Consider the following 144,179-nt stretch of genomic DNA (forward strand, 5'->3'; position numbering starts at 1 on the left):
GATTGTTGATAAATTTGTGTGTATATATATATATAAAACAAAAGCTGCTCCGAGGAACCCTGCAATCTGTCTCTGATAAACTTGTAGTTTTTTGGACGTTCCTGCTCTTGGAAGCTAAGCGATTCCTTTGCATATTTAATATTCTGTATTTTCGCTGTTAAGCCTAGATCACAAAAGAGAAACTTTTGTCATGAAATGATGAGCAGATATTAAAAAGCAGCTCCACCGACGTTTAGGTCTTTGCCGTTACTTGCAGTTTTTCCAAGCAACGATGGTGAATTGGAGGATTTCACATTTATCGTCCAGAAAAGGTGGGGGGGGGGGTCGTTAAACTATAAACATATACACGTGAAGAACAAATGTCTGCCGGGGTCGTCCGGGCTTTAATGAGTTTTAAAGACAAGCCTCTGGATACCATCGGTGCTGATTTGGGTTGTAAATCTTTTCCTTATATCGCTCTTAATACAACCCCGACTCTTTCCAACCCCGACCATTACTTGTTCCTGTGATGGGAACGGGCTGCGTTCCCTCTGCTGCTGTTTTATTGTCAGATTTTTATGCAATATTATATGTATAGCTTTTATCTTGGTTTTGATGATGTAGTAGTTTTCTACCTGTTTAAAAAAAAAAAAAAGCGCCAATTACGCTGCAATTCGTCCCATTTTGTGGCACTTGCTACTATGAAGATGGTGTTTGTGGGGTAGGATTTTTCTTTAATACAAGATGAATAAGTTGTTTAAAAACCTGTTTCTTTTGGAACTGGATCTTGTACTTTTCTGTAAGAAATACCTTGACATTTCAAGGGCAAAACCTACAATTAGACATAAACAAAGGAGATCCATTTGACTGGTAACCTGCTGCTCCCCCCCCCCCCCAAAAAAAATCTGTTTTCTGGAGGGTACTGGTTGAAATCTCTAGAATACATGAATCCCACCTAACGGCGAATAGACTTATTAAATGATTTCTATTTTAGGGTGATCGGGTAAGTGCTCTGGTTTATATGTAATCTGGGGGTCATATAGCCATTGCTTTAAAATCTTCACTATATGACTACAAAGGTGACTTTTTTCTTGACGTAAACTACGTATTTTAAGGGATTTTTTTTGTGTTTTTTTGTATCAACTGTTTACACTGTCTCTCCACGTTGTTCTGTGGTATGTTGTGGCGTGGTTAGCACCTGTATATGAGAAATGTATTACCTCTTTAAAAACAAAAATCCTGTGTCATTATCTTGATATTTATCGTGCGATAATTCTGTTCTCGTGTTTACCTGCTCAGGCAAAAATGAAACTAGTTAAAATTCCCATCGCAGATTTATACCTCCGTTGTTTGAAGTTGTCGGTTATTAGCAGGCAATAAACAGAATGGAGAAGAGCCGTCACTAAGAGGACACAAGCTCAGGATGCTCGGCAGCCAAAAACCTTTTTTTTTTTTTTTTTTTTTTTTGGGAATGGTTGTATCTTTATAGTGTAGTGATACAGATGTGTGGACGGCTGAGTCACAAGTTCTATCATGAAACCTGTTAGTGGCCCTCAGAGGATGGCATTATTTTCCTTTCTTTCTGACTAGCACTAACTTCATTCTAGAAAACTAATTTAATTTGACTATTTCTTTTGTTCTGTCGGTGTTAAAGATTTTTTTTTTCCCTCTGGCACATTCCATTAAACCAGTTTAGTAATTTTAGCCCCCGTGGCAGCATCCACCTCTAATCTTTCTTTATATACAGATGAGTCGAGAAATAGCTTCCGTAACTGGATTTGGGGACCTAAATAGTGATAACTTAAAGAAGCCTATTGTTTTTCTGTATATTTTACAGGCGTATATAAATATTTGAAATTGGTATGCTTTGATTATTGCATTTTATGTAGAATGCAAATAGGTCTTTCTGTGCAGATTCCATCCATGTAGTCCGTGAGATATATATATATTCTCCATTTCATATTGATTGAAATTAAGAAGCCCCCCTCAGTATTTGCTACAAATAATCTGAAAATGTTAAATCGTCATTTTGGGTTAAATGCATATTGGAGGATAATTTCATTAGCTCATAAAACACTCCTTATACTGGATATCCAGTAAGTATTTTTATGTAAATGTGGCAGAAAGTATATTCTGTCATCAGCCAGAAATCAAAGTTAATCAAACAAAAGAAATGCTTGAATTCTCATTTTTGCTGATCGGATTTCCCACACTGTATGTACTTTAACCTGGACGATGTATATATAAATGATCTTGCGTTTGTAAATGAGAAACATACGCTGAGGCTTTCTCTGTAATTTAATACAAGTATTTGAGGTGTATTGCAATATCTTATTGAATGAAATTCCACTTCTAACGCTCTTTAAATGGTGTACATTTTTTAATTTGTAAAATTTTTACTGTATATTTGATTCTCATGCATAGTGTGATTCAAATTGCTTGTAATTTAAAACTATTTAATATTAAGAATAAAAGTTATATATTTATAACTTGTCTGTCTTACATTCTTGATTTTGCTTCATTGCTATTTATTATATAGCCAGCAAAATTGAATTATCTCTTGGCGATGTTTGGTTATTACATATAATAATGTTGTTTCAAACCTCCCGTAAAGGCCGCTTTTTCCTCCCCTGATGTCCCCTTCTCCTGGTGTTGGGAATAATTGCCGGGTATAAGTGTATTGATCTTCTGCAGTACCTCAAAGGTCACAGTAATGTATATGGAACAGCGGAATATGTTTATAGATGAAGAGTAACATGCATATTTATGTCTAACGCATTTGGAAAATAACGTCCATGGGTCAGTCTTTAACCCACCCCCTGTAATTAGCCAAAGGTTGTTTTTAATCAAAATATTGGATTATATGGGTGGGACAGGACCTTTTTAATGTAAAAAAATAAATACAATAATGCAAATTGTTTGTAATACTAATTCTCATTAATTCAAGTAGACCATTTTGTTATTTTTCTTCAGAACAGCTGGCAGGACATTTCATTCCCTTTAGACAACAAATATTGGAAAAGTTAAAGTATGCCAGATTTGATAAGGGGTAACACGGGTGACTTGGGTTTTGCCCTTCATACGTCTTCCGCGGGGCGTCTAATCGGTAAATACATTTTCAAGGACTGCTGGTCGGCGACGGCTTTGTATTCAGGAAATGTAGAAAAATATATATTTTTAAAAGGTTGTCCAATCCGGTCAAATTCAAAAGTAATAGCTAAGATTTAATGGCCCAATAGTGTGAAACGCGTCAAGCTATTTTTGTTCTGCCATGGTGTGTTTTGCTCCATGTGGATATAATGAAACGCAGTCATTGGATTGACGTTCTCGGACTCTCTTGTTTTGTTTCCTTCTTACATCATCCCCATCACACGAAGATATTTTATCTGTGAGCGCTGAGGATTGTTCAAAAGCTTAACAATTTTCCTGGTAACGTTGTATATTTATATAGAGACAGATTCCAAACTACTTATACGAGGAACATTGGAAATGGCGATATACAATTAACATTTGAATTATTATTGTTTAGTATGACCATAAGATGAACACACTTGGAAACATAGTGCTACAGAAGCAGGGAATCTCGCGGTTTGTGGCCTGCGGTCTATTAGTAGATGAGGAGGAAGATACGAGACGGAGTGTGTCTAAACTCCATCTTGCTGTTAGTGTGCATGGATCGCAGTCGTATCACTTTGAAGGGAAAAAGTAGCAACGCAGGGACCAAAAGCACATATAAACCGGAGTGCAAAACTAAACGTCATTAATCCGGTCACACCGACTCGGGACGGAGACAAGTAGCGCCACCTTATGAGGTTTACACCGGAAGGGGTTCGTAGTCTGGCATGTAGACCAACCTTGATTCCAATGTTTCTTGTGAAGATCTGATTACTACACAGCCAGTTTTATTCAAAGGCTATTGTTATAATAGATAACTGTTTTTAGCCATGTACATTTTATCCATGCCATGGACTAGTGCTATTGTTTTTTTAGGTCCTATGTAACTTGGCATGATCCTCTTCCTATTTCTTCCCCATTGTTCACCAGCTTTGTTGAAGGGGCAACTCCAGTGAGAGGGGCTGAGATTGTATACATTTGGGGCCAACTGAACGTCTCTTTCGGGAGAGGTTTTCTGTGTCCTGGTTTTCACAGGATAGTCTAGATTTTCACATGCTGTCCAGCATGGCTGCTTCGCTCTCCTGCTTCTGTCCGTGATGGGGATCGTGGGCCGGTTGGGGGGAATCTTCTAATCTCCCCTGACTGTTCCAGGGCTGTTGCAGCGCCGCTCCCACGTGACACTTTGTGATATTCCGCCGCCGGGTGGCTCATCGGGTATGGTGGAATAACGGTCCTGCTCCTGACCATGTCCCTCCTGCATGCAAACTACACCTGCCCTAGCCACTCACGCCAACGCAGGTGTTCTGCCTCCAACACCTAAAATGTTTGAGGGTATGTATTTTGGCGATTGCCAAATTACTGCTTACAAAAGTGTACAGGAGCCTTAAATAATAAGCATTAATTACAAAATATGGCCTTGGGCCAGTCTCATGGCTCAGTTTACACCAAACAAGCCCTGTACTCCTGGTACATCTCACCTCCGGCCGGTCATACATGTCCTCCTTGTCTCGGAAATCGGTGGCGTTGTACCTGGATGTGGCATTTAGCTAATGCCATGATTATATAGAGATGTTTATCACTTTGCTTGTGTACTGGAGAAGGTCATCACCGCAGATGTGCATGATTAAATTTCACGCTTTAATACTAATATATAATGCTACTTATTCTCCCAGCGTGCTGGGTTATCATACTGAATTGCACAAGACATTAAAACTTGGCACGGCAATAAAGGGGTAAGTGTTTTTCTCTACGCTTCCATCACAAAGGAAGATGTGTGTACTTAGATTTTAAACAAGACCTTTCTCGTTTTTTAGAACATGGATGCATATAATGAAGAAAGGACTGCTACGTTTCTGGGCGCACTTGGGGCTCATTCACTAAACCAAGAGTTGATGGAATAAATCATTTTTAACCTTGTATTATTGAAGGGCTAGCTCAGCCCTGCTTGTGATGCGATGTAACAAAGCATTACTTCAACAGGGTGGTAGATAGGTGGAACGGTCTCCCAGCGGGAGTGGTAATGATTACAAGGGAACAAGGGAGTTTAAGCATGCTTGGGATAGGCATATATATATATATATATATATATTATATATATATATCCATAATAAAAGGTAAAAACAAAGACTCTATAAGGTCTGTCATTGAATTCTGTGTTGCTACTTGCACAATAAACTCACATAATACATATTAAATGTATAACCTCTCTATATTTGGCACCAAAGGGGTTAAATGATTTTGACATTTTCTGATCCCAATTGTATTGTGAGGTAAAGGGATAATTATTACCTGCGGATTGGGAGGGCTTTACAAAGACACGATATACGTGCGTTTTTATTACAGGGGAAACGTCGACGATCTCAGTTGTTCAGGATTGTTTTCGGTGCGTTCCTCCATCTTTGCCGTGTCCAGGTGATCAGAAACTTTTATTGTTTTATTACTTTCTATCGTTCTGTGGCATACTGATGTTTGCTTTTACGTTAAGGTTAGCTCGAGTGGGGTTATTTGGGTGAAGTATGAGCCATTGATGGACACACATAGTCATATAAAGCGGCTGTGGCCACCGCCAACACCACGCGTGGCCGACCTCTCCGCTCTACTCATACCTTTCCTAGTTCCAACCAAGTCTATTCATGCTCAACCCTCGTTCCTCCTACGTCTGATCACAATGATTTTCTGTCTGTCCATGTGTGGTGGGATGATGTGTGGCCCAGAATGAGATAGGTGATACATTTTCCTCTATGTGTTTATGGTAAATATATGTGGGCCTTGAGTTTCCAATTTATTTATATTTACTTGTTATAATATTACAGAGAATCTTACAATGCGCATTGTCAACATAAACCACTCGAGCATAAAGGTGTCCACTCTAGACTGAGACTCAGGAGAGATGCCGATTGCATGCATTACACTTGATTGTTGTGGTTGACCCTCCAGAATCCATAGGGAGGTCACTGAGTCCCCTGCAGACTTTGTTTATACAACACACCTGTAGAGTCTCTGCCACAGTAAATAGATAAAGACACCCCTTACAGAACACACGTTACACACAGGCCAGCCTGTCCCAAATAGTCAATATTCTAAGACCAACAGTCTCGATTTTATAGATACCTCCCAGCATTCTGAGTTTTTGGAATTGGCATTTATTATCACTTAAACATAAATATTTGTGCACTTATTGGAGAATGCATGGCTGCCTTCTTTATTTTCACAACTGGAACTGCACACACATTCTGTACGCGACACACAGCGGCACACAGCGGCACACACTGCCTCCTATCATCCTGCTGGATGTCTACTTTGTTTATTTTTTATAAATGGCTTTCTGCAGTTAATGGAAGCGTTTCCCCAATGAAAATTCTCATGTATCTGGATTTTTGTACATTGTATGTATTAAGCACTGAGAAGTCACTCTACGCTGGGTGCATGTAGCAGAAGTGACAGCCCCGGGTCTGTCGCAGCTGAAAGCCTCCTGGTGCTTGTTTAATTTTTGCATGTGAGATGCTGCCAGACCCCTCCCCTTCCCTAACTGTGTGAACTAAAGCTACGTGGACTTATCGGCAGCCTCCCGGCAGCGGCACAGCAGCCTCCAGCCTCCCTGCATCACAGCTGCACCTGTCCCAGACTTTGGTTCTGAACCACATCCACCTGTCCACCACCGATCCGAACTCCGCATCCACCTGTCCACCACCGATCCGAACTCCGCATCCACCTGTCCACCACCCATCCGAACTCCGCATCCACCTGTCCACCACCCATCCGAACTCCGCATCCACCTGTCCACCACCCATCCGAACTCCGCATCCACCTGTCCACCACCCATCTGAACTCCGCAATCACCTGTCCACCACCCATCCGAACTCCGCATCCACCTGTCCACCACCGATCCGAACTCCGCATCCACCTGTCCACCACCGATCCGAACTCCGCATCCACCTGTCCACCACCGATCCGAACTCCGCATCCACCTGTCCACCACCCATCCGAACTCCGCATCCACCTGTCCACCACCCATCCGAACTCCGCATCCACCTGTCCACCACCCATCCGAACTCCGCATCCACCTGTCCACCACCCATCTGAACTCCGCAATCACCTGTCCACCACCCATCCGAACTCCGCATCCACCTGTCCACCACCGATCCGAACTCCGCATCCACCTGTCCACCACCGATCCGAACTCCGCATCCACCTGTCCACCACCCATCCGAACTCCGCATCCACCTGTCCACCTCCGATCCGAACTCCGCATCCACCTGTCCACCACCGATCCGAACTCCGCATCCACCTTGTCGGTTGCACGTTCAAGGGTCAACCCATCCTCCCCATCACAGGTACCAAGGATCCACGTGTTTTCCTTTATAATGCAATCAGGTGGGTAGAACATAAATTAAAACAGAATCAGTGTTTAGAGTGAGTGTGCCGTGCATACATGCTACCCCTCCACGTCTAACGTTCAAAGGGTTAATTTTGTCCTTTATGTTTCACAGATGGCACACAGATTGTGACACATATAAACTGACAAGTTCACTTGTCTTTTGATATTGTTGGGAATTTTACGTAACTGGTGCTAATACTTATATTATTTGGTGGCTGATGGAGGGATGTAGAGCATTTGCGATGGTCTTAAAATTGTTGGATTAGTGATTACGGCAGGAAAAAGAAATCTCACTTTATTGTTCCTGGGGTTAGGTTGTATAGCTGTCACCGACAATGTCTGTTACTTTTCTGTGAATTCAGATCTTGCGCCCTGACACTTGTGTGAGTTTGGTTTGAAGGGAATCACTCTGACCTGAGCAAACAAAGAGGAAACGGTGAAAAGAAAAAAAATTGGTTACTGTTATGAGGTCATAATTTCAAGGGTAAAGTACAGTAGTATTTTTTTTTTTTTTTTGCTCTGACCCATGGCAGGGTACCCCATTTTTCCAGGGACTGAAAGGCTTAGGCCGCCTTATGACTAATACCCCGTTTGGTAGTTTTCATGAGGCTTGGTTTGTTGTGTTAGGAAACATTGGACAATAATCCCCAGTAACTGAGGTGGTTGAGGAGGCCCCATCGTTGTTCTAATTAATCTGCCTTTCAGTTGAGGAGGAGATGCGTTTAGATCTTCGGGCACCATGTCTAGAAGACTATAAACTCGTCAGGGTAGAGTCACCTTCTCTGTCTGTACCAGTGTGTCTTAACATGCGTTAATAATAATACAGTAAAGGGAATTTAAACACGCATGGGATAGACACACGGCGGGACCGAGGACTGATAACGGTCTGAGTGTTTACAGCAGGAAAAACACAGACTCGACGGGCCAAAGGGTTCTTCTCCATGTTTCTATGTTTCATACTGGTTTCTATTGTCCATTTTGTACGATATTAAACTTAACGTTGCAGTTAGATTTTTAGTTCATTTTGTGACAATGCTACAGAATCTGCTTGCATTCTATAAATAAAATGTAGCAGGATTATTAATACCATGGGACAATGCTACAGAATTCTATAAATACAATGTAATTATAATCAGAAAATACCATGTATCTGTGGAGATTAATGATGGAGAACACCCTAAACTGTACTCCCTGACATCACTTCTTTTTGATAGAACCCGATGAAGACCCCATTTGCGGCATCGAAACATACAGGTTCCAGCCTGTTTTTTTCCCAAAAAAAAATTTTGTCCCTTTTTCTATGTGAGAACTTCTAACATCTATAAACCTTTTAAGCCCACAAAACTGAACTGCAAAATGTAATATTTGGGGAAAATGGACGACTGGCTTTATGTACAGGCCTGTCTTATCTAGGAGATACTGTTCCTTTAAACAACAATATACACCTGATGAAAGACACCGGTTACAGTCGCATGGAAAGGTGATATCCAGTGTTATGAGTTTAAGAGCTGCGTTCAATGCTTATATATATATATATATATATATATATATATATATAAATTAGCTGTTTGTTTTTCTATATTAAAGGTGTAATATTTTAGACCTTTGTATTAGTCTATTATATTTCCTTATCCTTAAACCCTAATCCTACATTTTCCATTTCTATTCACTAAATAACAGTGTAGTAACATTTGCAATTTAATATTGGCAACAAGTAGATCTAAAAACCAATCCTATTTCTATACCAAGAGAGCTTCGTTTTCTCAGGATGTGCATGGTTATTCCCCCCCCTCCATTAAGTAATCTCTGCCCTATTCAGCCGCAGACTGGCCATCTGGCACGAGGGCTGTGAAAGTAAATAATCCCAAAACTGACAAATAAACACAAGGTATAGGTTTTAATAAATGAATTTCATTATTCAAAAAGCTGTGGCAGTTCTTCTTTAAGCATCGCTGTCGGTTAGAATTAGACCTAGTTGTATCCGCATCTTGTCTCTAAAAGACCAAACGCTCCCGGCTGGCGATGGCCGTCGCTGAATCGCATCAAGTGGTTTCAAAGAGTGTCGAGTGCATTTAAGATCTATAACTTCAACGTATGCATGTGTACATTTAATACACTCCTAAGAGAGTGTAAGCTCATAAGAACAGGGTCCCTTGTCTTCATGAGCTAGTCAGTCAATTCTGTACCCGTATAACACCCTATGGCATCTGCCAGCGCTATGTGAATGAATTAAATAATTAAATTGAATAAATTTAAATGTGAATAAATTCATTGTGTTACTGGATATACTTTTAGCAGTTAGTATATCATATATTAGTAATAATTTAAATATAGTCGAGGAATAATCTATTTCTACACATACATGAATAATCTATAGATTTTTGTTTGTAATGTCCCATATCTGCTCATTTGGTTACTTATTATCTAGGAATGTTTCCGAAGTCCAGGTTTCAAATTCTCTTTCTTGGCCCTCATAATAGAACAAGGAGAGGAGAGCAGGTTGATCTGATATTTTTTGTCATAGAAATACTGTGACAGCCTTTAGAAAAAGCTGTCCGATGTGATTTATCTTCGCACCTTTATGTGCTTGGCAGGACGCCTGGGCAGCAAAAACGTTTTGTTGAGCTTTTTCAGATCTGAAGTCATCATTTCCTCTGTAAGTCGTCTCTCTAAGACCCCGGTACTTAATACAAGTCACTGAACCTTAAAGACATGCAAATACTGCTACTTTAACCCTTGTTTAACCCCTTCAGGACTAGTTATGTTGAAATTAGAACTGCAGGTGTCCATATATACAGATTGAGTAATCAGTATGCAAATCAGACTAAAAATATAGATTTTTCCTTTAATATTTTGTAATTTCTAAGTTTATTTGGTACTTAAAGTAAAAATGAAAAAATGACTTCTTATGTGGTTAGCAGTGCAAGATAAATAGGCCTATGGTTCCACAATTTTGTTTTCCATGCACCCCATACTTTTAGCATTTAGTATATATTCATACTTGAGAACTTCCCAGGGTTGGCTGCCTGGAGCCCCCCCTCTCGTTGGTGTGATTGCAATAAGGAAGGTTAGCTTGTGGGGTCTTCTTTGGGACCAGAGCTGATTTAGCCAATAGACATTTGAGCTTTGGCCCAGGATCCCCACTGCGAGCCAGTTTCCAACCGGGAGATTAATATTTTTACGTTAAACTCTTTACCGAGAGCCTCACCGGATCTGCGGGGTTATAGGGCGTAGGGAACGCAGTAGCATATTGTGGTCTGGTTATAAATGTGTGGTTTTTGGGGGGGGGAGGGAGTTGCTATATAATGTCAACCAGCTGAAATGATTGAGCAGTAATATTTTAGTAATATTATCCCACGCAGTTTACAGTCCTCCTTAAATTTTGGTTTGGAAACTTGTGCTTGTCTTTTATATTAGATTCTAGCAAACAGTTCGGTAAATAGAGACAACATCATTATAATCATGCAGAATACCCTGCACAGCGCTGTCACATTACCTTCCATTTCACATAGCACATTCATCAACACAATATTACACTTTTTTTTTTAAATGATGACGTTTAGTAAATCTCGCTACCAAACTAGCTATGGAACTCGTCATGGTTTCTCCAGCTGTGGAACGGGTTATGGTATCTCCAGCTATGGAACGCGTTATGGTATCTCCAGCTATGGAACGCGTTATGGTATCTCCAGCTATGGAACGCGTTATGGTTCTCCAGCTATGGAACGGGTTATGGTATCGCCAGCTATGGAACGGGTTATGGTATCTCCAGCTATGGAACACGTTATGCTATCTCCAGCTATGGAACGGGTTGTGGTATCTCCAGCTATGGAACGGGTTATGGTATCTCCAGCTATGGAACAGGTTGTGGTATCTCCAGCTATGGAACGCGTTATGGTATCTCCAGCTATGGAACGGGTTATGGTATCTCCAGCTATGGAACGGGTTATGGTATCTCCAGCTATGGAACGGGTTATGGTATCTCCAGCTATGGAACGGGTTGTGGTATCTCCAGCTATGGAACGGGTTGTGGTATCTCCAGCTATGGAACGGGTTATGGTATCTCCAGCTAAGGGGGGACCAACTACATATCAGTGTCTATGTATTTAGAATATGATGGCACAACAATGCAGGCTAGAACCCAGAACTTCCTCATCTTCAGGTTCCGGGTTCTTCCAGAGACTCGCAAGGACCTGTGTCTCAGGAGAAGTAGTTGGCTTGGCTGTGGCATGGTGCATCCCGCTTACCCCCCTCTGAAATGAACATTAATTACAGTGTTTTTAGGTTAGCATTTGTGACAAACACATATCAGAAATCTTTGGAGATCATCAGTGTGTGCTGGATTACCCACTGCCTACTGCTCAATCGTCTCATTTTTCTTTTGTAAACCAAAGCCGTATATTACCAACATTATCCTAGAAAGGCTCTGCCCAAAGGTTGCCGAATCTGTTTCCTCCCAGACAGATTCTTCCTTTTATAATTTGTTGCCCCGTATCCCTGGCGAGTAATTGAGACACCGGCCACTCTCTGATTTTAAAAGCATTTAACAGAGATGTGAATGTGGGTGATATTAGATTTACTGCTTATAGTCATCTAATGATGGGATGGTTACCCCAACGGAAATGTTTTGCTCAAATACTTGACAAATAAATAAAAAAATAATAATAAAAAAATGAATAAATCTATTAATAAATGTGAATTGCTTTCAGTTTCTATGGCATATCTGTGCCTCCTTTTTGTCACATGACAAGTGTTCCCAGTAAAGAAAATATGATTTCCCAGGATGAAGTAGTCAATTCTGGCCCTGGTTGGACAGGACCTTAAAGTATAAGTCCCATGGAAACAAATAATGTTGTCCTTGAGCATAAAATACATTGATATATAAACCCTTGTTTTGCATTATTTTGGTCAAATAAGTTCCCTTTATCTGCAGACCTGATGGCTCCCTTTATCGTCAGTTGTAAAATGTTAGGTTACTTTCCCTGCTCCTCTGTAAACTTTTATTAGTTGGAAACATTTTGAAAACATCAAAATATTTGGGAAAACATCATTTGAATCTGACATTGGTAATGAAATCATTTGGTGGCAGAACTTTGTTAATATCAGTGGCAGACCCCGATGTAATAAAATAAAATAAATGCTCTGTATGATTTTCCACATATAGAAAAACCCAGATAAAAGTGTGTTCTTTGCGCAAGAAAGTTAATATTTTTAATTCCTACTCACATTATGCGGAGCTCTGAAGCTCTATTGGTGAAGGTATTGGGGTGAGATCTTAGAGCCCCAATATGTATAAGTTTAGGAGCAACAAATAGCGAATCTCTTACTATTATGTGCTACAGGTTTTTGTATCAGAAATGGAGAGGTTAATACATAAACTCTACTTTATTAATGGCATAAAGCCAATGAGGAAACATGCTGGCACCCAACGTCGGTTCCAAAGCACATCCTCTTCCATAAATTATAGCCGGCTTAAAAATCAGTGTATGTCACATAACATGTACACGCCAAAGTCTGAAATTGCTGCATTAAATAGGACCATAAGCTATGTGGACAGGATGCATTTAGTATTTACATATACGTTATAGACCACAAGTTTAGAGAAGGTCGCACTGAACTTGGCCAAAGCTTAATTCCTGGTTTACCTCTTACCTGTGTTGTGTTTAAAGATTTTATAGAATGGGCCGTTATGAACCATTGCTGTGAGTTTGTCAGCATGGGGACTGAAGGTCTCATCATTTGGTGACTACAGGTTACGGCTAACACTCAGCATGGCACTATTGCTTCTTCATTGTCTTGGTAAGGTCCTCCGCTTTGTTAGGAAGAAGATGACCCAAGGATAATGGTTAAAGGTTCTGTCTACTCCATTGCGCAGAGTGACATTATCTTGGAAATCAAAGATTTGGCATAAAGGTACACATTCAGTAGAGCCTGGTTGGGGCCATGTGGTTCCTTTATAAATGTCTTATAAACCTTTTCTTTACAGGCTACATAAATAAAATATTTTAAGATGTCTTAAAATCTCTCGGGACACGTAGTAGCCACATGGCAGAGAAATCTCTACTCTTATAGATATTCACTTGTATGCTAGCGATTATACAGAGCCATAGCGTTCTAAATCTGTATTCTTGCCAGGTTTCTAGCTATCTGTAGCTCCCATATCTAACCAGAGAAGGAACCGGTCCCATATATCACATGCTACTAAATAAAAACAGCCATTCTATCAAAAAACTTTTTCGGTGTCTAAACATAAAATGAACGTAGGCATGCTCTGGTGATGTAGGCCATGGGAGATGTATGCAGTGTAACATGCATGGTATGGAACAGGTGTTGGGAAACCATTAGGTTTAGGTAGCCAATATTATCATGAACAACTTAATGAACCTAGTTGAATGCCTATGCCCCATATATATATATACGGTAATATGATGTTATGTAATATATATATATATACTATCGTGTCTTGTCGCAAAATGTCAGATATAATATATCACACAGGGTTTATTAAGCAAATGGAACTCTGGCAAGTAACATACAAAGTGAATGTGTTTATTCTGTAGAGTTCTTCACACCCACCGATCTAAGACATTCGTGTCCTCCATGCTTTATGTAGGTTGGAGAAACGTAGAAGAAGCTGTTATTACCACTGGGTTTTGCAGGGACAGGTAGCATATTGCATTGCACTCTTGGGTCATAATTTAAATGCCGTTGAAGTGAATGTATACATTTTGTTAAATCATTTGTTGTTTATTCGGTAATTTTTACGGAATGTCACCAGGGAAGTCCTTGGTTCTCCTACAACAGTCCCTCTTAGAGAAACAAGCATTTATCTATATTAATTTGTTTTTATTTGTTATTGCTCACTACTTTCCTGAAAGAAAACAAAACTGGTTTATAAAATAGCTAACGTTAATGTTGAGTTCTGACCAGTTTATAGTCAAACTTACTCGATATCAAATGTCTCAGGTAAGTCAAGTAACCTCCGTGACGCTGGTCCTCCTTACATGTTAATAGAGGCTTTTAGATTTATTTATGGTCTGGTACTGACCCGTCAAGCCTTGTCCATGTGTAAAATGATGACTGAGTACTTATACTATCATATTTTATATGATTTTTAATGTTTTTTTTTCATGTGTCGATAATTACTGGAAATTGCCCGACAGTTGCGGTTGCAGTTGAAACTAAACTTTATAAAACATCTGCTGATGGGTTTCATGAGCCCAGTTTCACATGTTGGCTTCTGACACTCTATTATTTTCTTTCACAGTGTTTTAATGCATACACCAGGAACCTTTTGAATAAGAGACATCCGTTTGGAAACGGTCTTATTCTTTTCTGTGGAAATATGAAGACAAAGACAAGAGCAGCCAGGAGAAGATTGGAAGTCGAACAAGATGAAGAAAGCCACAGCCAACAAACCTCAAGTGAGGAAGACTCTGTCAAGAGCCCAGCTTATCGGGAAAATAGGAAAAACCAAGAACATATTAAAAGCAAAAAGAAAAGATACTCGTCTAACGGGAAGGAACATACCATTCGAAGGCTGGAGAGTAACGAACGAGAGAGACAGAGGATGCACAAACTAAACAATGCCTTCCAAGCCCTTCGAGAAGTCATCCCGCATGTCAGAGCGGAGAAGAAATTGTCCAAAATCGAGACACTCACACTAGCAAAAAATTATATAAATACTTTAACTGCCACCATCCTAAACATGAGCAGTGGATGCCTGCCCCCTGTGCAGGAACCTGCCTCGGATATCGGGGGAAAGCTCTACCAACATTACCAGCAGCAGCACGGAGACGAGGACAATGAAGAACATTTGGAGAAGTACTCCACGCAAATTCACAGCTTCAGACAAGGGAGCTGATGTGAAATGTGTCGGAAACATTATAAACTATTCATCTGGCCCGATTGCCAGAAAACAGACACCTCTATTTTGCTATATTCATTTGTACGTAAAATAAAAAAATACCCCTGTTAGACAGCGTTGGTGGCACCTTAATTTACTCTTAGATACCAGGCAGGTTTTGTGAAATCCAAAAATTGAGTGATTACATTTCTGATAAACTGCATTATGACAGATCACAAATCTGGGTGAAATTATGCTAAAGTATCATATTAGCTAGCATTATTCAATTTTCTAACAATTTTATTTGCATGCATTTTGGTAACAGTCTGGATTCATTTTTGCCATTAAAAAAAAGTAGCCAAGCGAACTGTATTTAATAACAGATATAAACGTTGATGAATATATATATATATATATGTAAAGATATTCAAGTGTATGATTATATGGACTTTCAAGCATGTTTGGGGTGAACCAGCTTACCGCAGAATATAGTATCTTGGTTGACTTAAAATATATTAGCGTTAGAATAGTGTCAACTGTCAAGCCCCCCCCAAAAAACAATTAAAAAAAATATATAGTTTGCAGAATTGCCTCAATGTCAACATCCAAATATATATTAGAGAGAGTAAGTAGAACATGCATTTGAAATATGCCCATGTCTTTATGATAAGACCATTTACAGAGATAACCATTTCCCCTCAATAAAAAAATGGGGTCATTCTACAAGCTCCCGGCCGTTCTGCGAGATACATGTATCTTTGGCGTGAGCACCAGGGAGGTTGTAGAAGCACTGATCAGATCTTTTGTGTATTTCTTCCTGAAATTGGGGCCTGATGCTTCTTGGTGGATTTCATTCTTTTACATCGTCCTGGAACGAGGTGAGTACTTGGCCTGTAGCTGTAGACGCTAATACCCTGTCCATCCCAGATGGTCATGTTGGGAACACAATGACCTTCCCTTTAGCTTATCCTCATTGGGCACTTACTTATCCGGGGGGTCTGGGTAAGGGGTGTTGTGCCCCTTTAAATGACTGTAGCACATTTTACGAACCACGGAGATTTATTGAGGAACGGGTGGTATTGAAATCAAATGGAAAATGTATTGCAATATAACCAAAGAAAACAGGGCTCTAACATGTGTTTTATATTTAAAGGTCCCTGTTTTCATCGATGACCTATAATGTAATATTATACCTGAATTCTCGGCTAATACTGTGACCTTGTATTATTTTGAAACGGTAGATGATACATTCTATTTTGTGTGGCCATTTACCATCTTATGTAAGAGTGTTTGCTCCCTTGATTAAACTTTTAGGTTCTCAACAATGTATACTTAACGAAAAACCCTTCCGGCTTCTGTCAAATAACTTTCCCAGTGGCTTGGATGCTGCCAATTTTAATGTTACTTCTCTTCCTGAGTTCTGAGAATGAGCCGACGGGGACTCGGTAGAACCTGGAAGGGTCTTTGTACAACTTGTCAGGAGCTGTTGTTATCTTGAGTTTAAGACTTTGTGATATGTTGAAAAACATTGTTAAAAATCCATCATTTCCACTTTTACCGTATTTCTAGTACTGCAAACCTGTCAACTTGATATATTTCAGTTAGAAATTGCATTGATTATTGGTTGTTAACCCTTTAACAATCAGGCAGAGGAGATGGAAGTTCCAGGTGCTCATGGGAACCTTATCACCAAACGTTATATTATCATATGGATAAGTATAGCCTTATGTAATGCAGTCAAACATTTTGTTGCATACAGGTGTCAATTTGCATACTGTTCTATGTTCATGTTGTATTTTTAGAATAAAGTTTTCCATGTGGTTTAGTTTGCAATTCTTATCTCCCCAGCTTGTATACATTTACTTACTTTACTTTGATGGAAAATCTTATAGGCACGATAACCAGAAAATAACCATGTAACAAAAGGTGTAAAGCCAAGAAACACCGACTGCTCATGTGTGTGTGAATGAATGTGTGCGTGCATGTGCGTGTGTGTGAATGTACTTGTGTGTGTCTTTAAAGAGAAAGCATTGTCTGTTATTAAGGCACAAGGAGTGAAGCTCTAGAAGAAGTGTCTCTTCAATAAAAGTACTGTAAACATGACACAGCTGGAGTCACATACATATAAAATGGTTCAAATAATCTTCTTGTGACAACCGGATCTGCCATCATTCTCACGTACAGACTTAATACAGGGGGCCCAAATCTTCCACGGCCCATCACTATTTCTTTTTTAAAAAACGATCACACTTTTCCCTCATGTTTGCCGTGTTTAATAAAGAGCCCCTTGTTTAAACCCCTGCCCCCCAGGGTCTATACATTTTTTTTTAAAAGCCCACCCCATCCCCCTCAGGATCCACATGTTAAGAATTACAGCAACTCATCTTAAATCAATGCAAATACATTGGTAGGAATGCAGAAGGAGTACGCAGTAGGGGGCTGTGGGAGCCCCAGGGGCCCCTCCAGAGACTGACACACACACAGCTGTACTTGTAACAAGTGTGCAACAAATTAATGCTTTCTAATTGTTTTTTATTCTAATAGTTCAGGATATGTATAACAAAACTACTAAAATGGTACTTTTGATCCCTAGCACTTCCCACCATCCATTCTGTGAGGGCAGAAAAACATCACTGTGAGTAGAGGAAGAGAGGAAGGCACGGCATCTGTGACAAGGCTTGTGGAAGTCAGCATCCTCTCTCGCACGGGCTCAGTGGGGATCAGGGGCTAGTTGGGGAGATCCCAGGGATTTGTAGAATTAATAGAGGTCTTTGCTGGTGCAGATCCCATGTGGCTCCATAGTGGCTCTTCAGTCATAGTAGGCAGGTGATCCTTCCCATGCCCCCTTCTGGGTCTAAACATACCCTGAACCTCTAGGAAAATTATCACCTTGCGGACAAGCTCGGCCAACGTTTAAAACTGTTTAAAACTGGCCCTAGGGGCATCTATCAGACAGCAATCTACATTACTTAGCACCTTCATCACTGTGTCCATGTTGGTCAACAACAAATGATACAATGTCACACTACATGCACTTATGGCTATACATTTCAAACATGGAACTATTACAGTGTTTATGCCCCTGGTGTGCGATGACATCTTAATTCGGACACAACATTACCAGAGAGGCTGGTTTAGTATCTCCTCCTTCTATAATAAACCCATGTAGTGCAGGCCAAGTTAGAAACTCTAAAAAGACAGAACACTTGTTTTCTCTTTAAAGAGTTAATAACTCAAACCCCATGACACCAAGGTTAACTGGTTAAGCTGATGTTCAGGAAAATGTCAGGAGGATGAGCACTTTATGTTCCTCTTTGCCAAGTCCCGGTACAAGGCACCGTCTCTCCTGCCAAGTAGCGATCTATAAACTAGAGGATATATATATAAAGTTAGTTTGTGTGCGTGCTTAGTTCTGCAGTTAAACAAAATCACTGTTTGCCTTCTGGCTTAGTTCGTAGGAGAAATACTGTTTGATCAATCTTTATTTCCTTCTCAGAAAAAAAAACACATAGTTGGCAGATGTATAACGATGTAACGATGCCACACGGGAAAAAGACAAACAGTAGCTAAAATCTTAAAATTATTCCCTGGCAACTTAATATCTTGGCTTCTAGGAGAGCTTCTTTTTCAGACCCAAATGGCCATACCCAGGGACGTAACTAGAAACCTCAGGGCCCCGGTGCGAGAATCTGTTAAGGGCCCCCCCCAACCCATCTATCCCTTTCTCACTATCTCCCCTCTCCTTCCCTACCCCCCCTTCTCACTATCTCCCCTCTCCCTCCCTACCCCCCTTCTCACGATCTACCCTCTCCCTCCCTACCCCCCCTTCTCACGATCTACCCTCTCCCTCCCTACCCCCCTTCTCACGATCTACCCTCTCCCTCCCTACCCCCCTTCTCACGATCTACCCTCTCCCTCCCTACCCCCCCTTCTCATGATCTACCCTCTCCCTCCCTACCCCCCCTTCTCACGATCTACCCTCTCCCTCCCTACCCCCCCTTCTCACGATTTACCCACTCCCTCCCTACCCCCCTTTGTAGGTCACTTACCGTCAACTCCTGTGTTGGGAACGTGAAGCGCTGGCACCCGAGACAAACGCCTCACGCTCCCAACACTGCACTCTGGGCAGCGCTGAGGCAGGCGGTGGCAGCAGCGGCGGGGAGCAGAGGAGTCCTGGATTTCTGTCAGTCAGGGGGGCCCAAGAGGTGCCGAGCGGTCGTTTTCAGCAACCGCTCGGCATCCCTTGGGCCCCCCTGACTGGCAGAACTCCAGGGCCCGGTCGCAGTCGCGACCCCGGTAGTTCCGCCAGTGGCCATACCTGGGAGTCTCAAGTTTTCCCCCCCAATCTCAGGGTCAGGGGGCAGATTCTCGGGGTCACCCAGTTTGAAGATTCCCCTTCCTATTCTGCACAGCAATGATCATAGATAAAGACTGTCAGCTGGTGCTTTTGCTATCAGGATGTTATGGGTGATATCTCTGCTTGAATGCAGGTGACTCAATTAAGTTTATCTTTAAATAGTGACAAGTCAAGGTTTCCATGAAGGTGGGTATTAGAGCCATTTGGGTAACATATCAGACAAGTCTCTATATAGGATCTTCACGATGGGCTACTAAAGGGTTAATACTCCAAGCATCTCAGGGGCAGCTGATTTTGAACATTCCCAGGTATGCCAATATGTTCAGGTTGATATACCTGCTTGAATGAAGTTGATTCAATTAAGTATATCCTTAAATAATGACAAGTCAGATTTACTATGAGGACCAGTATTAGAGCCATTTAGTTAACACATTTGGCAAGTCACTTAATAGATGAATCACAATGGGCTATTGAAGGGTTAATATTTCAAACACCCAGGTACAGCTCATTTAGAAACTTTGCAGATAGGCCTGGACTGGCACACCGGGCAAACGACTTGTGGGTCGATGGGCAACAGCAAGTAATGCGAGGACTTTCATCTCCAGCCGGCAGCCATAATTATCTAATTTGACATCCACTGGCCTTAAAGTGCTAGATCCTTCCAGTCAGTCCCAGTCCATCCCAGTTCCCGGGTATGCAAATATATCTTTTTTATGCATAAACTGAGGAAGCGTCTCTCTATTGAGTTAACCCAAAGAGAAAAGCTTCAATTATTTTAGTATTTGAACTCAAAACAAGCTCTGTAAACAAAACCCCAAAAAATAAAAATATTGCAGAGGTCCTTCTCACTTTGGTGCATCAGGGATTTAGCAAAGTCAAATGTACTAACCCTTTGCACCCTGCACCTGAAAGTTAGGGTGACTTAAAACACCCTTCTGCCATCTGTGAGGGTATGATGGCAATGGCAAGGCAGATATCAAGCAGGTAGACATGATTTGATAATGAAAGGGTCATTACTATTCCCCCCAAATAAGTGCAAACGTCTGCTGCGTACTCATAAACGTATACAATATATTAGCATGAACCCAACAATGTATGGTGAAAGGCTCACACAGCGGACCCTCCAACAGGTTAAAAATGCCAATTACTTCCTATTGTTACTTTTCCCCACTGGAGTTATTGTAACCCCTTGAAGAAGAACTTCATTGTGTTAAAAAAAAAGTTTTCACAAATAGTGTTGTTTGCATGGTTGAGAAGATATGGTTAAGATAATTCAATTTTATCGACATATTTTGCATTTGCACATCTCGGCTTACATTATATGTAATCTACTAGACAAACTCGCTGACTCCCAAACATGCTGCTTGTGCTAAAATAGAATGTCTGAGTTGTAATCACCCGTCTGGACACTCTGACTAATAAAAGTCTATGGAGCAATGGACTTCACATTGCCATAAATAATTAAATCATTACGGTTTATAGCGCTGGATATAACGTGCAAAGAAACCTATTTGCTTAACATACCAGAGAACGCAATAAATGTTTGTCTAAGTGGAACAGCAGCTTCATATGTCATTAGTACATTGTGATGTAAAAAAATCAGTTTTTTTTGTAAATCAGCGATTTCGTTAAGCACTTTTTTATTTTAACAAAGTACAGATACAAAGAAGTTACGAACAGTCAATAAACGCACCTGGTGCTCCTTTTATTTTGCTAATATAGAAATTGCTTTTAATTACATGTTACTGTGCAAACAACTCTGTTAATAAGTGTAAACATGGAAATACCAATGGAAAAGGAACGCCTTCCATCATGCTGCTTACAGAAATCGCCTTAAGGGGTGCCGGAGTGTGTCGTAGGTGGGTGGCATGTCCCTTCCTCCAGCTTACATACAATCATTCTTTAAAATAACTTTGCATTTTATCTACAAAAAATAATAGTTATACAAAACTAAAAAATAATCAATTTGAAGGTTAAGTAACCATCCGTGTGCGCTCCATGTTTGCTCTCGCCCAAGGCTAGGCTATAGAACACTTGGAAGGCTTCTGATGGCTCCTCCTCAGGTGGCGGGGGAAACAAATAAACCCAAGCTGGAAACCCAACCTTCGACGTGTTATGAAGGACAAACACAATAAGGGTCTCCTGCAACCAAGTATAGGATGGACGTATTTCTCGCAGGACAAGAAGTGTTAGAACAAGAGGTCATGATCTCAAACTACAGGGTCAGGGGCTTAGATGTAGTGTAAGGAAGATTTACTTTACTCACAGGATGGTAGGAAAGTAGAAGAGCCTCAGATCGGAAGACTAATGGAGTGAGGGGATTTAGGCGCATGGCTATCCTGAAGATAAGAGAAACCCAAAGACTAATTATGATCCGAGTCTCTACATCAGGAAAAAATGGCTCTTATCTACCATCATTCCTGCAGCTTTTCAGGAGTTTTTTAGTAATCTTAGAGACTGAACAAGACAACGCTCACTGGGTATGGCCCTTCATAGGACATGTGTGCATTACGCGCTTTAGTAAATAAACCCCAACCATTTTCAGCTCCAATTTATGACCTCCGGTAAGGGCTGTCTAAGGTAAAGGACCGGCCGATTAATTCCCAAAAAGGTACGCAGACCATTTAAACCCCTGCAATGGTCGGACAGGCGACAGACACAAGCACGGGGGCATCGTGATCGCGTTAGTACCCTATCGATATTTGGCCAGTAGCCGAAACACACGGATTCAGCATTAGCAGAATTTATAAGAAGTGATAAAAGTGATATATATATAATAAACCAATTATGACTTAGATTTAATATTTACACAATGGCAAATACTGAAGACATATACAACGAAGCTATAATATTGCTGTACATTGCATTGTTATAAATTAAACGTCATCACTTCATGGAGTTGTTTAAACATAACATGTTCAAAATGTCTCACCAAATAAGGGGAAAAACAGTACTAGTATAATCTTTACTGAGAGGTATTTAGGCAACATTTGAGTTTATTCCACATTTTGAGTTGACACAAGAATTCTGGCAAATTTCAAACGAATGGCTGAGCTGGCCCCATAAATGGCATAATCCATTGGATGAGTATACTTTGTAGAAATCTCACTGATTAAAGTATACATTATGCAGGGCCAGCCAAGCTCTTCCTACAGCACACGCTCCCAGGGGTAGACCCTTCAACTCTCCATTTAGTGAATAGACACCTGAACAAAATCCAGTGTTAATCTGGTTGACAAGCACCATGACATCCTCCATGTTTTTGCTGCTTAAAATAGAAAATATTACTTTTTTCCTTTGTACACTCTTAGGTCACTGTGTTATCTTGATTGTGTTATCTTGAAGTAAAATGTGGGTATTAAAAGAGAACTAGAAATCTACAGTAGATAATGGAAGATACAGCATAGTTTCTTGCAATAATCATTAGAAACGTGCCCTTCAGGGGAGGGCTGGCAGCCTAAGGCCTGGGGGGCAAGTGAAGTGAAGTGGCTCCGCCCCCTCGCACTCACCTTTCACCCCTCACGCTGCTCCCATCACTATGCGGCCATCAGACTGCTGGAAAACTGATCTAAACGGCCGCTGGGTGCTGATGCCACTGGCCGGAGCTACTTTAATCCTTTTTTTTATTTATTTATTATGCCGGATCGGCTTGCCATACTAAAAATAAATAAATAAAGTATTAAAGTAGCGCCGGCCGGCAGCATCAGCACCCAGCGGCCGTTTAGATTCGATTTCCAACAATGTGATGGCCGCATAGTGATGGGAGCAGCGTGAGGGGTGAAAGGTGAGTGCGAGGGGGCGGAGCTTTCACCCCCCACGCTGCTCCCATCACTTGGCGGCCATCGCATACGGCCGCTGGGTGCTGATGCCGCCGGCCGGCGCTGCTTTAATACTATTTTTTTTTTCATTTAATAGCCGATCCGGCTTGCCATATTACATTTTAAAAAAAAGTATTAAAGTAGCGCCGGCAGGCGGCATCAGCACCCAGCGGCTGTTTAGATTAGAATTCGGGCGGCCTGGGGGGCAATTGCCCCCCTGCCCAGCCCGCCCCTGGTGCCCTTCTTGGTTCAGAAAAATAATAAAATAATATATATTAAATATATTAAAATAAACAAGATCCAGATGCCCAGAATTCTACATAGATTTGTCCAGCGTTTTTCTCGGCATCTGCTTGAACACAGGTAACAAATTAAAGTAAGTAACTGATCCGGGGGTAGAAACTTCAACACATATAATAAAAATATTCTGGACACCAGTTACAGAACTCTAACTAACCCTTTCACAATGTGAACGTACGGGAGAGAATATTATAGGACTCAGCCATGGGACTAGAGATGATATTACTAAATTAAACAAGTACCGTTAATGTAACGGTATTGAGGGTAAAGCCCACCGCAGCTAGCACAGGCAGCAATAGGCTTTCTAAGCAAGTATGCTTCCAGCGCTTCTTTCCAACCATACTATTTAACCACCATTAAACCATACTCTTTATATGGGAGGGCCAGGCAGAGTTTTACATGATTAAAATGTTTATTAACGGCCATTTCTTGGCAAGGAGTGTGGGCAAGACATCTTGAAACAGTCATAAATGCGGAGGAACGCGTTCATTTTAAAGCACAGCTAGGCATAGTACGCGGTGTGGAACTCCAGAAGACCAAATGTCAAGTTCCCTCCTTGGTTTTAGAAGAAAACAAGGGATACAATGCTGTTTTTTCTCTATTTTTGACTATATTCTGATATATTGAAGCTCTCCTACCCTTTATCCTATGTTAAATCGCAGCATTTTAATGAGACACACTAAACGCCTCCTCTTCCCATGCAGACACCTCAGCCTGTGTGGAATCCACGGATGGAGTGCTGCTGGGTTCACTGCATAACTTAGCAGACATGGCAAAAGGTGCTGGGAACTTGTGAGTAGCCACATAACTACGAGCCATGGAAAAAAAACGCATTTATAGTGTTATAGTGAAAGAAGAAAGGGACGGTGGACAAAATCTTCCCCTTTAACAGATGGCCCTGTGGATATTCACCAAATTCAAGATAAAGTAAAGTCCTTTCTGTTATCGTGCAGCTAACAAGCAACCATGCTCAGGACTCAGGATGCCATGAGCTATAGCTTGGCTATAGCCGGAGCTTTTCATGCTACATAATCCAAAATCAGTTCACCGGGGCAGAAAGGGCTTCTACAGACCAAGATTTCACAGTATACTGATTTGACGGCTACATTTTTTGACACAGTCTGATTTTATATGAAACGTCCTATAAATAAACAGGTTTTGCCAATAACTAAAATTTTTGACCATGGCTATTAAACCGCCATATATTTTAGCATTTAAACTGAGACTGGGCGCGCAGGCATCTAGCAGCTGGCTGTTAATGAGGAATGATTTTCTCCCGGTTGTTCATCAGGTGGATCCGCAGACTGATCGATGTCTTTCTCTGGCTGAATGCTGCTATGCGCCATGTTCCCTCTTACGGTGACATGTTCCCAGCCGCCCTAAAACACACATATGATGACATATTCAGAGAAGGGCTTTTTACATACTATGCTGCAGTTTTTATATGTTCCCAGTACAGATAGCGGTGCAAAAGACCAGAAACGACTACCCCAGGAGGCAGGTAGATACTGGCAACGACACACAAAATATAGAAGAAAAAAAATAAGCCGAATATAATGGATATTAATATTAAAAGTGCTATTATTATAAATTATGGAGGACATTAATAATCTTTCCTTTAAAATAATGAAAAAATAATTGTGTTGCCAAAATTCTCACTTACTTGCTTAGAAACCCACATCTATAATCTTTTATTAATACTTCATAACTGTAATACTTTTATATTTAAGTAAATTGAAATACAGGACTTAATAAAACATAAAAGTATAGAGGGACTTTTTAAAGTTAGTTTCTCCTTAAGGGTTAATGTTCTGACCTAAGGTGAGAAATTATTTTAAATGCAAACATTTACAAAAAAGGATGCCAAAAAAGATTAAGGAATAAAATGCAAGCGTATTATATAAAGGATTGTAAAATCTTTGTGGTTTAGCTATTTTGTTTTATGAAGCCTGATATCCTTAAAAAGATTACCATGACTTGTGTAAATGCCAGGGTACAATGTTCCTCACTTACACAGCTATTCTAAAAAAACAACAAAAGTACTAACAAATGATTTCCAACATGTGAGACAATAAGGAGGATACATTGGTAATCTCAGATGTACTTTTGTGGGATTCAAAATGATTGAGATTCTAAGGTAACAATGATTGTTAACAGTTATATATATATACACACACACATAGATACACACATATATATATATACACACACACACAGACACAATACAAAAAAGGCAAAAGAGGTTTGCACAAACAGGCATGTTATTGAGACATACAAAAGGTGGTGGTCAATGTATCCAATGTAGCCTTAATCAATACAAGATTTACATATATGAGCAGCATGAGTGAAAAAAGGTGTTGGACCAGAGATATGATCCCACGACCTGTTTGCTTCCCAAATTAGAGCTTTATAAAAATAAAAAATGGCCCTGGCCTAATCTGACTCACAGAGAGACCCTGCCGGGTTCCGCAGAGGACATGAGGTTAAGATGCCACAAGGTGCCACTCACCCCGATTCCATAGTCCCATGTGTGTCCCTTAAGTTCCATTGGATGCACCCCTAGCCGCCGACAAACCGTTCCACAGCTCAGACTGCGAGAGCCCTGCACTTTGTCTGCAATCACCCAAACCTACGATTTACATGAAGTAAAAGAAAAAAACCCACAAAAGGATTATTTTGGGAGAGACAACAACTGAAAATTACACAAGAAAATACAATTTAATTGGGAACTGGTGAGATGTATTAATATTAAGAAACAAAAACTACAGAACACATGTAGTCATACATTCCCATGGCTAATTCTTTAAAGAATAAAATTCCCTTGGGGTTAGTCATCTATTCATATAGTACGTACCTGATCAATGGGTCCCACCGACACCTTACGAATATTGTTGGACACGTGTTCCCATGCAGAGCCTTGAGGGTAGCTTGGGGTAATCCCCTGTCTAAACCACAAATTACCTTAAAATAAAAAAAAGTGTAGTATTACCTACATAGTTTATGTATATTAATCACATTGGCTCGACAATCAGAGAGAAGCCTATACTTTGCATTGACTTTTAAACATTACCCAGCGCAACATAAAGTGATTATCGGGATGTTGGTTTGAGCTGAAATGAGATTCTAAAACACTTGGGTCAAATTTAAATACCAAGCGCCCATAGGCGCATGCACTAAAGGGAAGCTTATTAAGCCTTTGTGGGAGTAAATAACACATTCAATTTTGGTGCAGGTGACGTTACCAACTAAAGAAAGAAAAATTCAAATACTAAAAAGTACTGCACAATTTTTAAATGTTAAACAACAACATTTCAGCCATTTTTGGAGCTTACCATTTTCATCCACAGCAAACACTGACGTCTGTCCTACGGAGACCTGCTGCAGCTTCTGCTTTTTGGGCGAGGGTATGTGGTACCAGCTGTCCCCTTGACAAGACGAAAGAAAAAAGTTAGACTGACAAATTATGTTCTAACCAAAACAAAAGGTACGTTTTTAACATATTTTGCCACAAGGAGGTTGGATCATGGAGTTTAGTTTTTTCAATTAAAAACAAAAACAAAAATTCTAGAGAAGCGGGGGGTTTAAATATTTAAATCCCACAATCAACTATTATTCAGGGACCAGCTATGTCAAGGTTTGCACGCTTATTGTACATTTTATTACAACTGCACATCACTTACCGAATGTCTCTCATGCCATAAAAAAAGTATAAAGTGGTAAAAAATATATCACTGATTTAGTGAGTAGGAAGTATGATTCCAGTGTTCACGAAACACAGCGTGTAAAGATACAACGCACTGCGCACAATCGATTAGCTGGCAGAAAACGTATTGTGGGACTTACAGTGGCTGTTGGGCTGATTTTGGACAGCCTTGCAAAGATCTGAAAGTGTGACAGGAATTGCAATCCAGCAGCTAAAGTGCTGCCTCTTGCCAAACTTTCCCTGAGTAAACAATATTGTGCAAGACACGGGCCGGAATCGGTTAGATTGTCCTAGGTTTTTTTTACATCAAGATTATCAGTTTCAAAGTGGTGGTAGAATATCCCGCGTTGATTGTTTACCATTGTCATATATACATATTTGCCTTCTTATTAATGCTGGGAGAAGGTCACCTCTGATATAATACTGCTATTTGCCTATTGCTTCTTAGTATTCCGTACATATGGTGTCATGTAACGTGGAGAGGAGCCCGCGGGTATCCACAAGGCAAAGAGTACGGTTAGCATTCCTGTGTACATGACATTTAGGCTCACTGGTAAAGTGCTTGATGTTAGAACTCATAAATTATGGCTATAATGACAGGTTTGCTTTGGTGGTTACAGCTGTGTGCAGATATATTCTCTATGCCAGGTTTGTTTTCCCCACTCATGTCTCACCGTGAATAAAGAGTGCTTGCGTAGACACCTTCCATGCAACTTCTCTTTCATCTCTCTCTTTTATTTTATTTTTTTTGCTCTTTCTTGATATCGTTCCAACCAATCCACTTCAACCACGCCTGTTCCTGATTCTATAGACACGAGTCCACTGCCAATTGTATTGTAACTATCTCCTTCAAATCACGTTGTCATTCATTCACTTTCTCCTAAGTGTTAAGTTCTCCCCTTAGTTCCCAATGTCTGTCTAATTTTATGGAGACCTTTCCCTCCAAATCTTTCTTCATTTTCAGGTTCTCCGTATCCCACACCAAGACCTCTTTTCTCTACTAAACACAAAACGCTGTTACCTTTTAACGGGGCGTTATTTTTAAGACGCTACTACCATGGTCTCAAACGATTAAGGGACTCTAATTCTAAGCTCTCTATCTTTGCTGCATTTATGGTTATTTGTACTCCATAATTCACTTCTCTCTTGGGCTTCAAACCCAAATCTTTCAAATTGGCCTTTTTTTACCACCGGTTCTTTGACTAACTAGCCTAATATTAAACCTAGAAGAAATTTCACAGCACAACACTCTGTGTTACGGCATGTTCTGTTATCTAAATTAAACCACCATGTAGCATGTACTATGGCCCATTGCTTAAACAGTAAAGAACTTCGTTATGCATTCATATAGTTGTTCCAGTCTCAAAATGTAGTTTCTTTACCAGCAGGTTGTTTGGCGGACACTGAACCCCTGTAGAATGCGGATCCGTCCCTGGCGATTGCCCAGACTTGGAGACATCCTCCTACCGATATTGAGATGAAAGGCTGGTCTGTGCCCACATGGAGCCATGAGGAACCCTGCAAGGTAAAAAGTCAGTGTCATTCGGTGTCGAAAGTAAACATCCCTAAATGATAAGTAGCCAAGGCTCTTATATTCTAAGAAAAAATAATGTAGTGAAAGTTCTATGTGGTATGTTGGCTCCTGCGGTTTAGTATTTAAATAATTGGAGTCACCTACTGAAGAACAGTTCCGACTACATATTTTTAAATCATTCCTTTAATGGTTGGACAACAATGGTGTTAATAATACCTCCGGGCATTGCTTTGTAACCCCAAGCCTGCACAAAACATCTCCTTTGTTGCTGATTGCCCACAGAGCTATGGATTCCGTTTCCGTTTCCCTGCTCGATGATATGGAAATGTCCCGCAAGGGGATGGGAGGAACCTCCAGCCAAGGCCCGCTCGTAACAATTTTACATTTCCTGGTGAGACAGGACAGAGTCAGTCAGCAGATATCGGAAAACTAGTTTTGCCATCACTTCATTAACAACGCATCTAGTGGCGGCTACTTTCCACAACCACGGGACAGATACATGCTTATCTTCATAAAAAAGATAAAAAGGTAAACTAAATACAATTCTGTATCCTTCTTAAATCGATCGCCATGTAATCAGAGACCCTTTTGGCGGTCTTGCCATCACTCACCATAGAGAAGCCATAGAGTACATTTAAACAAGGTCTTATGCTACTCTATGGATGTCTCAGTGGTGCTTTCTGCCACAGTTTATCTCCATCTCCTAGGGCAGGGGCGTCCAACATGCGGCCCGCAGGCCAAATGCGGCCCGCGGGACCTCGAGGTGCGGCCCGCGTGAGATCGGCAGCCAGGATCACAAGAGCCCTCCTGCTTACTTGTGGGAGGGTCTATTCTCTGCTCCGGTCCTGTCTCCTCTGTGGGGGAATGAGGGAGGCCGTGCCCCCTGCTGAAGTCTGTGATCGGCATTAAGAGAGCTGTAGTGCAGGTAAGGGGGTGGGGGAGGGTGTTTGAATGAGTATGCCTGATTGAGGGAATGAATGTGTGAATGAATGAATTTGTGTGTGTGATAGCATGGATGTGTAAGTGCTGGAACCTACGCATGATGGGACTGTGATTGCTGTTAACAATCCCACTCCTATCATGCCAAGTCAGCCTGAAACCTGGCTAGCTGCCCCCTTGTGTATTGATGCTGCCAGCAGTATGGGGTCTGCACTTACAGCCACCCTGTACCAGCATGTACTGGCTGACTTGGGATAATAGGAGTGTGATTGCTAACAGCAATCACAGTCCCATCATGCCTAGGTTCCAGCATTTACTAGTTGCCTGGGTATAAAAAGAGTGTGTTTGCTGTTAGTAAAGGTTTTGTGTCATTTACTTTATTTTAATCTGCATATTTTATTAAAGGCCATATTTTCTCACAGTGAAAAATGAGTGCGGCCCTCGCACTGATACAATTCTGATGAAGTGGCCCACTGCAGATAAAACTTGGACGCCCCTTCAGGTCTGTGTGTTATGATAATAGTGCAAAAAAGTAATTTCAGACAAAGTAACATAGCAAAACAACTATCTGTTACTTTTGTCTTTACTACCAAAAAGGTCCAATACAAAATAGGATCTATGATATATTCTATGGAAGCCAGATAGACTTTGCTGCTACTGAAAATCTTTAATACCCAACAGTCACATCGGTCTTATACCTTGCCCAGCGTCTTCGTCTCACAAAATCCTTTATGGTCTTGTATCCGTGGTATGATCTGAAAAGTACACAAACTGTCAGTTCCCCAAGATGACCTCGCAGTATACCATACACTGTACTGTGTTGACCGAATGCATTGTTTTTTTTCAATAATTCCTATGCCAATTCCAACAAACTTCTCATTCTCTGCAATGACATTCACTTTTATGAGATCCAAAATTCAGATTAACCCTGCAGTGGCTGGTCTGATGCTTGTGCGGAAGTAATGCATTTTGAAGGACCTACAAGGACCAAGTTGACCTGCTATAGTGCAAAGTAAATGTGATTTAGCTGATTAAACCTTGTAGTGTGCAAGGTCAACTCGGCCTCTCTGCTGGAGAAACTCTCAAATAACGGCCCTTCATTATGTATAGATTCGTTTAGGGAATCAAACAAAAATAACTACTTTTCATTGCTTTTAATGATTTAAATATGACACTAAAAAATATAAAACAAACTAAGGTTAAAGTGTTAATAAGCTTGGGCTCTCATACTCACGCTGGAAAGTCCGCCGCGTACTGCCACCCCTCTCGATCTGTCCCACCAGAAATATTAAAGTCTATATACCAATCTGAGACCTTTAAAAAATGGAGAGTAGTTTATTATATCGCAGACATACAAAAAGAGATTGATGTTTCTTTATCTGAAACTATGTTCTTAATAGGTTCTAGAATAAAACGTCCATCAAATAATGGGATCTTTGATGTATGAAATATACACAACAATACCTAATCTATCATTTTTGTAGAAAATGCAAATGACTACTACCCAGTTAAGCAATTCATATAAAGGTGGAAGTAAAGGATAGACCAATTAAACCTCATAATTGATATAAATACCATTCCATCAAATGAATTTAAAGCGCTTAGTCCTATATAGACATAATTCTTAACATAATGTTGTTTGCATAAAGGATTTAAAAAGGTCATGATTTTCAGCCGATATTTCTTTTCTCTGTAGGATAGGGAATTAAGTTGCTATTTTGCACGGGTGGCGTGGATCTGTCCAGCGTTTGTTAAAATCATCTACAGTTTGAGTCTTTTTTTTAATCAACGTCATTTTTAGTTCTTTAATTTAGTTTTCAATTAAAGGACAATTTTTACCTCAAGGAAGGAGTATAGTGGCAGCTGGTGGCAAAGCCAAACAAGAAAAGTCCCAGGGACAGAAGATAAGAGCTATGCTCTTCTGACATATGCTGGGTATGGGTGGGTATCTAATACAGAACTTTATTTTATGAGTAAAAATTATTATTAACAAATTGCAGTCGGGAAAAATGCGTAGCCTTACATTGGAGGGAGTCTTGGTTATCAAAAAGTATGTTTACAGTCCCAAATGGAACTGTGGTAAAATTTGTGCCGATTATAAATTCAACCGGTAAATTATCTGCCATTATGAGCAAAATCAAAGTGCATAAAATCATTAACATATGATGACTATGGAAGAGGGAGATGAATTATACAAAAGATATTTGCCGTTCTGCCAATCCAAGCTGGGGGTAAAGGCCATACATCTAGCTGTTGTCTGTATATACAATTTGAAATATGTCAGTAATAGGAAACTGATTTCATGGTACAAAACTGCAGGTTTTCATAAAGGTAATAAAAATAAGTCTTACCCAAGTCCAGTGTGGGGAAGGAGGCTTTGTACCAACTTTAGTGCACTCCTGCAACCCGGTTGCGTCACTCCACATGTATCTATCAGTTGGAAGTCCGCTGCAATAAGAGGCATAACACATGGTCAGAGATGTCTTCTGCAACAAGACCTCAATACACGGCACTGTGAGCCCCAAGCCATAAGTATTAATAGAGCATTGAAACTATTCTTTAGAGCAGAGGTATTCAAACTGCCTCAATCTGTACTAATACTGCGGTCATCCACATCCAATGCCGCTAACAGCTAGCTCATGACACTGGCACCATCTAAGGTTAGAAGAAAGAAGTAATGAATGTTAAGCAAAGGGAAAATATTTTTTTTTCAATCAGGACAGGTAAGGTGGGGAATGCACTGCCAATTGAATTGGGTTTGGTAGATTCAGCTCATGCTTTAAAAAAGGTTGGATGCCTTTCTAGCAAATGCAAGTATTAAAGAGTTGTAACATACCATTCAGGGACCTTATTAGAGAACAGTAATAGTCTTTATACCCATTTAAGTACCTGTTTATGTTTATCCACAAGAAGGAAAAAAACCCAATAAGTATTTTCCCCCCAATATTGTACCAGATATGGGAAAAAGATGCCTTTTTATACCTATTTTATCATAACGAGATACCCTTTTAGATCTTATAGGAAAGTTATTTTACGCAATTTATTTTAGAGTCTAGCTGCAAGGGCCCTGCAGCTGGCCCTATTTTTTTGTATTAATTTTTTGTATTTGTTTTAATAAATGTATCTATGCTTCTAAACCACTGCACACAGTTTTACTGATTGGATACTTTTAAACATTCTATATCACCACACACACAACACCAGCTGTATTCTAACATACCATTCAGGGACCTTATTAGAGAACAGTAATAGTCTTTATACTCATTGGCTTTAGGTTGTAAACCTTATCTCAACACCAGTTCTCATTTGGCCCTACCCTCTATATTGTTGAGCTACCTATTCTGTTTACACAGGTACTTAAATGGGCTGAACTTGTTGGATTTGTGTCTTTCTTCCACCTGGATAATTGCACAACTATGTAATGCAGGCACCTACAGGATATGCACAGCATCTGATTAAGGCTGCAGTAGCATATTCTGGCCTATGTCGACTAGGCCTGGGGTAGCAGGTTCAGGCCCCCCTGCCTCAAAACCGGGAATCGCTTACAAGGGAGATCTCTGATCTCCCCAACCAGCCCATTAACACTATGGAGGATTATGCTGAGCCGCACAGCCTCCATTGATTGCAGCATGCAGAGAACATGCTCCATGTAGGGATGGGTGGTGAGGACCGTTAGGAGATGCTGACCAGGTAGTATTTGTCAAGGACTTTCCCCCTAGTGCATTCAATTCACTGATATCTAGATTGTCTGAAACTGAAACAGATACTTACATACTACTGTATCCGGTAATAGGATTCCATCTCTGGTTTTCATAGATATACACGCATTTTGTATCAGTCTGTGGAAATATATTATCTGTGCTGCTGGCATACCCTTGAGCAAGAAAAATAAATAAATATAAATATTATTATTATATAAATAAATAAAAGATCCTAACAGCATTAGAAACGCCAGCATAAAAAACATATTTTATTATTTGAGAGGTGCTGTTTCAGCTTTTTTTTTTAAAGAAATGCAGCATTAGATACATCATTCCTAGTAATGCGGATAAAATCCTTCCGAGAAGTAATTATGTAAACTGTGTTTTTCAGTTTTTTCTTGTGGCATGTAAAGCAGACATTGATAGGTTGTTGCCCCATTCATGCGTATCTCAGTGTCATTTTTTTAATTACCTTGTAGGAACCCTCCTCCAAATCCTCCGGTATAAACCCAGGCTGTATGATCGTAGCCGATGCCCCACAGCACTCCGCTGCTGCTACTTTCCACCATTCTGAGATGACCTCCGATTTGACGCCAAAACCTGTAATTAAAGATATATTGTCTCTGTAGCTACCTCATGCTTGTTAACATGCAAAAAAAATAATGAATAAAGATTATTTTTGTGCAAACTTTGTAAAGTCGTGAGTAACAAAATAACTAAGAAAACACTGCTGCTGATGGGACAATTCCATTGGTTACTGTATAAGACCACATTTAAAACCGTGCACCAGTTTTAGATTGCAATGCATAGGTTGATTGCAACGTCAATAGGGTATCATTATCATTACTACATCATAAATGTGATCATTTGATTTTGACATCATAATAGTATCATTGTATTACCATTACGGCATCATAATCAGATCTTTTGATTGTGACATCATTATGGTATAATTGTCTTATTATGACATAAAAGGGTTATTATAATTGTGACATAAATGGTATCATTGTATTAAGATTATGACATAATATAACCTTTTGATTGTGACATCATAATGACACCATTATCACATTACAATGTTTTGTCTTAACATTATGACATCATAATTGTACTTTTTAATTGCGACATTATGGTATCACAACATTATCATTATGACACCATATGATCTTTTGATTGTGACATCATAATTTTAACACTGTATTATCATAATAGCATCATAATTGGATCATTTGATTGTGACATAATGGCATCATTGCCTAAAGGGATCTTTTGATTGTGGCATTATAACGGCATTGTTGTTTTATTATGGCAACAGAATCGAGTGATGTGATTGAGACACTATAATGGCATCATAGTATCATAATGACATCATAATCATACCTTTTTATTTTGACATCTAAATGGTATCATAGTATTATCATTATGATGTCAAAGGGATCTTTTGATTGTGACAATGTCTTATTATGACATTATAGGAGGGATTTTTTGATGGTGACATCATAAGGGTTTTATTGTCTTTTTATGACATCCTAATCAGATCTTTTGATTGTGACATCATAAGGGTATCATTGTATTTTTAGTATATCAGTATTTAGTTTAGTATAACAATGCACAATTTCTTTTTTTCCCAGGTAAAATTTTGATCAGATGAGGGATGTCAGTTCCTGAGTGTTACACACATTAGGTTTTCATGATATTTAAGCAAATTTCTGAGTGACATAGTTTACAGTGATTGTTAATTATTTGATTGCAAAAGCAATATCACTACCCTGACAGGAGCTGAATCTGAGTCTTCAGGCTTAGGTCTACTGGCAGACAGTTAACATGTATAAGATGTCAATTTACATTAACCTTCCACGATTCCACAAAGTAACTTACATTTGGTCACATGACCTTTGGTTCACTTGAGACTCCAATTCTGCAGTTGGCTCACTCACAAATATGTCTCCTTTGCAAGTTACAGACCAGATAGCTTGGTTAGATGCAGGACCCTGTACTTTTCTGCTCTCACAGCAGGCCATATTTAAGAGGACAAGCTGCAAAATGTAAATAAAATGTTAGTGGGACATTTTACCCTGGGCTTGCGGTGTGCGTCAAGTAAAGACAAGTTACCAGTCCACAGTCAGCAATTGTATCTCCTTACCCAGTCATGCATCTCTTCTTCCGTGGCAGCTGCCAATCGAACGGGCCACCTTTGCTTTGTTCTTTCAGGAGTATAAATGGCAAAAGTGTGTTTATTCTCACTTAGTACAGGCACCAAAATTGTCACTTCATTAAGGAACACGTGAATGTACTGTAATAGAATTGATTATGGAAAAAAGTGGTTACAAGCGTGAAAAATACATATTATTAAAAAGACAGGGTAATAACTGCACACAGCATTAATTTGTACAATCTCCAGATATATTGCCAGATATATTGTAATATCACTGCGAAAGTATGCTACACATGTGTCTATCATAAAACAATATCATTTAGGTTTAGCCAGAATGCAATTTTGGACAATTTTATTCCATGGGGACTAAGATGCTTTTTGTGTTTTTTTCTTGTACCTAGAAGGCAATAAAAATCTCACTTAATAGATATATTACTTTCTAAAAGGAAGACTAATATAGTTGGCCGCCTTGCATAAAATCTAAATTACAGCAGTTTATTCTGATACAGAGACATCAGATAATTCATAAATAGCCAGTGAACCTGTAGTGCCGCAAAGGGAACCTAAGGTACAGATGATGGGATGGATAGATGTGAACACAAGGGCTGGTTTTTCCCAAGCCAGGCAGAAAAATCAGAGCTGTTTTTACTGGTTTAGTCTGTCATATATTCTTCACATATTTGTAGTCTTAGAAGAGGTTAGAAAGCCCTATTATGATTTCCCTAGCAGTGCAGAGAATATACCTTTTTCTCTTCATAGTGTGTATAGTATATAAAGAGGATGCTGTCTCGGGAGCCATCAACACCGGTGAACTGTTCAAGAGCCACACGGACATCAATCCACCTGTATGGCTTCCAGTCTCTCCACCACTGTAGAGTTCCATTTTTAACCCACACAGACTGCAAACAAAACATGGGGGGTGTAAAAACCATAGGGAGATGTCATAAATAAGCATCACCATAAAGAAGAATATTATGCCATATACATGTTCTCTAGCTCAGGGATCTACAAAGCAATTGTGCATCTGCATCCTGGAGCCTAGGGTTTCATCTGCAGGACACATGAACTTGCTCTATACAGAGCTGGCCTTGTGTCCAGAGCCTGCCTTTCATTCCTATGCACTGCTGAGAAGCTGCAGTTTCATGGGAGTCATGTGACTCCAGGCATCTGCATTTTGGGACCGGCTCCTGTGTGTGGAGGGGATTTTTCAAACCTCGCTTTGCACAAAAAAATTGTGTGTGTAAGAAATAGCCTCTCAGTGACACAAAAGGTCTCCTTTTAAAAGCATTTTCTGGGCATTTGTGCGATGGGACTCATTAGACCCTTAGGATTCTTGCCTGAGTCAACGCTGGAGGTAGCTGGCAGTAAGAATACCAACTATAAGGGCAGAGCAGTCATTTAAAACATACAATGCAACAGTGAAATGCCAGCTCGGGTATATAGCTAGAGGCATTAATAGCAGCAAGAGGGAGGTGGTTGTGCTACATTACAGATCTCTAATCAGACCTGGCCTATACCTGTATTGTGTACAGTTCTGGAGATCCCATCTCCAGAGAGATGAAAGTTCAGAGGACGGCCAATAAAATTGTGAATGGTTTGCAGGATCAAAAACATGTAATGTAAGGATGTTTTACTTGACTAAGAGTGTGGTAGAGAAATGGAACAGCCTCCCATCAGAAATGGTAGAGGTTTATAGAGTAAGGGAATTTAAACATGCATGGGATAGTTATATGGCTCTTGAATTTTAGACAAGACCAAGGACTGAATCAGGTCAGAGACTCTACATTACGAAAACAGGGCAGACTAGATCTGCGTTTCCATGATTTGTTCCCGATACCTGCTCCACAGCTTGTTCATAGTGGCGGAAACTATCAAGTTCTCTTTTGGAGCGTTCACTGAGCTGCTCGAATATCTGTTTCCTCCACGCCGCCGTGTGAGACGGGGTAATGGACAAAGACATAGATTGCATGGATGCCAACAAGCCTATAATACAAACAGGAGCAGAAAAAAATTAAGCAAAAGATATCAAGCCTCATCCCTGCAACATATCCCTGAAGTTATTATAAAAGTTATAAAATATTGTAATTCACAATAAAGTATCATCTTCTGTCTTCGCTATTTGAAAAAGGGACCTCTGAGGTCTTGAAAACTTAAGTAACCGTACATCTTACTTCATGAATGTTGGTCCACCAAAATGTATTACAAACCACTAAAGCAGGGGTTCTCAAACTGCGGCCCTCCAGCTGCTGCAGGACTACATCTCCCATACTCCTCAGCCAGCCCCTTAGCTGAAGGAGCATTATGGGAGATGTAGTCATGCAGCAGCTGGAGGGCCGCAGTTTGATAAGGTTCTTTGCGTAAACAAGCGTAACTTTGAATTTGGCTTTACTAATGCATGGGAGGGTGCTTTTAAACACAAAAATATACCTGTCTGTCGAGTGAACCACTTCAGGGTGGTAGGTATATCAACAAGACAACCACCCCCAGACACCCAGGACCACAAAGCGTATGTATCACTCCCAAAGGTTTCCTCTGCTCCTTCAGTGAAAGTCCCAAGCAGTGGCAGGTGGGCAATTTCATCAGTCTGGAATGGGTTCACGCGCGCCTCAACCAAATCGATGCTGGTCCAATGAGGCGTTCCCCGCTTCAGCCCAGAGTTCCTTGGGTGTACAGATGCTTCCTCAGAGACCTTTTCAATGCTTGGGCTAGACGGTTGTTGAGGGTCCACGTCTGTAACTACATCTTGCTCGCCAGCCTGATCTTCAGAATGCTCACCAACTGTAACCTTTACTGATGAGGAGGTACAGGGGTGGTCTTCTTTTGCAATTGGATGATCCGCCTCTGAGGAGCTGTCTAGATCGGACTGAGCAGGTGAATCAGAGTGTTCCTTCACTTCATCTCCAAAGAAACACCCTGCACTAAATGAAGGGAAATGAGTGTTATACAGATTGTGGAAGGACAAAGGTAAAATAATTTATTTCATCTATTAACATAAAATCCGCCCTTTGAATTTGGTAAATCATTTAAAACTGTAATCTTGCTTGTCTTTAGCGCCACCTGCTGGCCATGTTTAATACAAACCATAGAACCATTAAACGACCAATATAGCAGATCTGATGCAGTCAGGGAAAACATAACATGCTGTAAAAAAAACAAGCTTGCCGGGTTGATCAGTTGGAAAGTTTCAACTCACATGCAAATTACAGATAAGTCGGGCACAAACATTATTGAGCAATACTTGACGAGGCGTATCCTTACCTGACGAGGCTAGAAGCACTTCCTGTGTTTGACTTTTCATTTCCAGTGGGTACCACAATGGCTTTCCATGTCTTCCCGCTGAGTTCACTCGGAGTTACCCCTTGACGGAAATAAACTGCGCGGTCCTCGTATCCAATACCCCAGACCTGCATCAAATGGAATCATCTATAATCCTAGATTCAATTTCTTAGGTATTCTACTCTGTATGGAGTTATATAACTCATTACATTAACTTTCTTTATTTCTTTTCATTGTTTACATTGCATGCCTGTTATGATTGGGTTGCCCTTAATTAAAGTTTAACATGGTAATTTAACATACAACAATACCTGGTCGTTTAATCCTACGCTCAGTGTTGACATTTCTCCTACCATCTCGATCCAGCTGGTGCCACATGGGTTGTGGGAATTCACTCCTCGTCTAAACCAAACCTGGGGAGAAGACCATTACACACAGGATTAAGCGTTGTTATTTGAAACTGGCTAGTATGTAGAAAACCTATAAAAATGTCATGATAATCATACAGATCTCAACAGATCCCAGGTAACAAAAGGCACCCTTGCAGCTTAAAATAAGCAATAGTTTAACATGTTCTTAAATTGATACTTATGTGGAAATAAAGACATTAAGTCAGGAGGCATAGCAGATAAACAACCTATTCCTCACGTGTCTTATGCAGGAGTATCCAACAAGTTTCCTTCGAGCTGCGGTGGACCAAGTTCCATGAAGCTCACCTACATGACAGGTCTACTGTTTATTTATTTATTTTTTTTTATATGTTTCAGCCACAGTTTGAAATCTTACTTTGTGGTTCTTGGTCAGAGCCCACACCACGTTTACACCAACTGACACATGCATGATGCCATCATCAGGAGTTGGAGCTTCGACGATGGTCCAAGAACTTCCTAAAACAGGAAATTCACAAAAAGAAATGGTGTTATAGTGTTGCCACGGTTTATTCTCAATAATGAATTTAATTCCCTGCCGATTTACATACTAACACTGCTGGTAGACACTGTAGTGTGCATGTGTTTCATTGTGATGCCATGCAAGACTTTGATGAAAGTTTGTTGTAGCACCATGCCATTTCCAGAAAGCTCCATACAGTAAAGTACTCTGTTTTTCTCAGTCTATAGTGTCTCTGCCATTATGTTGCCAAATAAGACACTATGTGCATAGCTGTGCTTACTGACATCATGCATCAAATACGTTTTTTCTTTTGAAAAAAAGTGTCAAAAATGTTTTAAAGCATAAAGTAAACAACAAGAAAGAAATGTAATTTCACTCGAGGACAGGGACAAAAATATGGGAATCAAAAGCACAATTAGTCCAGGGATGGTAGTTGGGGACTTAGCCAATCCATTACTGGCAAAAGAAGCCAGTACAAGTTATTAATTTAACACTGTAATTTATAAAACTAGACTAAAAATTATTACTGCTTAGCAACCATAGAATGAAAATAAAAATGACGACATTTTATTGGACCATGTTTTGCTTATGATTATTAAACTCGTGATGCCACATGGTTCTATTACTACTGTAGGTAGTAGCAAGGTGTAAGTCTTCCTCATTAGTTTCACCTTTTGGGTTATTCCTGCTGATACCTTCCCGTACTATGGCTTGACCTTCCCAGAGGGAAGCCCACAGAAGATCATACGGACCACAACTAATCTGTATGACCTCACTTGGTGTGTCCACTTCGGCCCAGGAGGAACCCTCCGGGTTATCGTGGCAAACATCTTCTCTATACCACACCTGCCAAGGAAAGGTTATAGTTAGAGCAGCGGGATACCTACTCACAAAGAAACGAGAACACTAGAACCGCAAAGTCATTCATAAAGGGTTTAATTCACTAAAGGCAAATTTACCAGGAGTTGTGGTTTTAATTTTCTCATTTCATGTTTCAATATGAAGGGCCAACCCCTGGCAATTTGCACCAGCATGAAGGTTTGAGTTGGCCCTGTAAAAAGGCATGATTCAATGGTTGATGAAATGTAACTATAAATTATACAGGGCCAGCCAAACGCTTACCGCAGCAGAAGCTCACTGGGGTTGGACCTTCATAATGCATAGTGAAGTCAAGCAACCGAAACACAACTTTCCTGTCAACTTTCACTCTATTTGAGAACAGAAACCCTTTCTTGAGGCAACTTTATTTAGAAATGATAAACTTTTTCTCATAGTAAATAATTTGGACCTTTCCAAGGCAAATGACAAATACACAAAAAAAATAGATAATTAGGTTCCAAACAAAATTGAGAGAACATGCACAACCATTAGTCTTCCCTTGGATGTCCTTCTTGTCAAGGAACTTAGATTGTTTAGTGGGTATGAGTGTCTCCGGTTGGTGACAGTTTAGTAAATCAAGCTCATACCTTTCCCTGTAAAGAAACAGTCCATACTGACAGGCGGCCAACAGGTTCATCAGTGATTTCCCACCCGCCAACTGAAATGTCATTAAATGGGTCTGGCAACTTCTTGTTGTCTTCGTGGGACGGTATCTAATGAGCAGAAAGTTACATGCACTGTTATTAAGTCCAGTACATAAGGAAAGCATGCTCAAAAGTCATAATCTGTACATCATCAGTTACTAAATGTAGGTAGAGTAAATTGTATTCTTATGTTAAAGAATAAGCACTCAGCATTTTTTTTTATTACACTTAATCATTGTGCTATTTTCTTAAAAAAACCCGATGTATTATTAGATTATTATTAATATATATAATAGCTCTGCTAGGCTCTACGATTGGTAATCATACTGTCTGTGGACGAACAAAAGGAATGAATTGGTCTTAATCGCACAGACACTGACTAATGAAGGGCTACCATGCCATACAGAATTACCACTGAAAACGTCTTTCCTGAGATATTTTTTTTATCGAAGTTCTAACATATGATAAAAAGTTATTGGCATTGTGTCACCGTTCACTCAGAAAAGAAAGACAACATTCACCTTTGCCCAGCTATTTCTTGACTTGTATCTCCTGTATCGGATCCACCTCCTACGACGCACACAAGAATTCCACTTTTTATCCTTTGTGTATGTTGCTGGGAAGTCTATAGCATATGTCCATCCCTAAAAACACATATACAGCAATTACCGATGCAGTAATAAACAACAAATACTACTATTCACAAAAGGGAATGCTTAGTCACAGCCCTGCCAAACAGGAACATGAAGTGAATATAAAGAGATGCGGTTCCTCATGGGAGCAGCTTTTTTGTCTATATTGGACCATTTTAATGTCATTTCATGGTAAGCGGAAAACGGGATATGAGAAACACCTCACCTTACCCTCTGCAACTCATCATCTTCACTCACTGTCACATTGCTGTCACAAATGCCACCTCCATGGGTACAGAGCTAGGGCAGGACCAGCACTATTAATGGCAGACCAAATAAGAGTCCCTATATAACCCTGAAGACATCTATGACATATGCCGTTCGCTGCCTCTGTAAAGGACAGTGTCTGTAGATTTCTAGCTTGTAACAAAACTCACTGTTACAATACAATACAAACACGAGGGACAAAAAAACCTGATTTCTCTTCTTTTTAAAATATTTCTTAAAATTGAACATATGGTTTTTTATGTTTTTTAGTCAATGAGGCTGAGGCCATACTTATATAAGACAGGGGACGCGGCAGTTAGCGAATGGAAAGAACGTCTTCAGATTAGCAGAACCTGCTATGGAATCTTATAGAAGTTCAGCGACGAGACACATGGTGAGGGTAGTGTAAACCAAACACTTTTTTTGTGCCAAAACATTTAATCCATTTTCTGTCTTACATGGATCCTTCCACATTGAGGAGCAGACAATACATGGACACCGCCTGCAACTGTCCCGTTGGTGACCAAGTCCGCCTAAAACACGGACCCCAAGGAATGGGTGGCAGAGGTAAGTTGGACAGTCCTAATTTAATTAGCTTAGATAATAACTACCGACCAACATTACAAAACAATGTGTTCTTCTGATGTTCGTGAAATCTTGTAAGGGCCACAACTAAACGAGACGTTGTGTTTTCCATCTCACCAGCAACCAACAGCTCTTTAAAGTCTGCCTCAGGTGAGCTAGCTTCTAGGTACTGCAAGTCCTCATCGACACCATTTGATTTAGGATTAGTTTCACGCTGTCAAATGGATATGAGTCTCACCCCTTTTTCTGTGGGCTCTCCTCCGAAGTTCTCATCCACATACCAATCCGCTTCCCACTCCCAGTGGGGTGACGGAAGCTCAAAACTGTCCAGCTGCTGGTGTTTCGAGCCGGTGACGTCGCTCCACTGCCAGCGGTCACTGGGAAGCAGCTTTTCGCAAAATCCGTCCACTGGATTCCAACGCTGAAAACAGAGATGCATTTCAGATGTCGATTCCTTACACAAACAATTAGGCAATAGCATCAACAAGATCAACAAGTGTCTGGAGGGGCGAAAGACATTTTTCATGTTTTAGGCATAATTTGACAGGTTGATATGTGCACCTGGTTCTCGTAGGTTTCTTCTTGGTATCGGATGGGAAGGTCGCTGGAATGCACATAGACATATATTTGGTGGTTGCAGGCAATCCCCCAGCAGCCCTGCCAAACAGCAGACAGACGTTTGAACTCCAGTTGGCCATCTTTGCACGCCTCCCAGTGCTGTCCGTCTGTAGACAGATTGTAGACCTTTCCCCAAATATCCACGGCCCAAAGCACAGTGTTCGGCATCCTAGAGAGTGGAAAATATACAAAAATTCTGTTTAGACGAACAGCAATTAGAGCTGCAAGTAACGATAATTTTCATAATCTGATAAATAACAATATGCTATTCTTTTTTAAAATTTAAAATAATTTAACAAACTGGGTGTTAAAAACAAACAGAAGAATTAAAAAACGTAAAATTTACATTAACGTGTCATTGCACCTTGTGTTCTTTTCAGCACAAGTAGGGCTTTCTTTTGAAATAATAATTATATATATATATATATATATATATATATATATATATATATATATATATTAAACCATGTGCTATTATTTTGAAATAATAATTATATATATATATATTTAAACCTTGTGTTCTTTTCAGCACAAGTAGGGCTTTCTTTTGAAATAATAATTATATATATATATATATATATATATATATATATATTTAAACCATCGTTTAGTATGAAAAAATATCTAAAAATGTGGGTTTCACCTATAAAAACTATATAACCTCCAAAAGTATATTTAGGTATTTGTCCTGTTTTTGGAAACACCACATATGCCTGGTATTTTCGTTATTTTGGGCACTTACAGGGTTAAACATGAATGACGCAAATCGCTCTTTCTAAACAAGATTTTTTTCTTAAATGTGGTATGCTGTGTTTTGCCTCAAAAGTGGCCAGAAAAAGAAAAACTGCTAAACAAAAGTATATATTTTTTGAAAGATGACATCCCAAAGTATTTTACTAGAGGCATTTTAACACGTTTTATTTAACCATTTTAGTGCCAGTCTGTCCTAAACACTGCAATAAAATGTATTTTTTTCCCCATTTTTAACAAACCCATTCTATCCAAACACAGAATTTCAGTAATTTTTTTTTTCCTGGTCACATGAAATGACTGAAACAACTTGTGATAGGTATTTAGAAACACCCCCAGAGTACAGGAATGCCCTGTATACATGGGTAGGGTATGTCTTTTAGGCACTACGGGTGCACAATTGGAACATGCGCGTTTCAGTTGTCAAATATAGAATTTTGACAGATCAGTTTGCAGGGTTCAGGTCTCATTTGAGACATGGTAGACGTCCCATATGTCACTTTAACCCCTTAAAACTCCCTCTCTCTGCATATCGCCCTTCATTTTGGTGATCTCTTCAACTGGCCCCGCCCCTTTCTGCGCCGGTGGTCTCTTGATGAAGGCGCTCCAGGCGGCTGCCTAGTACTAACCCCAGCCCTGATACAGCATAATTCATTTCCCAATTTACAATCATGTGCGTAGAATGCACTGCGTAACTGAACACATTACCATTATAAAATGCCATAGTGAATAATACATAAAACATTATTTTATAAGCTTATTTTACACTCTCTCTATAAATCTAGATGTGATTTCTGTTTATTTGTTGCCACTCAGGCCACTTGAATTTAGGAACGGCATTTTGTTATTTCATGATCAGATTTTCTACGAGATTTAGGATTGTTTTTCTGAAGATCTTTTTTTACTTTCTTCTTTTGTGATCAAATATTCTAATAACAATTTTAATAAACAGTGCATATCAGCTGTTACCAAACCTAAGGGTGCTTCTAGTGAAATAAATAAAATAATAAATTAACGCTAATAATAGATTGTAATGTACACATGAAACTGAATTCTTGGTTATTTATTGTCACTTATTTATTGTTGGATATCTAGCAAACCAGCAGCACAGTACTCTCACAGTTCCATGACTTGTCAGTGCATTGTGACATCATAAGTGTCTGTGACATCATAAGTCATTGTGACATCATACGTGTCACCTATAAAGCTGCAAGCCGCTCCCCTTTTTCCTTTGGTGAAGTTGGGCACTCGACACTGAAGCAGTTATTCTATAGCGAGCTGAAAGTGTTACTACCAACTACATACAACAACGATGGAGGAGAAAAGTGAATTGAGCAATGCGGAGGATTGTTGCCTCCTTTCTGGACTTAGGTGGGGTTTAAAGAGATGCTGCCCCAGAAAACTAAGAAAATTTTGCAAAAGAGTAAGATCGGCTTTCATAAACGCTGTAAGGCGGACAAAGAGGAGAGATGAAAGCCCAGAGCACATGGCCAGAAGAGTACTCAAAAGAAAGAGAGAGAGTACCGGTTCCGAGGAAGAAGGATGTAGAGACAGGAAGAGGAGAAGGGGTACTGCTAATGAGAGAGAGGATAGCAGCCAGGATCTTGGGCAGCAGGGGGAGCAGAAAGCACCTGAACACCTGGAGCAGCGCATGTGCAGCAGGGGAAAGGTTGCAATAAAAAGACGCAGGAGTCAGATGGAAAGTGATGTTCCTGCTAAAAGATTTAGAAGCCTTCTCCCCATGTCCGTGCCATCCTTTACTTTTCATGCATTGCTGGGAAAAGGCAGCTTTGGAAAGGTCGTGTTGGCTTCTGTCCCTACCAGGGAATCCCTGGCAGCGGTTAAGATCATTCACAAGAAAGCCATGAAACCTGTGGAAATTATGAAAGAGAGGAGGGTCCTGGAGGTGGCTCGGAACAGCCCATTCCTGTGCCATGGATACGCGGCCTTCCAAACAGAGACCTGCGTACTATTTATCATGGAGTATTTAGCCGGAGGAAGACTAATCACATATCTGAACAGGGTGGGCTCCTTCTCTGAGGCCACAGCTGCCTTTTATTCGGCAGAAATAGTGTGTGCCGTCCAGTTCCTCCACTCTCAGGGAATTATACATCGCGACCTGAAGCCGGACAACATCTTGCTTGATGGAGAGGGCCATGTAAAGATCTGTGATTTTGGTCTTGTTGCCGATGGTATTTTTGGAACCGAACAAACCACAGAATATTGCGGCACATTTTTGTACATGGCCCCAGAAATACATCTGAAGCAAGCATACGGTGTTGCCGTGGACTGGTGGTCCTTCGGAGTGGTGCTGTTCCGTATGCTGAATGGAGCTTTCCCTTTCTATGCTAGCAATAGCATCATGTCAGAGATTGATCAAATTATGTACGGCAGCCCTCAGTACAGCAAAAACCTCAGCAAAAAAGCTGTGGACATCTTGAAACAACTGCTGAAGAAGGATCCTCGGCGTCGCCTCGGCGTGAAAGGAAATATCAGACGCCATCCGTTCTTTCAAACCATCAACTGGGATGACGTAGAGAGCCGACGTTTAACTCCCCCGTACAAGCCGGATTTGAGATCAGATCTCCACCTGAACAAACTGCGCAGGATACCATCGGTTCTGCAGACCGCAGAGGACACGTCCTCTCCATCCAGCAGCCAGCATATGTCTGGCTTTACCTTTATAACACCAGACTGGATGAATTGAAGGATGGACTGTGCCCTGGCCAAGTGACTCAAGATCTCTTGTTTCCAATAACAATAAACCAAGGAAACAAAACATCATTTTGGTTATTGCTTCTTTAACTCTACGTAACTGTAAGGAGCTGTAAGTGGGTGCGACCTCACAATACAGATTCTGCCTTTGTGACATCATACACCGTGACACATTTCATATAAACAAAAATGTGCGGATAAGAATGTCCCAAATACACCTAAATATAAATAAATCTACCTTAAATTTCTTGCAATTAACATAATCCATGAGATACTGTATGTAGTAATGGTATGCTTTACACCAGAATAATAATTGACTTAATTATCAGTAAGTAATAATTTTTGGACTTTTAAAATGACATCAATGTGTCATATATTTAATAACCCCGTTCTCATGTACTAATCTTTCACATTGATCCCCAACAATACCTCCTGTTTCTAGAGATTATTACATGTTCAATCCACTTCCCCCAAATATAAGAATTCATGCCTCCCAGGTGTTTATATAGGGTAAGAGTATTTCATGGGGAATCTTGATTGTTCTTTGCTCTTACTTACACTTAAATGTGTTAAATTGAGCAGAGTTGATTGACAGTTAAATAATGTATTGGGTTAAATGCTACAAAGTGTTTTTTTTTTCCCAGAAATCTTTTCTGTTTTGACGATTCACATGAATTATACACCCAAACCCACAGCGTTTACAGCTGAAATACTACATGGACGTCAGACCCTGAATAAACAAGCAAACAAATGGAACATTTCCACCTGTAAAAACAGAACGGACTGACGTTTACTACAGGTTTCTCCATTTACTTTGAAGAGCAACCACTACATTTAATATATATTATACAAATGGTTTTATTTATTTGTCAGCGTGTGATATTTGGTTTAAAGGTACGGAGCAAGTTAATTGCCAGAAAGCGACAAACCCTGTTAAAGAAACGTTGCCTAAAATTGGATTTTTTTACATGGACTTCAATCATCTGAATGCACATAAATTGGAGAGCATATAGTTTAACTGATGGAGTCTCATTTAAGCCTTCCTCCTGTAGTAGCCGTCTCGCACGTGCCCAGTAGCGCTCCCGCGGAGATCACCGAAGCAAAGGAAAATCACATTATATATATATATATATATATATATATATATATACACACATATACTGATGCATACTCAGGTATGCTTCCTGTTTTCAGCAGACGTAACTGGGGAGGAGTTAACATCAGGAGTTCCTCGGGTCTGATGCCTGGTGCCTTGTGGATGGAGTCCACGGACATGCATTTTTCACATCCAAAAATGTCAAAAAGCCTTTTTTTATTAAATATATTTATCCGTGTCCCATCAAACACATCGCTTGTTCAGCTCTCGGTGGCTTCCCCATTTTAAACCAACCCTTTGGTCAAGACACGTCTTACCCTACCGAAGGGTGAAAGCAATCAACGTGCCGCTAACTTCATTCTCCCAGGGACGCTGCGCATTAAAGTCCATTTCTATCAATGCATTTTAAATATTTCTGTGAATTGTAATTATAATTCCCACCAGTGATGTCATACGGTGTGCGCTTCACGGACACAAACCATACATTAAAGCTCCAAACCCCATTTATATCACATACATTACCGGCAGGCGTGTAAAGAATACCAGATGTGGAAGGGAAAGAGCCCATTACTTACTATAACAATATCAAAATTATATGTTTATAAGAAACACTATTTCTAAATCACAAAAACGGAAATATATATATATATATATATATATTATACATGCATAAAGACTGTGTGTATATAATAATATATTAAACCAATAACAGTAATACTGTAATATTATTAATTATAATACTATTAATAACAGAGCCACAAGTAATTTAAAAAAAAATATCCAATCAGGGTGGCTGTGAACGATGATGTCAACTGACCACCTGGTGTGATATATATATATATAATAACACAGTATAACCGGCCGGGTAACCCAAGCTCTGTAGGGGGCTTAAGCAGCTGGTGTCCCTCTGGCACTTTAGGGGTTGCCCGCGGACAGGTGACAGCGCTGTTGGGAACCCCTCAGAGCCGCGCGCACCGGGCTTACCTCACGGTGATTCGGCCGCTGCACACAGTGACACGTAGCCGGCGGCAGGACGCGCTCCTCGCTCACGGGGACACACATCGCAGGTAATGTTGACACAGCGAAGCCATTGCGCAGACACCTCAGCCGAGCCGCAGCCTCTGTGAGAGGCGGACCGAGATCTGAGCCTTCCTATTGGCCGAGCTGCTACGAAAATGGGTAGAACGAGCTCTGTGATTGGCTGGGTCGGACTGTACAGCAGGGTCATTGGTACTGAAACTGTGTGTGGGTGACAGGCTGTGAGGCGGCTGTGGGGTCGCAGGGGTCCTGGGTTGAAAACCCAGCAAAAAGTATTCTTCTGTATAGTTACTGTGTTTGCAAAGTACGGCGAGAGAATCACCGATTAAGAACCCCAGATATCAGAGCAGAATATGGAATGAGCCCCTTATGGTGTGTGAATGTACCCTCTTACCCCGCGAAAAGAATAAACACCCCGAGAACTTAACTCCAGACTTATCCAGATCCGTCCATCAACCGTGCCTTTTACTTGTGTGTGATGGGATTGTGAGGCTGTAGGCTAACGTTTCATTTGCCTTAACTGTAATATAGTATAAACTATCAGCTTATTCAGAACAGTCCCACTGAACACAACTGGCGGTTTGTCGTTGCGTGGGTAGCGCGACCAAGAAGAACCAGGGTGATCGGCCAAGATCCGGGTTGGACGGGCAAACACAAGGTGGCTCTGTCACTTTAAGGCCCGCTGCCGCCTGATGACACCGATGGGTATGTGCAGCCGGATGCTCATGTAGTGTGTGGTTGGACAGATCCAGCTGCAGCAGCCAATCCGGCGATCTTGTGAGCATAGGCCATCGACACTCAGTGATCAACGGGGCATTTGTCGGTGTGCCAGATGATGCTCGAGATATATATAGCCGTATGGGTTAATTACGAGCTATTCTTGAATTCCTTCTTAACTCACCATAACCGCAGAGCTCTCCTCTCGACTAGATGTTTAATACAATCGCTTGGTATACCCCAAGATGAGTCCCTTTTAGGCGAGAGAGCCCACTATATTTACCCCCATGACGGACCTTTTGGAGCTGAGAACCAGTTATCACCATCCTCTACAAGTTAGAAAAGTAGTCTTGGCACCATAGCCACCAAAGGAACAGTCCAATCAGCAGGGACATATCATCAGTTGCTATGGTGATAACACCACTTTTCAGCTGACCAAGTTTTATACATGATCCCCCATTATTCTTCATCATATTCCTTATTAAATTATATATTCCTTATTAAAATATATATCCGCATATATTTACGGGAAAGCCCCGCCCCCTGCCACACCTCTATCCACACCCCATGAAACAAATATTAACCATATGATAACCACACCAGCAGGTATGGGCTATAGCTATATGTTCATGTACAAGATATTACATTGTGCGTATTGCTATAACTAATTCTATAACGATAATCATATGTTTATCATTGTGTGTGTATATATATATATATATATATATATATATATATATATACTTGTATGTATAAATATAACAGAAATATCACATATATATGTATGAATATTTTATATGTAGCATATCACATGTATGTTAGTATGTACATATAGTCCTTCTCTCTCTCGCTGACATCATGTTAACCCCTTGCTGTCTGCGCATAGACATGTTCCTTCCCCCAGTGTAACAGGTTGGCCGCCTGCGCGCGCTGCTCCTTTAAGAAATGCTTCCTGTAGGGGAGAGGCTGGCATGGGGATGGTCACATGACCCGAGTCTTGTGACTGGCCTCGTACAGCAGGGAGCTGAGCACATTTGCAGCCAGTCTCTTATAGTTTGGGATTCGCTCTGGGGGGCTGCGAGGAGGCGGAGGGGGCGCACACTGTCCTCTATCGTACAGGTGATCCGAGAGGGGCACGGGAGCTGCAGCTCTCCCCGTCAGTCCTGTAAAGTTGGGCGCACGCCCCGGACACAGCGCTCTCCGCTCCGAATTATACAATTCATTGTTAGTGGAGTAACGAACTTAACTGCCCCAGAAGCCCCTCTGCCACTTACCTCCCAGGGAGACAGGATGGACAACAAGCCCCTCCTGGACCGACCCCCAGCCTACAGCCCGCCGGTGCATGGGGTGTACGAGCACGGGCAGCAAAACTATGGGACTATACCGGGTGTCCCCGCAGCACCTCCCGGATACCACCCTCCTCCTTTACCCTACGCCACTGGCACGGGTGGGTATGCAATAATCACTGTATATAGTCTATGGATATAGTGTGTATAAGCGGTGTGTTCTTCACTCGGTTGCTTTGGCTGATATAATGTGTATATGTATGTGTGTATGTGTGTGTGTGTGTATATATGTATATATATATATCTATATATATATATATACATACATACATGACCTTATGCTATAGTTTTCTTATTGAGGTGTAATTATACTATGAATAATGTATAGATAAGTTTGTTGTTTATTGAGCTTTTTTTTTTTTTTAGTCAGTTACCCCAGTTCTGCACTAGTTTTAATAAAGTACTCGGAATACTCTCAAATCCTATACATTGAATGCAGCTCATATATACATACTATAGAATATATCACACTGTAGATGAGACTGGATTGCTCAGTTTTTTGGCACAACGTCAAGGATGAAAATAGCAATACATTAACCAAAATCATAATTCATAAAAAGATAATAAAATATAATAATAATAAATCACATATAGCTGCTGATAACCACTGGCCTTTATACTTCTGCTATTTAGTATAGGCAAACGACAAAAAAATTCTGAGGTTTTGAAATCACCTTCTCATATATATATGAGACCATTCCATCGGTTGCTATGGTAATAAGACCATTCTTCAAACTTTGCACCTGAGTCATTTTAACAGTCCTTGTCTTATTTGTCTCACTTTAAACATATTATGTTATGATTGGAATGTCTCTTTTTGGAGAGAACACATTATTGAACCCTTTAAAACATTTCAAAAAGTTATTTATATACTGTATTCTCTTATAGATACGTAATAAAATATCAATTATGTAACCAATCCCCAAATTATTCTTCACTCATGCTGTGGGATTTGTTCCTGTGTACAGGATAATATTGGGGGGAGAAAGGGGTTTTAGTACATGAAAGAAAATAAATATCCCCGTATTTCTCATATGAAGTAAAATAGGTTATTTTTGTTTTTATTTTTACGGTATGCAGCACAATGAAAGGGTTTGGCCTGGGTACAAAGGTGCCGTAACTAAACATTGTTTTTTTTTTCTTCTAAACAATCCCATGTAGGGTACTTTATGACCTTTTTTTAAAAAAATATAGAATTTGATGGGTGATCAGACCCATTCGGCCCATTAAGTCGGACTTTAGTCAGTCCTTGGGCTCATCTTAGATTCAGAAGCCATCACATGACTGTTTAAACCCCCTTACTGTGTTAACCCCTACCGCTTCTGATGGGAGGCTGTTCCACTTATCTACCTCGGTAAAGTAAAAGCAGTTCTGTCATTTGGAGTCTCTGAAATCTTTGGGAGACATATAGGACCGTTTCATCAGTTGAAGACCACTCTTCAAACTTTGCACGGGAGTCACCGTTTATACGTACCCCCCATTGTCTTAATAGTGTCATTATTATTATTATTATTTATTAATAATAAAATTATTTCGTTATTATTAACCCCTTGACTTTAATCATGAGGACAGTGACAGCCTATATAAGACAGCAGCTCGTCATCGGAAATGTATGAGACTTCTGTAAATATATAGTAACCAGATTTAGTTGGGCGAAGAACGCCGATGACCTCTAAGCTCCGATTTTTTTTATTTTTTTTTAATGTCATGTGACCTTTTATGTTAAAAACGTTACATAGCAAAAAAAAAAAAGAAGTCCTAAAATCTTTCCGAATGACGGCCACTGAGCCCCGTTATGGTTGTGATAAAGGGGGGGCGGGAAGGGAAGCTGCACTTTCACCGCCCTCCAGCTCCGTGGCGTTGGGCCGAACGCCTCCCCCACTCGGCGCGTGCGAGGCAATCACCGGCAGCCGTGCGCGGAAGGCATTGCTTTCATTAGGGGGGCTTTCATGCCACTGATTGACTGCTTCAAGCAGCCTGAAGTGCAGCGAAACCCAGTCTGGTAACCCCACAACAAGTACAGTATATAGCCTAAGAGTGATGAGATTTGAATTCAGGTAACTAAATTACTATGGTTTTCCCGTTTAGTTTACTTTTGCATGGTTCATTGTGAAATCACAGGTTTATGCGATTTAGCTTTTGTAAAAGTAACACTTTTTTAAATTAATTCTCTTTTGACGCTCCACTCTGAAACCCCCCAACAACCCGTCACGGGAAACCCTCCAACAACCCGTCGGGGAAAGCCCCCGTCATCCTCTCCCGCAATCTGCCAGATTCAAAGTCCGCCAGGAAGCTCACGATCTGTACTTCGAGCTGCCCACATGTTTGACGTGGGGGTTATCCTATAATCAGCATATATGTCGTATGACCTGTCACATGTCACTCTTTCCCTCTGTGCCATTGATCATTGCGAGCCGGAGTTTACTAGCGGGCAGAGATCAGTCCGGCGGGCGATATATATCGGCTCAGGACACTTGTTTCATTTTGTAGATTTTGTTATACCATTTTTATTTTTTATTTTTTAGGATTTGTTGCTCCGTCGCAGCCCACGTACCCCAGCACTTACACGATAATCCAACAGCCCGCGGCTACTACTACGTCTGTTGTGGTGGTCGGAGGGTGCCCTGCCTGCAGGTAACAAAAGCATTCATGCAGTTGTATTATCGCCGAAATTAAATTTTCACCAAGAAGAGACAATTCACCTGTAACTTAACCGTCTTCAGGAACTGGGTTCCCACCAGAAACACAGCCTTGAAGCGGAGTCTTAGGGCTCGGTATAGGTCAAGGGTTTCCAACCTGCGGCCCTCCAGCTGCTGCAGGACTACATATCCCATACTCCTCTGCTGAAAGAGCGTTACGGGAGATGTAGTCCTGCAGCAGCTGGAGGGCCGCAGGTTGGACACCCCTGGTATAGGTGCTTCCAAGAGTCAAGGTCACCCTGTTTTGGGGTATCATTAAGCATTTTGTAGGTTATGTTCCTCGCGTGCTCCCTGGTAATCCGTGTACCGTGAGATCTGATGCATGTTGAGGAACACACGGGATCCTCAGGCTGGTCTGTAGACAAACCAACCCCAGGGACTTCATCCACCATATGTTCTCTAATGCCGATGTGTAGATATTATATATAAATTATCTCTCAACTACTGTCTATAATGTAAGAACTCTGCAGAAGCAATGCCCAGGCAAGAGATTAGGTTGGATCTTTTCATGGAAGTAAAAAAACTCCAAATAATTGGCTAAAAAGGGGTCAATGTGTATGAGCTTCCCAAGGGACCTGCTTCTTGCTCTCCAAAAGACTTACAAATATGTATTTCCCATAAAATATGTTTTCACGATAAAGTCCCCTTTGAAAATAATAAGATTCATACTTATATTCTCAAGCTGTAACCACATGACTAGCACCGCTTATTATCAGCAGACGATGATGAGACGTACGGCGTGCGATCACATGACGTGAAATCAAGGTTTGGCGTAACGCAGAACAGGAAGAGGACTGTCTTTTTTTTTTTTTTTTTTAAAGCGAGTGAATGATTGGAAGTGTCACATGTTTGCGGTTACAGATTGCTGAATCAAAGTGCATTCAGTGATAAGGAGAAGTACCTCCGAGAGGAGCGGCGTAAAGTGTAGAGCGCACCTCTGGCAAAGCACATTGTACAGCATGCCGAGTATTACAATACATCGTCTATTATACCAAGAGACCACGTCCTGTCCAGAATTACCGCTCCGCGACGTCCTTCTTTTTAGAATTAGGCCCTTCGCTTATATAGCGATGGGCTCTGCGTAGGAATGAGTAAATCTCCGATATTTTCATCTCAGATGGGTATTTTGGAACGTCACTATAGGATTTGCCGGTTTTATATCATTATGATGCGCCTATACTTACTTATATACATCGATCACCCCATAAAATGCATTGATATCCCCGTAAGCGCTTCCTTATTTGTAGGTTTAGTCAGTAATAATTTGAATCACGTTATACTAAGCCAAGTAGGAGGTTAGTTTGTGTTTCAAAAATAAGAAAAAATATGAACGATCCTTTAAGAACCATTTTCTGCTGTAATATATATATATATACTTTTTTTTTAATTATTTTTAATTATAAAAGTACCAAATCTGCTTTCTGGCAACCACGTATGCGGTTTCCTTAACTCATTTCCTTAACGGAGAATTGATTCGTATTGTGTGCTTTTGTCGCGCAGTAAGATCATCCTAAAAGCCTTGTTTTCTCACTATTTGTACATCTTGGATTACACAGATAATAATTTGTACCCAGATTCAATGAATCCTGCGTGTTCTGCACAGTTTTTAATGTTTTTTTTTGTGTCTTGTTCCCCACAGGGTCGGTGTTTTGGAGGACTCGTTTACCTGTCTGGGATTATTTTGTGCCATATTCTTCTTTCCCCTCGGGATCCTGTTCTGCTTCATGTTACGGCAGCGGAGATGTCCCAACTGCGGAGCTACTTTTGGCTAAGAGGAGAGAATGAAATCATGGCTCAGGGGCGATTTATACCATACGCTTCAGTTTTCTCCTGTAAATCTCATTAAGTGCACAATCCTTCTCTTTGATTAAATAGCATATTTGTATGGGGTGCGTTATTACATTCTTTTTATCTATGAATATCGTTTTCTTTCCGCATGGGGGAAATCTCTGTGCCATAGATGAATAGGGGGCTGCGAAGCCCCCCACATATTGGTGCCTTTTCAGACTGCAACAAAATTTCCTCTATATAAAGAAGACGCCGGGCCCTTGATTTAGTTGATCCGTGTCTTATAGCACCACTTCGGGGGGCGGGGGGGGGGTTCTTATACAGTAAGCACTGTGAAAATATTAAGCGATCATTCTAAAGAACAAATATTTTTCCCTGTATACATTCTACATATTAAAACCACTGTCACTATGTACAAAGTAAGTATAGCTGTGTGTCTTTTTGTATGTATATTAACCTGTATCGTTTCTGCCAGGTGTTGAAAGAGATAATTCCCGTTCCAGTAATACCTTTGCTTGTGTCGTCTGTGTAATAAAGTTTTGTCATTTTGATTTAAGGACATTTAAATGGCCAGATTGGCTCACATGGCTTTACTATGGGTAGGGGAGCGATTGGTACAAGCTGGTCACCGATTACCGCGGGCTACTTTGTTTCTTTTACAAGTTGTATCAGTTTCTGGTAAATTCGGCTTAAACAGAAAGGAAATCTCATTGTTGATTTACTTCCTTATTCGTAAATTTCCTCCATTATTTTGTCGACGAGCGGTTTCGTTTATGTAAAGTAGCAGTCGATACCATATCCTGTAATGAATATGAAAGTAAATGGAGCCTCTGCCATCCGTGTTATAAAACAGTCATATCTGGATATACAATTTGGGAATAAAACTCCAGATATTTGCAAAACTACAATTCCCATGATGCTTTGCTCATATAGGGCCTGCTATTCAATAGTCCATGTTCTCTGAAAGAACACACAATTCTAAATTAATATATTATGTTTATCGTCTGTAAAATTATTTCAAATATTTTTATTCTTCCAGTTTTGATCAGTTTATAATCGGCCAATGCCATTGGTTGCTATGAGATTTTGCACCTTTTTAAACTTTTTGTACTTTACCCTAAATATTTAATCAAAAGAAAATGATGTGGGTGTTCTGTACTTTAAAAAAAAAAAAAAAAAGCACAAGTTCTTATCTACTACTTACCTTGGGTAGAAGCTGCAGCTCTGTCTCCTCCACGACTCGAAGCAGCCAATCAGTGACAAAGTAAAAGGCTCCCGGTGAGATCAATGGTAGCGCGTTCTGCACATGCGCACGGATGGTCTTTTTTGTCCCCCTGCAGCTTTTGCCGGGCGGACTAGCAGCGAGTATACCGTGTGCCAGGAGATGTGCTGAACACATTTACAGCTCGGAAAAAAGCTGGGGGGGGCGAGGGGGCCAATCCGTATGGGGGGATTCTGCATGCATTTGCAAAGATGAACACCACAAAATAGGGAGCTCTCAGCACTCACATGCAATGCCGACTTCTACCGCATGCCCCCACGCCATTTCCAATAGTGGAAGTGAAATAATGATACAGATGTCGTAGGATATGCGAGTTATCTTTTTAGACCATAAAAAAGTGGATTTTTGGCTTTGATCAGAGAAGTGTGTGTGTTTAGGGCCAAACATCCTTCAGTTCTAATCGCATATGAACCTGTTAGTTTAAACTGGACAAGTGGTCCTTCTAATTCCAAACAGGCAGCGGGAAAGTCTACTTGTGTGCTTAGGAATTTGTATTATTTCATGTTACTCACTTTACCGAAAAACAAACAAAATGCGGTGAATTCAACTTAAAGGCCGCATCGATTCTGCCTCGAAGTTTGAAAACTAAACGCCACGGAGCAGAATAGAAACGTTGTTATTCCGGAGCTCTCGTTTTTAATGCATGTTGGGTTTTATTCCGCTTAGGTTCCTTCACGTAGGATGATCTCGGCCCTGTTTAGAAGAAGTGATACCTTTCATTTGAAGTCGTGTAACCGTGGAAACATTTCATTTATAGCCATGGAAAAACAGGGAAAAAAGTGGAGTTAAAGGATACCATTTATTGGCTAACAGAGTTTTATTGCAAGCTTTCAAGACCACTTCAAGAACTTATGCCTGAAGAAGGGACTTCACAACTTGGTCTTGAAAGCTAACAACTTGGCTCGCAATAAAACTGTTAGCCAATAAATGGTATCATTTTAACTCCAACTTTAATTTGGGGATTCCCAAAGGGACTTTGTTCTCTACAAACCAGGCAGTGATTTAGTATGAAACACCGGTTACCTACCCATCATCTGCCTCCTGGCTTCATGGATTCCATTCATGAACCTATTCAGTCACAGTCATCAGTCGTCATCAGTCCGTTTTTCCCTGCACCCTTCCTGGTACAGAGAGGAAGCTTGTTATACAGGCTAGGAAGAAACCTTATTCATCACAGATGATCCATATTTTCCAGTGCCGGCCACCTGCACTCCAACATAGGAAACATCGGGTGGTAGTCCCATCTACCAGCTCAGCTCCATGGACCGCTGCCTAGGCAGGGCTCGTTCGAACTGCTTATTGCTTCTTTTACAACCTCTATTCAGTAGTAAATGTAGGGAGGGTATATATATATATATATAATTTTTCTTGAAAAAAATGAATAAAAAAAAATGAATGATTGTTTCCTTAAATAAAAATCACATCACAAATGAAAAAAAAACAGAAAACGTCAACTTTAAAAAAAATAAATAAAAAAAATTGGTGAACACACATATATGATAAAGAAAGATCAGAGCCCGCTTTTATATGAGAATATTTATTTATCCTAGAGATCTATAACCTGGAATTGTCTGATTTAAACCAAAGAAATATATATTCCTTTATAGTCAGTTTTAGGCATATACACATATATATATATAATTTTATATAAAGGCATCTCGCGTTTAAGTAACACAATCAAATAACTTAACCAGAATGCTTCTTCTCTGCGTGTGGAAGAATGAAACGCTCGATGAATACATGGTGGTGATGTCGGCACAGAAAAAAAAACCCCATTTTTTTCAAGGAAAAATCTTTGAGGAGGAAAAAAAAAGCTTAAATAAATACATGTTATTGTAGGCTGGTTTATTGATTGGTCAAAAAGTTGATTACGGATGTCAGTAAGCCTTCACACTTCCGCTTAATAAACAGGCTGGACAAAAACCTACCAAGAAAAACCAGTGGCCTGAAATCTAACCAAATATTAAAAAAAATATATATATTTGCACCCGCAAGAGATTCTAACAATATATCAGTTACGAGGCAGAAGAAAGGATGATTTCTCGGTCACCTTTCAACGGGGTTCCGCAGCAGCTACCGGCTTCATCGCTCAATATAGTGGACTACGTACAAAAAAAATCTCGCTTACCTGGGAGATACTTCCTCCTACAATAAAACAATTCCTTACGCCGACTCCAAATCGAAAATAATTTATATATATATATATATATATATATATATTTTTTTTTTTTTTTTAAATTGGTCTTAAGAAAAATTCTACTTGAAAACATTTTTTTTTTACAAATTAAAAATAATAAAAAAAAACAAATTTAAAAAAATAAAAGGGTCAGCGGTTGAATTGCAGAGATTTTTTTTTTTTTTTTTTGCCTTTTATTTCCGTGGTTCATTTTGCAAAATATCTTATTCCTACTTAGAAAGAGAATTGAACGCTAGAAAATAACTATTAGGTCAAAAATGGAAAAATTGAGCAGAGTTCATTGGTGAGAAACGATTTGTGTGCAAAGGATCGCCAATCAACGCTTCAGTCCATATAATATGGCTTTTCCAGGTCCTGCTCGGGTCTTTAGTTTTCAGCTGAAATTATTGCAAAATCAAAAAAAAATAAAAAATTATAGTACACTGCGTAGGAGGCTTAAAATAATTACAAAAAATAATAATAGTTAAATTAGGCGGGACTTTTCATCGAATGATTGGTGCCGAGCGATCGTTTGTTACGGTTGGTCGTAGCTTGACGGTAGCAAACGGATTTTCCCCACTGAAACAGAAACAAAGTTTAGGTTAACAAAAAAACCCCTAAAACATACATTATTGATTCAGAAATATAAAGATCAAATTTAAAATTTCCTTAAAAACCTAAAAGCAATGAGTATAATTTTTGATGACTTCTAGAACGGGGCGTGTGAAGGTTTCATACTGACTACGATGTATCGATTAAATGCGTTTCCAGGGTAAAAGGTAAAGTTTGGAATGTTTTTCATTTTAGAAATAGGAAACCTTTGGCTGCTGCTGGGTATAATGCCAACGATGTTCATCCGATACGCACTAAACCCTGACATTTGGCCTCAAGATTAACGAGGAGGCTTTAAGAAAAGTTGCTTGCGGGAAGGTAGGAGAAATGCCTCCGTTCGTTGTTTGACTATACACCTGGGGCAACGATGGAGAAGACCTACCTTAGGAATGGATGCTTCATAACACCATTTGCAGTAGGTTTCTGTAAGAAAACACAGGGAGCGTCATATGTTGTGGAACCAATAATCGGTCATATTTCACACGGAACAATAATGTGTATTAACCAGGTGGTGGCAGGGAAGCACCACAAACAAATCACTTTCCAGCATGGAATCGCTTGTCGGAATATAATAAAGTTATTTGTATGGGTTTGTCTGTTCCAGGTAACCACAGCCCCTCAGGTCCGTTTTAGGATCCTTCATGATTGCACTGAAAACGAGATAAGGATATTAAACTGGTGGCTGTTGGGCAGCGATGTATTTTTGGGGGTTGCTACACCAGGCCGGACCCCAGCACCAGCCACCCTGATCTACAATGCCGAGGGGTCCTTCTCTGCTGCCAGTCTTCATGTGCAGACCTCCACTATATGACATCATAGCTCGTCGCTCTGCTTGAAGTCAGGAGTCTGCCACATGCCAGGGAGGCCAATCGCCCAACTGGGTGATCACAGCACCTGAATGAGCTGACCCCGAGACGCTTGAAATATTAACCCTTTAACAGCCCATTCTACATAGTGACTAGCCAAATGTGTCACTCAAACGACTCTGATAACCGTATTCATGAACACCTAGCCTTGTCATTATTTAAAGATACACTTAATTGAGTCACCTGTGTTCAAGCAGGGATATCACCCATAAGATACTGGTAGCAAAAGCACCAACTAGGAGTCTCATATATGATCACAGCGGGGTAGAATAGGGAGCAGTTGGCTTCAGTATGTGTGACCCTAAGACTGGGGCAAAAACCCTGGGAGTTCCCAGGTATGGTGACCAGCTCCTAGTAAACCGGCCCAGGGGCTACCAGACCAGAGATCTGTCTCCTGTTTGCCATAGGCAAGAATTTGCCGCTGTTCCAGGGTCATTCCTCAACCAAATGACAAGGAGAACACGCAGTAGGAGCGCGTGGACACACAATGACTCCAGCGATCGAGGCAGGAGGCAGCCGCTGGGTAAATAAGAGCGTTTCACAATAAAACGCTGCTCAGACTTTCAGGAGCTGCGAAACAAACATAATTGTCTCTATCGATGCCTGGAAAATATCGGACGTAATTTCACTTAAAATATCTGTTTCAAAGTAAGTGTTGTGTTTGTTTAGACGTCCTCTCATTCACGGTTTGGTTTTTATCTCAAGCATATTGCCAAATTATTCGCTGTTTGCCTGCCCTGACTGCAGGAGGTTAAAGAAAGAAAAAAAAAAACAAAGAAGATAAATAGAAATCACTTGAACATTTATCGAAATGACAATAGCCTGTTCAGCTTATTGTTTCCCAGGTATTTGTTCTGTATTTTCACATCAGAACATGTCCTGTGTTTCATTCATTCGTTCGGTCAGGGACGGGTCAAGATGACATTCCAGCCGGACCAAGGTAACACCGGGACAAAATGTACCTTCTGTATTATATTCGGAGATTTGGATTATTATTTCATGATATTATAAACTGACTTAGGGTTAGATCACAAGTTTTTGGGGTTAATAACTTCCATATTGGGGTTCACGACCAGCACCCTCAGCAACAATCCTGAAGATGCACCGAGTTCTTATATCATATACCCTGTATTTTGAGTAAGGCAATGTCGGTCTCCCACCGCTAGTTGCGACAATATTTTATCTATTTCTTATCAATTATATCGCTAACTCACTGGTAATCTGTTACGACAGTAAAGATTCAGCCTGCTTCGAACTAAAACGAAGACATTTTGCACATATATATAGAGAACTCCTGAGCTTAAATGTCCATTTAAAGGGATACCCCAGCTACTTGTTCTGCATAACCCTACATATACATTCGTTCCTTTCCAAACTCCCTAGCTAAGCGCCATTTAGGAGACAAGTTCAGCCGAACACGTCTCCTTTCGCGCGATTATTCTTATCGCCCGTCCGCTCCAGCGCTGGCTCGGCAAAAGCGGAGCAGATCCCCCTAAGTGAAGGGGAACTTCGCGGCTCTTTCTCCCTATAGAAAGTACCTTTTTTTTCCTTTTTAAACAATACTTTTATTTGCGTCTTTTGTTTAGGGGCATCCCACGGACTGTAGCGTTCCTTTAAATCTTTCAATTGTTGATCACAAACTTAGAACTACAAGCTATGAGTCTTGGTGAGTATTACGAGTCTTGGTGCGTTAATTATGTTTACAGCGATCACATCAAAAAACGATATGCTTTCTGCTGACTCGTCCGAAAATACCACTTGCTGATTTTTATTATGCTAAACAAAGTTCATTTTCTAGTAACCCCGTGCTGCAGTTTCTACCCCCGTTCCGTGATCTCACATCGTCCGTATCGGGAGCAGTATTTTGTAGATAAAAAAAAAATGGATTAGGTAACCCAACGCCTGATCTGGCATGTGCCAGAGGTCCTAATGTGCTAAGGACTCGCTCAAAACAGCTTCAAGAGCCAAAAATAATAATAATAAGCTCCGTAGTATTATGTTACCCACTGTTTATGATTCTCACCTATTGATGCCTTTTTAATTTCTATATTTTTCATGCAGTCTTGAAATGGAATTTAAATACAATTGTGATGATTTTTAAAATGTTTTAGTTGGGTCCAGAGTTAAATGTAAATCCATTCAATTGCAGTTTCTTACACAAAAAAAAACCCCTAATCCTACTGACCGGAGCAGTGCAGGACTGGGAAAGAAATATGGCCAATAACTGCTAAATAACGCGCGTGCATCCAGCTCACGGCCACACATTAGAGCAGCGGATCTGCCGCACAGCAGAGGTTTGCCTGGGCCTGGATTGGATCGGCATCACCCTCCAGCTCTTAATTTAACACATTCTGCAAATATATGCGTTAACACAAAAAATGAAAACTTGTAACGTCAGTTCGGTATCAGGTCCCGCCACGTGCCCCGGATTTACTTACAGGCGAGTCATTGTTTGTTACGGTGGCCGGATCTTTGGCTAGGGGTACGGTGAAGGCAGTTGTTCCCCGGGGAGTGGAAAAGGCACTCGGTGAGTTTTCAAAGTAATCTGGTTCTGGCAGGACCACCGCACCTTTGTCGATTAAATTGGCTGAGCTGAGGCTCCTAACCGGGGCAGGGCTTGGAGAAGCACTAGAACAACGAAGACAAGAATGATTTATTAAGGCATCAGGCACTGGTGTTTATTCACTAAAGGCAGAATGGGCAGGATAGTCGTGGTTTCAACCCTCTGACTTCACTATTCATTAGGAAGGGTCAACATTACCAATCACCGGCACGGGTAAGGACTTACCTTGACACCTTTGGGGACTCCTTCCCGTTCTCTTCCAGCGGGCGTGTGTAGGATGATGGGAACCAACCTCGCCTGTAAGAAGCAATGATTATTCAGTGAAAAATCACACCGCAGCTTTATTGGGACAATATTCTGAAGAAAGCATAAACGCTGCGCATGTAATACAAGCCCGACAGCCTTACGCTGCCTTTACTATCCTGCACCGGTCTGGCTTGATATCGATATGTTTTGGCACTGTACGGGTTAACAACTTCAACATCAATGGGAAAAATAAAATGCAGAATGATTAATTTGGGCCTGGGTGCGTACTCTCATTTCAGGCTGCCTTGTCTAAAAAAAATTGCAGAAAAACAAGTTTTTGTGCGATTAACAGAATGACCACTAGATGGTGCAATATAACAATTTCTATAAGAACCCCAGTACCGGAGCACTGAGCTGATTCAGCATGAAGCCGCGCATGTCTCCATACGTAAAAGTGTGAAGGGTCATTTCAGTTACATGCTTGCCCCTGATACTTCAGACTTTTAGAAACATGTTGCCTGGGTACTCATTGTATCACACCTAATTTTACATGTTGTTGAGTACACACAGGGAGGTGTAAACCCATAGAAGGTAATCGTTTACTTAGTCACGTTCATGCGGCCCCCATAATGAAGGGAAGCACTTTATAGCGGTGAGAAAGATGTAAGAAAATAGATCTGTCCTGGGAAAATGGCTGATACAGCAATCCTAGGTGGACCATTTCTGACTCACAAAGGACTTTACCATGAGCCATTTTTTTAGGCCACTCATACATTTCCCGTGTTGCTGTCTGGCAGTATGTGAGATGTATGTATAAGTCACAGAAGGGAATTATGTAACCATACATCCCACATACACCAGGGCAGAACATTACACATGCTGGTGAGCAGCACATCAAATATTTATGTCACCCGCAGACATCTTACCCCAGACACAGACCAGAAGAGACTGAATACAATCCTCTCCTGGCCGGTGCTACCGGTAACATCCAAACACAAGGTCCCTTCCAGGCTCGGGCAAGGGAAGCCAAGGGCTTGAAACCACCACCCCAAACCATGGATGGTGGAAGACCCAACCGCGACGTCTGTAAGTTCTTTGGAAATAGTTAACATTTTTGGGCCGCTTTTGTGCTGTTTGGCATTTTTGCGAATGGTATTTTGTTCAGATGTGTTGTCGTGAGTCGACAAAAGGATTCCACGGCGATACTACTCAGACTTAACCCTTTCTACAGCGACCCTAATTAAATACACTGAGCCCCTACGCGTTCGACTTACAGCTTGGTGGCATCGTGCTCCCCGTAGAGCCAGCCGTCCTTTTCTTCTGGTATGAGAAGGGTGATGAGGTCTCCCTGGGCAAAGCTCAGTAACGTCTTGCTGCTTCCGGTGTGCGGGAAGATCGTCTTCACTTTGGGCTTTTTCATCAGGTTTAACCCCGTCGCCACAGACATAGAGCGGGGCAGGTTGGCATCGTCCGCCATCTCTGCTGGAAACAAGAGGATTTCACGTAAGGTCAGATAACAGACAAAGCAGATTTATGATAATGGGACTGGAGGAAAAAAACCTAAAAAAAACCTGCCAGTCTTACTAATTACGGCTGCTACTTTTACTTGGTAAACATTAACACTGAAATACGTCTACAGCCCGCGTTTCCAGCGCACCTGGTGTGTGGCAAAGTTGAAGACAGACAAGTTGGTTTATAGCCAAGTCTTCGTAATGGCGCAGAAGCCAAAACGGCAGATTCCTGCCAGGAAACAAGATGGCCGCTCCCGTACTATACAGCTGCACACATTACGTTCAGTTGTTCTCATTAAAATTAGGAAACGATGATGGCTTTATCAGTTCAACAGAAGATAGAGTCCACTCCAGCACAGAAAAATATATAGTTGCACAAGTTTTTTGGGGCCGTTTTGTATGTTTGCCCCAATAAAACATTTACATAAAATATATTTTTTTAATACTTTTATTATGATGGCCCTTTAACGGAGCCTGGCTAACATCCAGATCAAAAGAATAAGGTACTAATCAGCCCAATTAGTTAAGCCTATTGCGCAATCTTCTATTGTTAGCAACACAATGTAAAGAGAAACGCAAGCAGCGCAAACAACGGCCACCTGGACAACTTTATTCCCGGAAACACAAAGACAGAACTCGATACAAATCGACACAAGTTCTCTCTGTACTGCTTAGAACGTCTTTGTCTTAGATCAATCTGGGATGTTGAATCGCTTTGTACGACCAATTGCAAACTGGCACCGAAAGCCGTTATCTACAACTACAGGGCGAGAGGAAGTTTAAATTTTTTTGGGGGTAGATAAATACAACTTCCCAGCAGAAGTGGTAGATAATTGGAACAGCTTCCCAGCAGAAGCGGTAGAAGTTAACACAGTGAAATCATTTAAATATGTTTGGGCTAGACCTAAACCAAACCCGAATATATGACGAGGCCAAGGACTGATTTTTTAAAAAAATAAATAAAAAAAATAATGGGTAAATGTGTTACTTTTCTATGTTTCTTGTATGTAATTAATCTGGAGATCCTCTAGAATATTTTTATAGATTATTTTTTTTTTATAACTAGTTTACAAAAGGAATTGGTCTTTTTTCCCCCTTTTTCTTTTATTAATTATAAGGGGTTCCAGCCCACAGCTACCATCTCTTCATACGAAATCCATGCCTCTTGACAGGGTGTAATATATATATATATATATATATATATATATATATATAGATAGATATCTATATAACAGAACACACAGTAAGGAACAGATTTCGACATCGCTCTTCTGATTCTAGTAGAAGCCTCGTCATGGCGTTGCTGTTAGGATAAAGCTAATGAGTTTCTTTTTCCTAGAGGCTGTTCCTCTGGAGTATAAAGGCGTCCGCTGAGCTTCTAATAACAGACACCGATCGCTGATTTTTCGCGTTTCTCCGTGTGACTCCATCCCTTTTTCCCCGAAGATCTACTTTGTTGTTTTTTTTTCTTTTTAAATATCAATCCGTAACGTACAAAGCACTTCATTTTTTTACCAAAAGCATGCAGGCTAAAGGGAGGCATTAAACGGTTTCATTCACAGACAAAGGAACCAAATCCATAGAAGTGACGGACTCCGGGCCGCTTATAAGCCAGATACACCGGTAACACGGGATCAAACACAAGGCAATTAACCTTATATATTCTACACGTTGCCCTAAGGACACCCTCTAGTACATTAACCAAATACACCTCAGCAGATCTGTCACTTTAATCTTTCATGTAGCCTTGTGAACAGCTATGGCTATTAGTGGCTGCTGTTTGGTCACATGACATTTAAGCGTTCCCGGGACAAACATTCTGAAAGATGCAACGTTTTCCATTATTAAAGTATTTCTTTTGGAAGTATTTGGGGAAGTAACAGCTCCAGGAACGATGTTTCTAATGCTGCATTTAGCAGAAATTTAGCAGTAGGTGGGACAGCACCTTTAATTACTCACAATCCAAAGAGCAATCAATTGCTCAACAATAGTTTGTAATTAATAACCGCTGGCAGTCCTTCGTTTGGTTTCCCCGGCCATATCACTTGCGTGGGGAGGAAAAGTAAAGTATCTCTGGCCATGAATCAGGAATAGCTGTGCTTTATTATCACGAGTCGGGATAGTCACCAATTACTGCTTTTACAGATTAGCCGTGTATTCGGTTATAAAGATAAACATATATTTTTTACGTACGCTCAATTTTCAGTTCCACGCTCACTCGACAGTATAAAGGAGAGCGGGGTTTATTCGCTAACGGGAGAGCTGTAGTCTCAAGTGTCCTACTTCAATATCCATTATGAAGGGCCAGCGCCAGCAGGTTTCTCCAGCAAGAAGGACTGAGCTGGCCCTGTATAATGCATGATTCAATCAGCAGGGAGACTGAAGAAATCATGTGGATTTAGCAATACATGTTACAGGGGCCTTTCAAGACAAATCTCTGGCTTTCATAGTAAAAACGTTTGCCTCCATGAGCGCGGGCTTTATGACCTGCTATCACCGCTGTGCACGCCTCTGTTTACGCGGGTGATATTTTGCGTGCTACATCTGCCCGCATGATTTCCTAACGCTGTACTCTGGCCTTTTAGTCTCACTTCCTATAATTTACACTCACGGTTATCTACCAAGATGGGCTGGCTGATGAGGGTATGGGTTGAAGATGGAGAAGAAGTGTGAATGGGTGAGCGACATTAGCCGCCGGCAGATGGTCCTCATGGCATCCTCACGGACAGCAAGAAGTTGGCACAGCGGGCCCCAGGTCACCAGGTTTAGTGATTTTCGGTTACACCCCACATGAGCTACAAAAGTCTCTATGAAGCTTCAATTTTCAACATACTGATATGTAGTTCAATTTGATGGGAAATATTTAACAATGATTGCAGTTTGATTCATTCCAACATCAAAGATTTGTAGAGCCCTACTACCGACTTTGCCTCTGTAAGCTATGCTTTGGTTTAATAACCTGTAGAACCCTGTTCAAATTCTCCAATATACACGAGATTGTAAGCAATTCTCTTTTCTGCCTGAACAGGAACACGTGATTATTACACGTACCTTGGGACGCTCTTGGACTTTCATAGGACATTTTTGGCCCGGCTGACGGACTGCTGAACATGTCTACGAGCGGACTTATGTGCGCTCTTGTTTGGGGAGCTGGCGGCATCTTCCTCGTGATTGTGTCGTTATTTGCATTCATCTAAATGAGCAAAATGGGACAAATCATTAATAAGTATTAAACTAGCACGTGGAACATGCACAGAAAAAATAATTTTGTGTTCGTTAACACCCAATATAATTGCTTTACAGAACTAGTATTTCTAGACCTGCTGCTGAAAACAGAAGGAGAAGCGTGCCGATCTACAATCATATTTTGTGGTGTTTGTGGTTTTACTGTAACTGTTGAAGCAAAATGTCTTGTCCACAAAATTGCCCAAAACTATATATATATATATATATTAGATAGATAGAACAATGTCTCAAAAATCCACAGCAGAGCCATTTATCATTTTTGACAGATGAGTTCATTGTGATGTCATACCAGGGCTTTCTTGTCCATAAGTGGAGAAGGCTCAGGAGTGCCAGGAATAGTGGGGGGTCCTTGGGGCTTCATATCCTGCATTAAATTAGTAACATTGTCTGGGACCTGTGTGACGTCACTGCAGGTTTCCTGCCACTTGGGCAACTTAGAGGCGAGGATATCAGCAGCCTAAAAACAAAAATGCCAATTAATAGGTATATTATTACACAAAAACTATCAGAGAACGTTACTAATGATTCTAGTCTTTGTGCATCCACGGCCAATTTCTCTCAATGGCCGAAAACACAAAGCGATCCCGTTTTACCTGCACATGATAGTAGTTCAGATAACTGGAGAAATTACAGTGCTTGTCCACCAGGAAGCAGAAACGCCTCTTCTCTTCCAGCAACGCTTCCCTGCAGCCCTCCGAAATAAACTTCTGAATTTCACTCTGCCGAGAGGTAATGGTTTCCAAATACTATAAAGAAAAGAACAAAAAAACTTGTTAAAAGTACTATAAACCGATCTCACACAAGAGTCACGTGACCTTGCCAGCCCAGTCCCAAGGAAAGAAGGAAACGCTATATCTATGACATCACTTTAAACAATAATTTGTTTTACAAAACCACCTACAACATGGGCTTTTTTTGTTCTTCAATGAGCGTTATTGTTTTGGAAATATTTGGGGTAAAAGGAAGTAATTTAGCTTAGTAAAGCTGAGATATGTAGAAGTTTGTGGCTAAATAAACATAACTTGATTCTACCTTCTAAGGCAAAAACCAGAATGAGTCTCCACGAAAGGACACACCTTGAATAGGAACGTGCACCATATTTTTGTTAAAGATATCACTTAAAAGAGCTTTTATAAATACTGTTCTTTCTAAAAACCAGCTCGGTTCTTCGATTTCTCGTATAAAACAACGCAGCTCACTAGACTTGTACGTTCAGATTTGTACGAATCGTAACAAACTTTGGCAAATTTGTGCATTCCTATGAATGTCTGAAAAAGGGGGTGTTTGCTGAACGAAACAAATGGAAACAAAACAGAGAGCTCTGAATTCCTGGTGTAAATGTTTAATTTGTTTGTAAATTGTACTTTTTTTTTTTTGTACGGGAAGCAAGACAAACAAATTCAGTTTCCAAATGAAAATTCCAAATTCCGTCCGAACCGAAAGGTCCACAAATTAAATTAGTTCATCGAAAACAAAAGACCCACAAATGAAATTAAAAAGTCATACAAATTGTTTCTGATCCCTGTGCACATCGACTGTTTGGCTCACATACCAATCCCCAGCAGCCGCTTTATTTTATTGGATACATACCTCGGTTTCCTTCACCTCGTATTTTGTTGCGTTTCTTGCTCCTTGACTTTTTCTCCGCAGCTTCTTGAGCTCAGCCTGTGATTTCTCGAGAGAATCCAACTTATTCTTGTGCTCGGTTTGGTACCTTTTCAATGTTGCCTGCAATAGCAAGGCGTGAATAAGAACACAAAGCGTAAGCAAGGAAGAACGAAGACACACAGAATTAAAAACAGAAAACAAATGCCCCTGCGAGTGGTAGGTAAAGACCGGATGGCCGAGATAAAGGGGCAAATGCGATTATTCTGTAATCGTGGTGTTAAGAGTAGCTGATGAGAGGCTGGTCCAAGGCTGTCCACATGGCAGCCAGCATCAGAAGAAACTATGGTAGGAAAATCATTCTGGGATAAATTAGCATCAAAGCCAGAGCAGCGGGTTAGAAATCAAACTGCATTTTGATGCTGGGGTGGTTGTGGCTTCTTTCCTGGGTTGTCCTCTTATCAAGGAGTACAGGAGCCAAGGAGATCCAAAATAAACTTCCTTAAAGGTCAACAGTAATACGATTATATTGGGAAAACAATACACAAATAATAGGGTTAAATCCATATTTTTTATCTATATTTTTTATCACTGCGACAAAGGTTTTGATCACGAACTGCACTTACATTCATATATTTAATATCTTGTTCCGTCTTTCTCTCCAACTCCGCTATTATTTCTCTGTGGAACTTCTTAAACTGGGGAAAAAAAATAAAATAAAACCCAATTTAAAGCAGCAGTTCCCTCGTACTGTATTATAGGAATACACGAGGCTTCTCTGCTCCAGGCATCTACTTACATTTTCTTCTAGACTTTCATTCAGTTTTTTGTGTACGCTGGAGATTTCCTGGAGAACTAGCCCTGCAAATATAAAAAAAATAAAGGAATATTCATCAAGAAAAAAAACAGAACAAATAAAAATACAACACACAATATATTTTCTTTATTGAGTGAATAGCTCTAAAGCGTCTCAGTTTTGATGAGACAGTCCCATTTTCTAATCATTATCCAGAAGTCCTATGTAGCAATAGTCCCACTTTTCTTGGGTCAGTTGGGGAGATCTTGTGACCTTGCCCTGACCTTCCAAGTTGCTGCATATGCTTTTAGCTACTAGGTCTGCAGCTCCAATTCCCAGAGGTTCTCAAAGTTCCCAAATAACTCAACTCACAGAAAACTTTCCAACACCAGAGCCAGCAGCCAAAAATCTTAAGGTGGGAATTGCTCGACAGGTGGCCTGAGAAAGTTTCCCAATAGCCGATGTGACCAGTTGGGGTTAGTTTAACGATCAATTAATACAACTGGTAAATAATAACAGAAACGGATCTATAGACAGGACCCTTGAACCAAAGTTATTTGCTGCCCTATCCTGTAAATATATCTCCACTTTCCTCTCCCCTCTCTTTGAAGCGTCTAGTGCAGGGGCGAACAACCTGCGGCCCTCCAGCTGCTGCAGGACTACATCTCCCATAATGCTCTTTCAGCTAAGGGGCTGGCCGGGGAGGATGGGAGATGTAGTCCTGCAGCAGCTGGCGGGCCGCAGGTTGGATGCCCCTGGTCTAGTGTATATCAGCCTTAAACCGAAGGATGGAATAGGCAGAATCATTTTTGAGCGCACAAGGACAGGATTGACCAACCAGTAACACTATACATATAGGCTGTCCAAATATAAAATAAAATCCATAAAATATAGATCAACTAGGTTTTATAAAATCACGGAGAAGGTTTCTCTTATGCAGACTAGACGGGCTAAAGACTATCAACTTCTAGGCTTCCCTAAACACCATTACGTAGGGTTTATTATATTTATCAAACTGTGATACGGAGAATTTGGGAAAGCGATACTTGTCCATTTATTGTGCAATCCAAAAAAGAGGGGAAAAAAGGAATAATACACTACCAGGAAATAGTTATTTGCCGTCGTTTTTTTTGTTGAGTCACCAGTTATGTATTTTTTTTTCCATTAGTATTAACGGAGGAATTACCAACTTTAAGCACACACCTATAGCACTTGATTTTTGAGGGGTTTTGTTTAAGCTTGGCATGGCTATAAAAGTGGTGCCTATAGAAGCCCTCAAGTGTTATGACTTAAACACTTGAAACTGTAATGTATTATTGTTTTTTTAGGGATCAGTGAAACTATCAGCCAGGCAGCACCACTAGGTACTTGTGCTTTTGTGCGTGCGCAGGTACTGGGAGACAGGCATTCTTCCCTCGGTATGAACCAAGCAGTGATAAATTTGGGCCAACTTCGCGCTAACCGGATAGAAATGCATGTTAATGAATGGAAAAAACGGTGGGTTTAGCAGTCCTTACGAAGCGTTTGTCTTAGGAACCCTACAGGACAAAGACTGACCTTGGATGAACTTTAAAAGGAATGGTTGTGTAAATTTCAAGTAGGGAATAAGAACAATACATACAATCAAGGAAAGGCACATTTCTCTAGAAAAAGGAGAATTCAGCTCGAGACTCCGTGACCCTTAGAATGTACCCATTCAACTGGAGAATGGAGTAAAATCCACGGGTCAAACTTTGAGAGTCCCCAAGGTATTGTAATACCTTCGAGGCTCACATAAGCCCTGAAGAAGCTACCAGAGTAACTGGCCAAGCTAGGTATCAACTTCAACTATTTGCTGGTTCTCGAGAACACAATATATATAGTATCTCATTATAAATCATTCTGTAAATCTAATCAAGGGAAAACGAGAAGCCACCTTTGTCTGGGAGAATGGGGATTTTCTCAGGGATGGCCAAAGCAAATAGCCAGTGAAAGAACAACTGTAAAGGAGAACAATACGAATACGGAGCTGGATTCTCACCAGGACCTGCCAATGCGTGAGCGGGTAAACGGCAGCAGTCAAGGCACCGACTCAATGTTTATTGAAATGCCCATACAACACGCCAACCTGAAAACCGGTGCCCGCAATCCATAATCAGATTAAACAGTCGGAACAGGAATTAGAATGTTTGAGCAGATTAACATTTGGAGTGGAGTGTAAAAATGTTCCACCACATCTAATCAATCTACTTACACCTCTAAGATAGAACAACTTTATCCACTGCTTTATTAACCCTTTGTTCGCTCATTGTCCTGTGAGCACTAGGCAAGCGAAAACCTGTGCGGTCTTCACCGAGTGCAATCTTTATGAATTATTTCCACATACAGCTACAGACGCGCGGATAAATGAGTCACGGTACAAAACGTCGCCTTATGCTGTATTCTCCAGTTTGGTGCCAATTGGAGAGGCTTCAGAAAAAGAAATCTCACCTACCGAATACTATACTACCGTTCTGTTTATCGGAATCGTCATAGCTCGTCGCTAATCATTAAGGGAATGTCAAATAAACTATAGAATTTTCAGAACTATAGATTGACCTTTAGCAACATAAAGACGTTCTACCACACCTTTATGTAGGACCTTCAGCAGGTTAGGCATGAACTAGATCTGTGCTGTTTGTAGTTATGGAATTGGGGGGTGTTGTAATGGAATATCTAGCGCAACCGGAGGATAACTTCAGGAGGTAGACATGAATCTGGCGCCTACTGGGATTGGTGGTTTCTGCACACCTTTCAAAGGCTCCCACCCTTCCCATATTCAAGTTTGGCTTCTTTGTCGTGATCAGTTTGGCCAGCCATGGTTGAAGAACACGGGAAGTGGCCTCATACGGCTGATTTATCCTTTCAACAGCATCCCTATTAGTCCTCGCTTTATACGCAATGTTTTCCGGAACTTGTGTCTTTGTTGCCAACGGTTTCCACGACCTTTTGTGAGAACAAAATACTGTTTGCTCTGCAACACTCTTTCTTTAAATATTGACTCTTGGCCTACACCGGGGTCATGTTTCCACCATGCGCAGCATGGTGCCGTCTGCTATAGGCATGACTCAGATATCGCAAAACGCGTGCACTGCTTGGAAAAACACATGAAGTATGTCCGATTTCACTCTATTTTGTTAAATAAAAATTGTGTATTAAACTTAGGCACCAAATTTGTGTAGAAGACAGAGCTGATTGCCCAATGTGTTAATTTGTGTTAATATCTCTTTAATTACATGTTTAACACCAACACTGATAATACACCAGTCCTGCTGGAAATGTTAAACAGGTAAGAATCAGAGTTATACCTAATCCGACACTGACAAATAATAATATGTATTAATATCAAGATATTATCGAAAAATTCTTCTTATTAAACAAAATAAACCTGGCGTGCCCCTTTGAACATTCTTGTGTAGAGCATGGACACACACGTCAATTTTAATGTTTGGATAAAACATGACTGACGTGCTAATTAACATACATGCATGATTCAGGGTCACAATGTATACAACAGATATTGCTGATGCATCGGGCGTGTGAAAATTCCGAGAGAGCTGCCAGATACACCCTGGTTAAAGCCCAATGCACATGTCGATTGCACGTGTAAAATCCTAAACAGACTGTGTAACCAAAAGCAAAGATGGCGGGATGGCATGAAGAGTACCTCCCAACATCTCGAGTGGACAAAGAGAGACACGTTATACTGTTTAATCCAATGGGACGACTCTGCCGGGTACTCCCTGCCATGCTATTCTGGTTACATTAATCTACACTGCCCATGTCTATCTGGGTACAGGGCAACTCTCTATGGGAATAAGCTGATAGGGGGCGCCACCACCTTCTCTCACGTGCTAGCCTGAAGGGCCACAGAGACTAAGTTTGCTTAGAGCTGGCCATAACTCCCAGACGCAGATCCATCATTAGGTAATCCCTACCCTAGACATCCCCCTTTAGAAAGCGGGAAGGCGTGTTGGACAGGTCTAGCCGGCATGCTGCATGTTCTTGGAAATCGGGTACCATTCTGACCCTTCAAAGCCCTTAACCTTTCTTTGCCGAGTCAATATACCCAATGAGCACGCAAAATATGGATGGGGTTTGATCCTTAAATGCATACTTCCCAAGTGTCTCTTTCTAGGAGTGACAGTCCCCTTTAGAAACTCCAACCCCTTCATCCTCTGAACGTTCTCTTTTTTTCTCTAGGAGCAGACTTTAAAATCACAGTCTATACGGTTTGCCCTGCGCGTTTCTCTGTTAGTAATTGTTTCAGACATTCAGTGCTAGGCGGTGAGCAATAAACGACTTGGGTGTTGCTCTCCCTCCCGGCAGCAAAGGGGTTAAAAGCCGGCACTTCAATAAAGCTAATCAAACAGAATCTGTCAATAGATCCACACAAGGCAAATGGCAAATTCAGCAGCCCTGGGATAACAGCTCAGATAGCTGGATTGCCCTTGGCGGTGTAGCTTGTGAATCAGCCTAAATTTTAATCACTTAGCGGAACAGAGTTATTCTGTAACTATGGACACAAAAAAAAAAACAACACACCGTGGGTGACTAGAAGTACTTTATAAAGCCACACACACAGACACTTTTATTTGGGGTTGTATTGTTGTAGAAATTTGTCTTCCAAAAGAACAAAAAGGAACAAGGAAATAAAAAGTCAAAAAGGCAGCAGCTTGGCATTAATGTATTTCTGCATTGACGAGGCTCACTGAAAGTTCATATGATTGGTTAACGAGGATTGGTCACTTTTTTAAAGCCTAGAATACATTAAATAAACTTATTTAGCGATTATTACAATGAATTACTAATATACTATTAATTAATACTTACATTAATGAACACGTTTCCCACCAAATTCCCCATTGAAGAAGATCCTCTGAACACCAGGCAACACCACAAATGACCCAAGAAGGACACTTAGAGACACGGCTAAGGGATGGGGCTTTAGTTAGACTTTATGGCCTTTCGCTATTCTACAGCATTTAGAAAAAGAATAACTTGCTTTATTTACACAATTCATTAACATATTATCTACAGTTTCTGTACACAGTGCTGTGATGTTTATGGCCGTAGAACATTGTGTTACAGAGTCACCTGGCAAACATACTAAGCGTCTAGTAATGACGAACGTTAGAGAGGGAAATAAAGGATTTGGTTCCTTAAGAAAGTCCGAGCCTCTTGGGACATATTCCCAATGAACTTGTCCTTTGGGGCCAGATCAAGAAGTCGCCCCATCTCTGCAGACAGCATGAAGTCTGTGGAAGAGTAAGGTGGCAATGTTTGGAGGAGGGACAAGCCAAGGGTGTTATGCCATTTCTTACAGAAACAGTCTATGGTAGTCAAGAAAACAGAACGAATGTATTTTTTGAGCAATCACTTTGATTACTTGTGCTTTATAATTAATAAGTGTATCTGTTGCTCCAGCCAAGCTCTTTGTGGTCATATGCAATAATTTAACCAGAGACAATACACTAGCTCTGACTTTACTAGGAACTACTAATGGAATGGCGTACTACTAATTCCATTAAATTAACTAGAACATAGGGCGTGTGCGATCCTCCTGCTACTTTAACCGACAGGGGGTAACCTGGAGTCACATCTCTCAATGGTTTTGCGACTCTCAATTGGCGCATCTCATACTGTCTGCTCTTGTGGGTGATTTAACAGGACAGGTTACTTTGCCATTTAGCCAATCTCCAGAAAGGAGTAGGAGCAGAACAGCTCTCCCTTCTCCACTACTAGACCTCGAGGCCTTGGCTGTATAAGGACAGCATAGTGAATGCCTGTCTATTGCAGCGGACAATGCCAACATATGTTCCTCAAAATCTAACCAGGGCAAAGTCCACTGGCTTCTACCAAACTAACCATGACCAGGCCCACTGGCTTCTTCCAAAAACATTTTTAGTTCCAGCTTTACCTGTAATGGAAGAAGGGGGTATCTCCCAGCTAACCGTTATCCCCTCCAACAACCCTGAAATTCAACAAACTCAACTAAACAGTAACTAAGAATGGCTAATCTCTTTCACAAAGCCACCCTAATTACAGGTTGGGGACCTTTTATTATCAAACATCCCTCCCGCTTACGTTATGCTTTATATACAAAGGCTCTGCAAACGGAGGAAGTCATTAATATGGCTGATTTGCTAAAGATCCATTATCTGAAATTACTGTTACCTACATGCACGAAAGCCAGCAACAACAACAGGGAGTGGACGAGCCATATGTAACCTATAACATGGAGCACTCAGCAGGGACATTCCCTGGGTTCAGCTCCACAGGCCCCAGCACCGCGTAGAAGGGCCATTTAACTCACGGATTTCTACGACCCCCATGTGACAGATCTCTGTCCTGCTCACCTGTTCGTGTAAATCAAATTGTTATGTTATATACTACTTGTTAGGTCCTGTCTACGCATAGTACAGCGCTACAGAATATGATGAATAAATAATAATAAATGGGTAAGCAGGGGCCTTCTTATCTTAAGCAGCGTGCTTAGAAGCGTGACTAGGGGGTACAGTTTTAGCAAGACTTTCCTATGTGACTTTGTGATTGATTGCCGTTTATGCTACTAAGGCATTTAAAAAAAAATAAATGTATATTTATAACTAATTATAGATTTTCTGCTGCTTTTATACACATTGCTTTTAACTGGGCCCAGACACGATTATTTCTTCGTGATGCCCGGGGTTGTTACGCTCCAGACAAACCCCATTCTCATTGCCTACAAAACTTTCAAGTGTAACGAAGTAAACATTTACTAGGTCAAACGATACAGATTTCGCAAAGGTAAAAGGCAGAAAATGACATAATGACCAGGAAATCCTGTTCTGTACGGGAATGACATTGTGCTAAAGCACTTCAGAAGCCTTTCCAATTGTGCAGTACGGCTAAAAGACACATGAACTATAACATTTATGGTTGCTGGAGACATATCAGGCCTAGCAGGTTTAGAACCTAATACCTTCTGTATCCCATAACGCACATACTATATTGGCCTTAGACTGTTCTAAATCTGGAGAGCAGACCTGGGTTTCCCACACGGCATTATTTCTAGCTATTTAGGGAACTGCTTAAGGCATTTACAAGAAGCTAGGTTTAGTTTATTTACACCAGTTACTATCCTGCTGCTTTGAGACTTGGGGCTTTAGAACAGCGCAACACTCTCTTACCAAGCAAACATTCTGAGCTCCTTGATAAGAAGGACACAGACAACAAAAAAGGGGATAGAAGAGTCTAGAACCAGAAGATGGGCCATCACTTCTTAACACAGATAACAGTTTTTGTGAAAACTTATGTATGGGGGGGGGGAATGAGAGTATGCATGATCTAAACTTGGCTGTGTAGCTGTCCGTGGCGTGTCTCAATTAAGTAGGAGCAATACCGAAACAGAATGCTGGTAATATGGACATTCTGTAAATCAAACATCAAAGTCCTTTGTGTTTATGAAATCTTAAACTTTAGATTCTAAACAGCCAGGGAAAGTACTTTCGTTGAAACAATTAATTCAGTTGACGAAATTAAGCTCCCTTTAATCTGGAAATAATGAAAATATCCCACAAAAATACGGTAAAGGTCAGCACGGGGGGCAAGGCATGTCATAACGTCTCGAGTTTCTTTAGTGCCCAATGACATAGACGGTTTTGCTAAACAATGACTATTTTCAAGGTTGTCCTTCATCCTTATTAAGCCCCGTTTCAGAGTGCATGAAAAATGAAAGTCTTCACGCACAAGTGGCCATGAGGGCAGATTAAGTGTAAATTATCACTGTTCCGAGTATGCAATCACTAAAAAAAAAAAGAAGAAAAAATTATATCTTCTTGCATTGTCAGTCTTTAAGAGGTGAAGATATGGGAACGAGAAGTAATTTCGAATAATGGTTACTTAAAGGGAAAGGTCCAGTTTCGTTTTGGGTATTTTTTGTGGGTTGACACATACCTTGTAGGATGTCAAACGCTGGAGGGTTTGTAGAAAAGCTTTGTCTAGCTTGGGTGGTCCAAATAATTTATTGCATCACCACAGGAGCTAACACACCAACATTCAGCTGGGGTAAGATCCATGAAAACACAAGCAAGTGCCGTACCATACGAACACGAAATGGTTTTCTTCCTGGCACGGAGGAGAGCCATTGAGATGTCTTCATTGAGTATTCAAAGGGTGTTACTTTACAATTTCGAATTTATTTTAATCTGTATATTTTAAATTGCTATTTTAATTTTTTATTTTTATTATGACATGGCATATGATTATTATATTATTATTAAAATTAAAACTAAGTTCGAGAGGCTTTTCAAGGGTTTGGCTACTCAGCATTATTGAAAGATCAGAACAGGTATCCTGTTTTTCAGAGTTTGATACTATTGTTCTCTGGTGTTAAGATTAGAGCGGATGATGGGATGGGATCCTGGATGGTGGGGTGTGGGAGTAACATTAGATGTCACCATCTAAGGGTGTGTTGGGTGGTGCCAATTCGAAACTGATGCCTCCTTATAAAGATCTGGTATCTCTCTCTAGAACTGTCGGCAGCAACAACACTAGACACCAACCACTCTGATATGTAAAAAATGTACATTTTTTCTTCTTTACTTTTAAATAGGCTGCCATCAGATATTCATCATTCCCTTAAGAAGTAGTGATCTAATACTAGAAGAGCCAACCTTCCAGCGTCCCACACTGGGACAGTGATTGTTTCTCACGCTATAATCAGCTCTGCCAAAACAAGGAAACAGGTCCGACTGTCACGATGGTCTAAACAAATTCACAACTATGGCTCACTTGTTTCCACCCAGGTCCTCTCGTACCACCACACAATTATATCGATCGAAAAGTGAGTTTATTTACCAAAGAGGGAGTTGGCAGGAAAGCTGTGGTTTCAACTCCGTGGACTAAGTTTGCTTTATAAAGGGGCGGCTCTGGCTATTTTTTGCACGTAATTAAATATTTTACTTAAAAAAAATGGTCCCATTTCATACAGGTGGATGAAAATTCTCAAAGTTAGCCACTGGGTAGCAGGGTTTTTAGTGCAATCTTTAGGTGAAGAAAGCCTGGAGATGACTCAATCATATATCCCTCTATGATGTGAACGATACATTACATCATTATATTACATCAGTTAAAATAGACAAAGTAGATGGGCCAAATGGTTCTGATCCACCATCAAATTCTATGTTTCTATGTTGTATTCCACAAAGTGCTGTCAGTCATTAACATGCCAAGTGAACGCAAGCAATTCCGCATGGAGCTACAAGGTTTCCATGTGCCTGGATATAAGAACTGCTTTGTTACTTGGAAGAAGGGAAAGGCATCAATACAGCGACTTTGATGCACCTAAAGAAATGCATTGGGTAACTCATTCGCCTTTCGTAAACCTGATTACGTAACCGTTTCTAAATTCAATTAAAAACAAACATCTGCACCTATTTTTTTACAACTCATCTAACTGGCAAAATAAAGAGGTTACTCTTCACAGTACATGATTAACAGACATGCATCCATGATCACCGGATCCTCCAGTACAGACCCTGGGTGAAGAGGACCTTTACAACAAGTTTACTTTGGTTAAGGTTACCCTTTGACCTGCGATGTAACCATGTTTACAGAGAATGAGATAAAACGGAGCAATTCAAACGTATGCTGGTTTACCTTGGTTACCCTCGCGCTGCTGAGCACAGGAATCCCATATATTTGGCTAATATATGAGCATGGCTCTGAAGATCCTTTCCTTGTTGCCCAATTGCCAGTCTCTTACATCTTCAACCATTCCTTTATGGATTTTTAGATCTTAAATCTATTGATTTTTTAAACCTATTTACAGTTTTTATATTTTTTACTCATTAGTGAAGAGTTCCCCGATCAAGACCTCCAAAAGTTCTTTGTTCCTGGTTTATATTTAACTTTTAGTTTTTTTTAGTTGATGAGTCCCTCCAGCCAACACTTATACATATGATGGCTGCCCGGTCCCTATACATTTTTAGAGGTGTCCCCTTGCAAGTGCGTTCAGAATCTGCTCATATACATTTTTCCCTTTCCCCAACCAATTCTTTAGAGGGTGTCGGGGACTGCCCCTTTACATCATGACTCTAAGTGTCAAACATTAATTTACAAAGTCTTATAATTTGGGAAGCCATAAGAAGTTGGGCACATGAAAAGGGGTAGGGAACACACGTGCTGCAACACCATAAAACATAATTGAGCATCATGGGAACGAAAATTCACCGTGGTGCCAAAGCTTGTCTATGTGTGACAAGGTATCTGGCACTAGGACAGCTACTCATTTAAAGAGACAGTCTAGTGTTCCATACAGCAACACCAAAAAAGAATGTATATTTAAGTACTTTGCGAGTACCTTAATATGCATTCATTAAATCTGTAGGAAAAAAATAATAATTTGTGTGCAGGCACATTGACGGTTCTTGTTAGACCCACTGGAACGCTCATGGATGCCAATACTGGAGCTGGCTGGTGGTAAGTATACTGTGCCTGCGCAGGGCAAGCAGGAGATGTGTTCGGCTGGGGGAGAAGGTGCAATTGTATGGGGGGAGGGGAGTCTGCTGAATCCCTCCATTCATTTGCAAATTAATGGGGACGCTTGGCTATCCCATGCCTTAAAGTGTCCCTTTGTGTCCTTTATCATAAATATTTTTATTTTATACAAGTAATTTCCCGGGAGCATTTCAGGAAATTGATGGTAGTCTGGGAATCATGGAGGTTGTGGCTTTGGGCTCCTCTTTGAAGTCTATGGCACTCATTGAGTCCGTATCCATTGAGAACTCAATAATTGCAGATTGTGACAGATCTACATGCATCATATTTTTTTAAACAGATTCGCATTTGTGGCGTTCTCAGCCATTTGTAGATTATTTACATTTCTGGCGAGACCAGTTTAACCGGCCCAGTGCTTCCAGTTTAATTCAGTCGCAAGTCTCAAGCTGACCTGGAAAAACTAGACCTTTACTGAGAAATCTCTGCACGTGGAATCGAAAGGATGTTTTCAAAGTCAATTGCAGAAATATTCAGTAAAATAACAGAGAACACAGCTGTGTTGCTCAAAGAAGAACAACAGAAGATTCTAACTACAATGGGATGAACCTCTTAAAGCCGTGACGATTCCTGGGACCTCCACAATCATCAAATAATCTCTTGCACAGACCTTTAGAGCTCAGTACAAATATCTCAAAATAGCTCAAGTTCCATGTACCCCCCCAAAAAAATGCCTTTACTATCAGGGGTATTAAAGAGGCCCCTAACTACCAACAGTCCCCTTAATTTACATCTGGTGCCAAAATTTGGCTCTACCCATAAAAAAAAAAGTAGAGAAATTCCTATGAATTATTCAAAGATAAAGAAAACATTTACTTACCTTTGAGGGAATCTGCAGAGCTTCCCACTCCCTCTGTGGTCCAATGTTTAGGACCACTGATCGGTTACGTGAAGTCAATAGGATTGTTTTCTACACGTTTATGGGGGGGCCCGGGGCGATAGCCAAAGCGGCACAGGGGCTGACTGGCAGTACAAATCATACATCAGGTGATATATCTGGCCAAACACACTCCTGATGAAGGCTTGCCGGCAATAGGGAGATTCTGTGGCCTATAATTAGATGGCCGGCCTCAAGGCTTCCTGATAGGCCAGCCACGCACTGTAACTACCTTCAAAACGTTGTCATCAAAAAACATTTTTTCCAGAAACCTCAGGTTCACAAACAATCAAACTAGGTAAATAGTGGAGAATGGTGTGTGAATGTTTGCTCTTTTCTGTTTGCTCCGTGGCACTCCTTCAGGCTGAACACCGCCAGGTGAACGAGTAAGGAGGAAAAAAAATTATATGGAAATCTTTTAGCTTTCCTGTTAAGTGTAAATCTCTTTTGTAAATTATTTTCGAACTGAAGAAGCGGCAAAGAGTATTTGGAATCTAGAGATCTTTCTGGGTTTACCCCAATGGCTCCAGGTATCACAAATGATTACAGGGATCCTTCTGGGTTTACACTAATGGCTCCGGCTATCACAAATGATTACAGGGATCCTTCTGGGTTTACGCTAATGGCTCCGGGTATCACAAATGATTACTGGGATCCTTCTGGGTTTACACTAACGGCTCCAGGTATCACAGATGATTACAGGGATCCTTCTGGGTTTATGCCAATGGCTCTGGGTATCACAAATGATTACTGGGATCCTTCTGGGTTTACACTAATGGCTCCTGGTATCACAGATACACTACATAGCAGCACCACCTACTTGACACGCAGCACAACAAGGTGAGAGAATTCTTCAGTCAATCAAATTGACTGGAAACAGCAGGAAATATGCTCAGAAAGGACCTTTATAAATAAAGGACATTCATCACCTTCTAAAGGCTTTACTATCTATATATAGAACATAGTCAAATGCACACTGCCGGTAAATCACAACTCGAACCACTACACCTTCTAAAGCAAACCTCTTGTTCATTGGCTCTCTAAGATGTTGGAGGAATACCAATCACCATATAAGGCAGTATTTATAAAGAGCAATTTTTCGGCCAAGTTCTAGATGTGGTTTCCATGGTGACTGCTCCACATGTTGAACTTAGCTCCAGAAATGAACATTTATAAATAAACCACAGTGCATGTTTTGTAGGTGATTAACAGAAGGGTAGACTGGCCAAATAAAACATGAGTGGTTTGAAAGCCAGAAAAATATTCAAAGCATTAATTTGCATATTCCGTACAGGAAGGAAAGGATCGCCTCTATCCATTTGGCATATGTATTCTTCTTTGTATAGCATATTAGGGAAACTCTTATCTCTAATACCTCGTTCATACAGAATAATAACCACAGCAACATCAATTAAATATTGACATAGTTTAAAAAAGACCTAAGTCCATCAAGTTCAACTCTTCTACCTAACCTTCCTACTCTTGATCCAAAAGAAGGGCAAAAAAACCTTAATTAAGCTACTTAAAACTCTGCCATCAGGGGGGAAAATTCCTTCTCGACTCCAAAAGTCAATCGGATTTCTCCTTGGATCAAGAAGCTCTAAAATATTAATTCTATTTATAACCAATTATCTTTTCTTGAGTAGCATTGGAGCCGCCATCTTAACAGCTGTATGTTTACCCCCAGTAAGTTCCCCCTCCCCTTGTCATGGCTGATTGGTGGGAGGAGGAGAAAGGAGATCCAATCATTGATCTCAGCTTCCATGAACTTTTAAACTAAATCTACAAACCAGTTAGATTTGCGCTGAAAATGGTTTTCATGGAATTTTAAATAAAAATAAGGATTTTTCATCTGTTTCTATCTAATTCCATCTCCGGGGTTTTCTTGAGCCAGCTTGGACATTTTTGGACAGATCCCGCAGTGTTAATACACTGCATTATAGAGCATCTAAAACATATTGTTATTGATAAAACAATCTAAGCACATTGTGTACTCTAGACAGTTTTACATCTTGACTTACCAAGTTCTTTAGATACTGGAGAGACGGTGGTCATTTCTCCAACCTTGGCGACCCCATCGTAATAGGCTCTCCCTGCTTGTACCATGGCTGGAACAGAAATACAAATGAATTACACAATATCACTTAAACAGAACCACAAGGGAAACAGCAACATGTTCCGTTAAAGGCCACGAGTCCCTACTTTAATCGTGGCATCAAATATTAATACTGCTTGCCAGCTGTTGGGCGAGATGTGAAGGCCTTTTGTAGGAAGCTTGAAACGTTCAAACTGGAACTGCCCTACTGGATACGGGAAGACACAAAGCATTTCCCCATATCACCCGGCACTGGGGTAACAGTTTCACCCAGGGCAACTCCCAGAATCTGCCCTCCCCAAGGACCTACTGCAAGGGATTGGGCTTTTGTTCAAATAGAAGCAGAAGCTCACTTAGGTCAACCTTCCTAACGTATTGCGATGTCAAGAAGCGCCAACCACAGCTCTCCTGCCAACTCCCACTTAAAAAAATAAACCCGAAAAAAGAACATAATAACCGAGGAAAGAAATTACCTTTTCAAAAGTTAACTTTTTTACCCTTACCCAAATACATACTTAACCTTTTTACATTCCTGCCTCCGTCGTAAAAAGAACACAAAAATCCCACTATTTTAATGGTTACAGAAACCAGGCAAGTGCGCTTTCCTGCTACCACACCATGGAGGAGGAGGGCATCTGCAGCACCAGGGCTGTAGCTTCTAGCTCCGGCAAGTGTTTTATTTACTTATTTTGTCACAGAGTCCTTTAATATGCATTCTTCTTTGGTGCAGGTGTCAGGAACAGTAAACTGTCCCTTTAATGCCAAAATCAGTGAACACGTTAATCGGGCTCAATCCCAATGAGAGCTATTCAGCGTCTTACTAACACTAACTAATGCTTCTCCACCCTGTTATTTTAGAAAGTCCTGGCTTACGGTAACATTCGTTTAATCTATTTAAACTGCTTAGGTATTTGATACAGCACATCACGTTTCACCCCACTACCTCTGCCTGGGAAAGTCAGGGTACAATGAATTATTAAAGGAGAAGTCCATTCAGTTCTGTCCTGTGTATGTACGGCAGAGATCACACTGACTGTTTGAAAGATGAACTGGATCACATAGACCGGGATCAGTAAATGTTATAGAAACAGGCAATATCCACGAATAGCACGCCTTACTTTAAAGGGACAGTCGTGTTTGCTGCCTCCTGTCTGTGTCTGCTTACCAAGGCAAGAAGCTTTACAGAGTATTTCACATAGAAAAACTCTACAAGTAGGATGCTGGATTTATTATCTTAGGCAGGACTTGGGTCAAAATCCGAGACAGTCGGCACACATGAACTATGAATTTCTGTGTTTCTGGGGGATCATGTGCCATGACATTTAAAGGCACAATATAGATAATTAGAAATGCTTGGGAAGGACAGAGTGGAGCTGCCAGAGATTAGCTTCATCTCGCCATCGATTAGGAAGAATTTTGTCAGATTTAATTTTTTTTTTTTATTTTAAAAAAAATCCTCAATGCGTATTTTATGAATTTAAAACCGTGCCAACAAGATATTAAACATTCCTATAAATATCTCTTTTTCATTTAAATCAATACTTTAAAAAAAAAAAAAAAAGGTTTAAATCAAAGCATAAGAGCTGATTAGAAACAGCCAGCCAAGCGACAATGTCTTGCAGACTTGTTGTTAGTTCAGGTCACATTGCCAAATAATGCAAATGACATTTACAAAATTTACATCATAAGATTACAGTATATTTGACAGATATGCAAATGATAAAAAGAGGATTTCCAGTAGTGACATGAATAATTCTTCAGAATATATTTGAGCCCTGACTCGAGACATTGTGGGGAAGTGGAAGTCCCATCACATATTTCTATCGCAAAAATCACACACACACACACATACATATACATATATATATATATATATATACACACACACACACACACACACATACATACATACATACACGATTAAAAAATGTCTTAAATGTAAAGCAGTGTATTTCTCTCATTTATTCATGTCCTACTGTCCATATTGGATGTTTAGAAAATTATTACATTAAGAAGCGCAAGAAGACCGGCTTTAAAAGTATTTAAATGTTAGTATGACAGAGACTGAAAGGGTATAAAAATGTACTTCTTTAAAAAGAGGTCTTTTGACAAAGTAAGAAAAACAAAAAACAAACATTTACTTACCAGACACTGCCTTTTCGTAGTTTCTGCCTAAATTTACAAGGTTCCGTAAGCCTGGGTTGAACTGATCCATAACATTCTAAAGCAGAGATATAGATACAAGATCATGAGTAGCAGGTATTCAAAACATTCATTTTAATTGTCCATATTAAAATAAAATAACGTTTGTAAGACTCATATAGATACACACACACACACACACACACACACACACACACACACACACACACACACACACACACAACCACTGAATAGTTTGGGGTCACTTAGAAATGTTTTTTTTTTATAAAGCATTGGAAATTTTGTTCATTAAAATAACAGGAAAATCATCAGAAACACAGCACAGACAGTGTTAATGTTGAAAATGACTAATGTAGCTGGATTTTTTAATGGAATATCTTCATAGGCGTAGAGAGGCCCTTTATCACTCCCATCACTCCTGTGTTCGCTATTCCAAGTTTACATTTAAAAGGCTAATTGAGCATTAGAATACTGCCTCTTGAATACCAGGATTTGTGACATATGCATGTTAACCTTTAATAAAATGTTTAGAATACCTATTTCTTACAATTCCTCGTACGAGCGTGTCAGATATACACTCCCAGGAACGGCATGCGAAACTGAGCTTGAAAATCAACTTTAGCAATACTCATTGTGTATCGGATGGATTGGCTACCCGTGACACTGTCTGGGACAGTATGGAACCAAGAATAAACATTCATGCTACATATACACCAAAATTTCAATTCTTTTCATCTGGACAGCAGTTTTATAGAGAAGGACGGTGAACATGAGACTTGGAAAACCCGGACACTACATGTCTAGCCCATGCAGAACACATTTAAAACCCTTAAAGACCAGAATAGTTTTCAGCCTTATCGATGTGTATCTGAAGACACAATTATGTACCCAAAAGTACTTATTGTTCATCTGCATTTAAGTTAGCTCGGTTAATCTTTGACTTGATCAGCATCACTCAACTTGTATAATGTATGATGTCATCAAAAGGAGCTTGAACGATGAACTCATGCTCGTTGCTATCTGATCTAGCAGGTGTCACAGGCCTGACGGTGGAACATTAGAATCATATTGTTTTTTCAAACAACATGGAGCTCAAGACTCTCATTCCATTATAGTGTATCAGAGTATTAGTATGTATCCAATTCACTGTAAGCTATAATAATTTTAGTTGCGTTCTTAAAACCTATTTAGAAGGCAATTAACCATAATTGTGCTTAACTATTTGAAACCACTTATGTAAATTATTACCTAGCTAAGAAAAAAAAATATCTTTTGTATGAAAACCGCCATAAGCCTCCTATTTACCAATTGACGAACAAAACTTATCTTGGCTACAGGGTAAATGTTTTGTTTCAGTTCACGCGACCCCTCCAGGCATATTTACAATGAAAATTGAATTAGCATTTAGCGCTCTTCGCGGTCAAGAACAAACCACCACTGCCAGAGAGCTTTGTTTGCTCTTCAAGCCATAGGAACTAAGATGCACATAAGCATTCTATGTGTTGATTCAGAAACAATAAGCCCAAAGTTGGCCATTGGGTCATCCCAGTTACGTACATATAGAGTACGGTCATACAATATGGCGATTGTGTGGCTCGGAGACAAGCCTATCACTGATGGTGAATACAGTAACTAAGCTACTTATGTTCTGTTGGATATTAATTCCAAAATTACCCTTTTAACCTCATTCCCCACGGGCGATTAAATGAAGATAAGGGAAGCTATAAAAGTACATCGATATTAACTTTCTGTCCTCCCCACCACCCCAAAGTGTGATGAAGTCATTAGGGCAAGACCGAGGAAGTTAACAAGTAAATCAATATCATCTGAAAATCCGTCTCTCAAGTATTTTATGGACAGGTGATTTACACAAACATACCCAGACTGCACCCAGGAAAGACGACATTCACGTCTCCCCTTTACACAATACTAAACGGTATAGTGCATATCAATCCATGTGAAATTATAACTAAACATATAAAATGTAACGTTGAACCTTTCTTTGGTGCTTGCTCTTCAGAGCAGAAGAAAGGCTAATAATGTGCATGGTGGCAAAAGACGAAGAAGGCAAAGAACAATCCTCTCCACAATCAATTATAACGATCATGGCTTGTGTCACAATTAAAATAGAGGGTTTTGAGTTGCTTGTCTTTTAATTAAAACGTTCTATGTCTATTTTTCCGTAATAGAATTTATAGGAGGCATGACGATCATCACTTTGATTGTATAATCTGTAAATGCTAGGATATAAAGTTTAATAATGTACGTGGTTTCATTCTTTAGTACTTACACAATAATTTGATCTGTCATTTAATCACAAAGTAAATAAGGTTTTATTCTACAGGGCAACTCCGCCTAATTACTTGTTTAGTTACAAGATGATTAGGTTAGTCAACTAGTTCCTTCTGTACCCTTCGTACTACTAATCCTTTACACGGATAAGGTTTATGATTCTGCTCTAGAGATATGTGCTACCTTCCCGCCAAGGACAAGTGTATTTTTTGGTACATATTGACTTTTAATAGTTGTCCAATTCCATGTAGACATCTCCAGCGCGATGTTCTGTAGACACACAGGCTGGAGACATATAATAAGGAAATAATACATGAACATCTATAAAGCGTGGGTAGTATTTGGAGAATAGATAATTTCTGGATGTCTACTAGTGCAAATGGGTAGTACGCTACTGGTATTGCGCAATAGAGTCCAAAGAAATGTGTGCTACCTTTTAGACCTTAAGACACTAGAGGGTTCTTGTATAACAAGGTAAAAAACCTTCATCCATACGCTAAAAAAATTGGCAAAAAAAAGTGTAAAGTAGACAATGTAAAAACATACTTTGTAAGAAAAAAAGGAAAACAAACAAAGACTTTACATATGGTGACAAGGAGAGAAGGGATGATTAAACACACATAAGGTGTCAACTTCCCTAGAATAACCATCTAATCTAAGGTTTATACCATAAAAACTCTGTATACGTCAGCAAAGGTTAAATATTTTCCAGGACAAAAAAAAAAAAAAAAAAAGAAGTAAAACTTAAAGAAAATTCCAGGATGTATAGCTTAAGTCAGGGACACATTCTTTCTTATCGCACGAGGCATTTTATGACTCTTACAGACCAACATGGACTTCAACCTTATTATTACATATAACAAACTTTTTTTTTCCCAGGCAACTAAGCATCCCTGTGGTAGTGAAAGGGTTATTACATTTACTTATTCACCAAAATTCCTGAAATAGAAGATGGAGCAGGAGCGTGTTTTTCCTCTTGTAAAAGGAAAACTGTGAGTAATACGAACTTTACTTTATAGCCGCTGAAAAAAAAAAAATGAAGAACTAACCTGAAACTCGGTCAAAATGTATACAATGACTTTAAAGAGTTTCTCTTTAAATAAAACAAGGATTCCACTATTCCCCCCCCCCCCCAATGTTTTCCCAGCAGCCATATTTAAATGCCTCGTACAAATGCCCCCTTCTTCTCCGCATCCCTGTTATTGACACAGACATGAGGCAGTTTGTGGCGCAGGCTAAAGCTGCAAGTTCTAAGTTCTCGAAGAAAGACGGCAGCCTAAGCCGTGGACAAACAGAATAACTTTAGTGCGGTGCGTTCCATATGTTTTATGGTAGGTGAAATAGGCAAATATCACTCCAGAGAGAAACCTTATCAGAGCGGGTGCTATTCTGTGGAGCCTACGTACCAAAGTGCACAATTTTTAACTTTAGAGAATTAGTCTGTTCTCAAAAGGTTAGCCGTGGCCACTGGAAGCAATATCTACAAAATGATAATACTTACATAGAAGCCAGAAAAATAATCACCTTGGACGGGCTTCTCTTCTATTCTACGCCCAACAACTTTATGGTTTAATAAGAGGTGATAAGAGGTGATCTAGAGCAAGGCTTGATTATTTGGTTCAGAATGGGATGGTGAAGATGAAAAAGGGCAATTGATATGGGAATGCGCTATCCGATTAAACAGATATTTAACAGCACGGGGATGTAGGAATTCGAGACACGAATGCTGCCCACTGTGACCTCCAGCTTTAAGGAAAAGGTAATAAGTCAGATAACGGGACCTAGTCACAGACTAAACTCAGAAAATGCGCTACTTCCTATTAAACACAGTGAATAACCCAAAATAAAAGATATTTTCTGGTAAACTTGCCACTTTGTGGATCAATCCACTGTGGAACGACCATACCTGGGCATATTCCAGAGTTGGCTACCTGGAGCTCCTCATCTCTTCTAAGTGTTGTGGATTTATTCAGTGGACAGGGCTAGTTGTACATAGTTCCAGAAATAACCCCAGTTCAACATCAGTGGACATACTGGGTGAGTGAGTCTGACCAAACCATTCACCCTCTCCCAAAATAATAACCTTTGGTGTCACAGACACAACATCTACAGTGTACCACAAGCAAGGCCCATCTACTATACATAGAACATAAGGGAAGATGCCTTCTGAATTTACGCAGCTAAGCACGTGGTATTTATTCCTTTAACCCACCGGCAGTTCTGTAAAACGAGAGCAAATAGCGTTCACCAATCCATAAAACGGTCAATTCTTCATTAGCTTTTCTTATAATGAATCCGGGTTATTTGTTAAAGCGCCAACATACTTCTTGCATCATAAAATACTTTTACAGGTTACCTTGATGCCAATGCTAGATATTAAATCCAACCGGTATAAATCAATTCTCTGCTCGCAACGTAACAAAATGCTGAGCAACTGGATTTTCTTTTTTTCTTTGTTACTTGCTTTAATTGACTACATTTCAAGAGAAAGTCAAGCCCTTGGTGACTGGACTACTCCAGAAGTATAGATACAATGCCAGTGTCCTCAACGAATGATAAAGTATACAACTAAACTATTGTGAAATTATGTTTAGAAGCCAAACTTGTTTGTTATCTTGAAGTTGTTTTAAGATTTCAAGATAAACAACAAAATTGCCATCCATGTTCCAAAAAAATAAAATAATAATTGTATTACCTGCGATTGGGGTCATCATAAAGGTTACATTCCAAATGAGGTCAGCTGAGTACATGCCTAGGCCCTAGGCGGCGGGTCTGGGAGGCAAGAGCCCTTATACTGCAAAACCAGTAGGCAGATCGCTTGGATTTCCCACTGTTTAATAGGCTGGTTGGAGAGACCTCAATTTAAACCCGGCGTAGAAACACAATGTAGGCCTAATCCTAGTTGACACAACCTCCGCAGTGTCCATACCTGGTGCCACGTGTCCTCCTGAGGAGAGAGCATGGAGGCAAGTCATGTGGGCACTGGGTATGGACACTGCGTTGGGTCAGGCTTAGGCCAAAATACACCACTGGTTACATGCCTCTATAGGAGGAACAGGCCCTGTGTGGGACTGAAGACACTGTCTCTCTTTTCTAGGAGCCTAGAATGTTTGCTGGATACGACCATATACAGGTTTCTACAGCCTTAACGTCCCAATGTCAAGTAACAATATCCACCCCTAGTTTATTTCCCTTTAAAGCAAAAGTGTTCCTCGTTGGCCGTTCTCAATGTCAGCAAGTGTGCTCTAGGGCAAAATGGGGCTTGTGGCACTAGAACACAATTACCTAGATCATTAGCACTGAGCCATGCACACAAGCCTAAACGTCTTCTAATCACTGCATTTAAAACGCTAGGAAGCTTTACACGTCTGAACGCTCTTTTAATGCACCTGATCTTTTGTGACCGGCTGTTTCAGCTGCACCTTTTCAAACTTTGGTAACTTTCTTTTCTTTTGTAAGAAAAGCAGTGAGGAAACACGGGACAAAAACCAAGTGAATGAATATTGACTTACAAAGGTTAGAAAAGTGTTAAGATCAAGTTACAAAGTCATACTCCAGAGGGGTGTTACATCTTCATTATTACATTTGTAAAAAAAAAACTACTAATAGTGTATTGTAAAATATTAAGAGATAAACAAACAGATCTCCAGTTATCTAAGGATCTGTTTTTAAGATATACAGAAGGCTGAGAGCTCACTAGTAAGCTCAGGAGCCCTGAAAAGGTGTCCTTCCAGGTGTCTGAATTTCTAAAGCATTACTGTTCATATTTTACGCTTGAGAATTCTACCCACCCTGGTTTTCTGGATCCATTCGCATTTCATCAGGACTGGATGATCAGCATAAGTCTAAGTTGTTAAGACATATCTTTCAAATCCTCTGGAGGTCACTTCTTCAGATACTGGTGTTTATTACATCTCAGTAAGGAACCCTTGAGGAATCCTGAAAGCCCACATGATGTGATGTATAATTCTATTACTTGGCCGAATCGACTATTAAGAGCAACATTAAGCAATATCTGGTGGCCAATATGGAACCAACTACATTCCTACAAGGGAACATCTCACAGAAAGAATGGGATATTCAACTTACGCCATCTCTCACCAGAACACATGGAGGATATCACTATGGGCAATCTTACAAGTGTTTCCTGGTAGCGATTTGAGCTTCTTCTTATTGATAAATAGCGGGGCCTTATTTTAAACGCTTCCTGGTGCAACCATAAGATATGATCAGCCATAAAAAGGGTACGGCAAGGTTGCAGGACCATTGTCACTTAAAGCGTGTAGGCTTTGTTTTGATCGTAACAGGATATTGTTTAGCAAACACATTGTCGATGACTTCACGTACTGCAAAATGCCAAAAATTTGGTATTTGTTATAAAGCAGTCCTCGCCTTCACCCGTGTTGTTTTGCCAAAGGGCAGAGTAAGTGGCATTTGTTACCATATCACTATGTTGCTCGTTTCCTAAGCACAAACCACTTGGCAAGCAAAGGTTTATTCTCGTCATGCCAAGCTTTGTTTGATTAGCTCGAGTTAAATAGTTTTGCTAAGTAACACCACAGCCTACAGATCGACAGGTCCTCGACATTCAGGTCAAAAAACACTCCATGTTGGGCATTTACCCAGTGGACGAAGATATGAGGTCAGAGGTATCAGACAGCTATTTGACATTGGTCCTCTATGCAGACCCCCCCAACACTTCAGGCGTCCAACTCAACATTCCCCAATTGGCCCATGATCCCCACTGCCTACAACAGGGATACCTTATACAGTGCCTGAAAACCGGGACTGTTGGGAGGTATGCTCTGTATGCCATCAGATATATTGCATTTCCCTGGTTGTGGTAGCGGACAGGAAGGGTAATTTGAAACAAGTACTTTTTATTAATGCTTTTTTTTTTTGTCCCCTGGGTGAATATTTCTCCTTAGACATTATGCGTTACCAACAGAAAGTGAATCTTCTTTGTGGGACACTAAAAGGCAATTATTCAAGAGCTGTGTCAAAGCAAAAAGGTGACAACGGTGGTTTCTCCATGACATGGCAGAGCACACGGGATAGGAAAGGGCCGTGTTAAGAGAACGTCCTTGATAATTATACGTGCGGGCAAAACAAACCAGGCCTGTGGCAGAATTTGTTCCACCCCGTACAACATCTTTTGGAGACACACCTATCTAACAATAGCTAAACAGGTATTTAGACGTTCCCTTATGCACCTTCCTGGTATTTCCCACAGCCGCATACTATATACTCTTAACCCTGTCAGCGTTTGATTTTCTATAAGGATGTCACAAAAAAAGAAATATTGTTTTACTTTAATGAGTGGGCGGTAGATGAATGGAACGGCTTCCCAGCAGAAGCGGTAGAGGTTAATATAGAAGGGGAAATTGGACATGCATGGCAGTCCAAGGACAGATTAAGGTTTGAGTCTATATGGACAGAATGGGTTTTATCTGCTGCCAAACGCTATGTTTCTATATTTATGTACATATTTTTAATCCCTTAGAAGCAAATAAAAAAAATTTTTTAACAGCTAAAAAATACGTAATTATTGTCCTTTTTAGAGCCAACCTACATCATACTTATCCGTTTGCAGTCTGATCTTTTAATAACATAATTACTAGTTAAGAAATATAAGTAAAACAGGATTATAATTCCATTAATAAAGACATTTTGGAGGTTTTTTTTAAAGCATGATTGTGGGACAAAGTTTCAAAAGTGGCATTAATCAGCATAGCAACCAACAATTGCTGACCGACAACATTCCACTGGTTGCCATGGTGATAAGACCACTTTTTTTAAAATTTCACTCCTGAATCACTTTATATGTAATTTTTTTATGGAGTGGAAATATCACCATAGCAACCAATGGCAAAACACACACACATATATATATATATATATATATATATATATATATATATATATATATATATATAACCCCAAATTAATACATGGGAGTCACAGAAACTAATCATTAGGTTCATTAGGATGTAATAACAAGCATTCTCGCTCTCATGTGTATATGGAAACAATGAATAATGTGTATGTTTTGCACGTTTAAATGCACAGCATTGCCAGGTAATACAGAGTATCTTTTATACCGGTCATTTAAAGCTTTTGGAAACCCTTTCATGTTGAGGCTCATTGTATCCATCAGCCAGCCTCCGCCATGGCAAATTATACCCTTCTTTAATAAAGAGCACAGGTCAGAGCCTAACATGGGCTTCTTCAAAATAAGGCATTCTCAGTGGTGACCACTAATGGGCGTTTATGGGCTGAAGAGATAAGAACTTCAGGTTCACTCAGATGTGGCGAGAAAGAAAATCTGTCCCCTAAGCTGGACACCTTTTAAGCTCCGAGCATTAATAGATTTTATGTAGAGGCAGAATTATCTCCGATGAAGACCGTCCCGTATGGGCAAGACCAGGGAACAACCAATAAACATCAGGATACAGAGATAATCATCCAACTATAAACTAAGCCTATTAAGTTAATTTTCCGCACAGGTTGACCGATCTGCCCCGTAGTTGAGGCTGAGGCGTTCACTCCCTGTTGGATATGGGATCACTGGTTGAGAAGCACAAAGGGTCTCATTCACTAGGGGTCAAACCGGGTAGGTAAAAGCCAGACAGAACATAGCGAACTCACTATTTGCTACGTCTTCCAGCCTTGGTGACCACAGACACCATTAACATCAAGCACTCGGCGGCAGCAGCTTTAGGGGAGAATGATGCAAGAAGTCCATGTTGTGGAGATGGTATAATGCCTGCAACCAAGTCTTGGAGCCACCGACTCTCTATATAGCGGAGTGTTGTTGAGACCGACTGAATGCGCTTTACAGCTGAGCTTGGCTGGTGTGGGCTTCAGCCTAAGGCTAGTCTCTGGCTGGATCACTAGGAGGGGAGGAATGAATGCTGGAAGCAGCCTGGCTAAAACTTATCTTCTGTATCCGACTTCAGGCAACCCTATGCAGAACGGTGGCCCAATGCCATGTGTGCCCTGGCAAAGGGGTCCAGAAAGCGGGCAACGATGAACACGTCAAACGGCAGAGTCACAAAGCCAAGAGTTAGTGTGTGACACCAAAATCTTCTCCAAATATATACAGCCCGTGTCGGGGCATAGGGCTTTTTTTGCCCACAGAAGTGATCAATAAGTTGGCCATATGCCTATCCCATGCATGTTTAAATTCCCTTAAAACCTGTGTACTCATAGAAACAAAATACAGCAATTTAACAAACCATGCCAATTCCTGACCAAAGAGCCCATTCACGATATCGGGAACAGCGGAATAATCTGAAACGCATATTTCTCCATTTTAGCCCATTTCTGATCCACCATAAGACTTCCACCAGAGACCCCCTAATCTCCTAGCTGGGTAAAGCGGTGCCCGGTTAGCTATTTCATTCACCGTCAGCCATGTTTAAAATGCCATCCGTTTCAGAGGAACACCCCGCACAAACCGCGTTGTTCGTGCCACCTCCATGTTTAAGACCAAACTGCACATTTTTTCCTGGCGCAGAAAAAAAAAATCTGAGGTTTACCAGCAAAAGGCCTGATTATTGCCAGCCCTGAGAGCCAGCGCAGAGTCAGGAGCCGGCGCGTACCTTGATTAATGTGGACTTTGGCAGAGACACCCCGGGTGATGAAACGTCCCTTTGCAGCAATGCTCAGAGGCGTTGGGCTTTTTGGCGAAAATTACATTTCCAGCAGAGAATGTTTTTCTCCATCTACTAAAGTCTAAAGTTAAGCCATATTTCAAAAGCAACTTTATTTTTGTTGTTGCATTAAAGGGGATCCGCCACTTTCCCAAAAGCCTATATTTTACAGGCCAGTGCACGTTAAAAAAACCAAAAAAACTATTTGTGTTTACAGCATCTTAAATATAAGACGAGACCAAGGATTAAGGTCAGAATCTCTACGTCAGAAAAATGGGCAGACTAGATGGTCCTCGTCTGCCATCAGATTCTGGTTTCTATGAGTTTATGTGGCTAATCTGTTTAAAGACAATGAGGGTACTCAACATTTTAAACTTTGCCCCTACACAATCACCTTGGCAACTGATGCAACGTTCTCGCAGGGGCAATAGAAGCATTTACAACCCCCCAGGAATTCCGCCTAAAGAAATGTAAAGGCATTTTGAAGACAGAAAACAAGTGGAGACGTTAAAAAGAGGGCGTTTTAGCTGAAATTAAATAATAATAAAAAACTATGAACTATGAATAGAAAAACATGAATTGGGGTGAAATTAAAATAAAGAACCTAGCTATATAACTATGGCTTTATAAGCATAAAAATCCATAGAATATTCAGGAGGATAAGTCAGCAACGGCCCAGCGATGAATCTGCCTCTTAAAGGCGAGACATTTATTGTCCATAAAAAGTTCTGTTGAAATCAACAAAAGGAATTTCAAATTCTTACACTAAAGTATTGCAGACATGTAACTCCATGACTTCATTAACCACAACTTCATTTTCATGTCTAACCGCACACATGAGCACGCACACACACGTTCCTCCCACCTACCTCTAACTCACCTTTTCATCTCTCTCCCCTGCTGTCGGTCTGGTACTTATTTATGTCCAGCAGGCCAGAATAACCACGTAGGACACGGGTGGGTCGCTGCGCAACATCACTCCATACCCACCCGATTTGGTGCTCACAGGGGCAGATAAAGGGTGGTACCGTGCGGCCACAGGTTGGATATGCCCGACCGCACGCTGTGTGAGGATCAAACCGTAACATGTGGCCTGTCACATCCAGCCGTCGGCCGTGATTACATCATTAGGCGGCTGCCGGGGTTTCCCCAGTTTGGCCCCAATGTCCAGAGATATTATTATTGTTTAATTAATTAGTGATTACAGCAAGACACACGTCTGCGGCTGGAACACGTACCTCCCAGCTTCTATGGAGTGCAGCAGGTAGTAGGCACTAGGCAGAGTGTCACTCAAACTGGCAGCACTACTGTGCATGCGCACAATTCCGCACATGTGCAGTATGCATTCTCTGATGTCCCAGACACCGGAGAATGAAATCAGGACCCCGGGATCCTTGAATTCGGTTATCCCACCGAGCTCTAACTCTGTCTCGTTTGTTTACTCATTGTACTGCACCATGGAATATGATGGCACCATATAAATCAATAAGTACTAATAATAATAATAATAATAGTAGTATGGAAGGACAGGGATAAAGAGACTAAAATCATAGCTAATCTGCAGATATAAACCCGGTTTTGCTCCAGATAGAACGTCATTGCGGTAACAATACAGACAGAAAGGGATAAACACGGTTTATACAGACTGACGAAACCCCGACATCTGATCTTATTAACAGAAAATGTGCTTTTCCTACAGAAAAAAAGAAAAACTCAAAACACACAACATTAACCGTTCACCCACGTGGTACTCGTATTACCCTCAAGTCTGTCTGACGTCACCATGAACGTTCTTACAGTAATCGTCCTAACCTCCTCTGCAGGAAGACCATTCCATGCAACATCCTTTCCGCAATACATACATAGATTTCAGGGCTTCATGCGTTAATATTGGACCAGTCTGCACTGTACTGTCTGGTGATATATTATTTATAAAGAGACAACATATTTCAGAGCGAGAGCGAGAAAGAACAATAAAAAAACAAAACACATGTTAACAGAATAGGGAGAAAGGCGCGGTCAGCAGAGCTCACAATCTAATTTACAAAACTGTACCAAACACACAAATCTGAAACCAGTATTTCAGAAAAAAATAGAAATATGATGTTATATAAACATGCACGTAGCCAATAACTATGTACACCAACGTAACCAAACCCTTTAACAACAGCCAGGAGTGCCCCGCAAAGTACTTATAACATCTGGCACTCAAAGGGTGTTGGTCACTCTTACGACAAATATTACAATTATGATACAACCATTGTAATGAGCCCAGGCATATATATATATATATATATATATATATATATATATATACACACATACATACATACATACATACACCTTTGCTGTGTTAATGCAAACTAATAAAAGGGTGGGGTGCGGGTAACTAATATAGCAGTTAATTCTGTTTTTTGCCCCGGTATCGGATGCGCTCTGCGCCCCTACATATTATATCATCATCCGCCCCTACATATTATATCATCATCCGCCCCTACATATTATATCATCATCCGCCCCTACATATTATATCATCATCCGCCCCTACATATTATATCATCATCCGCCCCTACATATTATATCATCATCCGCCCCTACATATTATATCATCATCCGCCCCTACATATTATATCATCATCCGCCCCTACATATTATATCATCATCCGCCCCTACATATTATATCATCATCCGCCCCTACATATTATATCATCATCCGCCCCTACATATTATATCATCATCCGCCACACAAGTGCTTATTTATTTTTAACTCCATGTTTACAAACACAACAGAAACATAGAATGTGACGGCAGATAAGAACCATTCGGCCTGTCTGGTCGGCCCACTTTAACTGTTGTAAAGACCCAGAACTTTCTCTTCTTAGATTTAGGAGCCTTATAACTATCCCATGCGTGTTTACATTCCCTCGCTGTGTTACCCTCTACCACTTCTGCCAGCAGGCAGTTCCACTTATTCACGACACTCTCTGTAATGTAAAACTTCCTTCGGTTACATCTAAGATCACCTTTCTCAGAATTAAACGTCCCTCCCGTGCAAGCACCGGCTGCACCCATTTAGTTTTAAATTAGTGAAGTTAGAAGACAAAACCCCTGTTTGGGGGGCAGCACCCCGTGTCGGTGCTACAGTTACCCCCGTATAGCCCCATCGCCTGAGAATTTACCCCACAACATGACTGGGATACATTATAAAGTGATGCTGCCATGGCAACGCTCAGCAAGTACCCTTTAAGAAAAGCTGCAGCTCCAGTGCCCCCTCTGCCATCTATATATACCGTATATATATACATACATATACCGTATATATACAAATATAAGCCCTTTAATGACAGGCACACTACCTGCAATACTCCCCAATACCCATTGAAGTAATAATACTTACTATGTCACAGAAACACTAATACCCCCATACCCCATCCTCACCCCAGGGGCGATCCTCTAATTCCCCGGTAAATAGTTATCTGTGACACGGGTAACCTCTCTGGTACTCGGCGCCCGGCAGTTACACACCGGTAATTCTCGGTAGTATTAGGTACAGTATAATCCCTTACCTTGTAGGTGTTCTCGGTGATCTTGGCTACGGTCTCCGGGTCCCGGGACATGGCTCCGGGTCTCTCGGTGCCCACCGGGCACAGTCACACAGAAAATGGAAACTCGTACCGGTACTTTACAGGAGGCTGATACCGGCACCGGTAATAGCTGCCAGGTTACGTTAACCTCGCCAAACGCGCCAGGAAACCGGAGCCAACGATGTTCCCAGGCTTAGCGCAAGAGCCCTACTTCCAAAGCCTCTGCCGGATCCGTTGTTAAGCCCTAAACCCGTACTGTTCCAGCTGGTTCCGCCGCTGCTCTTTGCCGGTACCGACACGGTCCCGCCGCTCTCACCGGAGCACCAGAGTAACTGTCAAAACTTGTGGGACCGGCAGCGACAAGAAGGAGGGGCGGCCGAGATCTGCAGCCGGGGAGGGTCGCACCTGCGTGGACAAGGAAAGCGAAGCGGGCGGGGACTGGGGAGGAAAGAGTGCAACCTGGAGGAGAGGAGGGAGCTCAGCCAGCTGGAGGAGGAAGGAAACTCAACAGGACTAGGGAGGAAAGAGCTCAACCTGGAGGAGAAAGGAGGGAGCACAGCCTAAAGGAGAGAGGGCATAACCTGAGGAGACAGGAGGGAAAGTATAACCTGAGGAGAAAAGAAGGAGCACAGGAGGGAGAGCATAACCTGAGGAGAAAGGAGGGAGCACAGCCTAAAGGAGAGAGGGCATAATCCAAGGAGAAAGGAGGGAGTACAGCCTAATGGAGGGAGAGCATAACCTGAGGAGAAAGGAGGGAGCACAGCTTAAAGGAGAGAAGGAATAACTTTAGGAGAAAGGAGGGGGAGCACAGCCTAAAGGAGAGAGGGAATAACCTGAGGAGAAAGGAGGGGGCACAGTAGGGAGAGCATAACCTGAGGAGAAAAGGGGGAGCACAGCCTAAAGGAGGGGGCACAGGAGAGGGAGAGCATAAAATGAGGGACAGAAGGTTAAATATGTCGCTGGTAAATAGTTAATAATTAGGGAAGGTCTAAAAGGCGCTGATTCTCCCAGCTGCACCTGTATTTTGAGAAACCCTGCCTTATATGCTGAAGAAGTAGGAAGCTGGGAGACGGAGTCTATGGAAGAGGAGTCTGAAGGCCCACTACTGGGAATAAACATCTCTTCTACAGCCTACAGTACAAAAATTACAAAATCCAGCCCAAAGAATTTAAAATGACCCAAAACCAGAAGTAACCGCCAGGTTTTGTTGTAATTCAGCATTATATTGATGGGGTAACTGGAGCAGTGAAGCACACCAGGAGAAGAAGAGGATTTATTGCACCGGCCATTGTCTTGTCCGCCAGACATTTATTCTTTAAGTTTGCGATACAAGACGGTCTTTATAGTAGATGAATTATAACTGTATAAGTGTATCAAATATCCCTTTCATTCTTACACATTCTTCTTACAAATACATCCATAGGAGGCCAACAATAGACGTGATGAGGAGATGGTGACTACATTTTTGCGTGACTTTTTTTTTATTTCATTTTTTTTTTTTTTTACTAATGGACTTTTTATAAAGTGTGAACGTCCCCCACACCACATAAAAGAGCTAAATTCTGAGAAAATATTGTCCTGATCCAGCCGGGACTCGGTAGCGTCACCAAACATAATAAACACCTTTTGGAGGGCATCTCGTTTTTCCCACTAATGAAATATTCTGAAGGTTCCATGAGATTCTACGAATTCTACGAATTGTGTTACTAGTCTGGCCAACCCTAATGACAGAAGCTCCAAATGTTCCTGTTCACGTTGGGTTCACAATGAAATGTAAGAGAAAGTGAGTAAGAGATTTTATCTCATGAAAACTATGTGACCTGATACTCCAGATAACATCACTGGTTCAAGTGTTGTTTTATCTGAACAGGAAAGGGGACCGGTGGTTTGAGTGAGACTAGCTCCTCGTAGGTTTGGAGTGTGTCATCAGGATCCCTCAACAGCACAAGTATCAACATCTCTATGTTTTCACAAGTAACTCTTTTATTAGAACAGGTGGATCTCTAAATGATAAAGCTGCTGATACACCTGGGGGTTCTGCTAAAAACTACATTGCAGGTGGGCATAGGGGCTTCCATAGGTGAAGGAGAGCTGAAGTAACAGGCCCTGCTACAGATGATCTTGACGATGGCTCTGATTACCCAATTGTGTGGTGCAGAGCAGGCATGGTCAGTAGGTAACCCTTCAAGCCAGGTTGTGGCTAGCTGAGCATTAATGGAGTTATAGCTCAACGGCAGCTGCCGAGTGACCTCCCGGTTATTAATGGAATAGGAAGCATGCAGCTTCTTGTTTTATTGTCAAATAATTCTAAGATGTTATAAACATGAGAGATTATCCTCTGTAAGAATGAAGAAAGCAGGACATAATAACTGAATTTTATAAACTTTACAACCACTAGAAGGTGAATATTATAAGTGGGTTATGACGGAGGCCGTGGAGTATTAACCCTTTCTTCGTGCGCCATATTGATGCCCTGAGATGTCCTCTGGAACAGGCTCCTGAGACAAGCCAAGCCCAATGATCCACTGATATAAAGGCCCATTTGGTCCATTTCTTGGCAATGACACACAATGGACCCACCTGCCCAGGAGCTTATGACATTAGGGCTGCTACATCATCAGGAATCTTCTATAGGTCATATTGGTTGAAACGCAATTTGGGTCTACACTGGCCGTCCCACTCGTCTCCCGAATGTGGCATTACCATTGTATCGCAGCCCTGATATAATATGGGTGAGTCAATCACAAATATCTAGGTTCAGACAAGTTGGAATTTGAAGGAACACCTTTGGGTTCCACCCAGTTCATCACCAGAGAATTCTCGGTTTCTATAAATAAAAAGTAAGTCATTTGTAGCTAATATTTCAGTAGCGATAAAATCGTGTGAGGAACGATCTCATCAAACCGCAGCAAAATTGTTGGCAGCAAAAAAGGCCACTCTGTCTATCACATATAAAGGTCTAATGTCTGCGTGTTCGGGGGTTCGCGCTCCGCTCACACAGGTTTGTTTGCTGAAGCGTTCTGCTGGAAGGATTCCCCGCCATCCTCCCTTCTGCCTCCGGGAAGAATGATTCATGGTGTCTGGGACAGCTGTGTCTTTCTAAGAGGGAATCACTGTCCATGTTACGCCCGTCTGTATTCTCCTGGCATCCGAGCGGCACTACGGTCAGCATCACCAAGACACTGTGGCCTGTGGCCCCTCTGTACATCATGGGCTTATTTTATGCCCCTAAACACCGTATTAACCACAAGGATAGCAAAGATTTTGCGTCCCGCCTGCTTTTTGAGTGTTTAACACAGAGACCCATAAAAAAAGTAACTTTTCTAGTTGTTGAACTGTAACAACAACAATTCTCAGGCTGGCTGAGTTGTAATTCAGCAAAGGCGAGTCTCACAGGTGCCCCTTTTCCACTTTAATGAGTATTGCCTCGCTCAGCTCTACATGTGATGCTGCGATTACCTGCCATGCTGGCACAACGCCATGCTGGCACACTGTCATAATAAACAGGGTATGATGTCATTAAGTGAAGGGAACTGGTTTTGTCATTTGCCCAGCGCTGTCGGCTTTCTTGATGCCCGCTGCTGTCCCGACATAAGATCAAATTTTCAGAGCGAATAAAAAAAAAAAAAAAAGAACGTCAACAGGCGCTCCATACCCTAAGGAAGCTTTAACATAAATGAATGAACGCATTATATCACCGCCATAAGCGTGTCGGACAATAAAGCAATAGAAACCTCTGACTGGGAGAACAGGGTGTGTTTGTCTCCTGAGCTGTGACGTGTGAGAGCGAGGAGCGGACGCGGGCCGGTGCTGACGTATACCGTGGCACACCTAGCACTGAAATATCGACTCCTCGCAGCAATTCTTTATCAGATCACCGAGATGATCGATTTCGAGGCTGTGACTCACTGCTGTCTATATACAAAACAGAGACTGCAGGAAAAACATTCATTAGCATCGCCATAAAGCAAGTCGGCAAGCCCTTTCAACACACAGGTAGATTGCCATATCATGCCATAATCTAAAAATAGACATTCCATTACAGGAAATAGTGACTGATGATTTATTAGATCTGCAAATATTGCACAGATTTTACCCGTTTTAACTTAGATTTTGTTTACTTTGGTGACAAATACCACTTTCACCATCACGGAGTAGGAGCAAGAATACAGAAATATGAATGGGGCTTTAAATAGGGGCTGTTTAAAAAAAGGGCTAACGTTAAACTGTAACTTAATAAGAATCAGTTGTAACAAAATCCACGCAGTTTAAGTTTAAATGTCCTTAATGTATTAGCCTCTACCACTTCTACTGGTAGGCTGTTCCATTTACCTACCATCTTCTCAGTAAAGTAAAACTTCCTTACATTACATCTAAACCTCTCACCCTCTAGTTTTAAATTATGACCTCTTGTCTTTTTATGTTGGGGCACAATATTATGTAGTAATAGATATGTAATATCCAAATAGATAGATAGGTAGATGGATAGATAGATAAATGGATAGATAGACAGATAGATAGATAGATAGATAGACGGATAGATAAATAGATAGATGGATAGACGGATATATAATGCTGTATATACATAGGTTTATTGAATGTATTGCAAAGTATAAGTGTAATATTTGTGAGAACTGCTTTGAGAAGTCATCTACAGAACGCCTGACCGTTCACCCCGGGTGTCATGGCTGTCTCAGCGCAGGGAAAGACCTTGCTCAATAGTAGGTAATTATTATCGCTGACTATAGAGCTCTCAATATAAAATAGTAATGTTTCATTTAAGAGATGGAAAGTTCTCGCAGGGAAAGACATTTCCGTCTTATAAACGGAACGAGTCATTCAAGTGTTTCAGCTTTTTGCACTTTTAAATACACAGAACGACATAACCCCGTGATGCGGATTTAATGTTACCTAAATGTTCTATAGATATGCAGGCAGGTGCCGTATTCTCCAACAGCACACCTGGACTGGCTATCTGGCACACCTGCTGGCCAACATCTCTCCATACTCATCTCACCTGCCACACCAGTGGCCAATCGGGTGCTGCAGCGTGTGGCCACCGGCTGCATAGATAGTGTGCTTTTTTTTGTCTTTTTTTAGTGAAAAGTTCTATTTAAATAATATAATGTTCTAAGGAAGCTGCGTATTAGTCATTTGTATGTGTTCTATCTCTGTTATATTATCCCAATCAACTAGACAAATTCCCCGATTCCTTATGAAACTATTGTAAACTATAGAACTGCTCAGTCTTAATCACCCAGCAGGACACTCTGACCAACATAATTATTTTGGCTTTTTCTGATGCTTTTTGCTTTGCCTGCTTATGTTTATCCCCCATTATTTGACCAACATAATATAATTCGGTAAATAGTTATAGATACAGCTCCTCATTTACATTCTATTAGCTTCCAATAATGCTATAGTAGCAATCCCTTTCCTGAAGTAGCCCGGGGGCGCCACCCAGTGGTAGGATTGGAATTTGACTTTGTCCTATAACATTATGCTTCATTTTTAATAAGCTAATATATGATTATATATATATATTAATATTTTTCAGCACATTATTAGTGGCTGCCCAGGCTTGCATGCCGGTCAACTAATGAAATCTAGGAATTATCCCCCAATAAAGATAAAAAGAATTTACAAAATTCATGGATGGTGGCATATTGTTGGTAGAAAATCCTGTAATGGAAAAAAAGTAATAAATAAGTAAATTGGATGTTGTATTTCATATGCTTTTTGTCTCTGTGTATCCTTCCCGATCCTTGGAAAGATATTTGCAAATGTAATATATTACCTTAAACACGTTGTTTCAAGTGTCTCCGGCTTCTGCAAACCGCACCGTACAAATTAAACAAGTTTTTAATTTAAGGTCGCCAAAAATAACATTCCAAAAATATGTGACCCCTGGGCCCTGACAACCAAATGTAAGTAACAGTATTAACCCTGACTTTGTTGATTTTACACCTGTTTCCTCTTGCCCCCTACTGCGGATACCAATGCATTTCAACCTTGCATCACAGAATGCATGTTAATGTCAAGGATTAAGGGATGACCTCTTGTGGCTTCCATAGGTATGATAACATTCATACTGCTGGTAGTGGAATTCCATGCAGCATTTAAAGACCATCACGCAAGAACACGGACATTAAGAACAACAAAGAGGTCAATAGGGAAGCCAGCATGGCATGTAGTGGCATGAGGAGAGCCCTCACTCACACTGCTACAGCATTCCATTTGGGTAGACAGTTGATTCCATCCCTCACCTCGTATATGCCAGTGACATGTACATCTGCTGAATGCGGTTTACCACACTGGGCAAGAGGTGGAACCAGGTTCTATACCCTAGGCCCAAGAAAAAATTCATGTATTGGTTTAATTAGCTAGAGTGGGAGAGTAGAGATACGTTTAAAGGTGTAGGAAAGGTGCAGTTATTATAGCTCACTGACATCACTATGAAGGCCTAACCCTAGCAGTATTCTCATGCACGCAGATGTACAAGGCACAGATCCAGGAGATGATTACCTGAAATCTGCCTAATGCAAGGCCAACAATTCTAACGCTCAATTATGTTGGCCCTTAATAATGCATGAAGATCGATTAACTCAAGCAGGATTATGCAGGTGTGTTTGAAGGAGAGCGGCAGTTTTAACCTGTTATGAACTGCTAATTTATAGTTTCTCCTATATGACACAATGTGCTGGTCCTTCATAACACCCGGTTTAATTGGAGGGGGGGTAGCTGTCAAGAAATGCCATTGATCTGTCTATGACTAATGCATATCCAACCAAACTTTTCTTGCAGAAGAATCATATTGGGAGCTGAAACTACAAAATGCATATACAAGCCTTCAAACTGCATCAGTCATCCAAACTCCAAATCACCTATAGATGGATGTTTTAATGTATTGAGACATTTGGTGGCAGTTTTCCTTGTATCCACCAGATGGCACTATACACTATTTCATGATGCTACAGCAATCTACCACCCTTATTAACCAATCATACAAAACATTTAATCTCACACACCTACAAATAATTTAGAATTAGGTAAATTATAACCAAAATGTATTTCTCCCAAAATACTGTTCTACTCAATAAAGAGATCAGTCCAGAATCTGCATACTAATATTGACCTTGACATTTCATAATTTCTTTTTTAAACAGATTATATAATACAAATATTAGTCACTGTCGTGCGTGCATATCATAACAGCAAAGAAGAAACGGATACAATATATTTCTGTTTGCTAATAAGTTAGTGACTGGGAAAGTTGACAGATGTAGTACGTCAATGCTTTCATGGAGATGATGTCATTCTACACAAGGCATCTGTTTGTGTGGGTCTGATACTAAGCCAACAAGTATGCGCAATAAGAGTTTATCCTGGCATTTCGTGATATTTTGGGTGTCTTTTTTGATCATTTGAATAACCGTTCTCATCACCAGCTTATAGAGTATCTATGATTTTGTGTCAGAAGTGTGGGGGTCTGTTTTTCTTCTTTGTATGTTAAGGGGGTTATTGCTTTTAGAGCAATTCAACTACTTTTCAACCATTTTGGTGGCATGTTGATAATTGCTAACCGGCTCACATGGTTTACCGATGTCTCCTGGGTCATGTAAGTGGATCTAGTCATTAATAGAGTAGCACACTCCAAGATGTCAATTCTAAAGGTTCTTCATTAGAACTGTTATTGACACTTACAATTCCAAACCCAAATGGCGAATGGCTGCATGAGTGGATATGTTATGATATAGAGTGTTTATATTTTTAGGGACAACTTGGTAAGAGTTGTAGTCAACAGACGTAATTGTCATAAAAATCCATGTTGGATGATTGGCATGCATCAGTACAAGTGAGATATCAGCAAGCAGACATGCAACTTAAACCAGCTAGGCGGTGGAGTGAAATTGTGTAACTTGATTATTTTGGTTTCATAAAGAAAAGGCCTGGAGGACAGGGGGTATTTATATTGGGCATATATAGTCTGAGCATGTCCCTACATACAGGCCCATTGAGCAACAGGGAACTAACGGGGAGATCTGCCCTGAGTTTTGCAGGATAGGACCTTCTGCCATCGCCGAGATTCCAGCGTAAGCCTTGTTGGCCAGAGGTTTGTTTGAGATATAAGAAAAGACTCATTTGTGGCCCAAAATCGCAGCTATTACACCAAAACTGCAGCCAGCTGCTAATGCCTTTTGCTATTCTAGAATCATCTTTTCAGAAACTTGTAACATCGCGGTCTTTTAAAATCCGTTAGACTTTGCAGGTGGAACAGAAGGTGATGACAACTGCTTAGGATAGAACGCCGAAACTAATTGCAACGCGTTTCATGTCAAGGCGCGGCCGCTTGCAGTAACGATGGTGTGAAAGCTTCTCGCCTCTAAAGGCTAACGTGATCCGCATGAAAACACCTGGGATTTCTACTGGTTTCTATGGCGAGGGAGTCATTTGGTTTAAGAATTGAGTAGCATACTCGCTTTGGTTACCAAGATCACAGCTGGGAAATGGTTTGAGAAGGACGCTATTATGTCTTCTCTGTGGAATTCAAGCCGTAATATAAAAGACTAGTGACCGGCCTGTTTATATATATATATATATATATATATATTTTAATTCATTTATACTTTTATCATCACACATTGGATGAGTTACAACACCCACGATCCCTTGATAACCTTTGGTTTGTAAAGGATCATATGAGTTGTTTTGAAGCTAGAGTTCATTATTTTGTTGAAAGATTATTTAGGATCCAGAGAATCTAGGATTCCGTTAACACGTAAAGATTAAGATTTCCGTTTTTTTTTATAATCAACCAATAATTAGGCTCTGATGATATAATATAAACACATTATTTGTTATTTGTGTATTATTCTTATGGAATGGGTTGTTGTGTGTTGCTGTGACGTTCCATGATTGTATGAATTTTCTACCAAGAATTGCTTTTTGAGAGATCGGATAATAGACCGCTCTTATATTACATTCTATTCACTGGGGACAAAAGAGAAGATGAGTCCATAAGAGGTCCAGAGGAAATCCAAGTCAATATTATATATTTAACCCATGTTTGTTCTGCTATTATATATAAAAACAGCGCTGGATTCGGATAGGAAGTGCTAGGCAGAAAAAAAAACAGGATTGGCCCCTCTACTCTTTCCATAACTGTTCTTTGTCTATCCTGCATTTCAATCTATATGAATACATTTCTAAATGGTATAATGTTAATTTTTACATTACTAATTGGGTGGTAGATCGGTGGAACAGCCTCCCAGCAGAAATTGTGTAGGCTAATACAGTCAGGGGATTTAAACATAAATGGAAAGGCATATGGCTTATCCCGAATCCACAACGAGAAGGAGGACTGATGGTTCTTATGTTTCTATGTGAAGCAGAGGCGTCACTCAGCAAACCCTATTATAGGTCCATTAAAATGTATCAGCCATTATACAAGCACAATATGTATGAATGCCGGTATTTAAATTCATATATACGGAGTTTGGCACCATGTGCAGAACCGTCTGGGTGCTAACGATTTACACTTCTATAAAAAGGGAACTTCTTGCAAATAAGGCAGCCTAATTTTATCTCTGATTTTTCCGAGAATAGATGCTTGTGTTAGTCAGAGCGCCTCCATGTCTCTGCCCTACTCACAGAAATCCAGGTTAGGACAATGAGTAGACTGTCATCAAATTGTACGACCATGGCTGCTGTAAAATTTAATCTGAGGTATAATTTGGCTCTACTTGAGTGCTTTTTGGGGATGCTGATTATGAACTAAAGTGATTGATGTAGAGAGGCAGAAGCCCATTTTTGGCTGGGTTCCTTGGGGTGTTGGTCAGCTCCTTGACTATACCATATAACCAGAGTATAATAGCTCTCCAAAACCCATCCAGTTTATCTCTGGGATAACTGGGAGAGTCTTGGATCAGGGAAGAGTCATAAACCTTATTTTAACCCATACAAAATGGTGTTAAGATTAATAAGTGTAATATTGTGGAGAGGAACTACCTGGTGTGTAGGTAGTTCTAGGAAGGAATTCATGATAAAATAGGACTCTTACAGCCTCAGCACTTCCCAAAGGGATATCTCTTTCGTAAAAAGGGGAATATTTACCCAGCTGTGAAAATAAATTATTACTGGGAATATCTGGTCGCCATTTTGACATCTTTCTAAATATACATTATAAAATCTAGCTACTATATACAAGACCATCTGGGATTTAGCTTCCATAGCTCCACCAAAGTCAATCCTGACCTTTACAAATGGACAATGTTGGTTGGAAGTATTTTTGATGGATACGTCATCTGCTCCATTGGGAAGTCAACCGGTTGAAATGGGTGCCAACTTCAGCATCTGCTATGTGCTTGCCTACATGTGCCTGCTGTTATTGGTCAGACTGGTGATCACAAGATGACCACCGGCTGGATATGTTCGTGTGGTGTGCTGCCGGTCATGTCCAAGCGCTGGAGGGCCGGATCTGGTGAGTATGAAGTGCTCATTAAACCCACAGAAAGGAGTGGATTTCTTTTCATTTTCATTTTCATCTGTACAAAGATTTACCGTATTGGCTCAGATATAGGCCGCCCCCGTATATAGGCTGCACCCTAAAAGTTTGGTGCTTTTTTAAAGAAAAAGTTTTTTTCTTTAAAAAAGCACCAAAAAAACATGCTGCCACTGTCCTCCCCCCCCCGAGATATGCTGCCACTCTCCCCCCCCGAGATATGCTGTCACTGTCCTCCTCCCCCCCCGAGATATGCTGCCACTGTCCCCCCCCGAGATATGCTGCCACTGTCCCCCCCCCCCCGAGATATGCTGCCACTCTGCCCCCCCCGACTTACCAGAGCAGACTCCCGGGGGTCTTGCGGGGCCGGCGGGGGACATCTACGCAATACGCGTATACAACTTCCGGTGCCGGCACTCAGCGGTGACCGTCCGCACGATGCACTTACACAAACTCCCGTGCCGGCACCCCCCCCCCCCGTGGGAAGTGCTGGCAGGGGAGGCTGTCTGACCATATCGGGGAGTAGTATGCAGGTCCCCTGCACCGCTGCGGGGGATCTGTATCCTAACCCCGCTGCCTGCCCGGCGCCCGGGACTGCATGTCCCGGCCTCGGGCGCTAGACCCCGAATATAGGCCGCACCCCCACTTTAAAGACTTAAAGTGGGGGAAAAAAGTGCGGCCTATATTCGAGCCAATATGGTATTACTTTCGTCAAGATACTTCAGATTTTCATCATCTTTATTCCAACAAATAAACACTCAATAAATTCAGCGCTGGGAACAAAATACAAAAAAATCTATCTTTATGCCCGCATGTTTTTTTCCATCTGCAGAAGTGAATCCACCCTCTCGTGCTTTGTATGTACGTACGAGATATATGAATAATATTGTTTTCCTCTTTGACAATAAGTCAGGAAACTAAATGGAAAATGCACGTATATTCTGCCCTGCGTCGCAAATAATAACAATTCAGCTGGAGGCCAAAGCTACGTCCTTTCATTTAAATAAATGAAAAGAAAAACAAAATAAATAAAAATAAAAAATGAAGACAAATACTGTTAGAAAACCTTTATGTTTTTGCTGTTTGTCACCTGTATAACAAATTAGTTTAATAAGATGTTTTAACTCCATGTAAATTGACGACACGCGAAGATAAACACATCTTTTAATTAGATTTTTTTCACCATCCTGTTTGTTTTGGGTATCTAGAGGAGGTAGAAGTTATTTTATATGTGTGCGGCCAAGACTAGACCGAACATGTTCTGTAACATTAAGTGATCGAATATGGTAAATTCTAGATTCTTGGTATTTTAAAATGACATTTTGTAGGTAATCTACTAAATTATTGTTTTTTTAATTTTTTATGTGAAAGTAGTTCTGCTTGGGCTTTATTTGCCTGTTCTTCAAACCTATTTGTTTTTTAGGAATGGCTGCATTGATTTAAAGAGTTTGTCATGTGTTTCCAGCGCGATTTGAACCCAAGCTTGTAAACAGGTCTTTCAGGTGGCAGTAGAAGTCGTGAATGCCTCGTGATCTTTTGCTTGTTGAGGGAGTATGTAGATATGGGCTCTCTGCTCCTATTTGTACACCAGGGTTTGGATCTTCACTGGTTTCTGGGTTATTGCCTTGATTCCTCAGCCAAGAACCTTGATTGTCTGCCCTTGGATCTTAGATTGTCCGACGATGCATTTGCATTAGTTGTCTTTGTCTTGGGGTTCACTTGTGTGGCTCAGTTTTCTGTTAATGGAATCGAGGACTTGTTGCGTGCTGAAATTTGGCCACTACATTAAGTTTTTTATGGGGTCTTTAAATTCTTCCAAGGGTCCTCAACCCTTCCAAAATAATCCAGATAAAGATGACATGTGTTAAATTCGAGGACTCCATAAGCAGCCATAATAACCCATGGATCAAGAACTATTAAATCAAAGTGTGCCCCAGCGTTATCAAAAAGGGATCCAGGTAATTATCAGAAGCCTCCACAAACTAAGTACTTGCAGTAACCAGCCCCGTAAGCAGCCCTTACTTCGGTAGTTACTTTTTAAACACGTTAACTTATTGCATCATTATATATATATATATATATATATATATATATATATATATATATACTGTATGTACACACACACAAAATTGTGTGAAATTTATTGATCCGTCGGTTTCATATGTTTTACGATAATTTGTCTTCTCTGTTTTCTTTTAAATGGATTTTACAAGGTTTAAGATTGAAAACTAATCGTTATGGCTATGATACATTGTTGCCTGGAAAATATCTTTCAATCCCGCTTAGTTCAAGTACATTTCATTCTGTGACATGTTTCTTTTTGTACTTGTGACAATGGATCATATTTAATAGGATGCACAGCTATTGGACATGTGTCGACTTGTTCCCAGCAGTGTGTGTTTCATTTCATTTAAACCTTTTTTTTTTTTTTTGTACGGGAAAAGAAAAAAGGGAAATTCATAGAGGCGGTTGGACACTTCTCCTATACACAAACATTGAATTAGTGTTTGTCTCTTGGCTTTTGGTTAGACAGAATTTGACAGCATATGAGAAACATTTGGCCCATCTAGTCTGCCCATTTTCCTGCTGCAAAGACTCAGACCAGCCTTAGATCCATGAGCCATATGTATACCTGGGAACTCTCCGGGTTTGCACAGAGATTGCTGGGTGAAGCACCGGTTCTCCGGAGCAAGACCCGAATCCTCTGGGTCGCGGGAGCGGGGTCTTGACCCCGCTCCCCGCCCATTTTCCATTTAAATGGGGGTGTTTCCCGCTGACATCGGCGGGAATGCCCACTGATGTCAGAGGGACCGCCCACTGGCATCAGCTGGACCGCCCACTGACATCAGCTGGACCGCCCACTGACATCAGCGGGCAGTCCTGGCCGCATCCCGCAAGGGAAGGCTCCGGGTAGCCGGAAGCCCAGAAGCTGCCAGGTATGGCCATATGCCTGTCTCATGCATATTTAAAATCTCACACTGTATAAGTATCTACCACTTCTGCTGGGAGGCTGTTTCACTATATGACCCCTATATGTGGACACCCTTCCTAATTATTGAATTTAGGTGTTTCAGCCACATCCATTGCTAACGGGTGTAGCACATAGACAGATATCGGCAGTAGAATGGGTCATACTGAAGAGCTCAGTGGCTTTAAAGGCCAAAGGATGCCACCTTTGCCACAAGTCATTGCATGAACTTTCTGCCCTGTTACTCTATCCCGGGCCACTCTAAGTGCTATTATTGTGTATTGGAAGCTTCTAGGAGTAACAACGGCTCGGCCACGAAGCGGTAGACTGGAGAATTGGGTGATGAATCACACTTCTGGAAATGTATAGGTAAAAAGTTGTGTTGAATTTCTGATATACAGATGAAGACACAAAAGGTGTCTGCCAAGTGCACTGTGTGCATAGCCATGGTTGCCCGCAATTCATTCTGTACTGTCATAGAATGCAAATCAAATCAACCTAATTGTGTAAAAGAACAGATAGTATTGCGGGTTCCCATCTGTGTACAGCAAAAGAAGTTCAGGAGAGCACACTTTATGTATGCTGGTAATTTCACTAGCACAATGTATAAGTAAAATAAGTATGTATCGTTATGGGTTATACTATCTTTTCCCTAAGCAACTTCACAGCACTCGTTGGTTTCTGTTGGGTACTCGGTCGTCGACCACACAGAGATGGCTCGGCTATAGATCGATAAACTGATTTCTTGGAACTGTGAAGTAGGAAAGATGCAGCTGTTTTCTTGTCTCGGAAGCTGGGAAAAAAGAATATTGACATATTTTAGAAGTGTCTGGTTTACACTCAAACACTTAAAATGCAGCTCAATTGAATAGCTGCCCTCGGTAGAGGTCATACACATGAGGTGCTCATTGAAATTAAATTAGTTATGAAATACAAGCTATCCGCCGATACTGAAATATTCCTCCCGGCTTTGTGAAGGGAAGGCAGTGTTTTTTTCCTCATGAAGATAAAGTCTTGTATTGTGTAGTGGTGGGGCCCTCACGTTACCCAGGCTGAGTTTCCACCAGTACATAGACATGTCGTATTCTGGCCAAGGCCGACTAAATCTAGGAAGGCAGTTCCAGGGGGAAAGCAGTGGCCCTGCCACAAAGCTAGTGGTCCGATTACCATTTGGGTCAGTTAGAAATAAGATATCTGATGTCAGTAGGAAGAAGATGATACCAAAAACTGTTCGAATTATGTAGTAAAAATGGCAAACTCAACCAATTACTACTTATCTGACGTCTCCCCACTCCATGTCTCCTAATGGATTCCAGAGAAACCTAATCTTAATTAATAAGAGGATTATTTCAACAGGACATTGGCTAATTGGATATTGATGAAATTATATATACATTTATAGTACCAACATTAAACATCTATTTCAACCATCATATTGAATAACATATAAATGCATGTGATCCACGCTTGTCGTCTCGCTATAGGATTGATAACGTTAGCGACAACTGGAACCCATTTTATTAATCCCATTACCCTCATTCCCTAAGGAGTAGAATGGGAAGGTAAAATCCTTGCTTTCATGGCAGCTGTTCCCTCATCCTGTTACCTATTATTATTATTAATACTATTATTATTATTATTATTATCTAAGGGTTTTATGAAGGTTCTGGGCCCTTTGATATTAGCGTCCGAAATTGTAAATCAGCATCAGATTTGCTCTTCAGTCACTGATTTCAGTAGAATTTTTTTTAACGTTGTGTAAGATCTTAAGAAGTATAGTCCATACACATTGGACAAAGCTACCGTATTCCAAAATGGGTGAAAAATTTACTTTTTACATACAAGCATTCCATTATCTATAGTGGCTGGAATTTCCATAGCAAGCACAACAAAGCTTGTTCCATCCACTAATGTTAATTGTTTTAAAAAATATTTTGTGGCAGACCCAACGCTCGTAGAAAGGTGGGAAAAATTGAATGGAGTGACGCAGAAGGCACTTTGGAGCTGGACAAAGCTTATTAGTTTCTGACACTTCTGTCGGATCGGATAAATTGATTCTAGCTGTGAAAACGGAGAAGTGTAGAATCTGCTCAAAATCTCTATTACCTGAAGACACAGTGCAGCCAGACGTGTGAATCAACAAAGTGCTGTTGGTTTATCTGCATATCATTTTTTCTAAGCAAACCTAAGCACTAAAAGAAACCATTGCCGTCACGCTAAACATCATTCTTCAACTCTTTCAGTGCCATTTTTTTTCACATGGAGTTGGTTAGAATGTGGATCCAGTGGTAAGCACAGTACTCTTTGTCTGGTTTTGGGGTGATAATGAAGTCCCTGATGTCCTATGAATATTAATACAATACTTGGAGACTTGCAGGACGCAGCCAAGACTGCCCACTGATGTCCGTCGGCAGTCCCGCTGACGTCTATGGGTGGTCCCGCTGACGTCTATGGGTGGTCCCGCTGCCGTTGCCTTCATTTGCTCTTAAAAAGATCACAGTTCTTTAATCATTCTCCTGATTGCTTCAGAATTCAGGTTGTTAAGTGACCTCGGTTTGGCTCTTGTGTGTGAGGTTTTACTTTTTAGCTGTTATTTGTATTGATCATATTACATCATTATTTTACGCTACCTAATTTCACCCCTGGACCAACCAGTAACGGCTTGAAGCTTAACTAAATATTGGTCAATTTAGCCACAAAGAGAAGTCACAATTGTCACCTAAATACAAGGTTAAGGCTCCTTATGTTTAATCTGAAATATTTAATATTAAATAAGCATCAATTGGCAGAATTACTAGGAGTGACCCTAATAGACAGGATCCTACAAAAACTATTTCTCCCGCTCACTATATTTGCTCATCAGTATTAAAAGTGAATATCATTAAACAATTCCATGAATCAGTTCCAATGTCCAAGCCTATCAATTGTTTAGACAGTGACATCTTGGTTTCTAGGAATAGATCTGATGTAAGGATTTTGTCATTAATAGGGGTATAAATCATCGCACAAATGTAATTTAAGAATTGATATCATTATGTGTTATAGCAATTATTCTTCCTATTTTATTTGTAACAATTGGTCTGTGATGTTATATTTTCTCTTTGACATTCCCTTTTATAAAAATTCTGAAGAGTAAGTTAAAATATTAGATAATGAGGTCATACCTTATTAAAATGAATGGCCGTGGCAAACATACACATACATATATAGTGTATATGTGTGTATGTGCGTTATAGCACTCACAGGATACAATTTGGTTGGCCTAATTAAATAGGAGAAAATCTAATTTAGTTTTACTGGGATACAATAATTTATTTTATTTTCTAAGGATAAAATAACGATTGGCATTTTTGGTACGATCAGCTCCATTATTTTTCAGTAAAATTTTGGAAATTCAGTTTTTTTATTTTTTTATTATTATTATTATTTTTTTATTATTATTTTTTTTTTTTTGGAAATTCAGTTTTGAGAGGTAGAAACAGATTTTCCAGCCACTGTGTAGGAAAAGATGTTGATTGTCTTTTTTTCTGCTCTTTCCTGGAGATTAAATAAATAAATACCCATATCAATGCATCTCACACTAATTGTCACATTACTCATAGCAGATAAACCTTGCGAGTGAATGAGCGTGTTAACCAAAATATCTTTTTTTATCCCCAGGGTGGTTTTCTCAGAGGAAGCTGTGAAAGGTTCACAATGGACCTGTTGGTTATGTGATCATGGCGTTTTCATAGATGTAAAGACAACAGGCATTTGTTCAATCTGAAAACTAATTAGGAGTGCTAATTAGTTGGGAATATAATGATGTAATTAGCAAGTATCCTGCTATCCTGCTCATTCATTTACAATCCCAATTATTTTATGATAGTTGTATAATAATAAAAGATCTCAGATTTAACAAGCTTGTGAAATGTTAAATTATTTTTTCATCTTTGCACACTGTTCCGTATGTCGGTAACACTTTAACAGATCCAAGACATTATTTTAATTTTATTTTTCTCTCTTTTATTCACCTATCTGCCTTCACCTTAGAGGACAGCAGGTGTCCAAAGGGTTCAATACACTCAACCCTCCATCTCCATGTGCCAGGGGGGTCTTCATTTTACCCCCCAGTCCTCCAGGCAGGTGACATTAATAACACTGAAATATTTTATATAATCTCATAGCATGGGCTAGTTCATTCCCACCACATTTTGATTTATCAGGGTTTTCAGTAGTTTTCATGACATTAATGCTAAATCCAGAGAATGAGTGCACTATTCCAATACCAGCGATGCAGGACTGACTGCCCTGGAAAAGAAGTGTCTCGAGATCCTGACCAACAAAAGAAGTGTCGCAGGACATGACAGGAGTAATGAATTCCCAGAGAAGATGGGCTTTTACATATTTACATTCCATATTTTTGACCGACTACATTTATGTGGTATGTGCCATCACAAAAAATGAGAGGATTTATTAGGAAAGCAATGTCATGACATGGTATAATAGGGTTTTAGTGTCTTCTGCCTTCTTGTGGCTAATGTCACTTTATGTATTATATGTTATTGGTTTGAAGTCATCTACACTGACATTTATGATGTTTAGAACTTCTTCAGTGCAAGCAGAGGAAGCAACAATACATTGATATGACATCTGACACTCAGCAGGCGAGCCCATTTTGAAATTCTACATGTAAGCCAGCTTTGCGAGAGGATCCACGGATAAGAGGATTGAAAATTCTTACCCATGATAAATACACAAAACTGTAACTGTTCCAGAGAGCACAACGCTGCATAAATGAAAAACAAACATTGATACAATTGATAAAGTATTCCAGACCATGATGCTTATTAAAATGTGGGATAATCCATTTTTACATTGATCTCCTGGAACCTCTCATGATATTTAGATTTTCCAAGAAGGTCCTACCCTGTTGCTTACTGTCATGTGAATTCTAGTAGTTGAAGGGTTCACCTAATGGCATAATTCACTCACCTAAAGAAAACTCGTAGCAGATGAAACTCTAACATGCTATGTTATGTATCTAATCTTATCTCACCTCAGATATTATTATTATTCCCTGCATTACTGATGGCTCACCGCAAGCGGTGCTGGGTTAGGTCAAGGTGTTTATGATGGGACAAATCATTCCGCATCAGGCCGACTAGGGGAAGCAGTAGTCACCAGGGCTCGCCATTGTGAAGGGAGACTACAGGATCGCACTCTTCACTTGCACTCCACCAAGTCTGACATGGCCTTAACTGTGCAAGGGGACCGTTGGACCAACTCTGGCAGGATATCAGAACTTTATCAAGGAACAATTAATGAGAAGAACATGCACTTCTGAGGCCAGAGAAATATTGATTTACCATTGGTCAGCCTGCTTAGTGCCACGTTAGTCTCTGTTATGGCAGTAATCTGTTCCATTGTGTCCTAGGCTCTAATTAGCTTATGGATCACCCACCCCACCAGTGACCATGAGCCAAGTTACTTCACACGTTTCATAACATCCAGGTAAAACCAGTGTTACAGTTGTTAGGAATGGAGCTGTCACAATTTAAGGCTCCTCCAGAAGGGATGCAAGTAAAAATGAGACGTCAAGTTCTCTGCAAAGCCGTTAGTAGTGCCTTTCAGGGGCTTACATGGACAGTTAAAAACAAAGGAGGATTTCAACAACGTCTGTATATCATATATTCATTTGCCATCCTCGGAAAGATCCTTGTACATGACTCTTTAGTCTGTCCATTTGAGAGGTCCAAATAAAAGAGAAAACTGTAATGGTGACGGTTCAGCTCACCGTGGCCAACAGGGCGGCGTACTGCAGTATGAGAAGAATCTTGTCGCGCAGAACCAGAATTTTATCTTCAATGGCAAGGTCCCCGAAGCTCCGTAGTACAATTTTCTGTTTGAATTTCTCATTCTGCTTGACAGTACAACAACGGGGAATGTTGTATACATACATTAAAAGACTATATTCATAGCAAATAACTTATCATCTTCTCTGGAAAGGTATGATGTATATGCAAGGCTATTGTTATTCCTGCAGAATGTTTTAGCTTTATTTTTTTCTTTTCTTTTTTTTCTCAGTTATTAGGTAGAAAGTCATGGCATTTTATTTGATGTAAATGCTTTTATGCGCGTTATAATTTGATTCGAAGGCTTGAATTACCTACCTGGTGAAACATCAATTAAGTAGATAAGGATTAGCATATGTTTGCAGCAGACAAATGTACAATGTTCTTTCAGTTCTTATGAAACAGCCATTCATTTTTGTCAGTATGTTTGTATGTATGTGAGCATGAATATTTATATATGCATAAGTATTTGTGAGTATGGATGTCTATGTATAAGTCTATGTGGGTATGAATGTCTACGCATAAGTGTATGGGAGCATGAATGTCTATGTATAGGTGTATCCGGCATCCACCGTGGTCCTCAGGCACTTTTTTGACCATTTTCTTCTTCTTCACAGTGGAGCACTTGTTTATCTATTCCTGGATTTTGGAACCCTGTTATATTTGAGGGCCTTTGGTTTAAAACAAAGACTTCCTCGTTGGACGTCTGTTATGAAGTACAGATGGCTGTTTGCAATGCTATTATTTTATTATATCAGAATGGCAATATACAAATAAATGTATGAAAATTGCATAATTATTTTACCTCATTATATAGTACTAGTAGTACTAATACTATTAATAATAATGGTAATAAATAAATTAATATTAATAAACAACGCAATTTTTATGTGACCGTTTTGGCATTATACATTGATGATTATTTCAACTTAAGTGTAAGATTTTAAAGAAAATGTTGAACCGAATCTCGGAGTGATGCAGGCAAAGCTTATAGTTACTCATTCCTAGTAAACATGTAATTTAGCAATAATTTTATCTCCCAGCAGGGGCTCGGGATTGTTCTACTGACAGCGGAGGGATGATACATTATATATATTCTGTACTCACTGACACTAAATAAAATGTACTGGTTTCACAGGACGCAAATCATCAGTCCGATTCCATGTAATTACCGGTATATGTGGAACAAAGAACATGAGTGAGGTTAGAAGAGCATTTGAGGATTCGGGGGTAGGCTTCTTCAACTGGAAGGAAAAGAGCGGCTGCCCAGGGCAAACCAAGCATTCTAAAGTCATTTTACTGTGGTAACATTTATTGAGGCATTTCAGCATATTAACCCAAGTGTGATATTTAGGAATACATTCTTAATACCTGAACAATTTAGGGGGCTCCCACAGCTGTCAGCTCACACTTCAGTGGTCTAGCGGTATGGTGAACATATTGGCCATTTTTTCCAAGGCACTGGATGCCACTGTATATGTACGGAACCGGATTTCTCTTTCCATGTCTCTATGTTTTTCTCCGCTACATAAGTTACTGTGATAACCTGATATACAATCAAGACACTATGGGCTTCATTCTCTTCTCCGCCATACCATTAAATGCAGGGACACAGGTTGCTCAGGGCTGCTAAACACTTGGGGGCTAGTGGTCTGTAACCTATTGCATGTCTATCATCTCCAAAGACACAAAGTCTGGGTTGTTGTGGCCCCCATGGTACCTTTATTCTGTTACACAACTAAGTCACTGGTGTATCCCATGAAACCAAATAGCTACTTCTGCAATCTTTCATCTTTGAGGAACATCATCTCTGCTGCTCTCGCTTTAAAACATACTGTGGAGTAACACAGTGATGTATGACGGCTTAGGCAGACTAGACCCAGGCCTAGGAAGATCAAGTCCCCCAGTGGGCTGATCTTTGATCTCCCCAACCAACCTATTTATGCTATGGAAGCTTTTCTGGCTCGGCCCAACCTCCATAGACTTTATTAAAAGGCGCTACGCACCCTAAAGATGTGGCATGCCGAGATATGACATCATATCCTAGCGCTCTATTTCTTGAAGGCACCTTTTAGTATACTGGAGATCTGATCACAGGTGGTCTGGCCTAGGATGTCCCCAAAGGTAAATATACCACTGGGGTAACACCTGAAATGTGCTAATTGACATATGATCATTAAACATCACCCTATTTTTAACACTGCATTAATTTGCCTCCCACGTTTTTCATCATTACCCAAACCTTTTTAAAGTTTTTTTTTTTTAAAAAGAGTGAAATTTTATACTTGCAGTTCTTTAATTTCAATCTAGAAATAGAAACATTGATTTATTTTGGGGGAAAAAAGTGTTTTCAAATAGAATTCTAAACGTGTCATTCATCTTTTTGATGCTTTCATCCACAGTCCCCACTGCTATTGACAGCGTCATAGGATTTCAATTTTTTTTTGCAATTTCAAAAGCAACAAGCGATTTTCCGTGAGCACTCTGCAGACTGGCTTCATTCAAAGCGAATCCTACTGCTTAGCTGAGAAGAAATATCTATATACGAGTGTCTTCCGTCCCTGAATTTCGTGGAACGGCAATGTTCTAACCGTAAGCGCTGCAGCTAAGTCCTTTAATGAAACATTCTTCAGTATTCACCATTAATCTTGGTTCTGTGCTACAGAATACCTGCTTTCAGCAGCTCTCATTGAAGATAATGAGGCAGTGCAGCACACATGGGGCAATATCAGATGCGAATGTCGGAGGCATTTAAAACTAGATTGGGGTTCTTTAGTTAATAATGTATGAAACCTGTCTAAAAAACGTCTACTTAGACCATATGCGAATGCTTTGCGTAAAGGAGAGAATTTCCTGAATTGTAACTCCAATCTTTTGATGAGTAATCAATAAAGCAGGTTGTATTTGTCTCGCTGTCTCATTTTCTCTGTAGAACAACCAGCATTTTAGTATAAGCTAAAGACTTACCTGGTGGCTGCCTCCCGGCACTCAGGTAGGGTGTTTTATGTGTGTGTGGATACGGGGCCAAGCTGATCTGTTCCATCCAGCTCGGGGAATCAGCATCATCAGAGGGGGATAGGTTTAGCCCCAAATTATACACATTTTGGGGTGATTTATAACGGAGCCCAAATTTATATCAGGAACAACTGGCCAAAAGAGGTTTGTGCCTTAATCGCAGCACAGCTTGGTTGTAAAATAAATGCTAGAAGCAAGGAGCTTTTATACATCTGCCCTTATTTTATACATGCTATGCATTATCCCCTTAATGACAAAGCCCATACACGTACGGTCTCGAAATGCATTGTTTTCAATGGGTTTAGGGACCGCCCATTGTCCTTAAGGGGTTAAAACCATTTGGCCCATATTTCCTAATGTGGAGACTCCGACCTTAATCAGTCCTCGGTTTTCGTCTTAGATGCGGGAAGGCTTTCTGCCTATCCCATGCGTGTTTAAATTTCCTACCGCTTCCACTGGGAGGTTGTTCCAGTTATCCAACACCATTTTAGTTAATCAAAATTCCCTTACATTACCTCTATCCCTCTTACAGTTTTAAATCTTTTTTGGCCTCTTGTCCTAACATTTCTAAGATGAGCCTCCCTGCTAGAATCGCGTTAAATATTTCAGATGGCCTTTAATATTTTTACTATAACTTTTCCTTTAAAGATGCACCTTGCTTGTGTCGTTTCAGGATTGTGATGAGTTTGTTGAGTACGGTTTTATTGTGAGGTCCAAATCCTCTTAACTAATAGAATACAAAAGTAGAACAAATGATATCTTGATTCTTACATTTTCTAGCAATCGTTATAAATATATATGAATTATTATGCTTTAGTCAATGGACCCCCCATGCCATAAAAGGTTGTGGTTTTCTTGGATTTTTCACTCTTGCACCTAAAAGGACTATTTTGCTTTTAATATCACCCTTGAGTAGAATGTAAAAGCCTTCTTTCTACGATATTAAACTGCCCTATAAATTGGTCGCCTCAATTGATTTTACTTTTTCTAGGGATACAAACTGTTTCCCCACAATATCGGGAATTATTCTGTATCATTTGCATTATTGCAAAAAACACTTTTGCAAGCAAATGGAAAACTGTGGAGATTCCCTCTATTGATATAGTCATTTCCAAACTAAATACTACATATTCCTACGAAAAAATTCTATCTAGAGGTTCAGGCAACACAAAAAAATTCTCTATCAGATGGAAACCATGGTATTCTTCATCCTATTGTATAGATATTTGAGGTTCTTTAGTATATTTAAGGATTCCAGACCTACTCTCTATGCTATCTGTAACTACAGTCATCCTCACTGGTATGGCATGTCGACTATTAAAACTATTCACTATAAAATACTTGAGCAGATATACACTTTTAAAAAAAAAAAAATCACTCAGGCATACTGTTCTGTTCCTCTTCCTTTACAGGGAAGTTTTCTTGTTTACGTTTTTTATTACCTTATAACGTTACAATGTAACTGAGATACATGCTTATCAAGATGGTTTGAATTTTCAATGTAATGACGGCTGCGACTGTCTTGGTTTGATCACAACTGACAGCTGTGACTGTCTCTCATGTATTACTATTGGTGTTATTTGTACTTCTTATTTCTTTGAAAATTAATAAAAAACTATTGAAAGTAATATCACCCTTGATCTGTAATCGTCTGAGCGGAAAATCTTCCCCATGCAGGATCAATTTTCATTTGAGAAAACATGATTCCTATCAGACATACTGTCCTGTCGTCCTTTTCTGGATAAACTGTCATGTGGCATCAGGAAGTGTGGAATAATGACCATTAATGGAAATAAATGTAATTACTTGGGTTAAAATAGACACGTGAATCAGTTCCGGCAGCAGAGATTACTGATCATAAGCCTGAGACAGATATTGCCTCGTTCAGTCAGTCTTATCGTGCGCTTATCCTTACTTTCCGTTTATTCATATTTACCGAAACAGTTGGTTGAGGATATTATTCCTCCAGTGAGAAATTCTATGCAAATGAAATATTTAAAGCATAATGTGCCTTAGAAAAAATTCTAATAAATTCCGGCACTAATAATTTTCATGTAGCATTTAAAAACAGGTCGGTTGTAGCGGTCACTTTTTTATGGGACTATAGGGGGAATATTTTTTTTTTTTTTAGAATTCATCACAGACATGTATTGACCTTTGGCACAACCACAGGCCTGACCCAGGACAGTACCCCTATGTACCCTACTGGCTACACAGCTATACCATAAAAAAGATATCATTGGGTCATAGACCCTCTCGATTAACCCTTCACACTTAATTGACAGTATGGGGGTGACATCACAACGCTCATGGCTGGTGTCATAATGCTTTTTTTCTGGCCCTTGGCCCTGCTTTTAAAGAGGTCCTTGATTGCCCTGCTGTTGTACAACAATGAATCTATAACTCTCCGGGCAGGGGAAGAGCTGAATGTTGATAACTGAATTAAATGGTTCAGGAAATACTACTTAGCTCATGTTAACAAGATGACAGGAAACTAAAGTTCATCAGGCCTTTGGGGAGTCTTACATAACCGCCCGGATGTGTAAGCCGTCTGCATGACGCGCATGCTGAGAAGAGCAGCATGGAAGGACTTTGAACCACATCTGTCTGCTCATCTGTCTTCCTTACTGTCAGGAATTGCCAAATTGATCCATATTCCAATAAAAATAATATATACTGTATCTGCGCACCCAATTCTGCTAGATTAATGTTCCTAGGGACTCTATACAGTACACAATGTTACCGCATACACCTGGCAGAAAAGTTACAGGAGAAACCCAGATTTGTACGTGGAAACTGGAAATATTATTTTACCAATATCAAAATGATTTTATTTATTTCTTGAAACGATGCACACGCAGTGACATAAACTGCATGATACACTCGAGGAAGGGAGCAGATTTTCCACCATTTTTAGAACATCATAACCCACTTTCTTCTGGAGTCACAGCCCACTGAGTTCTCAGTATATATATATATATATATATATATATATATATATATAGAATTAGCCCAATATGGCTTTTTGTGGCCTGTAGTTGCTAACAGTCCCGACCTAGCTGTCAAAGCCAAATCCCAGAAACCTTATATATCTCAATAGTGTACTAACTTTGTTAGTCTTACCCGCCAGCTGCCACCCTCTTTTAATGCCTACAAAATGTCTTTCTTTGTAAAAAGGTCTACTGGTGCCTCGTTGATCCTCATTCTGGTTTGAGCTTCCCATTAAGAGTTAATTGGGTAAGGTGTACAAAGCCTTTTCTTTTCTTATCTTATTAACTTGGCCTGGTCAGGTGCTTTGGCCAAAATACAGTCCTAAAGCCTCATGTTTATTTGGAATATATATATATATATATATATATATATTTGCAGGATTTGAGTTCAGCTGGTACTTTTTTCTCAGTTAATTAGACATCTAAATGTTGACACAATGTCGGAACGGTCTCTGGGGCATTTGGTAACAGACATATTAAGTTTTCCGTTGTTAAATTTAGTCGTATTGTGTTTCCATGAGTTTTTGCAGCTCTTGACAAATGAATAAACTCAACTGATGAGCTATATAATGGGATTTCTTCCTGCGCCCTTATTCACCTAGAAAGCACTTTTGAATTTTAAGAGCTCTGCTGCACTTGAGCTTGTTATTTGACCGCAGTTTCTCTGACATTGTTTAAAGGAACATTTCTGAATCAGACAAATTCTACAATCATATTCAACATTTATACAACAATGAAAGTGTCACTATATTTCCTTCTTTACTTGCTTCTACCATCCTTGGTCTTGTTTTAGACCAATTTGTTACATTTACTTCACAGGGGGATATTAAATGGGATTAGGGTCCAATAGAGTCATATTTTGATCTTATACTCATACCGGGCATTTAATATCACATTTGCAAGAAATGAGTTACCCCATCCTAATGCCAAACTATTGGTCTCCTTCTTGGTTCCCCCTTAATGGTGTTACAATCTTGGGATTTGGACATGGTCCACATTGGTACTTTTCCCATGTAAGTGTCCATATTACAGTTTTCCTAATTGATGGAATGTTGGAAAATATTATTTTTAAAGGTTCAATACCCCCATACTTGTTGACAGCTTTCTTGAAGGCATGACAAGCTAACTAAACCAAGTGACACGACCATTGACTGTAAAGGTGATTCTTCGTAAAATGTTCTGTTCTATATACCTATAGCACAGATGGATTGCATTGGGGAAAACCATTTGCCTTTTCACTAGATAATTAATGCAAACTCTAGGATTCTTGGTGTCCCATCTTCTGAAAAAAAAAATGAAAATAACTGTTTGAATAATATGTGATAATTTTACACCAGCTGATTCAAAGTGGCATTTGGGGGCAAAAACTGAATGGAAATTGCTAATGCAAATAATTTCTGTGTGTCTTTGACATTCTTAGTTATGTAAGAAATGATCGCTGTAGAGTGGATCACCATTGCTGATTTTTTTTTTTATTTCATTCAAAATCCCTTAAGTACTGTAGAGTATTGCATATTCCATCATGTACTGTAAAGCTGACATTAATTATGCTTTAAGCAATCAAATAATGATTATAAAGGAAACAAATGAGGAGCAGCTGTTATATTTCTGCAACCGAAGTAATAATTGCTGCTAATTGCTAAGTTTTACAGTGTATCTTATGGCAATTCAATTTACTTCCAGCACTTAGCGATGGGTTTCGTAATCTTTTAAGGGAAATTTTACTGCAAAGAAAAGTGAGACTCAATTATCAGAAAAAAAAGTCTGTTGTAGTTGCTTGTTAGCATTCTTTTGATGACACTAATTACATACTACTGACGAATGTATAGATTTCCTCAATGAGCTGTTAAACAGATGATAGATCTCCCTTGTAATAGATTCATTTGCACAATGGAGACCTCCATAGTAGATCTATGGAGGCATGTGGTGCAAGGAAGGGAGCCTGGTTGAGGCAGGCCCTTCTCCGAGTCAGGCGAGGGCAGTGTCCCCTATAAATACTGAGTGGAACAATTGGACTTACCCTGGGGTGTAATAGATGACCATGACCAGAATGAGGCTCAGGTCTCATAGGAACCCCTAGGGATTCCTGGGACACTGTTAACACTGCTGCATAGGTCATGCGATTTTTACTGAGCTACAAGGTTCATGTCATCATATCGATACCAATATCAATACAATGTTTTATGTTTGTTGGCTGCATAATATAACTATACATAACTGGGAAGAGAATTCATACAGGGACATTAACACACTCCAAAACAAAGTATCAAACTGGCCCAAGAAACATTCCTGTTGGTGGCTCAGATGGACCTACCAGGCTTGTAGTATTCAATCAATGCAGATTACAGGGATGAACTCACTGCTTGTGTATTTTGCCAAGATGTGATACCTGTCCACATGCAGTTACCAACTCCTTGATACAGCTCGTTACCCCACTTGAACCTGATTGTCCACGCTTGACCATCCTGCTTTTTGACCTTTGGCTTGTTACACAATCATCCTGATTATCTCCTGCTCCATGACCTCCGCTTGTTTACCCTTTGTGATCCTGTGCTGCCTGCCTTTAACTCTCTGCTTCTGGGTGTCTGTACCTTCTGCCTGAAGGCTCCCAACCCAGCCCTGACAACTGCATAATGGAGTTATACTGAACCCCAGTCGGTGTCTGGTTCACTATATAATGAGGGGAGTCATGATGCACTACAATTTGTGTCTGGCTCACTATATAATGGGGTGTTCCACTATGCGCTTCTTTTGTGGCTTTGTCATTTTGTGACATTTTTTTTTAGGAAAAGGTGGCAACCCTAGTTAGTGCCCATGTAAGAATTTCACGCATTCAATGATTTTAGTTTGATTTTAACTTTGTAATAATTTTTAAATCGGAATGATTATTTATTCATTAGCACAGTGGTGCTATACCTTAACGGAGAGATGATTGTAACTGTACATCTGCATGAACTAGAAAACACAAAAACTGCATGTTGAGATACTGCTAATTAAGCCCTGTGCATACTAATTTGGACACATACATTTATTTTCACATGAATATTACAATATGAATCAAGTCCATAAATACATTTTTTCTTTAAAAACCACAGAACTTGCCAAATCGCATTAAAATATTAAACATCTCTTCCGTGGGTTGAGGAAGAAACAATGAATAGTAAAACAGACCCTAGGGTCGAGTTGGCTGAAATCGGCATGGCTGATACGTCACGTTCTGTTCCCAGTTCTTTGTAATAGCTCACGGCCAACATTGTAATAAACGCTCACTAGGCAACTGACTACTCAAAATACATCGGATATTCATTGATGCAAGTGTGAGACTGTTCTGTGGCAGGGTCACTAGTCAGGAGGTATTAGATTCTGTACGTTTTTAGTAAGAGGCAGGTTAAGTCATTTTAGGATTCTTTGCAAAAAAAAATTGACATTGAATGTTGTAATATGAACCTTTTACTGAAAATGGTGTAATTAACCCCTTAATGACAAAGCCTGTACATGTACGGGCTCAAAATGCATTGTTTTCAACGGGTTTAGGGTCCGCCCATTGCCTTTAAGGGGTTAAGGGCTTTAGTCACTAAAGTGGGAGTACTTCATTGACACACATGTGACGCTACGTAGTGTACTCCATAGTAGACTTGTGCACGACAAGCAAGGTTCCTGCCACATTCTCGACTCAACAGCATTTAAAGTTTTAGGAAGAGATCCAGACTTGGTTTTGCACCGCAGGACCACCGACAACAGCAGCACTACAACAATGGATACACACATCCAGCTGCATGAATGTCTCCAAAATTCATACCATTTTGATGACTTGGTCCAGAATAAGATGATAAGTCTGCAGCAGCAGTAGTAGGGCACTGGGTAGACACAAGCAGATAGACACATTCAGCCCCACCGATGCAGAATTTCCCCCAAAATTAGATTTTTTTTGAAAGAATTGATCCCTCAGAGTAAGAAAGGAGATTAAACCACAGCAACAGAGACGGGGCAGGCACAGGCAGACACATCCAAGAATACGGTATAACACTAAATTTCCACCCACCAATAAAAAAGAACAAGCGTTGATCCCCCGGGGTAAGAAAGAATATTGAGCGACACCAGCAGAAGCAAGTCAGACACTGGCAGACAGACGCATCCAGACGGACATGCAGACCATTGGTGCAGAATTTCCCAAATATTTAAAAAAGAAATACAGAATTGATCCCCCAGAGTATATATATATATATATATATATATATATATATATATATATATACTTATACATTGAGAATTAAAAAAAAATGTATTGGCTTCCAGAATAAGAGCATTTTATTTATGACTCTACAATCCCTGTTTTTCAGCATTTTGTATATGACAAGTCACCATCTTCCATTTATCGTGAGATGTCCCATTTCAATTATGACATCAGAGGCCCCAAAACATGATGTGACGTTTGTCTTAGCAACGAAAGACTTCATTTTGTCTTTGACCCATACATCAATGTTCTTTATCGTGCTGTGACCCTACCAGTTAGCCTTTAGCATTTAAACTCACTAAGCTGAGTATTTGTTTTGTAAAGCCCCAAATAATGACATCACATAAATCATACTGTAGCTGTCAGACAAGACATACAGCATAATGCAAATCTCCATTTACAATAATACGCACAGAGCGCCCTGTGTTACTCAATACATTTCCATGTTAAAATGTGATAGTGAATAGTAAATGAAAGACAGCGGGATTTATGGTGCGTTTTATCACTGGGGTGATATGGCTTCACACACAGCAAAATAGCCAAGAGAAGAGAATATTTGAGTCCTAAAGAAGGACTGTCCTGCCAAAAGTATCGCATGCCCATCAATTCATTTTATATCAGAATTTTTGATTAAATCCATAAAAATGTCTGTATCATTCACGAATTTTCATATTTATTTTTACATGTTTGACCTAATTTAGCAGTTACGAGACACATGAATTAGTACAGTGGGGAAGAGATATTTACTTAGAGATTTGAGAGCATATTAAGTTTTCTGAATCATAAGCTGATTTCAGAGGAGTAAAGCTCTGTGCTAAATTTACAACAAAGACCAAATGCTCAGATCTATGGACTGATTGTCTGTTTCATGCCTCAAACTGAATTTTTGGAGCTTAATAAACTGTTTCATCCCATGCTGTCTGCTGGAAATAAGCTATGATGTGCTAAAATCAGAAAGGGAAGAAGAGCTCAAGGGAAACCAAGGCGGATTTTTAAAAGCGGCCCAGTTATTAAAATAATTCAGTGCTATCTTTGTACATAAAATTAAACGTTATGCTTTCTTCTTTTACGGCATCAGCGAGACAGCCACTTCATGACTTTGCTTTAATAGAGGTCAATGAGGCAGGAATCAAATCCCAAATTGCGCATTATGAAAAGCTGATATTAGGAAGTTCTCCTTCTCAGGGCCAGACTTGGGTCATCAAGTGCTTAATATACCGTAGTCTGCCTTAGACATACATACTTCCAGCAGGCAACAGCAGTGCAACCTGGTTCCTTTGCTTGGATTTATGTTTAAGTCACCCTGTACCTGATTAGGGGTAAAGGGTGGCAACAGCAAGAGAGCCAGAGTTCTCTAGATCCCAGTTTCCCCCTTCCTTCTGCCTGTCTGACCAATATTATTGGTTCAGATGGGAGGATTGTGTAAGTCGGTGTGCTTTCCTTTTATAACTAATTTGCATATGATCGGCATATTGCATTTTACATATGGTGTGATGCATGCTGGTCCTAACTCACCGCCTTACATTCAATGTCTGGACTCGCATTTACTCTCAGGGAGAATCCCAAGAGATTATGGAAAGGATAAAAATACATACAAAATTACATGAGAGATTAGTGCAACCAAAAACAATAGCACAAACAAATTACCTTATGATCACATTTGAAACTCTCTCCAGTTGGGATTCACAACTGGAATCTCCCTCACCATAAAAAACTAGCTCACCCCTATAGTCTGTGTCCCCACGTTACGCCGTCAACGCTCATCTCTCTTGCACTTTTACTTATGTGCATTACCGCAGATGCATTTATTTACACATCATTTTTCTCACTATTACAATTCTTTCGAATAACAGAATTCCTCATGCCTTTGTTTTATTAATTAGCATTTTCATTCTTGGTTTGCATTACCCTGTCCGGATGTTAATACCATTAATTGATTTTGTAGATTCCAGCGTTGCCTCTATTATTTTCTGCTTCTGCAATATTTTTTATATATATACATAACTGGTCAATGGATATTGCATTAAAGGGACTGCACTTTTCATCTACAATAAAAGATCAGAAAAACAAGTTTTTTTCTGATACAGGAACATTTCCCTTCATACTTTAAGTGCTATAGGGGTAAGCAATGCATTAGCAAACAAAAGGATACTAACGTTCCTCAGTCCGATGTAACCACTTAGTTGCTGAAAATGACTCATCTGGCATACTGGTGTGACTGTAGAGCTAAGAACTTGTCTCCCTGTTCTTTTACTGCTTTAAAAAACTTCAAATCATATTCAGTTCTTGGTGCCGTCTTATATTCACAATATACCTGTCTCATTCATATTCAAATTCCCTCAATGTATTATTAACATGTACCACTTTGGTGGGAAGATGGTTCCACTCATCTCCAAGCCTGTCCATTTATCATTTTAGTAGCTCCCTCTCTGAACTCTATCCAGAACATCAATATTCTTCTAGAAATGGGGTCTCCAGAACTGCACACAATACTTCTAATGTGGCAGAATTACTTCCATCATCCTGATAACAATCCCTCTAGCTATTTGATCCAGCACACTGCTTTCATTCTCTGCTTCTTTACTGTATATTGCCTGCCTGACTACCTTTAGGTCCTTGGAAAAATTGCTTGCACATCTCCCCTGTGATGCCACTGACAGCATGATACCCCAATACCTCAATTGGTGTTTTACACCCCAAGTGCACTATTTTACACTAATCAATAATAAACTGCAGCTGTCATATGCTCAGACATTCTTCCAATTTACTTAAATGATTAGCCATTTGACTTATTTCAGCACAAATGCCTACCCCATTTCAGAATTTGTATGACTAGCAAAAACACATACTTTTACTTTTAAGATATTTTGTAATTTCACTAATACAAACCTTAAAGAGAATGGGTCCCAGTAATAATCTCTGAGGTTCTCCACTAGTAACAAGACCTTCTTCTGAATATTCACCATTAACTACAGCCTCCTGTCACTAATTCATTTAACTATTTTAACACTCAAACACTGCAATAAGTTGTCTACTGGTGCTGTGACAACCTGGTAAAGCTATGCACTCCCTGTGCATGAGAAGAGGCAAGTAAGTATAAATGTCACAGATCTCTATGTTCTGCTCCCTTGCCAGAGGAAGGCTGTTCTGAGAGGGGACATAAAGCTAAACTGCATAAGCCCAGCTGCAATTCCACATTTGGCCACTGGAGGCAACTCTACAAAATAGCATGTTGGTATGGCTGGCTGCCCTATGTTGAGCTAGTTTTGGTAATACATGGCCAGAAATCTCTATCAAGTCCTAGTATTTCAGTTGTATCTACTGGTGTTTGTTCTCTTTGTTTCACATTATTCCTGTCAATGTTAGCTGAGTCCCTTGATTCTCCATAGAGCAGAGATTTATGCCATTAGATGTATAGTTAAACTGCTTCCTCCTCTCTACTAATAACCCACCAGGAATTATCACACAACACAACATGTATGGAAACTGGTGAGACATTACATGGAAGTGTAGGTGCAGTTACTCGTGATTATGTTGAGATATTGAACCATTAATTCTGAGCTTTGCACATGTGAAATACTAATTCAGTAAAATGAAATCAGAGTCTGGCTATTGAGAGTTAGGTATAATTTCACACAAAATGGGAATTCCTTGGAGTAAAGACATGTTTGTTCTATTACTACTGGTTCCCTTAATTGCTCACACTAACCATTTATACTGTAGTTCTGTCTCACTGATTTCCCATTACTTGAAGTCCATTAATACTCCTAGTGAATTATTAATCATTCCTCTGAGCAATATGCTCTGAACATGTACAGTTTATCTGAATGGTGGTTTGTAATTCCATAATCATGACAAAGTGTTAAAGACATATAGAATTTGTTCCTTTAACCCAACACATTAGAGAAGATGTACTGTAAATAAAACTGGTACTTAAATTTCTGAATTGGATATCTCTACAGTCTAAATGTTTGCACAATTAGGAAAAGTATGTACATTTTGCTGTTTGGGATATTATCCATGAAGATCTCTGATGCAGCCAGCAGTTAAGTATATAGACAATAATGTGTCTGTCTCTCTACCCCGATCTCTCTATCTATCCATCTCCATTATCTTTATCTATCTTTCTATTATCTCTCTCCCTGTATATCAGTATATGTCTGTCTATCTATCTATCTATCTATCTATCTATCTATCTCATCTCTCTCACCCTAGCTGCTTTTACTTACTCTGTGTCACTTTCCCTTTTTTATAGTAATTTATACCTATATTCTTATGTATTATAGTAATTCCATATCTTCCCTTAAGAACACTTACCATAAACACTAACAAACTCAAATACATAATAATGTTTTTACATTCTGAAAATATATTTTATAAGTGTATTTTTTTTTTCTTTTTAATTTTCAGAATAATTGCTAATTGCTAAAAAAAAATCAGAGCCTCCTGGGTATTGATTTCAGCTTCTTAGTATTCTTAGTGAATTGAATAAGTTATCAATGTGATCATCCCACTGAATGAAATATTTCTCTTTGCATATCCTGCACTTAGTAAGCACCCCAGGGACAGACCTGGGGAGGATGCTGCTACTCTCACCCCCTCTCCTCCCATCAGCATCATTCTCACCTTCCTGTGCCTTCTGATGGGATGAGATGACGTCTGGCATGTCTCATGTGCTGCCAATCAAGATACGCCTGGTGGTGCTGATCCTTTAAGATGAGCCTCTGAGATCAGCTCATTCAGTAAATGCACAGCCCTGCTGGAGAGAGGACCTCAGAAATCTACAGGATCCTGAGCTCTAGGAAGGAGACACAGAGTGGCACTTGGGTACTATAGCTCTGGAACTCATTGGAAAAATCCATCTGAAAGCACAGAATCCCTGAGATAATTCTAAGAAACTTCAGCTTTTTTAATTGCTTATTTGAATTGCTTTAATTTGGATCTGGAGACTCCTGTGACTTCTCCAGATCATCTGGCTTGTTGGTTTTGGGACACCTGCACATCTTCAGTCTGCTGTTTGGACTGAGGACATCATGAATGCTGTTCTTGGAGGGATTCTTTGTCTGTTCGTCCTGGTGGAAGGGAATAGCGTGAAAAAGCAGGATAACTCCGGGGAGCGCTATGTGTGCACTGTACTCCCACCAGAAGCCCACCCCGGTTGTCCCATGCCACCTGCTCCAGGAGCTCAGGAAGAGGAGCTTCGCAACACTATCCTGCAGCTCCGGGAGACCATCCTGCAGCAGAAGGACACAATCGGGCAGCAGAAGGAGACTATAAAGGAGCTGACATCCAAACTTACCAACTGTGAAAGGCTGTCTGAGGGCACGGGGCAGGATGGCAAGCATGGGTCCTGGAGGAAAGGCTTTAGCAAATCTGAAGGCAAAGACACCATGGGGGATCTACCCAGAGATCCCAGCCAGATCATCGATCAGCTCAGCCGCACCATGCAGTCCCTGAAGGACAGGCTGGAGAATCTGGAGGTAACTTTTATGTCTTTTAGTAGAACTTTTACTATGAAATCTCAGATGTCAGATCAAAAAGGGTGTATTTTGTATTATTTGGATTAAAATGCTCTGTAAATCTGGATACTGTCAGTATTTAATTGCCCCAACCCATGCAATTACTTAGCCTCACTAAGCACAGATCCAGATTTGTTGCCCTGCACTAGCAGCACAATGAAGACTTCCAGCACCAGGGGCAGCTCTTCAGTTCTTCATAATGTGGAGCTGTCCCAGGTCCTGAACCCCTGAGCTTCTCTGTAAAGCACTAGGAACACTGCCGTGTAGAATAGCTGGTTGACTGAGAGTGATTGGATATGCAGTAGATAACAACTGGGATTCTAAAGTGCTCCAAATCATAAAAAAATGGTGATCAATCACAAATATATTCTTACTATTGCACTTGTATTGCAGAATTATGGCTGGTTATGTGTAAAGAGAAATTCTGATGCTGATAATTGCCCTCAACTATCCTGTAGGCAAAGTGTGCTGCATTATGTCTGGACACATTACACTTAAAAATAAAAAAAATATTCTATGTTCAGAATATGAATAGTACATTTACCATTTGCTACAACAACAATTCTCAACCTCTAATTAATCCCCATTGTGTTCCTATATTATCATGTTTAACCTGTAATGCCATCTAGCTGTGCATTAAGAACTCCCAGGGATACAAATGTATAAGTTGGAAGGATTCATGCTATAATATGTTCATCCATACAAAAAACTGCATTACAATGTATTGATGTATACATATTCCTGAACTGTGTCAGTGAACTGTGTGTGAAAATGGATATACAGTATGCATGCTATCATAATGGCTAGAGCTAGTAACAATATACAGAGCAAACGCACAAGCCTTACTATTTAGGGTAATGTGTAATTCCAGTGGATTCTTATATCACATAATGTCTTCTAGGATGTAAACGATTTTACTATCCTATCCATCATCATACATAAAAAATGTGAGCTATTTGGATATGAGGTTAATATAAAGGTTGCATCAGATGTTCATTCAGTTGTAGGTCATAGTAAAATTATGTGAAACGTATAAATAATGTCCAACGGTCTAGGAAATGTCTTCAGACAAATTCATATGCTTTTGTAAAATACAGCATAAAGCATGAGTTTTATTAACCGGTTTTGAAACATAAGCGATTTATATATATTCAATGCAGAATGTATTGCAACTGTGGATCCTTAATTGTCCTACCAGATGCCCAATTAATGTATCTTTTTGTTAAAGCATCAGTTGAGATCCAATGCGTCCTATTCTGCCTTGCCTAATGACCTTCGAGAGATGCTTCAGAGAAAGCTGGGGGACCTGGAGCACCAGCTTTTAAACAAAGTAGCTGAACTTGAAGATGAGAAATCCTTACTTCACAATGAGAGTGCAGCTCACAGACACAGGACGGAGTCGGCACTCACTGCTCTACTGGAAAGAGTTAATGAACTCGAAAAAGGTAATTCCAATTGCAAAGGCTCAATTGAAAGAAATAATAATTACATATATAAATATATATGACAGCAACCGATATAATTCACAAACCACGTTTTATTGAAACGTATCTGTTATTTAAGAGGGACATGTCTATGTGATTTTCAGTGACACTTTGGTTAGTTATGGCGTTAATAAGATTTCCTGAAGCTTTCAGACGTCTGTTGGCTTTATAGTCTTATAGCATCCAAAGATGGACTGACAATTCTGTGATTAAGGGCAAATGGATATTATCAACCATATCTTATAGCATTTAATACTCCCATTGCACGTCTATGGCAGATATAGACTGTTGGGGAAGAACATGTACTCATTCAATTAGCAGAAATGATGTCTGAAAATGTAACAGTTTGACTCCTTCAAAAGTGTTTGGTAAGTATAATAATAATTATAATTCTAGCTTTAGTCAGACTGAGACTTATGGGCTGCTCGTGACTGATGATCTGCTCTGTCTTTTTGGAATTCTTGGGGATTTAGTTTTGGGGCATTTCATTCTGTATTGGACATCTGGTTTTCCATTGTGTCTGATACCATTAAAATCATAACAAGCTAGGGGGATATTACCATAGTTTGCTTTCCTACTTCTCATCCAGGAACAGCAGCATATCGTGCATCTCATTGCTTGTTACAGAGGCAATGTCCGTTTCGGTTCTTGAGAAAACTGAATATACAATCCGGTATATAGAAGCGCAGGATCATTATCGGGAATAATGCCAGGTGTCATATTGTGATTTCACACAGCCTCGGGTACTTTCAGCTCTGGAGAACCGTTTCATAAAGCCAGCAAAAGAGACTATTCAATAAAAATATCTCTGGTGCTTGCTCCTACAGGTCCTGTGCAGTAGACGTTACCTTTGACCATAGTATAATGGATACATAATTAATGAACGTGTCCCATTACTAAGAATAAAGTCATAGGTTGCATGCTACCACCTATAATAGGGTAAACAACAAGCTCTGGAATATGATAGACCATGGTAGAATACGTAATTTAGTAAAAATTAAGGTGGTATGGAAATTTAAAATGTAAAAAATATATATAAAAAACCCTATTTTTGATTTTGATGGAATAAGTATAGTTTTATACCAAACTCTGTGTTGTCCTAATTAACGACTGGAAATAAATGAGTGTAAAAAAATTTTACGTTCACACAACAAGGCTTTTCATAACCAAACCATTTAACCAGGCTAAAGATTCTATGAGATAATTTGACGTCCTATCCCATACACCTACCTGAGAAATGTTATGGGGGGTTATTTTGCACACAAGGCAAATGCCTGGTGGGCTACTGTTGGACAAAGCTCCATAGTCACATGATCTGTCGATCCCGTGCCAGATCGGGTGGTGCAGAGTGCAGCAAATCGCTGGACATGCCCTGCTGTACACACTGCGTGAGCATAACCCCGTAACATGCGTGCTCTCATATCAAGTTGTCAACAACACCTTTAATCACAGAAATCCAAAACTAAGGCATTTTAGCAGCCCTCTTAGTACCAGGGTCAGACTGGGGAGGACAAGGCAGTCCTGGTACTTTAAGATCAGGAGCCGCTGGCTGGATGTGTGCAGCCCCACGTTACATTTACCTACTCAGGCGGCTGGGCACTGGAATACGAGCCCACTAGGCATTTGGCCAATATGCCAGGTGGCCAGTCCGGGCCTGGCGAAGACTATGTGGGGGACTGTGCCTCTTTGATCGCCCCATTGGTTTTTTGGACCGAGTAGAATATTCAAGTCAGAAGATGTTTAGAGCAAGGTGTTATGGACGGATCAGCTTATACATGAGTCAACAGCATGTGTGTGCGAGGAGAGTTCAACATTCTGCTTTCTGGATCATGACTCAATGGCACATTCGTGTGACTCATAAAAATAATAGAAGGGGGCTCTACAGTATTTTACACCCTTCCCAAAAAACGCTCTGGAAATAGATTACACAACCACAACCTCAATCAAGACATTAGAGAATGAGATTATAATTACTGGCAGAGTCTTTGGACCTCACGGTAACTCTAGAAGAAAACGGTTCTAGAATCTTTGATTATATTTACTTTATTATTAGATAATGTAATGTAAGCAGCCAATGGGGTAAAGTAACTGTAATTCCCCAACCGATTCCCCAAATTCTATTAGCAAACGATCTAGATTTGAATAATTCATAAAAAACATTATCTCTTGAATTATTGTCTGGGAGGAAGGAAAAATCTGTATAATATTTTCTAGATAATCAGCAGCTCACCATTCCTAAATCATCAGTACAAAATGAATTGCACAATTTTACTTTAACTGATTATGTAAGTTTATAATCATCTACACATAATGATTTTGTAATAAACATTGACTTTTTTGTGTTGTAGGCACCAGCCCCTTTAAATCACCGGATGACTTCAAGGTTTCCCTCCCTCTCCGTACCAACTACTTGTACGGAAGAATTAGAAAGAGTCTACCGGAGCTGTATGCGTTCACCATCTGTATGTGGTTGAAATCCAGCGCTTCTCCAGGAATCGGAACCCCATTTTCTTATGCAGTGTCCGGCCAAGCAAATGAGATCGTTCTGATCGAATGGGGGAACCATCCTATTGAACTATTGATTAATGACAAGGTAGACGCAACCTCTTTGCTATAAATAATATACAATGATAGACCATTAGCACAAACGTCAACAAGGGGCGTTCAAAAGATAGTTGTAGTATCTTCACTAATTGAAAAAACAGCATATAGCAGAAGAAGGTTTGATAAAGATATTTAATGGGTACAAAATAATCAGTATCTCCAACAGTAATCTGTTCCATACTGTTGAAGCAATAACAGGTCAGATGTCAAGGGTATCTGTGACGGAGCTCTGATGAATGGATAAACACTGCTGATGGTCTGATTGAATCAAACCAGATTTATCATTTGAAATCCTCTATGGTTCATGCATAGACTATTGGTTTATGAGCCAGGATTTATATATTATTAACACAGGGCACTGGTTGAAAAGACCAGAGGGACATCTTTTTCCATCGCACAATTTCCCCCAGGAACGGCAGACATGTGCACAGATATGCCTTATGGGGGTGAAGGAACATATTGGGAAAAGAATAGAGGTACTTAGTAATAAAAAATGATGTAGGGGAGCAATAAAGGAAGCTAAGCGCAAGGTAGGAGATGGCAGGATAGAACTTAGGGCAGTGATGTAATTGTATTTTCAGGTTTCATCATCAAGTGATGCAGTCAGTGCCTCTGCATCTGCACCATGTACATTTTTGGTTAACTTTTTACAAATACAATTAAAAGCTAACATGCACATTCTTGTAACTCAACGTGTAAACCAATCTTTGCTTTAGAAGTACAGATCCTATATGTTAATCTGTGACTTATTTTTATACACCGAAGGGCGTCAAAGGCCATGCACAATAATAACGAGGTCACTCTTTCATTACTAAAAGTTATATAATTATCTGACATAGAAAAACCAGCTGACTCATCAAATTGATATCCCATTCTTATCTGTTCTTCACTCAGAGGATACATAAGTAGTGATGTACAGTCAGCACTGTGTGGAAGAAAATATAATGTTGGTCACATTTGTTTGTATAGTAAGAATACTTAGCTGCAGAATGTGGTAACTAGGTGGTGTTTTCCATGCTGTCTAATGGACCGGTAAAGAGATATTCCCATGGTGTGTTCGGATGGTGTTGCTAGGAGACCGAGTGTAGCTCTCAGATGGTTGGAATGTTCACAGCTTGTCGGAAATACATACGGGTCTCGCAACCTGCTGCAAATCTATGCTTCTCGAATGTATTCCCACTAGCAGCTGCATCTGTAAACCACGGAAAGCTTTAGGGATCTTCTGTCACATGCGTGACGGCTGATGTTTTCATGCCGTAATGGTATGTGAAATGGTTGGACCCATTGGTCTATTTGAGCCATACCGTAACATGTTAATCTGCAGCATCTATCTCTGTGCAAGTCCTTCAGAGGGTTTGTTTTCTCTCTGGATCCTAAATCCCGCTGGGTCTTTCCCCCCGGAGTAGCTCTTTTTTCTAGAAGCTCAGAACATTTGGTGCATCAAGCATATTGAACATTTGGTGCATTTTTGTGTAATTAAAACTCTTTAAACTTGTTCTTGTACCGTTTTTTTGACCACTTGACATGTCCAGGTATAAAAATGCAGTGATCAGAATCAGATTTTAAAGCTCTTTCAGCCCCAGACTACTGTGGAAAGTACCTAATTATTAAGTCCTAGACAAGGAGTGTTAAACTCCAGCTCCTGACGGTTATAGACAGGTCAAATGTTTTAGATATCCTACCTTGAGTGCAGACAGCTCCATCATTTGTTTAGGCTGATTAAGTCATATGTATTTAAGCAATGATACACAGAATTACTGGTGAGATTCTGGCCCTTGAAGCCTGGGGTAAAACTTTTCCGTTCTAGACAACATTTTTATCTATATTAAGTATAAAATTCTAAGCAGATCCTCTGTCTAAGTTGATACGGATCATCAATGGTGTATCAATTCGCTAGGGACGTAATGGTTAAGCATTTATTCCAAAACCATACATTGTCAACTCCCTAGGAGAACGCGTCAGCAAAACATCATATCAATCCCACAGGGCCCTTGGTCAGAAATGTAATGGACTAACAAGGAAGCAAACTCAACCCAACTCAACTTCAGTTGAGTTCAGATCTCCTTACCCTTCACAGTAGACTTTCAGGCACTGAAAGTGTAGAGCCATGAATCCCTTGTTATTGAGGCGTTGTCACAGATGTAACTCTTTAAGCTTTTTTACTGAAAATAGGAAAAAATGAGCTTTTGGGGAATAATTTCAATCATCTTTTGTATCTTGTTTTCTTGCAGGTTGCTCAACTCCCATTTTCTATTGGTGATGGTAAATGGCATCATATATGCATAACATGGACAACCAGGGATGGATTGTGGGAAGCATTTCTGGATGGAGAGAGGCTTGGCTCTGGGGAAAACCTTGCCCCTTGGCACCCAATTAAACCAGGTGGAATTCTCATTCTCGGCCAGGAGCAGGTGAGTGTTCGGTACATGGGATTTATACTCATCAGACATATTTTACAACAGCAAGGAAGCCTCAGAGCTATATAGATATGGATTAATTCAAGACACTTTTGAGAAAAAACATTCAGCGGTATAAATGAAACCCCAACAATTACTTCTGTAAAATGTGTTGTAGGTCATGGTAACTCGTATCTCAAACCATAAGTAACCAAATATGAGTTGAACTCCTGAGTAGAACAACTAAAGTTCCCAATGAATGCACAGGGATTGTCAATGACCTGCCTTATATTTGGAATGAGCACAGCCAACTTTTAAAAATGGGTATGTTGATATATTGACTGCCATAGTAGACTTTATTGGACCACAGGTCATAGTCTTTTTGACATTATCCACCCTTTGTATGTTTGACCACAATCCGTATTTAATGGAATGTTTCTGGCTTTCTCCAAAGGATACAGTTGGTGGAAGATTTGATGCAACTCAAGCCTTCGTTGGAGAGCTGAGCCAGTTTAACATATGGGACCGTGTCCTAAAAGCAGATGATATCGTGAACATTGCTAACTGCTCTACCTACATGCCCGGAAACATCATTCCATGGGTCGAAAACAACGTTGAGGTTTTTGGAGGGGCGACTAAGCTGCCTCTGGAACCTTGTGAGGAACGTCTGAATAATTTATAGCTAATGTGACCTATCTTATTGAGACAATCTTTTATGAGGCTATTACTTGTAAAATGCACTTATTTCTTGAAATAAATTTTGTAAACAACAATCCGAAACAGTAGCTGGAAAAGAAATAATATATATTCATTGGCTGACTGGCAACATTTTGGGAAGAGTAGCGCAAATCTTTTTACGTAAAGGCAATCGTCTCATGCCCAATGAAAATGCATTGAGAATCAATGAATATAGCTACTTGTGACTAGTGAAAAAGTGGATTCACTATCTTGCGTGGCTTGACGAGACGTCATGCATAGTGACCTATATCACTGAGAAAGTACCTTCATAGAGTTGCGATTATCTTTTATACGCTTGGCCAGTCTGCCCATGAATATGAATGAACGTTCATAGCAATTGTCTTAATTGATATAAATAAGTCCGAGTAACCTTCCTAAAACATGGTTTCTTTAATCAGATCCAACATAACTTACTAATTGTAGTAACCATGTTAACCACTTTTTGTTAATTGTTAATATGGTACTCTTTGAAATCTTTTTAACGCTATGGCTAATAAATTCCAAATAAATGGAGCAACCAAATAGCAAACACTGGGGGTCATTGATAAAGAAATTGCTAGTACAAGAATGCCCAGGATCACCATTGCACATAATGATACATAATGAAATACATTTCAGGCCTTTATAAATATTTCTGATTAAAGTTTGATTTTTTTTTTTCTTAAAGAGATTGCAACAAATATTTTTCCATGAGATGCAGTACTTTTTATGGCCTAAATATGCACTTTTTTGTTCATAGGTGTTCTATGACTTTCTTGAAAGTTATACACTGGTGCCATTGTGGTTTTGGGACATGGAACGCCTTTGTCAATCACCCCCAATGTTTTTTTCTGTACTAATATATCTGATTATAATAATAAGTAATAATATACCTGATCCTGCAGACAATTCTGTGTTTTGATAGATGGTTAACACTGGTAAGACAAATTTTTGGTCAACAAAGTAATGTTTCAAAATTCCCCTCTAATCTGTTGCATTTCTGTATGAAACAAAGAAGGTTTAAAACTTTTACCAACATGGATGTGAAATGGTTTCATGTCCTTCCTCTCTAATAATAATTTTTAATATTCATTGTCTGGTGGTATTAATACTTAATATGAGCTATAAATCTATTATATTTACACAAACATAATTAAATAATTTTAACTGAAAATATAGTTTATTCCCAGAATAGCATGAAATTATTTTTTTCTTTTGCATTCATGCACTTAACCCTTTTCTAAGAAAGAAAGATAAACAGAGATATGTAATATAAAAATATTTCAAAAATTAACATTATGGAAAATAATTATTTTGTATAAATACATTGTTTTGTTAAAACGAATGTTTGGTGTCTTGTGTCATGATACTATTAAACTATTTTTTTTTGTAAATTTTACAGCATGCGACAGGCTCTGTGGCTGATAACATACATATTACATGGAATTGTCATGTGTCATGTTTATATTTCGATCTATGGACCACTCTGTAATTAGTAAAGCCTCAAAATATTTAACCCGAATCTGAAATGAATTTATACCACACCTCCCAAAAACGGGGGGCCCCCATTCGGACTCCTGAAACGTTGAGCTGTATGGTTAAGGAAATAGCTGTACCAAAACATAAATATAATAAAAACAAAATAGATTTAATTTTTATAGCTGCAGAACCGTAGAAAATGCGTGTCTTAAAAGAAAAAATATATCTTATGGTATCCTCGTATGCAAATTGGGGATTCTATGAAAAATAAATTTGCATATGAGGGCAGCTCGTACTGAGATCACAAATCCAGTTTTGTTTGATTGATGCAGTTGCTTCTGGTTATTTTATATATATTTGCTTTATACATCTGTCCTAGATATTAATGTTTCTGTGAAAGAGGCCAGTGCCAAACTCACAATATACTTGCTGCAGAGGGTGACTTCCTTGGCCATGTTTTCCACATGTAACTTTCACGTGTTGCTGACCAGCACATGTACGGTGCTCCCCCATGCAGTATGTGGGATGTATACACTCAGGGAAGGAA

At 40.2% G+C, this 144,179-nt stretch overlaps 5 protein-coding genes across 5 annotated transcripts; 3 read left to right on the forward strand and 2 right to left on the reverse strand.

Annotated features, from left to right (window-relative positions):
• Positions 1-25,033: 25,033 nt before the first annotated feature.
• Positions 25,034-43,784, reverse strand: LOC149283499 (tectonin beta-propeller repeat-containing protein 1-like). Its single transcript, XM_089497455.1, has 24 exons — positions 43,560-43,784; positions 43,237-43,419; positions 42,036-42,158; positions 41,458-41,583; positions 40,663-40,837; positions 39,887-39,987; positions 39,412-39,513; positions 39,083-39,228; positions 38,252-38,742; positions 37,662-37,807; positions 36,568-36,723; positions 35,813-35,962; positions 35,548-35,705; positions 34,142-34,269; positions 33,740-33,842; positions 32,320-32,416; positions 31,203-31,282; positions 30,667-30,723; positions 29,246-29,417; positions 28,878-29,013; positions 27,125-27,217; positions 26,647-26,753; positions 26,302-26,421; positions 25,034-25,171 (listed from the first exon to the last, which is right to left on the reverse strand). Exons 1-24 carry the CDS (start codon positions 43,782-43,784, stop codon positions 25,034-25,036), a joined length of 3,513 nt encoding a protein of 1,170 aa, XP_089353581.1.
• Positions 43,785-45,852: 2,068 nt separating this feature from the next.
• Positions 45,853-47,073, forward strand: LOC149283500 (protein kinase C delta type-like). Its single transcript, XM_089497456.1, has one exon. The coding sequence runs from the start codon at positions 45,853-45,855 to the stop codon at positions 47,071-47,073; it is 1,221 nt and encodes a 406-aa protein (XP_089353582.1).
• Positions 47,074-51,222: 4,149 nt separating this feature from the next.
• LOC149283501 (membrane protein BRI3-like) lies at positions 51,223-55,749 on the forward strand. The gene is made up of 3 exons (XM_089497410.1): positions 51,223-51,379; positions 53,804-53,912; positions 55,617-55,749. The coding sequence occupies exons 1-3, from the start codon at positions 51,223-51,225 to the stop codon at positions 55,747-55,749; spliced, it is 399 nt and encodes a 132-aa protein (XP_089353536.1).
• A 3,977-nt stretch (positions 55,750-59,726) lies between these two features.
• LOC149283502 (BAR/IMD domain-containing adapter protein 2-like 1) lies at positions 59,727-99,924 on the reverse strand. Its single transcript, XM_089497458.1, has 14 exons — positions 99,874-99,924; positions 86,343-86,418; positions 84,124-84,210; positions 70,672-70,733; positions 70,499-70,570; positions 69,858-69,995; positions 68,861-69,013; positions 68,557-68,724; positions 68,073-68,214; positions 64,785-64,992; positions 63,490-63,561; positions 63,140-63,329; positions 60,218-60,258; positions 59,727-59,802 (listed from the first exon to the last, which is right to left on the reverse strand). Exons 1-14 carry the CDS (start codon positions 99,922-99,924, stop codon positions 59,727-59,729), a joined length of 1,536 nt encoding a protein of 511 aa, XP_089353584.1.
• Positions 99,925-134,466: 34,542 nt separating this feature from the next.
• Positions 134,467-142,118, forward strand: LOC149283503 (neuronal pentraxin-2-like). The gene is made up of 5 exons (XM_089497505.1): positions 134,467-134,913; positions 136,181-136,397; positions 138,785-139,029; positions 141,272-141,451; positions 141,891-142,118. Exons 1-5 carry the CDS (start codon positions 134,467-134,469, stop codon positions 142,116-142,118), a joined length of 1,317 nt encoding a protein of 438 aa, XP_089353631.1.
• Positions 142,119-144,179: the final 2,061 nt, after the last annotated feature.

Source organism: Sceloporus occidentalis, unplaced genomic scaffold, assembly GCF_023333645.1.
Source record: "Sceloporus occidentalis isolate IW3139 unplaced genomic scaffold, rSceOcc1.0.p SCAF_103, whole genome shotgun sequence".
Classification (NCBI taxonomy): Eukaryota; Metazoa; Chordata; class Lepidosauria; order Squamata; family Phrynosomatidae; genus Sceloporus; species Sceloporus occidentalis.

Coding starts and splice junctions, on each gene's coding strand:
- LOC149283499 (XM_089497455.1), bottom strand. CDS start 43,784: ATGCCGAACACTGTGCTTTGGGCCGTGGATATTTGGGGAAAGGTCTAC. Junction 34,270..35,547: donor CAAAGGTCATGTGACCAAAT/GTAAGTTACTTT, acceptor CTTTAATTACAG/GTTTTGGCGTCAAATCGGAG. Junction 25,172..26,301: donor CATGGGACTATGGAATCGGG/GTGAGTGGCACC, acceptor TGTGTGTTTTAG/GGCGGCTGGGAACATGTCAC.
- LOC149283500 (XM_089497456.1), top strand. CDS start 45,853: ATGGCCAGAAGAGTACTCAAAAGAAAGAGAGAGAGTACCGGTTCCGAG.
- LOC149283501 (XM_089497410.1), top strand. CDS start 51,223: ATGGACAACAAGCCCCTCCTGGACCGACCCCCAGCCTACAGCCCGCCG. Junction 51,380..53,803: donor ACCCTACGCCACTGGCACGG/GTGGGTATGCAA, acceptor TTTATTTTTTAG/GATTTGTTGCTCCGTCGCAG. Junction 53,913..55,616: donor GGAGGGTGCCCTGCCTGCAG/GTAACAAAAGCA, acceptor TGTTCCCCACAG/GGTCGGTGTTTTGGAGGACT.
- LOC149283502 (XM_089497458.1), bottom strand. CDS start 99,924: ATGTCCCGGGACCCGGAGACCGTAGCCAAGATCACCGAGAACACCTAC. Junction 70,734..84,123: donor TCCAGTATCTAAAGAACTTG/GTAAGTCAAGAT, acceptor TTATATTTGCAG/GGCTAGTTCTCCAGGAAATC. Junction 63,562..64,784: donor GAGCACGATGCCACCAAGCT/GTAAGTCGAACG, acceptor TGCTTCTTACAG/GCGAGGTTGGTTCCCATCAT.
- LOC149283503 (XM_089497505.1), top strand. CDS start 134,467: ATGAATGCTGTTCTTGGAGGGATTCTTTGTCTGTTCGTCCTGGTGGAA. Junction 136,398..138,784: donor AGTTAATGAACTCGAAAAAG/GTAATTCCAATT, acceptor TTTGTGTTGTAG/GCACCAGCCCCTTTAAATCA. Junction 141,452..141,890: donor TCATTCTCGGCCAGGAGCAG/GTGAGTGTTCGG, acceptor CTTTCTCCAAAG/GATACAGTTGGTGGAAGATT.